This window comes from Oryx dammah, unplaced genomic scaffold (genome assembly GCF_014754425.2).
Source record: "Oryx dammah isolate SB20612 unplaced genomic scaffold, SCBI_Odam_1.1 HiC_scaffold_7, whole genome shotgun sequence".
Taxonomy (NCBI): domain Eukaryota; kingdom Metazoa; phylum Chordata; class Mammalia; order Artiodactyla; family Bovidae; genus Oryx; species Oryx dammah.
Genome location: NW_024070191.1, coordinates 22798566 through 22935475, shown reverse-complemented (window position 1 = coordinate 22935475; position 136910 = coordinate 22798566). Strand labels below are relative to the sequence as shown.

Here is a 136910-nt window from a genome sequence, read left to right as displayed (position 1 = left end):
TGTGTGTGTGTGTGTGTGTGTGTGTGTGTGTGTGTGTGTGTGTGTGTGTGTGTGTGTGTGTGTGTGTGTGTTGGAGTAGTGATAAAAGTAGTCAAGGGGAGAGATGAGTGTTCTTAATTAGGCACAGATGGGGAAGGACCAAGGTTTTGCTCCAGCGTTTTCAAGTGAATTGATTTTCTCATCTCACACTCTTTTTTTCAGAACTTTCCCATATTATTGAATCTCTGAAACATAATGGGGCAAAAATACTTATTCAATATATATTTACCAAGAAGGCAATGGCAACCCTCTCTAGTGCTCTTGCCTGGAAAATCCCATGGACGGAGGAGCCTGGTGGGCTGCTGTCTATGGGGTCGCACAGAGTCGGACACGACTAAAGCGACTTAGCAGCAGCAGCATATTATATTTATTTACTATATGATAATTCTAAGTAGCTGCTTCTTTAAAGTTAAACCTGTTGCCTCTTTGGCTTAAAATGGAATCCTACCATGGTTGTATTGCAGTGTTGTTTGGGGGGATCGATCTATGGCTAGAATGTTCTGCAACAGCACAATAGAGTCTGGCTCTCAGGTAGCAATCTAAAAGTGCATGCATAGAGGTTTGAGGGTTCTATGAGAAATGATACAATCTTTGACACTTTCATTAGAATTTTTCTCTGGAAGAGGCAAATATTCATTTAAATGGAAACAGAATGCACTAATCACAAAAGAAAAGACTGCTCCAGTTGAATGCTATTGAAGTCAAGAACTTCTTTCCAAGAAAAAGATACCACTGAAAGAGTGAGAGGCACTCTGAAGACAGAGAGAAGACGTACAATACACGTATCTGTCAAAGGACCGTCCAGTTCAGTAAAAAAGGACAACCCAATTTTACAAATGGGCAGAATATTAAAGTAGGCCTTTCACAAGAGGATACCCAACTGGCCACCAGCAAATGAAAAGGTTCTCAACACTGTCATCAGCAAAAGGAAAATCAAATCAATGAACTATATTACCCACTCTCTAGAATGGCTAACATTGAAAAGACAGAGTATCAAATCTCTCATCCCAGCTGTGAAGAGTTTAAATTGTTGCACTTGGAAAACTCAGTAGCAGTTTTTACTAAAGTCCCACATATGTCTACCCTGTAACCCATCAATTCCACTCCTATTTACCCTGGATAAATCAATGTATGTGTCCACCGAAGACATCTCCAAGACTTGTTCATAGTAGCCCCAAACTGGAAATATGCCACCAACAGAAACAGATACCTAAGTTTAGTATATTCATAAATAACATATCAGCGAAAAAGAAAAAACTGACTGGGACATGGGTTCAGTTTTAGAGACAATGTTGAGGAAAGTAGCCAGACTTAAAAAAAAAAAAGTACGTGCATTTATGTAAAGTTCAGAAACAGGCAAAAGTAATCCATGGTGATACACTCAAAACAGTAGTCACTTTAGCAGGATTTGGTATTAATTGGGAGATGGCATGAGGGAGCCTTGGAAGGTTCTGGAAATGTTTTAACCTGAATGGTCAGTCAGTCAGTTCAGTCTCTCAGTCATGTCCAACTCTTTGTGACCCCATGAATTGCAGCATGCCAGGCCTCCCTGTCCATCACCAATTCCTGGAGTTCACCCAAACTCATGTCCATCGAGTCCGTGATGCCATCCAGCCATCTCATCCTCTGTCGTCCCCTTCTCCTCCTGCCCCCAATCCCTCCCAGCATCAGAGTATTTTCCAGTGAGTCAACTCTTCACATGAGGTGGCCAAAGTACTGGAGTTTCAGCTTTAGCATCATTCCTTCCAAAGAACACTCAGGACTGATCTCCTTTAGAATGGACTGGTTGGATCTCCTTGCTGTCCAAGGGACTCTCAAGAGTCTTCTCCAACAACACAGTTCAAAAGCATCAGTTCTTTGCTGCTCAGCTTTCTTCACAGTCCAACTCTCACATCCATACATGACTACTGGAAAAACCATAGCCTTGACTAGACGGACCTTTGTTGGCAGAATAATGTCTCTGCTTTTGAATATGCTATCTAGGTTGGTCATAACTTTTCTTCCAAGAAGTAAGCGTCTTTTACTTTCACGGCTGCAAGCCAGTAGTTAACATAAACAGATACACGTGTAAAAATTAATTGAATGATACCCTTCAGATTTGTACAAGTATGTATCTTATGATCCAATAAAAATATTTTTTAAAGCGAGGGTAGAAAATGAAAGCAGAGTAGGGCCCATCAAGTTTGAGGAACTGTGCTATAGCAAATAGACTACACTTATGTACAAGAGAAGAAAAACATTAATATTGAGGAGGAAATTATTTTAAAAAAACTAGAAATGCATGAACTTAAATATACATTATCTTAAATAGAATATTTGTTGGCATTATAAATACCCCCTATCTGTTAGAATATATTTACATATTAAATAACATTTCCAATTCTTACAATTATAAATGCAGTTCATTTCATTTACATAACTTAAAGTTAGAAAGGAGCTCATTTCTACCACACCATTTCAAAAAGCAATCTGGATCTCTTCCCTGCGTCACTGTCACTTCATTAATTAACATCTAATTTATAAGCATCTCAACAGTTGAAGCATTCTTGCAAATAGGGCAAACTAAAATAAGTCTGGACATGTTTAAACATCTTGGAAATGCAAATGGCTCTTTCCCATTCTATCTGGTAGTTTCAAAATCTCTTCCCCGTGAGGCCTTCCTGACCTGCTTAATCACAAGTAATCACTCCATTCTTCGTGTTCCTGTAACATGGTGTTCTAACGTCTATCTCTGCACATGTTCCTTTATAAATAATATTTGCTAAACTGTGAGTTCCTTGAGGACAGAGAATAAGTCTTATCTACTTTTTTTTTTTTTTTCAGTTTGCAGCATTAGGGAAAAATTGTTTAGCTTCAAGGGGGTATAACTGATATGCAGCAAAACTGGACACATTTACACTATACTTTTCTTTTTTTATTTCTTTTTTTTCTATGTTCCCCACCTGTACCTTTCATAACCAACCAAGTCTCATTCATTTTGCAGCAGAAAGTTTGTACCTCTTAATCTCCCTTACCTCTTTATCTCAAGCCTTATTAATCTCTTAATTCCTTTTGCCTTTACATTGTGGGCTCTCAATATACGTCTGCTGAATGACAGAATGCCTTAATGATAGACAAGTCTCTCTAGAAACTTTCCGAGTGTCTTCGGATATTTACCAACTTTGAAAATAAAGACTGAGCAGCCCTACCACAGGTTCCCGGAACTCCACACCCTGCCCACAGGGATCCTTCTGCCTGGAATCCCCTTCTTCTACACATCCGTCCCCATCCACCTTTTCCTGAATAACTTTTCATTCTTTTCCAATTCAGCTCAGAAGCTGAGACCCTTGAGTCTCCCACCTCGGACTGGGTTATAGGGTCACTGGTACCCGCCTGCCTGAAAGCAGGTGTGGACCTCCCACCCAGATCTTCCTGAACTTGAACAGTTCTGTCCTATACAGGTTTCCCGCATGTGCTCGGCCAGAACTCAGAACTCCCGGTCAGGTTTGAGGGCTTGTAAATGTACAAAGGATATTCAGAATAAGGGTACAATCGAGTGGCAGACGTTGCTTCCAGGCCTCACTCATTATCAGCGAGGGGTGTCTTCAAGGGACACAGACCGGGTCCCAGGCGGGGGTGGATGAGAGACTGAAGGCTGGAAAGCTCAGAGCTGTGGATGCCAGCACTCGACAGAGTGCTTGGAGTGCCCAATGAGACCACCTGGCTGCCCCTTCCTCCTCAATCCCTGGCTTCTGAGGGGACCCCAGGGTCAGGCGGGCAGCTCCTGTGCCAATGGTGGCCCAGGCTCCTTCGCCCAGACTCATTTTGAATACGACCTCCTTACTGTGGAGAAGGCAATGGCACCCCACTCCAGTACTCTTGCCTGGAGAATTTCATGGATGGAGGAGCCTGGTGGGCTGCAGTCCATGGGGTCTCTAAGAGTCGGACACGACTGAGCGACTTCACTTTCACTTTTCACTTTCATGCATTGGAGATGGAAATGGCAGCCCACTCCAGTGTTCTTGCCTAGAGAATCCCAGGGACGGGGGAGCCTGGTGGGCTGCCGTCTATGGGGTCTCACAGAGTCAGACACGACTGAAGTGACTTAGCAGCAGCAACTGTGTCCCTGAGAGGAGGGCTCGCTCCCCTCAGCCTTGGACTTCTTCAGGGCTCTGTAACTTGATGCAGCTTAGGTGACATCACTGCAACCAGCCTTTGTGCCTATTCCCCTAACAAGGCTCAGGCCTTTTTCCAGCTCCTAGATCTGATGGTGCCAGCATCTCATCTCCATAGTAACGGAGGCGCCCCTCAGGCACATCAGCATGTCCTGGGGTACAGTGCAGAGTGGTTCCCACCAGCTCCGCCTTAGCTGCCTGTCACAAGTCTAGATGTGCTGCTAGTCCTTGAGGGTGGGGCACCATTGCTGAGACTCCCCGGTCTAGGAACCTCCCCAGGGAATGAACGAGGGGTTCTCCAGGTTCTACCTACTCCTCAATTAGGCAAGACTGCATTCTGCTCATCAGGCCTATGAAAGCTCCACCCTGGCCAGCCACATCCTTCCATCCTTGAGATCCTTGGAAGGAATGAGAGCCACGTCCTGCATCTCTATACTCCCAGCCCAGCACTGTACCAGACCCAGAGGAGGCACCAGAAAATGCTTGCTGGTCACACGAGTGGACTGATTGACTTGCATTCAGTTCCACACCCTTGGGAGGATGAGTACCTCCCAGGGAAGGTGAACAGAACCCAGAGAGGTTGGACAGATGGTCAGTGGTGGGGGGGGGGGCGGTTCTCCTCTGCCGCACCACCCCTCGGTCTCAAGGATGCAGGGATGGCAGCCTGGGCTTCCTCACAGCTCCAGCCGGCCTTCAGAAGAGGGATGAGGGGGCTCGTGTCTGAACTGGTTACTCCCTGGGCAGGAGCTTTGCAGCAGAGCCAAATGCTGTGACAAGATTAACTCATATGATGATTCACTTAACTGCATAAGATTAAACAAGTAACAATTTCTTGAGCAACTAGTATGTAGACACTGTAGAGAGAGAGAAATAAAGGGTGGTGTGGTAGAGACAGGAATGAATGCAAACTCTGCCACTAGCTGGTTATAGACCTTGAGGGGAAGTCTGTCTTTTGGTCCTAAGCTTCTTCAAAGGCATCTACTGTGATTTAAAAACTCAATCTCAGCCCTAAGCGACATGAACAATAATTGGCAATAAAAACAAAAACTCCCTTGTTCTTCTGTCTGAGGTGATCATCATAAGGATCCTGCCAGTGTCCAGGAGCTCGGAGAAGAGCCAACAGAGAGAGGCTTGCCTGGCAGCTGTTTTGGGCCCTGAGAATCTGGTCGCCCCCTGTACAGCGTCGCAATGGTCCAGCAATCCCGCTCCTGGGCATATACCCAGACAAAACTATAATCCAAAAAGACTCGTGCACGCCAATGCTCACAGCAGTTCTGGTTACAATAGCCAAGACATGGAAGCAAACCAAATGTCCGTGTACAGATGAACGGATAAAGAAGATGGTGTGAGTGTACCTCTATCTGTAATACTGGGCTGTGCTGTGCTTAGTCACTCAGTCGTGTCCAACTCTTTATGACCCCAAGGACTGTAGCCCACCAGGCTCCCCCATCCCTGGGATTCTCCAGGCAAGATCTCCTGCTATTCAACCATAAAAAGAATGAAATAATGCCACTTGCAGCTGCATGGGTGGACCTAGAGATGATCGTACTAAGTGAAGAAAGTCAGAAAGAGAAAGACAGATACCATAAGATATCACTTTTATGTGGAATCTAAAATATGACACAGATGAATCTCTGAAACAGAAACAGACATGGAGAACAGATGTGTGGTTGCCAAGGGGGAGGGCGTGACGGGGAGGGTTGGCCTGGGAGTCTGGGAGTGGCAGATGCAAACTATTATAAATAGAAAGGATAAAAGACTAGGTCCTATTGTACAGCTCAGGCAACTATATTCAATATCCTATGATAAGCCATAATGGAAAAGAACCCTCCTTCCAGTGCAGGGGATGTGGGTTCGATCCTCAGCTGGGGGACTAAGATCCTACATGCCTTGGAGCAACTAAGCTCTTATGCCACAAGGAAGCAATAAACAAATATTTTTTTAAAGGATATGATAAAGGACACAGTTGAACACCCAGGTGGAAGAGGTGTGTAGGAAGGTGTGTGGGGAGGGGCAGAGGGCCAGGTGTACCCTTCTTCCAGCATCACCATGTGGCCCCCAACCGAGAAACTCTTCAAACCCCCGCGCCCCTCGGATTTTGTGGAAGGTTTTCTCCCATAGGGATGATCAATCATTAACTCCCTTCACAGCCTCTCTTCCCTCGCTGGAGAAGGGGATGGTGCTGCAGATTCTAAGATTCTAATCCTGGCTTGTTGGTCTTTCTGGTGACTAGCCCCCATTCGGGAACCCACCAAGAGGCACCTCGTTAGGACAAAGGACACTATTATCACCCAGGAAATTCCAAGGGATAGAGGAACTCTGTCAGGACAGGGGCTCAAAGACCAAATACGAGAACAGAAAATGCTCCCAGTGCTCTGATCACTAGGAAATTGCAAGAGTTTTAGGACCTCTGTGCCAGGAAGTGGGGCAGAGACCTAAAAACATATGTTTTTGTATTACCTCACAGTAGCATTAGAGAAAAATCAGCAAGTTTTGTGTCTAACAAAGTAATAAAGGCCCACATGACAGCTGTCAGGGAGTTCAGTTCAGTCACTCAGTTGTGTCCAGCTCTTTGTGACCCCTTAGACTGCAGCACGCCAGGCGTCCCTGTCCATCACCAACTCCCGAAGTTCAGTCAAACTCATGTCCATTGCATTGGTGATGCCATCCAACCATCTCACCCTCTGTCGTCCCCTTCTCCTCCCGCTTTCAATCTTTCCCAGTATCAGGGTCTTTTCCAATGAGTCGGGTCTTCGCATCAAGTGGCCGAAGTATTGGCGTTTCAGCTTCAACATCGTCCCTCCAATGAATATTCAGGACTGATTTCCCTTAGGATTGACTGGTCTGATCTCTGTGCAGTCCAAGAGACTCTCAAGAGTCTTCTCCAACACCACAGGTCAAAAGCATCAGTTCTTCGGTACTCAGCTCTTTTTATAGTCCAACTCCCAAATCCACATGACTACTGGAAAAACCATAGCCTTGACTAGACGAACCTTTGTTGGCAAAGTAGTGTCTCTGCTTTTTAATATGCTGTCTAGGTTGGTCATAACTTTTCTTCCAAAGAACAAGCGTCTTTTAATTTCATGGCTGCAGTCACCATCTGCAGTGATTTTGGAGCCCCCCAAAATAAAGTCTGTCAATGTTTCCATGGTTTCCCTATCTATTTGCCATGAAGTGAAGTTGACCAGTTAAGTCAACTTTTTCACTCTCCTCTTTCACTTTCATCAAGAGGCTCTTTAGTTCTTCACTTTCTGCCATAAGGGTGGTGTCATCTGCATATCTGAGGTTATTGATATTTCTCCCGGCAATCTTGATTCCAGCTTGTGCTTCATCCAGCTTGGCATTTCACATGATGTACTCTGCATGTAAGTTAAATAAGCAGGGTGACAATACATAGCCTTGATCTACTCATTTCCCTGTATGGAACTGTTGTTGTCCAACAGTCCAAACAACAGTCCATTGTTCCATGTCCAGTTCTAACTGTTGCTTCAGACAACAATAGTATGGGAAAGACTACAGATCTCTTCAAGAAAATTAGAGATACTAAGGAAACATTTCATGCAAAGATGGGCACAGTAAAGGACAGAAATGGTATGGACCTAACAGAAGCAGAAGATATTAAGAAGAGGTGGCAAGAATACACAAAAGAACTATATTAAAAAGATCTTCATGATCCAGATAACCATGATGATGTGATCACTCACCTAGAGCCAGACATCCTGGAATGCGAAGTCAAGTGGGCCTTAGGAAGCTGGGGAAGTGATGGAATTCCAGTTGAGCTATTTCAAATCCTCAAAGATGATGCTATGAAAGTGCTGCACTCAATATGACAGAAAATTTGGAAAACTCAGCAGTGGCCACAGGACTGGAAAAGGTCAGTTTTCATTCCAATCCCAAAGAAAGGCAATGCCAAAGAATGCTCAAACTACTGCACAATTGCACTCATCTCATACGCTAGTAAAGTGATGCTTAAAATTCTTCAAGCCAGGCTTCAGCAATACTTGAACCGTGAACTTTCTGATGTTCAAGCTTGTTTTAGAAAAGGCAGAGGAATGAGAAATCAAATTGCCAACATCTGTTGGATCATCAAAAAAGCAAGAGAGTTCCAGAAAAACATCTATTTCTGCTTTATTGACTATGCCAAAGCCTTGACTGTGTGGACCACAACAAACTGTGGAAAATTCTTAAAGAGATGGGAATACCAGACCACCTAACCTGCCTCTTGACAGCTGTCAACTCATTCTAAATTAAATTTTCATGACTCCTAGGTTAATGGTTAACTTAACTGTCTCTGATAAGCACAATATTCTGCTCATTATAAGGAAAAAATCCATCAAACTGATTTATGAGTAGATTATTTAAAAAATTGATATCTGTGAGCTGGTGACTTACTGATGAATAGCAGGTTCATCAACAGCATGAGTTTGAGACATTACTTCTGACAGCATGTAAGTCATTTTCACTTTACCTTAATGTCATTTTTAGGTAATAGGGCATGGCAACACACTCCAGTATTCTTGTCTGGAGAATCCCCTTGACAGAGGAACTGGTGGGCTACAGTCCATGGGGTTGCAAAGAGTCGGACACAACTGAGCAACTAAGCACAGAAGTATTAGTTTAATAAATAATATAGTAAAATAATATTTAGGCTTGCAGTGGCCAATTTCCTATTCAGAGAAACTTATCAAAGGTCTGACGATACTCCATATAGTGATAATTCCCAGGAAAATTTGCCCATTAACAGGTTTATATTCGGCAAGGAGGATGCCAATTCACCGCCCAGACTGAAATCACAACTTGTTTTAAAACAAAAGCAGAGAGACTTCCCTGGTGGTCCAGTGGTTAGGATTCTATTCTTCCACAGCAAACGGCCTGGGATCTACTGATGGTTGGAGAACTGAGATCCCCAAGCTGGGTGCTATGGCCAAAAAAAAAGAAAAGAGGATCTGAGGTTTAAGCATACTTAAAAGGTCTACAAGACAGGCTATAGTCCATGAGGTTGCATAGAGTCGGGCATGACTTAGCAACTAAACAAAAACAACATGCAAAAAAGGCCTGAAGATCACAACAGAAATCCTCCTAAAATGAACCCAGGTGTCCATGTAAGTACAAACAGTGAAATTATGTGTAAGATATGTATGTACACACACAGACATGTGCCCACAACATGTACCTGTTTGAATGTATGTACAGCTGTACCCCCGGCTCAGTCTGCTGAGAAAGCCCAAGGTGAGAACCTAAGTAGCACTAAGTACCAAGATCATGGTTTAAGATCAAGTGTTTGCCCTTCTTTCCTTAAACATCAGGGTAAGGTCCTGATATTTATGTCGTTTCCCCACTTTGCACCACAGGTAGGCCACTACCAGATTAAAAACTGGAAGCTAAGAAATGCAACCACGAAGCAACCTAGATGTCCATCAGCAGATGAATGGATAAGTAAGCTATGGTACATATACGCAATGGCATATCACTCGGCCATCAGAAAGAAAGCATTTGTGTCAGTTCTAATGAGGTGGATGAAACTGGAGCCTATTATACAGAGTGAAGTAAGTCAGAAAGAAAAACACCAGTACAGTATACTAATGCATATATATGGAATTTAGAAAGATGGTAATGATGACCCTATATGCAAGACAGCAAAAGAGACACAGACGTATAGAACAGTCTTTTGGATTCCGTGGGAGAAGGCGAGGGTGGGATGATTTGAGAGAATATCATTGAAACATGTATATTATCATATGTGAAGCAGATCGCCAGTCCAGGTTCAATGCATGAGACAGGATGCTCAGGGCTGGTGCACTGGGATGACCCTGAGGGGTGGGATGGGAAAGAAGGTGGGAGGGAGGGTTCAGGATGGGGAACACATGTACACCCATGGCTGATTCATGTCAATGTATGGCAAAAACCACTACAATATTGTAAAGTAATTAGCCTCCAATTAAAATTGATTAATTAATTTAAAAAAATTCAACCACAATAAAGAGCTAGTAAATAGCTGAGCTGAGATTTGAATGCAGCTCTGTTTGATTCCAGTACTCAACTTCCTGACCACTGGGCCTTGATCTCCTTAATCAGTGCATCCTTGTCTCGCTTCTGGTCAGCACAGACGAGTTCCTGTTGCCAGACTGTGTTTATTATTCACATCACAATCAGTGATTCCTCCCAGTATATGTGGACTGTCTCTGATCCTAATGACTTCAAAGGATGGGAGGAAGCTGGTACAACAAAAGCTTGTATACAGAAGTTATGTCTATGACAACTGGTGTTTTATTAAACTTCTAGGAGCCTGGGCCTTTTGAATAAAATATGACTTGCAAGAAAGAAATCTTGCTCTTAAGGTAGAAACAGGCTTTTTTGGGGAAATCCAACAAAACAAGTATGATTCAAAATCATCCTTACTTTTCTCTTTAAAGAAAACTCTTAGTTCTCACATAAGTCTGAAACACAAATCCCCTTGTGGACTATACGTGGGCAAATACAAAGGAAAATGATAAAAGACATAGCAATGGCGGCCATCATTTTTCATTGTAACCTTACTGATGTTAGGATCCTGGTGTAATTGGTGAGTTAATATTTTGACGTAAAATATTCCTTTCATAGTCATTTTGCTCTTAACACAAATAATAAACAGAGATTTCCCCCCTTATAACTACTGTGGCTTCTAAATAGTATGAAAACAAGTAGACATTTGGAAAATAATGATTTATATGACTAATATTGCGGCTTCCCTGGTGGCTCGGCAGTAAAGAATCTGCTTGCCAAGGCAGGAGATGCGGGTTCGATCCCTGGGTCAGGAAGATCTCCTAGAGAAGGAAACAGCAACCCACTCCAGTAGTCTTGCCTGGGAAATCCCATGGACAGAGAAGCCTGGTGGGCTACAGTCCACAGGGTCACAAAGAGTCAGATACAACTAAGCAACTAAACAACAACAGCAATGACCGACCTAAAACCCTCAAACTGACAAAAATAAACTCTGGAACCTAGATTACCCCAAACAATTTCTTAGGTAATGACCAGGAGTCTTCACCTCACTAGATACACAATAACTAATTCAGAGGCACGGAAATGAAAACAAAAAATATTTTAAATAATTTAATAAATAAAACTGCTCTTCATTAAGAAGGCTGCATTAACCAAACATCGTTCATTTCTCAGAAGGATAAATGCTTACTAAAATCATGGAAGTCTTTCCTGGTTACACTAGCCTTAGAAGATGAGTTTCTTTCAGCAGTTCTGCAGAGGAGGTTTGCCCTGCTTGGTCTCAGTTTATTAGCGCCAGAAACAGGAGGGGAGTCTGTGACACCTGCGGTCTGAGGAAACGTGCCTTACTGGTGCTTCCAGAATCAGAGCGCTTCTCACGCCCTGCTGCCCCTTCCCTGGTCTTTGCCGCCTCCTCTCTCCCGGGCAGTATTTCAACCTGGTCGTCTGAATTTTGCCCTTGTCCAAGCGGCAATGGCACCCCACTCCAGTACTCTTGCCTGGAAAATCCTATGGATGGAGGAGGCTGGTGGGCTGCAGTCCATGGGGTCGCTAAGAGTCGGATATAACTGAGCGACTTCACTTTCACTTTTCACTTTCATGCATTGGAGAAGGAGATGGCAACCCACTCCAGTGTTCTTGCCTGGAGAATCCCAGGGACGAGGGAGCCTAGTGGGCTGCTCTCTCGGGGGTTGCACAGAGTCAGGCACGACTGAAGCAACTTAGCAGCAGTAGCAGCAAGCTGCACAGCCACCAGGGTGATTGTCCTCAAATAGAAGCCAGATCAAGTTGCTCTTTGGTTTCAACTTCCCCAATGCCTCCCAATTTGTCTTAGACAAAAGGCTAGAGTTTTGGGACCTCCCTGGTGGTCCACTGGCTAAGACTCTGTGCTCCTAATATAGGGGGCCCGAGTTCGATTCCCAGTCTGGAAATTAGACTCCTTGCACCACAACTAAGAGTTCATTTCACATGCTGCACGTGCCGCAACCAAGATGGACGATCCAAATATATATATATATATATATATTTTTTTTTTTTTAAGTCAGCATTTTTCGCATGGTTCCAAGGCACTCCAGGGTGTGCACTGCGCTCGCCTGCCCCCAGGTCTTTTCTCTTTCTGCTCTTTGCACTTGCTGCTGCCTTTGCTGGGAACATTCTTTCTCTGCCAGGTTTTCATGTAGCCAACTCTTGACACTAAGTCTTGGCTCTGGTGTCACCTCTATGATGTGTCCCCATGATCCCAGCACATAAATGTAACCTGAACTACCCTGCCCACCTCCTCCCATTACCATCCCATACCATTCCAAACTGCTTTTTTTCTCTTCTTCCACAGCACTTTCCATTCCAAAATACTACATAAACTGACATATTATCATGTATTTTCTCTGCAATCTACTCCTCACCCCAAGTAGAACATAGGCTCCCTGAGAGCAGGGGCTATTTCACTACTGTTCACTAGTAAATGCCCAGTTCCTAAAACTGCCTGACCCACTGTAGGTCCTCAAAATTACTTGATGAAGGGAAAAATAAGTTGTTATTAATAAGCCATTTTATTTTTAAAATTAAAATTATGAATTACACACAGCACCTCATTCACAGAAAGCCTTGGTTGTTTTTCTCTTCCTCGTCACAATGCAAATATCTTTATTATCCATATTTTAAATAATTTTCCTGGTATCCTCATTTCCTAAACATCCATCACTGGCTATTTCTAAACTCAAGGTCAGCAGCTACTGATGTTTCATATATTTGAGCTAATGCAAATACATGAATTTAGCAGACATCACATGGACAATTTGACCTTTTGATTTCACTGTACCTTAATTTCTTCCATTCTACTGCAAGTAGAAAATGTTCATAACAAGATGTTCCTTATGACTTACAAAATTGTTTCTGCCATCGGGTAAGATATTTGATTTTTAAGTGAATGTTCTTGTGATAGTACAAAATGATGCTATAAATAAGGGTTTTGTTTTTGATGCTTTTGTTGTTTTATTTCTTTTTACATTGCAATATTTTTCTTCTGATCATGGATTTTTATGAGATTTGTTCTAGGACAAAAGGCCATTAAAGCAGGTAATAATATTCTAGCATTTGTTTCACAAGAAGATTTATTATTTATTTGTAGATATTCTCCAGAAGCCAAGTTTTACGTCATATTCATGCATACTATTACTTAGCTAATGACTAAACAGTATAACTTAATTTCTTCAGTAAAACAGCATAATTAAGAAATGCAAGAAAGTTGTGTTCGGGAAGGCGTGCGGACATGTTCAGCTCCTGTGGGAGATTCCTGTCTTTTGCAATTTGTCTTAAGAAAGAGCAGATTTTCTACCTCTAAACATTCCTTGGTGCAGGTCACCCTGTAGATAGTTAGAACTTTTTATCTTAAATATATTTTGCCCAATAGATTTCCCTTCCTGGCTGTGACTGGCACTGACTCTTTTCCTAAATGCTATGTTTCCTGGGCTCATACTGATGCTAGGGTGGTTCTAGAACTGGACTGTCCATTTCCCACAGTTCTGAATTTTGAAGAGCTCTGAGCCAGGGCTAAGAAAAGAGGCTGTTGGAGGGTTGGTTTTCTGCATCCATAGTGCCAGGTTACCAATCAGGCTGCTAACTGCCTCGCTGAGACACTGCCCACTGTTTTCTTTGCTAATCTTTATCGTCTATATTGCACTGACCACAGATTGCCTATGATGCTGTCAACTACAAACTGCACTTGTCATGGGTGCATGCCACCCACCTCTAGAAGGATTAGATCGTGTGCTGCTATTAGATTAGATCGGAGGCTGCTGATCTTCGACACCCCCTGAAGGAGCTCAGGGTGGAGAGCAGAAATGAGGCTCTCTGTGCTCGAGAAAAACTGGCAGGACAGGTCTTCAGAGAGCAGCTGGTTTTATGAGCCCAATTCTTTTACCTTATCTCCTCATATCTAGAAAAGCACTAAAATCCTTCATGGTGATGACTGTTCCTTGTGACTAGCAAAGGCTTCACAAGACTAGTAGAAACCTTCTGGAGAAATATACATCTGATTGCACGCATTCTACCTTCACCAAAAATCATATATTCTGACCTTCCCCCCTCTGCCTCTTTGGAGCAGTCTCTCGGAGCTATCTGAGGTGCTGTTTCCTGGGCTATTATCGCTTATTTGGCCCCAAACAAAATTGAACTTGCAACTCTCACGTTGTGTACTTTTTTTTAAGGAGACAATGTTCATTTAAATCTGATATAATTAGCCTGACATGGCTCCATTTGAGGAGAGGAAGTTTTCTATTTTCTCTGATCACAGAAATGTCCTAGATGGGGAAAAGAGCTTTGCAGTAAGACTCAAAAGAACGTGAAAGGTGGTTTAACTTGATCAACATGACCCTTGATGTTAAGACGTCCGAATTTTGTTTCAGATAATGTTTCCATCAATTTGTGAAAGTTAACATCAACCCTTCCCATCTGTCCTCCAGGAGTGGATTAGGGTGGAGACTGACTTGAAGGGCCAGGCTCAATGGTTTCTCGGTCACCAAGATCATCCAGTTCTACATCCTTCACTTACTGCCCAGAGGCCAGACATGATAACATCTAGTCTCTGTCAGAGGGAGCTTCAGAAGTACTTCGAAATGCAACTAAATGTTCTTCTATGTAACTCTAAATAAGGTATTATGTTGTGAACTCACTGAATTATAATTCTCAATATACTCGAAGACAGTACTATTAAGCACCAGGTATGTAAAATATTTGTTAAGCTAAACTACTGAAATATCTACTGAAATACAACAACAAAAAAAAAGGCTGGCTTGAGACTCAAAATTTGAAAAAATGAAGATCACGGCATCTGGTCCCATCACTTTAAGGCAGATAGATGGGGAAACAATGGAAACATTGACAGACTTTATTTTCTTGGGCTCCAAAATAACTGCAGATGCTGACTGCAGCCTTGAAATTAAGATACTTGCTCCTGGGAAGAAAAGCTATGATAAACCTAGACAGCATATTAAAAAGCAGAGACATTACTTTGCCAACAAAGGGCCATCTAGTCTTCAACTTTTCCAGTAGTCATGTACAGATGTTAAGAGTCAGACCATAAAGAAAGCTGAGCACCAAAGAATTGATGCTTTTGAACTGTGGTGTTGGAGAAGACCCTTGAGAGTCCCTTGGACTGCAAGGAGATCCAACCAGCCCATCCTAAAGGAAATCCGTCCTGAATATTCATTGGAAGGACTGATGTTGAAGCTGAAGCTCCAATACTTCGGCCACCTGATGAGAAGAACTGACTCATTGGAAAAGACTCTAATGGTGGGAAAGATTGAAGGCAGGAGGAGAAGGGGATGACAGAAGATGAGATGGTTGGATGGCATCACCGACTCAATGGACATGAGTTTGTGCAAGCTCTGGGAGTTGGTGATGGACATGGAGGCCTGGCATGCTGCAGTCCATGGGGTCACAAACAGTCAGACACGACTGAGTGAGCGACGTAACTGAATAGAGGGAGGCCTGGCGTGCTGCAGTCAGTGAAGTTGCAAAAGAGTCAGACATGACTGGGCGACTGAACAACAATATTAACTTTAGATGGATGATCCTCACACTGCCTAGAATTGGGATTTAATCTCAAACACCTATCTCCCATAAGTCATCATATAAAACAAATACATAGTGCTTTGCATTTTATTATTTAAGTATCCATATGTTGTATGCCATTTTGAAAATTAAAATTGTCTGAAGTTCAATGACTTACCATGATTACTGTACTATATCACTAGACTTTTCTAACTTTTTAGAAAAGTCTGTATATTACATTAATATACAGCCCTATTTTAAGAACACAATCTAAGAATGGCTATTCTTAGTGAGACATTACAGAAAGTTCTGTTATAATTTGTGAAAAAAATTAACTTACAATGCTATACAGCAGCTGAGAGTCCATCTGTTATCCCATTAACTGAGACAGCTCAAGATGACTCTGGTTTCCTACACCCCCACAACCAGTACTCCCCAAATTATTCATATACTGGCACACATACAGAGAGGGACAGAGAAAGTGGAAGGGTCTGCTCACACCTGAGATAAATGACCCCAGGGACTCTGGCCATCTGAAGTCTCTGCTGGTAGCCCCAAGGACTCAAGAGGGTCAGTAATTTGGCTTATCTGTGACCTCTGCTATGTATGCCATACCAAATAGACCCCTTGCCATGTACCTAAAGTTTCGGATGAAATTACACAAATGTTTGAAGAGATATGAAACATTATTAGTCACTAATACAATTCAGTTCAGTTGCTCAGTCATGTCTGACTCTGCGACCCCATGGACTGCAGCATGCCAGGCCTCCCTGTCCATCACCAACTCCTGGAGTTCACTCAGACTCACGTCCATCGAGTTAGTGATGCCATCCAGACATCTCATCCTCTGTCGTCCCCTTCTCCTCGTGCCTTCAATCCTTCCCAGCATCAGGATCTTTTCAAATGAGTCAGTTCTTCTCATCAGGTGGCCAAAGTATTGGAGCTTCAGCTTCAGCATCAGTCCTTCCAATGAATATTCAGGACTGATTTTCTTTAGGATGGGCTGGTTGGATCTCCTTGCAGTCCAAGGGACTCTCAAGAGTCTTCTCCAAAACCACAGTTCAAAAGCATCAATTCTTCAGCACTCAGTTTTCTTTATGGTCCGACTCTCACATCTGTACATGACTACTGGAAAAACTGTAGCTTTGACTAGATGAATTGTTGGCAAAGTAATGTCTCTGCTTTTAATATGCTGTCTAGGTTTATCACAGCTTTTCTTCCCAGGAGCAAGTATCTTAATTTCAAGGCTTCAGTCAGCATCTGCAGTTATTTTGGAGCCCAAGAAAATAAAGACTGTCACTATTTCTGTTGTTTCCCCATCTATTTGCCTTGAAGTGATGGGACCGGATGCCATGATCTTAGTTTTTTTAATGTTGAGTTAATTAGTCACTAAGCAAATGCAAATCAAAATCACAATAAAGTACCTCTTCACACCCACTAGAGTGGCTAGTAATATATAAGGCTTCAGTCACTGTGGAAACAGTTTGATAGTTCCTCAAAAAGTTAAACATAGAATTTCCATCAGTTCAGTTCAGTTGCTCAGTCATGTCTGACTCTTTGTGACCCCATGAATCGCAGCATGCCAGGCCTCCCTGTCTATTACCAACTTCCGGAGTTCACCCAAACCCATGTCCATCAAGTCGATGATGCCATCCAGCCATCTCATCCTCTGTCATCCCCTTCTCCTCCTGCCCCCAATCCTTCCTAGCATCAGGGTCTTTTCCAATGAGTCAACTCTTCGCATGACGTGGCCAAAGTACTGGAGTTTCAGCTTTAGCATCAGTCCTTCCAATGAACACCCAGGACTGATCTCCTTTAGAATGGACTGGTTGGATCTCTTTGCAGTCCAAGGGACTCTCCAACACCACAGTTCAAAAGCATCAATTCTTCAGCGCTCAGCTTTCTTCACAGTCCAACTCTCACATCCATACATGACCACTGGAAAAACCATAGCCTTGACTAGATGGGCCTTTGTTGGCAAAGTAATGTCTCTGTTTTTTAATATGCTATCTAGGTTGGTCATAACTTTCCTTCCAAGAAGTAAGCGTCTTTTAATTTCATGGCTGCAATCACCATCTGCAACAGATTAGTGGGTACCAAAAGCTGGGAGGAATGGGGAGAAATGGCTTAATGGATAAAGATTTCACTTCAGAAAGATGGAAAAGCTTTGGAGCTAGAGAGAGGTGGTGTTTGCACAACACTGTGAAAGTACTAAATGCTAATGAATTGTTCACTTTTAAATGGTTTATGTGAATTTCACCTCAATCGATTATTTTGTTTAATTACACAAGTGAAGTAAAAGTGGATAATTTAAAAATTCTCCAATGTATTTTGTCGATCTGGATGGTATGACCAATGATTTAGGTGCAAATTTTAAAGTTCACCATATGGTACAGAATGGTTTTTCCCCATTAGGCAGAAAAATTGTGCCAAGAAAATAAATGGTTTGTTCCATTTCAATGGAGCACTCTTCACACCAGCTATTTTAGACAAGAAAAATAGGTCAATTTATTGGGTTATGCTGACAAAGGAGGAAAAGAAGGAAAGTTGTGAAATAAGAGAATCATGCATTCTCATGAAAGTTTGTTGCTAAGTTGCGTTTGACTCTTAGAGACCCCATGGACTGCAGCCCACCAGGCTCCTGTGTCCACTTATTTTCCTACTTTTCCCTAAATTAGAGTATGTTCATGATCTCTGCACTTGTTCATGGGGATAGAAATGCTGGAAATGAATGGGACATTAGAGATCTCTCCTGACCACAGTTTGACTATAGCCAGACTCCACTTTAAATTACTTGCTTCATAGAGAAATGAATACTACTTGTGCCATTTGAACTCCTTTGAACCAAACATACCCAACAGTGATGGTTAATTTTGAGTGCCAACTTGGCAAGAATAATGTGCCCATTACTGTAAAAGTTTTTTTTATTTGATGTGGTTAACATTTACAGTCAGTTGACTCTAAGTAAAGCAGATTATCCTCTATACAAGGTACCTCCTCCAATCTGTTGATGGCCTTAAAAGCTAAGACTGAGGTAACCTGGAGAAGGAATTCTGCCTCCAGACTGCAATGCAGAAATTCTGCCTGGGTTTCCAGCCTTTGGGCCCCAAACTGTGAATCCACTCTTATCTGAACTTCTAGTCTGCTGGCTTGCTGTACAAATTTGAGACTTATCAGCTTCTCAACTGTGTAAACCAATTCCTTATCTATCAACAGAGAGAGACACTGAGAGAGTGAGAGAGAAAGATCCTTTTGATTCTGTTTCTCTGGAGAACTCTGACTAATACCATCACTTCACCATCACCCTCTCATCCTGACCAGTCTTGGCTATTAATATGAGGCCACTGCCACCTTGCCAATATCCCTCCCCACAAGGCCACTACATCAGAAGTAATCACTGAGCCCTCACAGGCTTATTTGCCTTAGACTCACTCCAAAGAAACCAGGGCTTAATTATTTTTTGCTCCTAGATTCACCCTGCTTAATAATACTGAAACTACAGAACATGGTGTCATCAGGTCTCAATGACAGCACAAAATGATGGTACATTTTAAACCGAGTATATTCAATAGCTAAACATATTCAGTGTTACTTCCTCAAAGCAAATAAATTACAGTAACACTCAGAAGCAAGTAGCTGACAGCCATTCTCTTGTCCTATTTTCCAAGATGAGATAATAACAAACAGCATTAAAAAAAAAACCCTATACACAGCCTGCATCAAACGAATTTGAAAATGGCTATACTTCATCTCACTCTGGGAGACTGAAGACATATAACACAGACCTGCAGAGGAAAAAGCAAGGTCAGCAGTGCTGTGTGGTATGTGCTAACTCAACCAGCTTCCTCACTGGGAACACATCCTCACAAGAGACCAGGAGAAAAAGATGGTTCTCGGCGTTCTTATAAAATTCAATAAGGAAGCTCTAGACCTTCAGTGTTATTCATAGGCAAGAGAAAAATAAATTAGAAAAATAATGAAACCATTATCACCTATCAGATTTATAAAAATTAAAACACTTATAACATCCAGGGCTGCTCAAAATGTGGTTGAAACTTCCCATGCTGCTGACACTGGTTTCAACTACTCAACAACCTGGAAAAAAAAAATTTGATGCTATCGATGATCTCTCTTCATGTTTACAATGCATTCACTTACCCAACAGCCTTGCTGGGAAACAAAAGCATTGGAACATGGCAATTTATGCACCAGGATATGCATTAAAGCATACATGTAGCATAGTGTTAGTCACTCAGTCATATCCGACTTTGTGACCTCATGGACTGTAGCCCGCCAGGCTCCTCTGCCCATGAGATTCTCCAGGCAAGAATACTGGAGTGGGTTACAATTCCCTTCTGCAGAAGATCTTCTCAACCCAGGGAGCAAACCCAGATCTCCTTCATTGTAGGTGGATTCTTTACTGTATAAGCATCCAGGGAACTCCCATATTAAAGCATACATGCAGTTATTTAAAAAAAAAAACCAGCTGAAAATAACCAACATGTTTATAAAAAGCGTGGCTGAATAAGCCAGAATATATTCTATAAAATACTAGGCATCTACTAACAGTAATGAAGTATATTACAAGTATTAATTTGGAGGGCTATTCATGAAATATAGTCAGTGACAGCATGAGCAGCAGAGAGATGTATAGAGTGTGAATTCATATTTATAAAAAATTCCTACATTGCCATCAACATGTTTGTTTGCATATGTTTGCACAGAGAAAGGCCTGGAAGAACACACACAGAGTGCTAACTCTACTGCCAGTGAGATGGAATTGCAGATGGGGGTGAGGAAGGGGATGGCTGTTGGTAATGTTTCATTTTTGTGCTTCTGTATTGTTTGACTTTGTATTGCTTATATATATTTTAAATTAGAGGATACTTACTTTACAATATTGTGATGGCTTTTGCCATACATCGACGTGAGTCAGCATTAGGTATACATATGTCCCTTCCTTCTTGAACCCATCTCCCTACTCCCTCCCTTTCCCACAAGCTAGACTGTCACAGAGCTCCAGCTTTGGGTTCTCTGCTTCATACAGCAAGCTCCCATTGGCCATCTATTTTACATATGGTAATGTACATGTTTCAATGCTATTCTCTCAGATCATTCCACCTTCTCCCTCCATCACTGTGTCCAAAATCTGCTCTTATGTCCACGTCTCCTTTGCTGCCCTGCATGTAGGATCATCAGTACTATCTTGCTAGATTCCATATATATGCATTAATATATGATATTTGTCTTTCTCCTTCTGACTTACTTCACTATGTATAATAGGCTCTAGGTTCATCCATCAGTCTCTTTCTATAGCTGAAGAATATTCCATGATGTATATGTACCACAACTTCCTTATCCATTCATCTGTCAATGGCCATCTAGGTTGCTTCCTAGCTATCGTAGATAGTGCCGCAATGAACACTGGGGTGGCTGTGTCTAAATTTTCTGTACACTGTTTTGACATCTTAAAAAACCTTTCTGGCTGGGGAGAGACTGCCCTTTCCCTGATCTGGCCACTCCTCTGAGACAGGACAGGGCTCATTCCAGCGAGTCTCTGACATGCACACTAACTGATCCAGAGTAACACTTCCATTCTCTGGCCTGTGCACCCCAGGAGGTAACATTCTTCTGCCTCAATCACCCCAAGGCCAGGTACCTGGCATCTGGGACCACCCATGTAGTTTAGAGCCTGAAGAAATTATTTCAACTAGCCAATTGCAAGAGGTTCCCCGGTGGCTCTGCAGTAAAGAATTTGCCTGCAATTCAGGAGACCAAAGTTCGATACCTGGGTTGGGAAGATCCCCTGAAGGGCCTGGCAACCCACTCCAGTGTTCTTGCCTGGAGAATCCCATGGACAGAGGAGCCTGGCGGGCTATAGTCCACGGGGTCACACAGAGTCGGACACGATTGAAGTGACTAAGAGGCAGCAGCCAGTTGCAAACTGTTTCCCCTGTCCTGCCTTTCTTGGGCGTGCCCAGACAGGCTCTGGTCTTGGTTTTCCCTTTGCTCTTGCTATCTCTTGACAATCCTGAGGCTTCCCCCCTCCTGGCCCTGCTCCACCTGCTGAGCTTCCTATATCGAGGACTCGTGAGAACCACGCAGATCTGACTCCCTGAGCCTCTCGTGTGTCCCCTCTTGCTGCTGCACATGACTGACTGCCATCCAAAAGACACAGAACAGACATGTTATACAACCCTGTAAATATTCTGGCATTTAAAACCATCTGGTATTAATTTATCACTAAATTTGTTGCTGCTGTTTCGTCACTAACTTCTGTCCAACTCTTTGGGATCCAATAGACTGTAGCCCGCCAGGCTCCCCTGTCCATGGGATTTTTCAGGCAAGAATACTGGAGTGGGTTGCCATTTCCTTCTCCAGGGGATCTTCCCAACCCAGGGATCAAACTTGTGTCTCCTGCAACGGCAGGCAGATTCTTTACAACTGAGCCACCAGGGAAACTCCATCATTAAGTTTATTTATATTATAATAAATTTATGTATATTTAATTGGTATATTTATTTATATTTAATTGGTAAGTTAATATATTAATTTATATTTAATTGGTATAAATTTATTTATATTTAACTCTATCATTGAATTTATTTATATTTAATTGGTACTTATACTATTATATTAATTTCAGGTGTACAGCACAGTGATTCCGTATTTCTGTAGCCTATATTCCATTTAAAGTTATTGTAGGACTTCCCTGATCGTCCAGTGGTTAAGACTTCGCCTTTCAACACAGGGGTTGTGGATTTGACGCCTGGTTGGGGAGCTAAGATCTCACATGCCTCGCCGCCAAAAAACCAAAACATTAAACAGAAGCAATACTATAACAAATTTAACAAAGACTCTAAAAGGGATCCACATTAAAAAAAAATCTTGAAGAAATTAAAAATTAAAAAATCAAGTTATTGTAAAATATTGGCTATATTTCCTATGCTGTATCATATACCCTTGCAGCTTATTTTACTAATAGTAAAAAAATCTAACATTTAAATAAAATAAACTCTTCAACAAAAATCTAATATAAAAACTTAACAGACAATTAAATCAAAAGAACTTTAACTTTCATTACTTTTATTCCAAAGGGATAAACACAGACATTTCAGGTAGGTGCAAGGCCTTCCCAGGTGGCACTAGCAGAAAAAATAATCGTGCTTAGTCACTCAGTCATGTCTAGCTCTTTGCAACCCCGTGGACTGTAGCCTGCTAGCCTCCTCTGCTCAAGGAATTCTCCAGGCAGGAATACTGGACTGGGTTGCCATTCCTTTCTCCAGGGGGTCTTCCCAACCCAGGGATCGAACCCAGGTCTCCCACATTGCAGGCAGATTCTTCACCGTCTGAGCCAACGTGGGAGACATAAGAGACTCAGGTTCAATCCCTCGGTAGGGAAGGTGCCCTGAAAGAGGGCATGGGAACCCCCTCAAGTATCCGTGCCTAGAGAATGCCATGGACAGAAGAGCCTGGTGGGCTACAATCAATGGAGTTGCAGAGTGGGACATAACTGAAGCGTCTTAACACACAGGGGCAGAAGGATCTGAGGACAAAGTGCACTCCCATCTACACGTGCAGGGGGACAATTATAAATGTCAGTGGCTAAGAAGGCTTGAGAAGGCCTCTCTTCAAGATCTCCTCAATATCTAACCCTATTCCTTCCATCAAGCTCTTGATGTAAGACTATTTCATTAGAAATGGTATCAGCTGCTGGTGGTGATGTTTAATTTTAGCCTCTCATTCTTTCCTTTTAGTATATGATTCACACTATTTGTCTCATGCCTTTGGCTTCATTTTAGGAAGCAGATGTTTAACCTCCTGTTCCTTGAGCTAGTAATCTCTATAATTAAGAATTCCGAAAGAAAACTGGAAGGGGTACAACCTAGTTCTTGGATAAAATTATATCTGTGCATGGGAAATTTATTTCCTTCCGATTACTTTAATTATAACTTAAGCACTTATAGCATTTATTTAGCATTTAAATCTTAACAACAAAGCTTCACTTGGGAAAAAAAAAAAGCTGTGGAGATTCCTGGCTGACTTCTCTCAAATTCATCTTTTATTTTCATTTACATATTTGCAGCCAGTACATTCTTATGGACTAGTTTCAAGTTTTAAATGTTTAACAGACTAACCTAAGGGAAGGCTCCACTCTGCCACATGAATGATTAAACACTGAAACTTCAGAGATTTAAGGTAATAACAGCTTTACACAAAGTGAGGTAGACCAGTTGTCTGTCTTCCACTTTGAAATGACATCATCTGGTGCGTGGAGGGCTCCAAGGGCACTGTGACAGGGGAAGAGAGGGAAAAAAGAATGTAGGGGGTCTTTTAGGTACCAGGACTTAACGTGACTTGCTTTACTTTTCTCCAGATTCTAATGGGCAGGCTCTGAGCTCAACAGCAAGGCTCTGTGACATGTGGAAGGGTATTTGTTCATCCAAAAGAAGGGGGAAGGGATGGAAGACAGACAGGAGAGGGATATTTGTTAGGTACCATCAGTGTCTACATTAGATAAGTGTTTAAAATAACTCCCTAAGGTAGAAAAACAGAGTGGAAGGAAAATGTTTAACATTGTACCTTTACTTCTTGCTTGATGTTGCTTTAACACTGCATGTTGCAATTTTCTAAGCATAGATACAGAAGGTACTGATTCTTACTGGGAACATGTGGAACACTCATAATTGGGTGACAAGTGTGGTCAGGCAGTGGGGATGGTTTCAGTTTAGAATGAAGTGAAAGTTAGTGTGGCCCCTGGGAAGGGAGAGATGAGAGAAAACAGGGTTGGGGTCTGAAAAAGAGAATGATATTCAATTTTCAAGGTATTTCTGGAAGGTCAAGGAGTAGCTAGATTTTCAGTTTTGGGAACTCTTCTTCACATACTGAACCTTTGCTCATTCTTATTCCCTAGGATTGCATCAATATTCCTCTTTCCATCCCTCTACTCTATTTCTCATAATTGGTCACATGCAAAAAAAAATCAAAAGTTTAATTCATGAAAAAAAGGTTGATGATTAGAGACAAGCTAACATCACCACAATTTTTACAAGGAAAGAATAAGCTATCAAGAGTCTTCAGAAGAAGAAGCCTAAGGTCCACTTCTATCATGAAGAAGATTGAGATGAATGAAATATAGTCCCTTTCCTCAAGTAGTTCACAATCAGGTAAGAGGAGGGGAACTGTTACTGTCGTGTAATATGACACGGGACCTAAGACCTCTATGCACAAAGTTACAATGGCAGTTTACAATGCACAGCAAACATACTTGCCTGTGAGGAAGAGGGGCAGGGACCTGTCACAAAAGGGATGTGTGTCTCAAAACAATGAGACACATGAAAAGTCAGAGCCCTGAACTATCACGACTTGGTATGCAAGAGTGGGCCAAGCTGGATGTGGGAAAATGATGGAAATGATACTGGAAATAGAGGCTGGGATGACAGCATGCAAGTACCCAAAAGCCAAATTAGGATATTGAACATCTGGGGGCAAATGATAACAAGCTATCACAGATTTTATAGGAAATAGAATGATTATGTGAAAAGCTCCCCAAACTGGTGTTTGTATAACAATGTCTCTCACCAATGCCTGCCGTCAACATGATTTGACATATCACAACATATATCTTTCCTAGAGATTCACAAAAACTCTAATGAACATAATGTACACTTGATAATTATTATTATTTTTTTTTGGCATTCGAAGGAGGATGTGCAAGAATATTTGTACCCTATACTTTATTTTTTAACTTTTTAATTGAAGTATAGTTGACTAACAGTGCGTAAATTTTAGGTGTATCTAATAGTAATTCTCATCTTTATTACAGATTATATTCCATCATAAGTTATTACAAGATATTGGGTATAATTCCCTGTGCTACACACTAAATCTTTGTTGCTTATCTATTTTATGTCTGGTAGTTTGTATATGTTAATCTCATACTCCTCATTTGTACTCTCCACACTTGAGAATTCTTAAAATAAAGAAGCTTAACTTGGTTTAGCATAGTATTTCCAAAATACAATTAAGTATGTGTATTATTTTTCTATTGCTGTGTAACAAAATATCTCAGTTTTAGAAAATTAAAGTCTATTTATTAGCTCACAGTCTGTGCGTCAGAAGTCTGACATGGCACAGCTAGGTTCTCTGCTGAAGTTTAACAAGGTTAATATCAATGTGTTGCCCAAGTTAAATTCTCATCTGGAGGCTTTGTGGAGCCTGGGTGGGGGAGGAGAGGGGAATCCACCTCCAAACTTTAATATTGTTGGCAGAATTCAGTTCTTTGCCTCTTTGCTGTTGCAGAACTGATGCCATTTCCTTCCTGGCTGTGGACCCCACTGCCTCACTCACAGTTCAGCATGGGGGGAGGGGGGAGCTTGCTTTCTTCTAAGTCAGCCAGGGAAGCCTGGTGTACTGCAGTCCATGGGGTCGCAGAGTCCGACATGACTGAGTGACTGAACTGAACTGAAGCAAGCCAGCGGACATTTCTCTGTTTTCCTGTCTCTGACCAGGGGGCTCATAGGTTAGCTTAGGCCCACCAGGATAAAATTTCCATTTTAAAGTCAATCAATTCGGGCCTTTAATTACATCTACAAAATCTCTTCACAGCAGGAATGACTATCTGATTGAGGAACCAGGAATCTTGAAGATCCATTTAAAAATTCTGCCTACCACAATAAGTAACTTTTTTCTATGGAAAATATTTTAGGATACTGCAAAATAATATTTCACAGCTGCCCAGTTTGGTAAAAAAAAAAAAAAAAAAACTGGACGGATGTTGTAGAAAGAATACTCCAGAGAGAGTATCAGAAGTGTGGAAACTTGGAAACTGGTTAAGATGCTATCGTGGCTATCAAAACATGATAAAATGAGCATCTAAACTGAAAGAATTTGGAGGTATAAAGATAACTTGAGGAGGAACAGAGTAGGAAATAGTAAATGTCTACTATTAAGTTCAGGACAAGAAACAGAACTGACAAAGAAAAGACAATGAGTTTGGTTTTCAATATGTTGAGTTTGAGGTCTGTGCTGTACATGGGAAGAGAAGAGTTTGAAAGTTTAAGGGAAGACAGGAACTGATGAGATGTATGTGAGAGTCATCACAACGGGTAAGGTCTCCTAAGTTGGGTGAATAGAAGAGCATGGAAGAGGAAGGGGGATGGAGTGAATAAACATGTTCACTAAAACACAAGAGTTAACCTAAAAACAATAAAAGAACCAGTTATTTTACCTGCAAAACAGGTTTACTTGAGAGCAGCAAGGAACTGCAATGTGCTACTACGGAGAACCATGTACAAATCAGTAAAGCAAAAGGAAGAAAACTCTATTTTATAGAGGAGAAGGGCAAATTGGGAAGGGATGTCTAAACAAAAAGTTCATTGGATGAAAGTGGAAGTGTGAAGTTCAGTGGCTGAGCTGGTGCTAGACTGGGAGAAAAATCTTTCTTGCTCCTATGGGTGGTAGTAACGTAGCGTTCACTTCCTTCTAGAAAGGCAAGGTGCGCCACTTCCTGCTGGAATACATACTGGCCTTGTGCATACCTACATGCGTGACAGCTCCCTCTTCTGCCCTCCAGAGTCCGCTGTGGTGAAGTTTTTCTTTATTAATTTTCATACAAGCAACGCCAAGTTAAATCCACAAAACCATTTACTTATTAGGGCAGGAGAAGGCTCAGTCAAATTTACATTAATATTAGCAGAGTATTTAATAGACTAACCCAGGAGATCCCTGCAGATAGATGAGAGTTACATAATAAATATTTGTATTCAGCAGTGATGATTCATGAGTCTTTGTCAAAAGAATTAGTGGAAAAGAGTAGTGGTCTTGGAGTCAGGGGAGAATCTGGACTCTTCCACTAAAAGTGAGTTCATATAATAATGGATTAAACAACAACCACACACACTCACACAATTCTTGAATAAATGAAAAACCAGTTGTGTGTCCTTGAACCATTCAACCCACTTTCCAGGTCTCTGTTTCTCATCAATATGAATGCTTCATGAGATATTCTTAAAAATCCGTTTATCTCCAGACTTCTAAGGCTTATAAACTACAGAAGTAGTTGCAAAGCACCATGCACATCTCATCTTTGATCTGCCCTGTTTAACATTTTTGTGATTTGGATATGTATATAGTAAGCAATCATGTAGTTAAAACAAATCTGAGAGACACACGGCTAAGTGACAGATGGCAAAAATCAACATTAAATTGTTGGCAGGAATCTGGAAACAAAACCACAAATAATTAGCCAATACTTTGACTAAATAAAGATTATTGCTGGAACTTAGAATTTACTTCCTAAAAAATGTAGTCACAAGGCGGGTAGTATGATTTCCAGATGAAGCCACTCAGTTCTCTTTGGTCGGTTCCTGAGCTGCGGGGCTCCAATCAGGTGCTGAATGGCCCTCCTCCCACAGTGCAAACAGTATCCTCCACCCTCTGCTGCTCCCCAACCTACTGTTGCCATGCTCCAGAGTCACTTACCACCTTGTTTCACTACGTGACTTGCCTGCAAACCAGAATTTCCTCCTACAAAGGATCTCAACTAGAGTTATTCTAAAATTTTTAGAATTTTTAAATGACCGTGTTAATACAGTGGAGTTACACCTTCCATCTTAGGGCTGGGAGGTGGGCCTCTCTGGCCCCATCCACCTCATGCCCCTCAAGCACAGTTCAGTTCAGTCGCTCAGTCGTGTTTGACTCTTTGCGACCCCATGGACTGCAGCACTACAGACTTCCCTGTCCATCACCAACACCCAGAGCTTGCTCAAACTCATGTCCATCGAATTGGTGATGCCATCCAACCATCTCATCCTCTGTCATCCCCTTCTCCTCCTGCCTTTAATCTTTCCCAGCATCAGGGTCTTTTCCAATGACTCAGTTCTTTGCATCAGGTGGTCAAAGTATTGCAGCTTCAGCTTCAGCATCAGTTTTTCCAATGAACATTAAGGACTTATTTCCTTTAAGGTCGCCGTTTTTGAGCTGTTCCTTCTAGCCTGGAGGCACTGGTCATTTGTGTGCAGTTTTTTCATTTACCAGCTGGGGACTCTACCAAGGTATATGTGCCTATCCGTTTATAGAGTGTGTGGGAAAAGCAAGGAAAGACTCTTCTAAATGTCCTCCACCATCTCTTTAATTCTCACTGCTTATGTGCTCTGTAGAGAGCTATTCTGCATTCAGTGAAGCCAAAGCCTGAAAGCACTACTATGTCCTCTTTGTCCAGAGGTGGGTCCTGCCTAGCACAAAACTTCGCTATCAGAGAAGGAAGATGACTCAAGCCTAGGCCTGTCACTGGAATTCGATTTAGAAATGAATGATTGCATTTAAAGGATTACAAATCTATTCAGCTTACCTTGATTTAATTTCATCTATTGATTTAATACAAATCTTGATCAGAGGAATCAACCAGGAATAATATGTCATTTGCTAATGAAATAATTGCATCAAAATAACAAAAAGGTTATGACCCAGCTGAATGTATACAGCTCCCAACACAACATAGCAATATGGTTTCATTTATTCCTTTCTACAGACAAGGAAAGAAGGGAGAGAGGAAGGAGAAGATGAAAGGAGAAAGAAAACAAAGAAAAAGCTCAGCTCAATTGGAGGATTTCCTAGCCATCTTAACTATTGGTTTATGTAAAGCTAAAATTAATGAAAGTCACTTGGGTCATGTCCAACTCTGAGTGACCCCATGGACTGTATAGTCCATGGAATTCTCCAGGCTAGAATACTGGAGTGGGTAGCCTTTCCCTTCTCCAGGGGATCTTCCCAACCAGGGATCAAACCCAGGTCTTCCACATTGCAGGCAGATTCTTTACCAGCTGAGCCACAAAGGACACCCAGGAATACTGGAGTGGGTAGCCTATCCCTTCTCCAGCAGATATTCCCGATCCAGGAATCAGACTGGTGTCTCCTGCATTGCAGGCAGATTCTTTACCAGCTGAGCTATCAGGGAAGCCAGTAGCTAAAATTAGTGAAAGTGAAATTGCTCAGTTGTGTCTGACTCTTTGCAACCCCATGGACCGTAACCTACCAGGCTTTGCGGTCCATGGGATTTTCCAGGCAAGAATACTGGTGTGGGCTGCCATTTCCTTCTCCAGGGGATCTTCCCAACCCAGGGATAGAAACCAGGTCTCCTGCACTGCAGACAGATGCTTTACCATCTGAGCCACTAGGGAAGCCCTAATCCCTCCCTTAATCCAGCCCTTTAATGAAAGTGGTTTGCAATGTAAAATCCCAGAAATTTTACGTCCCTTTACTATCCTAATTCTATGGCCTGCACATAGATGCTTCCTGGTGGGCCTATTCATAAATGTGGAGTTTGAACGATGGTCCAAAAAGTCTGGTGACAATTTCCTTACTGAGAAAATGTCAGTAGACCATGTCCCTTGGTCCCAAACCTGTGGACCCTGGACTTAGACAGAAGCATTTTAAATTTGGAAAGGTGATATTTAGGAGCTGGGCTACATGGCTCTGAAGGTAGGACCATGTTTTTAACTTAGTGAAGCAGTCTCTGAGGACACACTGTTTTCCTGTGAGAAAACAGAGGATATTGTGTGTAGTGGGGGGTGGGGGGAGGGGTGGTCCGAGCATTCTTACATAAAGAGCTTCAGCTTGCTTCCTGAGATGATAAGACCTAAATGCAAGGATCTTATTCAGAAATTATAAACCACTTCAGGACTCCAAACTGTGGCTCATAAGTACTCAGTTTTTCTTCAGGCTTCAATAATTGCTGAGTTCTTTCTACCATGTATAAGGCATTACACTGCATCCTGGGGTGAGAAAAATGCATATGGCAGATGCCTGCATCTCCAAGGTGGGGGACAGATCTGAAGTGCAAGGAAAGGAATGATATCTGGGGTTACTGGGTAACAGGGAGATGCAGCTTTTAAATATTATCTCAGCATCTGATGGTTAATGGAGTGTTTTCCCAGATCTGGGGGCTGAAGAGAAGACTGGGTAGCGAGGTTAATTTAAAAATCCATTCCAGTGTCTGGGTTATAGGTAGGAGTCCAACCGAGTACTGTCAATATCTTGAATCAATAGTTACCTTTCATCTCTGTTGGCAAGTTAGCGCTTCAAATGTCATAAACTGAGAGCCAGGTGATGAGGACTTGAAAGGAGGACCTGATTCTACGGCAAAATCCCGCCAGTGGTCTGTTTTCAGTTCAAGGTCTTCACAGACAGATGAGATAAATGCATCTTAATATGTCCTTGCTGGGAATCATCTGACAAAAGCATCTCTGAAATTCCTGGAACCATACGACTAACAGACTTAAATATTTTACTGCTGTCAGGTTGGAAGGTTTTTGGACCATTGAATTTAAGCTAGAACATTAAGTTTAAGGTTTCCAATCTTTTAGCTACTGGGTAGGAACTGACAGATAAGAACTGGGAGATGGAAATGAAAATATACCCCAAGAGTCTTTTACATTGTCTTTATCATACTTTGATCCATTGGCATATTCCCTTATGTCTGGCTCCCAAGGCAACCAGTATAAGGGATCAGAACAACCCCCTGGTGAGTCCTTATCCACTGTACTGAAAGGGCAAGGAACAATGGGATGAGCAGGACTCTGTATCTGGGAATGCTCTCCAATTGTGCATTAGGTATTTTCCATGATTATTCTTAAAACATAAAAGAGAGAAAATCGTAAATCACAATAATTGAGATCTGGAAGTAGGGAAGCCTAAGAACTTGATTTTACTGGTCACATATGATGGGTCAAACACTAAGCTAGACACATCACATTTTAGATCTCATTTAATCTTCCAAACACCCATAAAGGTAGAGACAGTCTTACTAACTTGTTATGTGATACAAGCTAAATGCTTTTGATTTTTCAAATCTGTTAAGGGTTACTTTATGTAAGCTCTGATTACCTAAAAGCCCAATGTGTGCTGATCTTGAGAGAGCAGAAGTATTGTATAACTTGGAGATTTTCGTATTCAATGCCTCCGCTTAAGAAAAGCAGAGAAAAATAGAGAAGAGAAATAGAAGAAGAGAAAGAAGAGGCTGCATAAGACAACATCCAAGGATGAAGGGAAGGAAGCCAAGAGCAGGCCAGGAAGGAGGGATGTCAGGAGGGAAAAAAGTGTTTTATAGAATTAAACATTTTTTTCTTGCTAAATATTTGCACTATAAACCATTTCCACTCTTCCTTCCAAAAAATCTCCCATATTTTAGTAAAATCAACAGTGGAGGAACGTTAAGTCTTACTTCAAAAAGGGCACGGACTGAGAACAAAGTTGCCAGGGCCAGAGGTGTGGGAAACAGCAGCTTGTGAAATACACAGAGTTGGGGCAATTGAGGCTCCAAGAGTTTGAATGGCAGACTTAAAATACAATAGCTAGGAAGTGGAACTAGGATTTGGTACCGCGTCTGGCTTCCCTGGTGAATCAGTGGTAAAGAACCTGCCTGCCAATGCAGGAGACTCAGTGTCGATCCCTGGGTCCAGAAGATCCCCTGGAAATAGCAACCTATTCCAGCATTCTTGCCTGGGAAAACCCATGCACAGATGAGCCGGGCAGGTTACACTCCATGTGGTCACAAAGAGTCAGACATGACTTCAATTCATTCAGTTCAGTCACTCAGTATTGTCTGACTCTTTGCAACCCCATGGACTGCAGCACTACAGACTTCCCTGTCCATCACCAACACCCAGAGCTTGCTCAAACTCATGTCCATCGAGTTGCTGATGCCATCCAACCATCTCATCCTCTGTCATCCCCTTCTCCTCCTGCCTTCAATCTTTCCCAGCATCAGGGTCTTTTCAAATGAGTCAGCTCTTCCCATCAGGTGGCCAAAGTATTGGAGCTTCAGCTTCAACATCAGTCCTTCCAATGAATATTCAGGACTGATTTCCTTCAGGATTGACTGGTTGGATCTCCTTGCAGTCCAAGGGATGCTCAAGAGTCTTCTCCAACAATGCAGTTCAAAAGAATCAATTCTTCGGTGCTCAGCTTTCTTTATAGTCCAACTCTCACATGCATACATGACTACTGGGAAAACCATAGCTTTGACGAGACGGACCTTTATTGGTAAAGTAATGTCTCTGCTTTTTAATATGCTGTCTAGATTGGTCATAGTTTTTCTTCCAAAGAGCAAGTGTCTTTTAATTTCATGGCTGCAGTCACCATCTGCAGTGATTTTGGAACCCAAGAAAATAAAGTCTATCCCATGCTGTCTCCCCTCAAGGTTTAGGAAGTATCAAGGTCAATCTCATCTCCTACAAACAGAAAGCTTAGATTCAGAAAAGCAAACTGACTTTCCCAAGGTCAAATTGGTAGGTTCTCCCCACCACACCATGGTTTGTGGGATCTGATCTTAGTTCCCTAACCAGAGATTGAATCGGAATCCTAACCACCGGCATGCATGCATGCCAAGTTGCTTCAGTCGTGTCTGACTCTTTGCAACCCTATGGACCATAGCCTACCAGACTCCTCTACCCATGGGAATCTCCAGTCAAGAATACTGGAGTGGGCTGCCTTCCCTCCTCCAGGGGATCTTCCCAACCGAGGGATCATATCCAAGTCTGTGGTATCTCCTGGACTGGCAGGCAGGTTCTTTACCACTAGTGCCATCTGGGAAGCCCTCTAACCACTGGACCTCCAGATAATTCCTCAGTTTTGCTTTTTTTTTTTTTAAATAGCTAAAACTAGAACTCAAATTTTTTTCTAGAAAGTTTTAATCCAATTAACTTTCCACATTTTTGTCACGGTCTCCAAAAACTCAATATTATAAAGTCCAATAGGAACATCTCAGTTCCATCTCACCAGACTTTGTGGCAGGGTTTTAAACAACTGATCATTTTTCCCTTCTTGAGTCATCTTGATATCCTGGCTTTGATAATGCCACATTCTTCTGGTTTCCTCTGAGAAGGAGAATGGCAGCCAAGAGCCTGGAGCTAGCCTGATGCTAACGGTCAGACCTTGGTGGTGTCAGTATCTGGCCTGCATTCACTGCTGGACTCCCCTTAAACATAAACAATTTCACAGAAAATCCACCGTAAACAAGGCCACACTGTGACCACCAGGCATCAAAACAAGAGACAAGACTGCTTCCTAATACTGCGTTCACACAGCCCTGTGTGTGAACACAGTCCAAACCACAGAATACCGAGCATCCCCCACCCTGGTTCTGAAGAAGCCCCCTAATTAGCCTCCCAGACTCCACCAAGGCTTCCTCTCCTGAGGCAGAGGCTAGAATCTCATCTTGCTAATAATGCAGAAAGGAACTGACTAGAAGCTGTTTCAAGAGAAGCAGTAAAAAGGCTACAGAAACAAACACCAGCTTGAGTTGCAATCCAAACTTTGATGATCCATATGGTAGAACCAGGCCACCAAGAGAGCTACCGCCACTGCTATAATCACTCGACTGGTAAGGCGACACACTCCAAACCGTACAGCCTTGCCACAAACAGGAAGCCAGCATGATCAGAAGCTGCTTCTCCTGGCAACGAGACCAGCCAGCAGAAAACAGAGGAATCAGCCATCTCATGGCCTCAACCCTATTAAATCTCATGTGACTGCATTTGTTTGGTGGAACCAACATCACCTCCAGAAATCCCACTAAACAGGAACCCGGCAATGTGGGTTATATTTTTCTGGTGTCTCCAGGACCAAGAGGCGCTCTAGAAAGAGGCTGGAGTAGCTACTGATCATCAGACTCTAGGACCTATTATACCTGTCCATTTCAACTCAGTCAAGCATAAGCCTCACGATCCCACCCCTCCTTGGTCAGCACCCTCACAGAAGGTGTGCCATCTGCTGGGAATAAGATTCCAAGTCCTTATGGGCTGGCATCTGGCTGCAGACTCTCCTTCCACTCTCTTCCTTGCTCTTTCTGCTGGGGCCGCTCTGGCTTCTTACGCCCCACCCCCCACCATGCTGGAATATTCCTATTCCCAGGCTGCTTGCTTCTCACTCTGTCCAGAAAGGTTTTCCCTCAGATACTCACATTGTCTGTTGCCCTACTTCACACAGCACTCTGGTCAAAAGGCCAAGCTGCCCTCTCCTGACCACCCTGCTCCATCAGCTCTGCCGCTCACCCTCCTCAGCTCCTCTCCCACTTCACCCCTGCCCCCTCATCACACCTCTGTCATTTTCTATGTCTGTATCCTGCTTTATTTCACCTGATAGCTTTTACTGCTTAATTATTTTGTTTTTAATTTTTGGCTGTGCTGGGTCTTTTTGCGGTTAAGGGCGGGCTTTCTCTAGTTGCAGTGAATGGGGGCTACTCTTTGCTGCAGTGCGTGGGCTTCACCTTTTGGTGGCGCCCTTGCTCTGGAGTGCAGGCTCTGGAGTGTGTGCTCCGTAGTTGTGGCGCATGGGCTCAGTTACTCTGAGCCACGTGGGATTATCCCAGACTAGGGATCAAACCTGTGTCCTCTGCACTGGTGGGCAGATTCTTAACCACTCGACGACTGGGGAAGTTTCCCCTCCTGATAACTTTTACACTATTGGGGATTCTATTTATCTGTTTAAATGTTTATACAGTTGACCTTTAAACAACGTGGGTTTGAACTATGAGGGTCTGCTGAGACTCGGATTTTTTTTTCCCCTAAATCCATACTACACTATGATAGCATCCCTGGTTGAATCCCCTGATACAGAACCATAGATATGGAGGGCAGACAGTAAAGTCTGACAAGGGTTTTCCAATATTTGGAGGGTTAGCACCTCCAACTCTGACTTCAAAGGTCAACTATAATCTGTCTCACCTCATGAACATATAAGATTCACAATTTGGCTGTGTTATACTTGGGACCAGGAACAATAATGTCTGGCACACAGCAGAGGTCAGTAAATATATATTTGTAAAATAAATTAATTATTCAGTCCATCAAAACACTCTCCAAAGTGTGAACTAAGAAATGTAGGTATCAGTAATGAGCGAAATGTAGTTCAGGTCCACGTTCCTTATCCTCAACTCTAAAAGCCAAAAACTATTACCTCGAAGTTTGGCAATTAAAAAAAATAAAACTCAATCTACTTTTTTCATGGAACACCATTTTTACTTGAAAGAACAAATGACAGGAAAACTATGACAAACATATTTTTAAAGTGGAGTGAAGTGGGCGTGTAGGTTCAAAGAAAACAACTGACAATGTTTATTAATTATTAAGCTTAAAATTTAAGCTTTTAAATGAAAATTAGAATTCTGAAAAACTTGTATTCACTATAGTAAGCTTGTCAGCTTTCCAACAGTTGTCAACTTTTTTGATGAGCTCAGTGGTTATATTAATTTTAGAACTTTACAATTTTGTATAATGAAATGCGCTAATATTTGCAAAATCAGCATAAACAAGTATTTGCCAAATAGCCAATGCATCATGTTACAAAATGAATGGGTAAAAGATCTATTTAAGTTTCAAGACAGATCAAGAGATTTTAATAAACTAGAGTACAAAAATTTCATTGATAAGATTTCAGATTCCACAGTTTTACTAACCTCTATGAACTCACTAATTATCAGGTTGTGATGTAGTCTCAAACAAAAACATCCACACTTATCTGAGCAAGTTATTAAAATACCCTTTCCTTTTCTAACTACATATATGTGTGAGGCTAAATGTGTTTTTATATACTTCAATCAAAAGAGCATATCACAACTGACAGAATACAGAAGCAGATTAGGATCTAGTTCTCTTTTATTAAGCCAAACATTACAGAGATTTGCAAAACTGTAAGGTCTCCCCTTTCACTATTCTTTTGTTTTAGAAACAAAGTTATTTTTCATAATGAATATGGTATATGTGGGTTTCCCTGGTGGCTCAGCGGTGAAAGAATCCACCTGCAACGCAGGAGCTGTAGGAGACGTGGGTTCGATCCCTGAGTTGGGAAAATCCCCTGGAGGAGGGTATGGCAACCCACTCCAGTACTCTTGACTGGAGAAGCCATGGACAGAAGAGCCTGGTGAGCTACAGTCCATAGGTCGCAAAGAGTTGGACACAACTGAAGCAACTTAGCATGCATGCATGGATGGTATAGAGATTTAAATATAATGTGCGTTATGGTTACTTTTAGGCTTCCCTGGTGGCTCAGATGGTAAAGCGTCTGCCTACAATGTGGGAGACCCGGGTTCGATCCCTGGGTCGGGAAGATCCTCTGGAGAAGGAAATGGCAACCCACTCCAGTACTCTTGCCTGGAAAATCCCATGGATGGAGGAGCCTGGTAGGCTACAGTCTATGGGGTTGCAAACAGTCGGACACGACTGAGCGACTTCACTTTCACTTTCATGGTTACTTTTAATGAATTAATAAATATTTCTAAACTACCAGTCTCCATTTCTAATATAGCAAATATTGATAGATATATTCCATATGACAAAAGCTCCCTGAAGTCCTATAATTTTTTAAGAGTATGAAGGGATCTAGAAACCAAAAATTTGAAAACTGCTGTTTTAAAGCATAGTCTCAAATTAATATGCAAGTTAAATTCAGATGAAACCATACACTAATGATATATTTTTATGTGCTCATGCATCCTAGGCTGCTTCAGTCGTGTATGACTCTTTGCAGCCCCGTGGACTATAGCCTACCCAGCTCCTGTCCATGGGATTCTCCAGGCAAGCATACTGGAGTAGGTTGCTATGCCCTCCTCCAGGGGACCTTCCAGGCCCAGGGGCTGCACCCGTGTCTTCTGCAGCTCCTGCATTAAGGTGGATTCTTTACCACTGGGGCACCTGGGAAGCCTATTTTTACGCAACTCAACCAATTCTAAAGTTCCTTGGAAAAAGAAAATGTGCGTTAATAATCAAGGAAATTTCAACAAACTAATCAATGAAAAGGGACATTCCCACTTACATGAAAACATAACAGAAAACTACAGAATTATAATTGTACTGGGTATAGAAGTAAATAAGGAGATAATGGAAAAAAAAATGAAGAAACTGACTCAAAATATAATTATGGGCAGATTTAGATGAAAAACAATGTTGGATTCTGTTTTCGTTAAGATCCTTGCTGCTGCTGCTGCTAAGCCGCTTCAGTCGTGTCCAACTGTGCAACCCCATAGACGGCAGCCCACCAGGCTCCCCCGTCCCTGGGATTCTCCAGGCAAGAACACTGGAGTGGGTTGCCATTTCCTTCTGCGATGCATGAAAGTGAAAAGTGAAAGTGAAGTCGCTCAGTCGTGTCCGACCCTCAGCAACCCCATGGACTACAGCCCACCAGGCTCCTCCGTCCATGGGATTGTCCAGGCAAGAGTACTGGAGTGGGGTGCCATTGCCTTCTCCATGGTGCAGGTAATAAAATCCACCCAAACTAGCTTAAGATATAAGGAATTTATTAAGGGGTATGTGGAGTTCACAACATTGTTTTAGTAAATAAATGAAGAAAAAGATTCCAGGCTGAATTTCCAGGAATGGTTATCAAAACCAACCCCCAGAATTAAACAGTTAAGGCACCTGATGCACGCACAAGAGGCAGCTGCAGAATCAGGAGCTGCCACCACAGCGGCCGCTTCAGAACAACAACCCTCTGCCATCTCAGGAAGCTGCCAGCACAGGAATCCATCTGCCCAGTGAGAAGCAGCCACCATAGATGTTGATTCTAGAACCTGCTGGTGCTGACAAGATCCAAGTCTGCCGGATGAATACCCCACGTCCTTCTTTTCTCTCTAAACAACTCAGTTCAAATACAAGTCTATCGTAAGTATCTCCTACTGATGGAACCAGACTCTCATCCAAAAGTCCTAGTGAAACTGAAATCTGGAAGAGAGTGGAACGATCTTTGAGTGAGGTATTCTATTGTTACCCATGATCCTTATCTTGTACCATAACAATAACAAATTACAAAGGTGTTATAAGAAAATATAGGCTAGAGAGTTCCCTGGTGGTCCAGTGGCTAAGACTCTGTGCTCCCAGTGCCAGGGGCCCGGGTTCAGTTAGTTCCTGGTCAGGGAACTAGATCCCACATGCCGCAACTATGACCTGGGACAGTCAAATAAATAAGTAAATATTTTTAAAAAGAAAACATAGGCCAGTATTTTTATAATCGTTAGAAGAGGAAAGATTTCATAAGCAAAATACAAACTCCAGAGGCCCCTGCATGATAAATTGATAGGTTTGACTACCTAAAATTTTAAAGCTGTTACATGAAAAACAGAGACACAAATAAAATTAAAAAGACTTGCCCTAACTGGTAGAAAATATTTGTCATACATTAGACCTTTGGACGGAGAAGGCAATGGCTCCCCACTCCAGTACTCTTGCCTGGAAAATCCCATGGACAGAGGAGTCTGGTGGGCTGCAGTCCATGGGGTCACGAAGAGTTGGACACGACTGAGCGACTTCACTTTCACTTTTCACTTTCATGCATTGGAGAAGGAAATGGAAACCCACTCCAGTGTTCTTGCCTGGAGAATCCCAGGGACGGGGGAGCCTGGTGGGCTGCCGTCTATGGGGTCGCACAGAGTCGGACACGACTGAAGTGACTTAGCAGCAGCAGCAGCAGACCTTTGGAACAACAGTGAGGAAGCAGGGAAGAAAGTCTCTCTGGGGCTACCAGTGCCTTACCGTGTGCAGTGGGTCACAAGTTTCCTCAGATTGCCCCTGTTTCAGCTAGAAAATGAGGAGAATGACCTAGACACTTGAGACCTTGCAGACATGTCCAAAGACAAATTCATCACTAGATCCCAAACCTGCTCTGGCTCCCAGGTTCCCATCTCAGCCAGTGGCTCTGCTCTCCACCCAGTCACCCATACCAGAAACCTGAGTGTCATCAGAACGCTCTCTTCCCTTCACCTCTGGTCTCCGGCTCAGTCACAGGTTCTGCCCCTGCTCCCTCCTAAACGTCTTCCACCACTGCCATCTTACTCACAGCCCCAGCATCATCACCGTCTCTGCTGCCTACTGCACAAGTCCCAGCCTCCACCACACTCTCCTACTGTTCTTCCACACCAGAAGCCACGAGGGGGAATCACACTTATATCAAGATCTGGATTGTTTTTAAACGGAGGTATTCTCTACAAAATGACTTTTCACCTCCAGAATTGATATGCTCATTCTGTAGATGGGACAATAAAGAAGTGTAGTTCTTATGGAAGGTTATTGAGGAACAACCATGGAATTTTTAAATGCACTATAAATATCCATATATAATATAAATATAATGCTTTTGAACTTTTGATATTGGAGAAGACTCTTGAGAGTCCTTTGGACTGCAAGGAGATCAAGTCAGTCCATCCTAAAGGAAATCAGTCCTAAATATTCATTGGAAGGACTGATGTTGAAGCTGAAGCTCCAATACTTTGGCCACCTGATGTGAGGAACTGACTCATTTGAAAAGACCCTGATGCTGGGAAAGATTGAAGGCAGGAGAAGAAGGGGATGACTGAGGATGAGATGGCTGGATGGCATCACTGACTCGATGGACATGAGTTTGAGTAAGCTCCAGGAGTTGGTGATGGACAGGGAAGCCTAGTATACTGCAGTCCACAGGGTCGCAAAGAGTCAGACACGACTGAGTGACTTCACTTAGACACTTATGTAAATGTTTATATTAGTTTATTATCTTATTATATATATAATTTATTATATATATAATTAATTTAATAAATAATATAATATAATAATTATTATTAGTTCTTCACCACCTGATGCGAAGAACTGATTCATTGAAAAAGACCCTGATGCTGGAAAAGATTGAAGGCAGAAGGGGATGACAGAGGATGAGATAGTTGGATGGCATTGCCTACTCAATGGACATGAGTTTGAGGAAGCTCCAGAAACTGGTGATGGACAGGGAAGCCTAGCATGCTGCAATCCATGGGGTCATAAAGAGTCAGACATGACTGAGTGAATGAACTGAACTGAACTGATAAATGTCCTTTGATACAGATATTGTATTTACCTGGCACGTTCCAATCTGTAAGAACACTCATATATGTGCCTATAAGAACATAGGCAGTGATTTTCTTTATAGCAATTCATAATAATAAAGATTGAGTAAATTTAAATCTCTATCCTTGGAGACATGGTTAAATAAAATGTAGTAAATCCACATGATGGATGTTGCAACAGCAGTTAAGAATGAGGCAAATCCATCTGTATGGACATGTGTTTTCAAAATATAATGAGGAAGTTGTAGAATAATATATGCAGTAAGACAACATCTATGTAAAAACTGCTCTCCATCATATTTGTACAGGCAAAAACTTATTGGCAATTGTATAGAAGTCTAGAGACATTGGCTCAGATAGTAAAAATCTGCCTGAAATTTAGGAGACTCAGGTTCAATTCCTGAGTTGGGAAGATTCCCCTAGAGAAGGAATTAGCAACCCACTCCAGTATTCTCACCTGGAGAATTCCATGGACAGAGGGGCCTGGTGGGCTATACTACATGGGGTTGCAAGGAGTCAGACATGACTTTCTCTTCTCTAAAGACGTTACACACACTCTTAACAAAAGTGATTTCTGGGAAGGACAGTGCATCTTGGGTGGGAAAGAGGCCGTGGAAAGAGCCAATATAAAAAAAATCTGTACATCTTACTTATTGTTTCATTTTTTACCAAAACATAGTTGGATCTTACAATTAAAATGTAAAAGTGTATTTTGCTGCCCTTTTGATATCTGGCAATAAATATAGTTTATTACATTTCAGGGCATAACTTGGGGCTGTTTAGTACAATCACGATTATGGTAGGCATTTTCAGTGGTTAGCTATATTTTCTGAAATCAGATTGTGTTTATATTTTGGATAACGGCCATATTCTTAATAATTAATTCCATGCAGTTTTCACCACTTTACTTATTCACATGCGACACACTCCCTGATTTGATCACTGGGATAGTACTAATTCCTGAGCCTTCAGCAATAGAGTCAGCCTCACAGGTTGCTACGCCATTACTTTCTCCCCAGATTATGAGGGTCCAATTTTCCACCTCCATGTAAGCATGAATTTGTGACAAATTACAGAAGCCACAAGAGAAAAGTAATACATGGTAGAGGGCTCTCAAAACTCTGTCTTTCCTGAAACAATACAGCAGTATTGATCCAGAGCGGTTGAATCATTACCATCTCTTCTGTAAATACATCAACCAGACAGAAATAGCTTATGAGAATGGAACCTCTTCCTGCTTCAAAGTGCTCTGACTGCGGGGTAACTAAGAATCATGGAAGACTTGAAATTGCAACAAAAGGTATTTAGGTCAAGTTTAATGATGAATTTCCCATCTGGGAGTGTTATTAAATATTCAAAGAATTATAAAACCCTGATGAACACCTATTCTAAGGAAAAGAAATGCACTTCTCTCCACCGTCACTGATAGCACTTTAGCTATCCCACAGCCTTTTCTTTTCTTTTCTTTTTTTTTTGCACCTTAAAAGGTCTGAGTTTTGTTTTCTCATGAAATACTGGTAAATCAGGCTATCCTGGGAAGAACTTGGTGAGCTTGGGACCCTTTTAAATTCAGCATACTTTGCTAATTTCAGGTGTACAGCAAAGTGACCCTGCCATATGCCATGTAAATCAACTATACTCCAATTTAAAATTTTAAAAATTTTAAAAAGAAAAAAAGTTCAGCATGTTTTGTGAGCATGCTGCCACAAGTATATTTTAATTGCCTCCTATGTGCCACATTCTGTGTTTGCTGCTGGGAAATACAGAAATAAATTATATGTGATCCTACAAGCAAAGAGCTTATCAAATCTGTAGAAGAATGTCAGGCACTCATCTGCCACGGCTCCTTCACTCAGTCACTGCTTGACAAGCATGACTGAGTGCTCACAAACGCCAACACTGGGCCAATACCAGGGACACAATGGCAACCACACTTGATGATGAAAATACAATAAGAAAATGAAGTTCAGTAACAGTTTAGAGCAGAGCAAAATTAGTTCACCTGTGATAGGAGATAAAGCTTCACACAAAGGACATTTGAGCTGAGTCATAGGTAGGGTTTTAAAAGGCACAGATATGGGAGGAGGGAAGAAATAGTGGAAGTAAATGGAAGAGAAACATGATTGTAGAGGACAGAAGGGCCTGGTGCCCAAAGTGCGTGTGAAACAGTACATGACAAACACAGTTGGATATGAAGTGCTGGAAACAACCCCTGAATCTCAACAACTCACATCCCATCACAGTCAGATTTGGTATTCAGTCGGCAGCCTTCCATATGGAGATCCACAGCCCTATGCATCTACCAGTCCTGTCTTCCATGAAGCTGTGCGTGTGTGGATCTGAGAGAGACAGACAGACACACAGACAGACAAAGAGCGACAGAAGGAGACACAGAGGTAGAAAGAGAGGTCAGGCCACAGAGGAGGCTGCAGGCAGTGGGGACCATGCCTGGAAAGACACACATTACTTCTGCCCACATTCTTGTTCCCAGAACTAAGTTACGCAGACATGGTCCCACTAAACTGGAAAGGAGACGTGACTAGGTCACTTCTCCGTGTGCTGAGAATATAAGTACACCAGTTTGTCACCACTTAGCACTGTCTGTGCCACAGAAATAAAATCATCTATGAAGGTAATTCACTGAAGCATTTAAGTATTTAGGGCTTCTTAGGTGCCCAAAGAAAGGCAATGCCAAAGAATGTTCAAACTACTGTATAATTGTGCTCATTTCACATGCTAGTAAGGTTATGCTCGAAATCCTTCAAGCTAGGCTTCCACAGTATATGAACCCAGAACTTCCAGATATACAAGCTGGATTTAGAAAAGGCAGAGGAACCAAAGATCAAATTGCAAACATAGGATCATAGAAAAAGCAAGCAAATTTCAGAATAATATCTACTTTTGCTTCATTGACTACACTGGAGCCTTTAACTGTGTGGATCATAACAAACTGTGGAAAATTTTTAAAGCAGTGGAAACACCAGACCACCTCACCTGCCTCCTGAAAAACCTATATCCATGTCAAGAAGCAACAGTTAGAACCTAACATGGAACAATCATCCGGCAAAACTGGGAAAGGAGTACGACAAGGCTGTATACTGCCCCCTGCTTATTTAATTCCTATGCAGAGTACATTATGCAAAACGCTGGGCTGGATGAATTCCAAGCTGGAATTAAGATTGCCAGGAGAAATATCAATAACCTCAGATATGCAGATGATACCACACTTATGGCAGAAAGTGAAGAGGAACTAGTGAGCCTCTTGATGAAGGTGAAAGAGAAGAGTGAAAAAGCTGGCTTAAAACTCAACATTCAGAAAACTAAGATCATGGCACCTGGTCCCATCACTTCATGGCAAATAGGGAAAAAATGAAAAAAAAAATGGTATATTTTATTTTCTTTGGCTCCAAAATCACTGAAAACAGTAACTGTAGCCATGAAATTAAGATACTCGCTCCTTGAAAGAAAAGCTATGACAAACCTAGACAGCATATAAAAAATCAGAGACATTACTTTGCCAACAAAGGTTCATCTAATCAAAGCTATGGTTTCTCCAGTCGTCACATACGGATGTGAAAATTGCACCATAAAGAAGGCTGAGCACTAAAGAATTGATGCTTTCAAATTGTGGAGCTGGAGAAGACTCTTGAGAGTCCCTTGGACTGCAAGGATATCAAACCAGCCAATCCTAAAGGAAATCAACCCAGAATATTAATTGGAAGGACTGATGCTCCAATATGCCAAGACCCAACTCATTGGAACTCATTTCCTGATGCTGGGAAAGAGGGCAGGAGGAGGAGAGGGCGACAGAGGATGAGATAGCTGCATGGCATCACTGACTCAATGGACATGAGTTTGAGCAAACTCTGGAAAACAGTGAAGGACAGGGGAGCCTGGCGTGCTGCAGGCCATGGGGTCGCAAAGAGTCGGCCATGAATCAGTGACTGAACAAGAATGACAGGTGGAACAGTGGCAACGCATCCACCTGCCAATACAGAAGACTCAGCAGACTCGTGCTTGACCTCTGGGTCCGGAAGGTCCCATGGAGTAGGAGATGGCAACCCACTCCAGTATTTTTGCCTGGAAAATTCCTTGGACAGAAGAGCCTGGCAGGTTACAGTCCATGTAGTCACAAAAAGTTGGAAATGACTGAGTGACTGAGTATGCACACATTTAGTATTTAAGTATTAATCCATAGACCATAATCAGCATCGTGTATATTGCAAACAAGTGTTGAGAAATTGTTTTGCAAGGTGATGTGCTAGACTCTGAACATGCAAGAAGTGACAATATACTGAAGGAGCTTACAAACAAGAAAGGCATCACGACTTCCACATAACGAGAGAAGTAACAGAATAACCTACAGTAAGTGCCAAGAGCAACAGTAATTATGGCTTTACTGTATGACTCATACAACAGTACTACAAAAAGAGAAGCAGATATAATGTTCTCCAGGTTTTCATACAGCTCTAACGTAGGCTTATAGTGTTCTCCAAACACAGAGACAAATGCACAGTACTGCCTTTTAAAATGCAGAGCTCCAAAAAAGAAAACTGAAAATCTTGTGTAGAGAGCAATATTTGCTCTCTGAGGGGAGATGCAATTCATACAGCTGTCACAGTGATTTATTCAGGAAGGCTTCTGAAGGAAGTTAACTGATTTTCTGACAAGTAAAAATAAAGAAGTAAATAAAACTTTTGACATTTTTATTGGGATCATTTACATTCATCATGTAGAGGTGGTCGATCATAATAATTAAGAATGCTAGCGTTGAGGTTAGAACCAGTAACTTAAATCATTTTAAGTCCCAGCCCATCACTTATTAGCTTTGAGCAAGTTATTTAACCTCTTTTGAGCTCAGTTTCCCCATTTGTTAAAAACAAACAAAGATAATAGTAATGATACCGTTGCCTTGGGCTCTCCTGAAGATTACATAGTTATTGCATTGTTGTACTTTGTCCAATGCCTGGCACGTGCTAAATATTTTTTAAATGAATTTTTACAATGATGTTAACATCAGGGTTTTGGGAGCTTACTTAACAACATGGTATGTTGCACAAAGATACAATTTAAAATAAAAATGAATACAATACCCAATTTTGATTTTAAAATTATTAAATTGACTCACACAGGCAGACAGGAAGGAAATGCACTGCAATGTTAATGATAGTCTCCTGAAGTGGTACAGTTATGCATCTTTTTCACATAATTCTGAATTTTCAGATGTTTTTAAACATTTATTTCATACATACCCTAATATCTCAAAAATTCCTTCCATCTCTTTATATGTACACACAACTGCTCTATTAACATGATGTGATTCTTTTATGTTATTTTCTCATGAAATCAAGAAAAATTCCCAGAGCAAATTCTTTGCTTTACTCTTATGTTAGAATCATCGGCCAGTAACATTAAAGTTTAACCTGCTGAGAAGCAAATAGTCCCTGCTCTTAGATTTTTTTCTCTCTCAGTCAATAGTAAAGAGCAAAGATATCTTTTCAAATCCTTGTTTTTCCCCTTCTTTCTCTAACATGTACCTGGATCCTGAATCATTTGGACTAATTTCAAATGATGTCTAAGATAAAATTTCACTGAACGGTTGAACGTGACAATCAGAGACACAGAACTCTAGAACTCCAAGCCATTTCAGACTTTCTTTAAAGCTGGAACTAAAATATACTGAATGTTTAATATGCTGTAGTTTATGAATTTAGATGTAAATAGAAGTTTTGAAAAAAAGTTCATTTGTATTCCCATGTAAGATGCCTTTCTCTCTTGCATGAATATTTCTTCAGTCAAGTTAGCCCATGGGTAAAGAAAATTATTTTAACATGGACTCAGTTTGGATATAGGAAAATTGTGCTTGGCACTTCTCTTAAATTGTTCTCTTCACATTAGACTGATTTGATTTCCGATCAGATAGAACTGAGCTCACAAGGGATAGCTATGTATATTACATTACCATGCCTGTATGTGGCCAGAACAGTAAGTGCAAAAGAACTTTGGCCTTTGGGAATGGAAGAGCCACTGTCCAAAATGATGGACGAGTTTGCTCCTGCAATAACAGAGAATGTTTGGGCCACGGGCTTTCCCACCTGTCTAACCCCTGGCAATGACTTCAACCTCTGGGCCAGTTCACTTGCAGTCCTCTCCGTAGGAAGGCATTTTCTTCTCTTTTGTTATTCTTGTTAGATGATGATTGTTCATTTTCCTTTTAGATAAGAAAACAAAACAGGGACTTCCCTGGCAGTCCAGTGGCTAAGACTGTGCCTTCCAATGCAGGGGTGCAGGTTTGATTCCTAGTCAGGGAGTCAAGTTCCCACGTGCCTCGTGGCCAAAAAATCAAAACACAAAACAGAAGCAATAGTGTAACAAATTCAATAAAGACATTAAACATTTTTCACACACAAAAAAAAAATCTTAAAAAAAAGAAAAATTTAATTTTCAAACCCCAACATACCCTTTTTCTGGCCTTCTGTGGCTTTTCCTATTGCTCAGTTGGATATTTTAATGCTTTCAGTCACCTCCCTACTCATTATCTTATTTCCTTTTTGTTTTGCATGTTAAAGAGGAAAAGGAAGAACAAATTCCAGGTGAGCAGGTATGAGCCCAGTCTTACCCAAGCCACAGATGCTGTTTTCTCTGATGATTTGCACACAGATTCCTCATAGTCTTTAGGTTACACTCCTTGCTCAGCCAACTGCTTTGAATAACAGAGTGAAACCAATTTTTGCAGCCCTTTCCCATGGTGGCTCTGTGGTAAAGAATCTGCCTGCATTGCAGGAGACCATTTGCAATGCAGGAGACTCGGGTTCAATCCCAGAGTTGGGAAGATCCCTTGGGGAAGGAAATGGCAACCTACTCCAGTATTCTGGCCTGGGAAATCCTAGAGGGAAAGAGGCCTGATGGGCTACCGTCCATAGTTTTGCAAGACCTGGACACAACTTAGCAACTAAACCACTGAACCAACACCCTGCTCTGTTAGTGTATATCTTTGCTTGACTGCTATTTCCAAAAACAATCAGTTGCATTTCCATAATACAAAAGATGAAACCAACTGGAGAAGGAAGGAGAAACCAGCCTGGCGAAGGCTGTGTTGTAAAAATATCAGCCTCATTCTTTGTCCAAACGCCTGAAGAGACTTTGTGTTCTACCGTTTCTCAACACCCTTTCTCAACAACACATCAAAAAATCCCATGGTTCTTGGGAAGGGACTGTGGGCCCCTGGGAAGCATGATCTCCCGTCTTATCTGTGGATTCCTTTTGAAAAGGTTAGCAATAAGTCAGAGGGCTTCTTTGTCCGTCTATCCAGATACAAATAACTATACCTGTTAAAAGGAGCTAGGTTCCAGGCAGCTCAAACTCTAGAAATATCTTGCTCTTGTTGAGTGTAAATGTGCTGGCCTGTAACTTGCCTTTGTTGGCCCAAGTCTGCCTCTGGAGCCCCTTGAAATAAATCTCCTTCCTCTTTCATCTTGCCAGTTCTTCCTAAATTCTTCTTGTGAATTAAACAAGCTAGTACCACCTATGAGCTCCACATCCGATCCTTTTAAATCCAGATTGGAAAATAGGAAGCTCTTACTCAACCTTAAGATCATAAATGGGTAAGATAAACAAGGCACCAAGTGTGAAAGTGTTAGTCCCTCACTCCTGCCCGACTCTTTGCGACCCCATGAAGGTGTAACTTGGTTCCCTAAATTTTCATGTGAATCATCTAAGACCCAGAGATCTTGGTTGAGATCGGGGTCAAAGAACTCCGGTCATTGTAATTCTGGCAGTAGGACTGTGGGAGAATAGTATTGTCTTACTTGTTCTCAGAAGATAAAAACACTGTGATGTGACAATTACACATGGTTTTCCAACAAATTTTGTTATTGTGCAGTTTTCTGCAACTATTTTACATCAAGTTGACTTCTAGTAATGTGGGTGGGTGGGTGCTCAGTCACGTTAGTCGTGTCCGACCCTCTGTGACCCCACAGACCATAATCTGCCAGGCTCCTCTGTCCATGGGATTTCCCAGGCAAGAATACTGGAGTGGATTGCCATGCCCTCCTCCAGGGGTTCTTCCTGACCCAGGGATTGAACCTGGGTCTCCTGCATCTCCTGCACTGCAGGCAAATTCTTTATCACTGAGCCACCGGGGAAGCCATGTATTAGGACCTAATCTTAATTACTGCTAAGCTAAGTCACTTCAGTCGTGTCCGACTCTGTGTGACCCCATAGACAGCAGCCCACCAGGCTCCCCCGTCCATGGGATTTTCCAGGCAAGAGTACTGGAGTGGGTTGCCATTGCCTTCTCCGCAAATCTTAATTACTAATTTAGTCTAAATTTTTAAAAAAAGTTTTAACCCCACGAGAGTTCCAAAATTATCATCAAGGAAAAAAACAAAAACCACTTTAAAATTCACCTTCCATCTTCCCCAGAATATCTAATCTTTGGGAACTGCATTTACACACATAACTGCACACACAAGCACGTGTACACACACACACACTCACACACACACACACACACAATGAATCTACATCTCCATCTTTCCTAGAGTTGACATTCAGATAAACTCAAGATCACCATTAACAATAGGGAGATGTGATCAAGATGCTTGCCCAGGGGGCTGAGCTGACATTTGACTGTACCTAACAACTGCTACTGCCAAGTCGCTTCAGTCATGTCCGACTCTGTGCAACCCCATGGGTGGCAGCCCAAGCTTCCCCGTCCCTGGGATTCTCCAGGCAAGAACACTGGAGTGGGTTGCCATTTCCTTCTCCAATGCATGAAAGTGAAAAGTGAAAGTGAAGTCGCTCAGTTGTGTCTGACTCTTCGAGACCCCATGGACTGCCACCCACCAGGCTCCTCCGTCCATGGGACTTTCCAGGCAAGAGTACTGGAGTGGGTTGCCATTTCCTTCTCCAATGCATGAAAGGGAAAAGTGAAAGTGAAGTTGCTCGGTAGTGCCCGACTCTTAGCGACCCCACGGACTGCAGCCCACCAGGCTCCTCCGCCCATGGGACTTTCCAGGCAAGAGTGCTGGAGTGGGGTGCCATCGCCTTCTCCGGTACCTAACAAAGCAGAACATAAATACAACAAGTAATCTAAGCACAATACAAGATGGGGCACATATGGCTGTGTCTTTAACATAGCAGAACAGCTTTCCGGTATGGAAACAGTTGGTAATTGTGACTTCTATATTTAAAACAACTGGACTTAAACTGCGGCTCTCAAGTATTTAAAATAATATTAAAGGAAAGGAACAAGAGGGCCTTTCGTATGTTAATTCCACTTCTCACATACTTGATTAGTGTTAATAACAGCAGGGAGGCACAATCCATAAAATCCATGAGGACAGACTGTGGCTACAAATAGAAATATGCTTTGCTCTGAAACTGCATATCATCCCCTTCTCTTTAAAAAAATATACAGAAGAATATAACAGTGAAAATTTCATCACTCAGAGAAAACCACTATTATCATTTTGGTATACTTACACAGTATTTTTCCTGTACACATATGTGAACATACGATTTACCTAACCTAAAATCTATTCAAAATGCTTTTTAACTTTTTATTGTATTTCCAGGTCATTAAATTTATCTTCAAAATCATGTCTCTGTATTTTTCTACATGCTAAATGTTCTACTTTTTATATGACACATTTTCTCTTGTTTGAACTTCTTTTTTACTCTTTATTTTCCTACCATGAAAATAAGGTCACTTTCCCACTCCGTATCTATTTGATGCTGAAAACAAACAATAGATTAAAAAAAAAAATCAGACTTCAGATTCTGTGTCTTTTTTTTTTCAAAAGTGCTTCTTGAAAAAGAATTACATAGTAGCACTACAAAAAAAATGATAAAATAAACTAGGAGACATGTGTCACTTACTGTTCCAGTGAAAGACTGATTCCCCAAAATGACAGGATCACAAGCTAGAGATGATAAAGAGCAACACAGCAGAAATGAAGAGAAAGGGGATGCAAAAACAATCCTCACATAATTACAGAGATGGAGAGGAAGCAGGGAAATGACCCAGAGAGTGGAGGATGACACAGTTTCCAGCAGGGCAGAAAAAACAAGGCTATTTTGCATCCTCAGCAAATGTTTTGAACTATACGGAAGATGAAGGGGCTGATGCTGGTGAAACTGTTCGTACATAGAAGAACTTCTGCCATAAAGAATGTTCTTGATAATGCTACTGGGATTACAAAAAATTCACCTGTCACCATGCTGACAAAAGAAACAGGATGCATTTAGAGACAGATGATCTGTGGATTTGCCGTAATGGAACAATAGCCAACAGCTTAAGCAGCAGTGGGTTGTGATCAGTGTTTGTCGTTATTTTATTCAATACTTTGCAATATAGAAATGTCACGCGAGTGTACGTTCCTCGATTCTTTGTCTCGTCACAACAAAGATTTGGAGTGACGGACATTAAAGCCCCCTCGGCGAGTCACAGCTCTCAGGTCTTGGATAGACCATGTTCTAGCTCTCAGGTCTCAAATGGACCGTGTTATAGCTCTTGGACAAATCAGTGTTACAGCTCAGTGTTACAGCTCTATTTTATTTAGAAGATAGCAGGAAAATCCATCTTCGAGGCATGAGGGCACGTTGATCTAAAGACACGAGGAGAAGAGCGCCCCAGCATGCGGGAAAGAGAGAGAGCTGGCTTTGGCTCTTCTATTTATATGTTTCTCTCTCCCTGGGCCTGTCCTGTGTAAATTGGACCAGCCAGGAGTGTTGTTTGTTTTACCTGAGGTCCTCACTCCAGTCCTCGGACCTTCTTGTGTTTCATTTTCGAGGGCTTTTCCCTTCCTTGTCTGTAGCCACCACCATTTTGGACTACTTTTCCCTGTTCTACCTACCTAACAGAAACATATCAAGTCACTTACATGTAAGAAATGGATGCATATGTTCATTCAACAAAAACTCTGAACACCTCCCCACGTACAGCTCTGGGCTGCATATTGAGGCTGAGTCCCACTGCCAAGTTCCCACAGGGAGAGAGATTAGCCACCTGAACTCTCATGACAGTCTGTACCTATCCTCCCTGGGACCGGTTTCAGTTTGAATGACATATTTCATTTTTGGTATCTGTGATTATTTAATTAATGTCTGTCATCTCACTAGACCATAAGTACTACAAGGGTAGGAATTTTATCTGTTTTGCTCACCACTGTTTTCCTAGCATAGTGCCTGGCATATAATAGATGTTCAATGAATATTTATTGAAAAAAACGAACAAATACTTTCAAAGGTTAGTGATAAGTGCTATAGGAGGTACATAGATAAAGACCACTAAAGTCTCAGGACAGGGTGATTAGTTCCAGATAAAGCTAAAAGTTTTCAAAGAAGAGATGGTTTTGAAAGTCAGGACATGGAATTAAACAATATAATCACATAGGTGAGAAGGAACAGGCCATAAACAAGTAAAGTAGAAACAATTAGAAAGGAAGGAAGTAGGTAAATAAAAGTATTGCAAGGATTGGTGGTAGATGGTGGCTGCCAGTGGGATATGGAGGGCCAGGAGAAGCAAAGAGTTTGAAGATGAAACCAGGGGAGTGGGAGGATGGGATTGAAAGAGAAATGCGAAGAGAAGCTGGATGAAGTCATAGAGGGCACAGGACCTCAGATTCAAATGTACTGCGGTCACTCCACAGGGGATGTCAAGCAAGCTGCTGGCAATATGGGTTGGGAGGTTTATGCAAAGATCAGCTCTTGAGACACCTTCACAGAGATTCTGCTTGCAGTCATCAAAATGCATGAGGCTGTCCAGGGAAAGATGATAGAGAAAAGCAGAGAACCAGGACAGGTGCTTGAGAAAGGTTGGGATTTTAGGTAGTGTTATTTTTTACATAGTTCAGGAAGATGGAGAGGCCCATAAAAACCATATATATATGCAGCTTTGTCTCCTGCTGCCCTTTTAGAAGAGCCCAAGGAATACCCCAGTATCCAGTATGGAACCCTCATCCAAGGACACAACGCAGCTCTAACTCCACTGAATGGAAACAAAAATGAGCAGTGGCACTTCTGTGGGCTGGCATGCTGTGCAAGAACATGCACCATCAGACTCATGATTCTTCCCCTTTTAAATGCCAAACGGAGTTTATATATAAAGGAAATGTCAATTTGATTACCCTTGGGCATTAAGACAGAGATGCCCAAGCAAAGTTTCCCAATATAGCATGGCACTAGAAAACTATTCTGGAATCACAAGCTGTATCTGCTGAGCTCCTCTTGGCACTGCCTTAAATATCATCGAGGTGTTATATGAGAGGTGTAGTTGGGTCCCCACAGAAAACCGTGCCTGGAAATACAACTCATCTCTGTCCCATAGGGTCAGGAGTGTCATACTCAAACACAAGGAGGGGCAGAACAGTTACTCAGCATGTTACTTTTCCAATATTGGGTAGCCGCATTTTTAAGTCATAGGCTTCTGAAGATTAAGTTGTTGCACCAGGCGAAGGACCTGATAGAAAGTAGCTAGCCCTATTGTTACAGAAGCGGGGGGCTGGGGAGGGAGGAATCTGTGTCCAACTTTCCGCAGAAACTTTTCAACCTAAGTTCCATCCCTTCTTCTGACAGACGCTACTTGGATGGGTCTAGTCCGCAGGCCATGTGAGTGAAAAGATCTGGAGAGTGCGAGCAGCGGCACCTGGGACGGAACCCCTCTGATCTCTGGTTTTGCCAGATACCCAATGGGGACCTTTCGGTGGCAGAAGGTGGTTGCCAGGATCAAATGAGAAAAGACGCGCTGAAACGTCACGCTGCTGTCACCCAGGTACGGCGTTGCTGCGCTCCAGGTGTGCTCGCCTCGGCCTGGCCTCCCCACGGAGGACGGGCTGCGCCGGGAGACACCGACGAGAAGAGGCAGGAAGGTCACCCCGATCGCCGGGCCAGGCGGCGCGGCAGAGCCTCACTTCCCGGGCGCGTTCGGGCGGGGCGTTCCCAGGGGACCGGGCCGAGAGGCGGCACTCCCCCGGCTCCGCTCTGCGCCCGCCGCCGCTCTCCCGGCCCCGAGGCGCCGCTGACCCCGGTCCCCAGGCCGCCGGAGCTCGTGAGCCGCCGGGAGAGGTGAGGGCGGGTCGGGGAGGCGGGGACCGAGGTGGGGGCGGGGAGCCGCGGCGATTGTCCGGAGGCCCGCGAGCCCCGGGAAGCCCGCACCCGGGCCGCGGCGGGGGGAGGCGTTGGCGGAGCGACGGCCCCCGGGCTCTGCCCCAGGCCTCCGGGGGCCGCGCCGCAACTTCTCTTTGGAAGCCCCGGGGGCGCGCGGGCGCGCGATCCCACTCGGCCACGCGCGTCCCCGGAGCCCAGCTCCCGCGCGCCCTCTATTTTTTTCCCCCCCATCGCGTTCATTCTCACTCTCCAAAGTAGGTCACCCGGTGGAAGTTACGCCCGGCGCAGCCCCTGGCTTTGATGCAAAGGCAGCTTTTCCGCCTCAGCTCCGGGGAGGGACGTGGGGAGGGGGGATTGCGGGAATGCATTGCAACTATTCCGTTTCTTAGAGCTTCCCGCCCCCATACCTCGCGGCCAGGGCCAGCGACCGTGGCGTTGACCGTGGTCCGCAGAGGGGGGAGGCGAGGAGCCTCCCTTCCACCCTAGTTGGGCCGGTCCCGAGCCTTCCCTCTCCGCCTCGGGTCCGGAGGAGGGGGCGCGACAGGTCGCCTCCCGCTCTCTCGGGTGCCCGTGTCCCGGGTCTGACCGCCTGGGGTGAGTGCCTGCTCTTCCGCTGTCATTCCAGTAGCCAAGGGTGACCTGCTTACCTTGAAAACTTAGACGTGATCCGAACAGCGGAGCCTGGCGTGCAGGAAGGGACTGCGGGGATGGGCTTCGGATGTGACAGCGGATAAATCAGAACCCGGAGCTGCAGGAAACCTGTTTCGTGCCTAAAGGTGAAAATGAATTTGTGTTTTCCTGGAGTACACGTGTATCTTTCCCTTTGGAAGCTATCACTTGGGAATTGGTTTTTAAGTAGCTGGAGGCAATAAACAAACATAACTTGAAGCCAGAAAGTTTGTCAGGTAATATTTTTTAGTTGATCTGGAAAAACTTATTGAAATAGTCCAAGCTGATGTCAAAAATACAGTTTAAGAAAGAATATCAAAACGAGATTGGCAGAATTTGTGTAGTATTTGCTCTGTGTCCTTACATATTATCTGAGTTCTTAGTGATAAACGTTCTAAACGTGCAATGCATAGAAAGAGGGTACGGTTGTGAACAACTACTGCAAAGGTAAAGCTTTATACTGGTATGTCTGCATGCATTTAAATGTACACAGAATATTTCCTGTGGGCGAAAAGCTAGAACGCAGCTATGTCATTTGAGTTTAAGGTTACTGGCAATAATACAGGTTAACAGTTGGCTTTTAACTCCTTGTTTCAGGAGCTGAAGTACTATTATTCATGTGACTCATTAGCACAGCAAATCCTTGACATTTCTGACTGATGAACAGTTAATCTGTCTTGAAGTTTAGGAAGGAACAATTGTAGGTTTTTCTGTCCTGATGCCCGGCTGGAAACACAGTATGAAGAAGTCTCCAGGGATGGTGAGGGCTGCTCTAGAGTAGCTCAGAGGGAAAGATCATTTGAAGAGAAGGAAAGCGACTCCCTGGTGGCCCCAATTGCCCATAACTTCTTTTAAAGTGGACCTTGACAGGTTGGAAAGGATCTATCTCCTCACCAAGGAAACTGCTCCAGAGAACTGCTTTCTTAATGCATTCGGTCAGATTTGAGAGGCGGGCTCTCTATAGACTCTTCTCTTAGTTCAGAAGAAACCCTTTTTCTAGGAAGATTCAATTAATGAAATGATGTTCTTTGGAAATACTTTGTCCTTTTGTGTGTCTGTCTTCATATAGCAAAAGCATCAAGGTTTTAATAAGACTTTAGTTACCGGAGGGATGGGAAATGAAAAATGCTATGTCCTCATGGTTAACTCTGCCTTAAAGCAGAGGGGCAGTGGCGGGGGCTGGTGCTTTCCCAATACATCTTAACCCTCTGTGTACATATATCTTCTAAAGCCAAATCCTAATGGGGATTAAGAAGCCTGTAAAGAAGGTATTAATACTTTCAGTATTTCTGATAGGTGGATACGGGGATATTTATATGCATTCCACTTGTAAAGAATTCATATGCGCCTTTAGAGAACGTGTGTCCGAAATCTGAGACACATTATGATGGACAATTATCAGCACTACCTTGAGGAAGGCAGAGGGCCAGACAAGCTTGGCAATAAACAGCACCTCCGTGCTGAGGAAGAAATGCAACTAAATCCTGTGTTTCCTGCATGTAGATGTTCCGATTCGTATTTTAAATGGGAACCGAATCAGCTCTCACTGTGATTTATAGCCTTTCTATGAAGTATCGTTGCGATTAAGCTGTCAGCACTTGCCTGTGCAGTCTTATGCTTTTAAGCATAGATAAATTAGGATGTGTTCTAAGGAGAGTGGCAGCAAGGGATGAAGACTGTGTGGTGATTTACTTAAGGACAGACAGAAGGAACTAAATATGGAGGGTGATTCTGGTGCAGCTTGGTTGGTGGTCAGGGTGGAAGTGTGGGGCTGCTAACTGACCCACCGAACATCCCTTCGCCTGTGTGATTCTCTTCTCTTGATGTCATCAGACAGCCTGAACCTCTAGCTAAGAGGTGTCCAAGAGGAGTTGCACCATTCACTTTGGGTACTCACTTTCCAAACAGGGAAACACTTGGAGTTTGAGCTCTATCACCTGGACTGAATTGCCACATTTCCTCATCTGTGAAATGGGAATAATATTTCATAACTAAGGTAGTGCGTGCATGCATGCTAAGTCGCTTCAGTGGTGTTTGCCTCTTTGCGACCCTATGGACTGTAGCCCGTCAAGCTCCTCCGTCTGTGGGATTCTCCAGGCAAGAATACTGGAGTGGGTTGCCATGCCCTCTCCTGGGGATCTTCCCAACCTAGGGATCAAACCCGCATCTCTTATGTCTCCTGCAATAGCAGGTGGGTTCTTTACCACTAGCGCCACCTGGGAAGCCCAACTAAGGTGGTAGTCGGGAGCAAATGGAATAACTGGTGTAAAATGCACATTGTGAGCTGTCTTACAAGAGCGAGAAATATTATGGCTTAAATCTCATCTCCTAGGGCTGCAGAGGGGTTGCTGTGTAATTGATGGTAGAACTGAGTATTTGGGTGACTAATTCTCCCGTCCTGGTAAATTTATATTTTTGTACAATACATTACAGGGTACAATAGACTCTTAGCAATCAGTGTTTGGGGGGGAATTAGAGGCTTATACTGTCAAGCCTGTATCTCCTTCCCCATGGACAGACCACTGGCTTATCTAGCTGAACGAAGTTATGTGTGGTGGTTCTGAGAGGTAATGATGAGATAGCAGGGGGAGGAAGGAGACGAAATTCTAAAATCAAATTTAAATCTTTTATAAACTAGCTTCTGTTAATGCCATTAAAGTGTGGTTCTCATAAAATGATAAGAGTCCATAGTTTTCCCCTGGGCAGGTACATATTTAGAAATGGAGTAGTTGGGGCTGAAGCAGCAATATGACTCATGCAGGGTTTTATTCGTTAAGCATCCCTAAGTCACCTGAGACATCAAGCCAAAGCCTTCAGGATGCAAGAAAAGCAGACGTAACCCCTCCTGGAAGCATGGCTGCTGGTACTACACAGGTAAACCTATCATTACACCTGTGCTGAGTGCTATGCAGAAAACATGTCAAGGGAGGAGATGGAGAATTTGTCCTGTGGAGGCAGGGAGGTCAGGAATGTGTGCTTTAGGAAGTGATATTGGGGTTGGGAAGGATTAAAGCCTAGTGAACCTGCAGAGATTCTGTGTGCCTGCTGTGTGCAGGTTTCCTGATGAAGAGAGAGCGAGCGGCAGAGAAAACAGATAGCTTTGCCTAGGGGGGCAGTGGTGTGTGAGTGGGGCTTGAACGGCAGGCTGGGCTGGGAGACACGCTTGCTTTTCTTTTACATTAAGAATTACATCTCCATAGAATCTTAATTGTTTTGTGTAAACAGCTTAGGATTTGTTTTTCTTACAGATTACTCTGCTGAATTATTAAAAAAAACATACTGACAATCTTTTTTTTTTGTTTTTTAAAGCTGCTCAGAGCCTAAGCCAATATTTACCATAATTGACTAGTCTGTCAACTCTTTGCATTATTAACTGTCTGACTTTAAAGCCATCTGGATTCATTTCCTTTTTAAAAATCTAATAGATTTTTGTTTAGAATACATATTTTGTATATTTCCAGCTGCATGCATGCATGCTCAGTCATGTCCAACTCTGCAATTCCATGGGCTATAATCTCCAGGTACTAGATTTCTTTTTATCTATCTTATCTATTAAGAGAAAAAACACTATGTATAGACGGATTTGCCAGGTGGCGCTAGTGGTAAAGAAGCTGCCTGCCAGTGTAGGAGATTTGAGACATGGGTTCTATCCCTGGGTCTGGAAGATCCCCTGGAAGAGGGCACGGTAACCCACTCCAATATTCTTGCCTGGAGAATATATGGACAGAGGAGCCCAGAGGGCTTCAGTCCATGGCGTCACAAAGAGTTGGACACGACTGAAGCGACTTAGCACGGACACGTGTATAGGATAGCTGGAAATAAACAAAATATATGCATTTATCCAGTTTGAATCTCTCTATTCAAGAGGTGATGGATTCACTTGATTTTCTCCTGTGGAAAGTGCCCCTGCATCTGCATCTGAGACCCCCTGAGCCCAGCTCTGCAACACTAACAGGTCCGACAGGGTAGTGCCACCCAGGCCAGGTCACGTGAGGAAGCTGGCAGAACTGTTGTTACCCGTGCCTGGTTTTATTCTTTTTTCCCTCTTCTATTCTCTCTTCCCTTCTTTTTCCTTCCTTTCTCCCCTCTTGTTATTTTTCCTTTCATGTTTTTCTTTTTTTCTTTTTCTCCAAATGTCTCATGACTGTTTCTAAGCCTTTATGCTGTGGCCTCATCCTTGGGCCCTAAGAGTGGTGCCCTGATTTGGGGAGTTCTTGGTGGCAGGGCCTGTGACTTCTCCCTGGTCCTTAAGGAGTCACTGTGGAGGTCACAACCATTTTCCCATTCGTGGTTCTCTCCAGGCTTTACCTGCTGTCCTGGGCACTGAAGGCGGTCATCTTTCCTTTCTCTTGTTTTAATGTCATGGTGCAAATCAGAGAAATTATCCCAGCTACTTTAAGCAGAAAGGGGTTTCATATGGAAAGTAGGTGCTCACAGGAAGGCTGGAAGGAAAGGCTGCTGCTTAGAGAGGAGAGGCTGCAGGCTGGGCTGGAGGGGTGAGCCCCAGATAGCTCCACGGAACTGGCGTCCTAGAGTTGTTGCCGTCATCGCCCAAGTCCGGAGGCTGGGAATAGGAGCCACTGCCTGAGCTGCTGACATCAGAGCTCACTCTCTGAGCTGTGTTCAGTGATCAGAGAAGCTGCTGCAAAGCGCCACTCCACGCAGGAAGCTAGTAACAGAACCTGGTTACCAAGGACAGAAGCAAGCCAGTGAACATCTTCCTTAGACACCCTCTACCTCGCTTCTCATCCAGGTCCTCTCACTTGGCGGAACCTAAGCTGTTCCCAGAACCCTGGCTGCAAGGGACTCTGGGAAATGTAGCTGATGGTTTTCCAGCCTAGAGACAGAGGAAGGCCCACCTGGAGGAGACCAGAATGGATGCTGTGCGACACTCCATTTCCAGTGCTTATTGGAAACAGATTTCATCAGAGACTTAGCTAGAATATTTCTTTCAAAGCCGAGAGATGATATATTGTAAGAATCAAAAAAGGATCCAGTTGCTAACCAATTTGCATTTCAAGCAGATGGATGCTACAGTCATTACAGACGAAATTGCTAGAAAAAGCATCAAGCAAATAAATCACTAAAATTCCTAAGCACCTACCCCTTCCTGTGGTGGTTCTATTTGAATATGAAATAATCTTCTTTTGTTTCAGTTTTGTATTGAGGTAAAATACCAAGAAAATAATTTTTAAAAGCTCCTCCCCACCCAAGTTCCAGAAAGCCTATCTACTTAGTGAATAGCAATACAAAGGAGGAACTAGGGTCTGATCAGGGATATAATAGCTTCTGGAAGGCTGGTTCTTTCATTAAATGAATTATCTGTGTGGTTGTGTTTCTATTAAATCTTTCTTTGCTCTGGAACTTTAATTTTTTTTTTTAGAGGATTAAATAGAGATATGTCCTGTTAATTGGAGATTAAAATAAGAGTATGCTTGAATTCACTCTAATTACTTATTTCATAATCTGAGGCTTGTCAGATTTTTTTTTTGAGTTATTAAAGTAAATATGATTGAAAGTGAAAGTCGCTCAGTCATGTCCAACTCTTTGCAACCATATGAACTCTATACAGGCCATGGAATTCTCCAGGCAAGAATATTGGAGTGGGTAGCCTTTGCCTTCTTCAGGGAATCTTCCCAACCCAGGGATCAAACCCAGGTCTCCCACATTGCTGGAAGATTCTTTACCAGCTGAGCCACAAGGGAAGCCCAAGAATACTAGAGTGGGTAGCCTATCCCTTCTCCAACAGATCTTCCCAACCCAGGAATTGAACTGGGGCCTGCTGCATTGCAGGCAGATTCTTTATCAACTGAGCTATCAGGGAAGCCCTGATTTGAAGATCAAATATGATTCAGTCTTTACAATTCCTAAGTAACACATTATCATTTATTTGTACTCAGAAATTATGTTAGCGCATCTAGGAATTAAGTATTGATTATTGAATGAAATCATTTTATATTTGCTTCTGATATTTGAACCTAAAAATTAGAGAAGAGCAGCTGAGGGAGATGGAGTTACTTAGTGAATTTGTTAGTCTAATACATATATAATTTCTAATTGATTTTCGTGTCTCAAAAGGTGAGAGTTCATTCAGAGATCTGCTCTGGAAGGTAATGAAAGAATTTAAATGCAGAATTATAAATGCTGCCTGGGATAAACCACACTATCATATTATAGGTCCAGTGGTGACAGCAAGAGTTCAGCCACTCGGCCCCATGTCACCATAAACAAACACATCAAAATAAAAACAGTACTCTTTCTCTGTAAATGCAGCTTCAGGACAAATGCATTCTCTTCCACAGTGAGCCCCCAGCTAAGCCCATTTACAGTATATTCTCAGGAAGGAACTGGTTGAATCTAACCTTAATCGGATTCATTGTGAGGAATAGTAAGTGGTATTTACCTTTGTATGTTACAGTAACACACAAATGACCTAATTTCAGCTTTTCCCCACCCTCCTTTTTTTCTCTCTCATTCCTATTTGAGTAAATATTCAAGAGAAAAACCTGGCTTTTTCCTCCCTCTTGGCTAATAAGCATGATGAGTTCTTGTCTTCAGCTATATGGAGCTTAAAGATTAAGTTGTAGGATACAACTCTGTTTTGTTTTGTTTTGTTTTAAGATTGAAAATCAGAATGGTCTTTTGATTTGCCAAGTATATTATAGAGCAGAAGAACATCCAAATCTTAAATTACTGGTTAGATCACTGATGTGCCAAATTGAATCAGGAATGTGGGAAGAGAGACCATGGGGTTGTGATATATTTTTTTAAGGCAAAATTTATATGACACACCCACAGCTAACATCATACTAAACAATGAAAACGGAAAGCTGTCCCTCTGAGATCAGGAACAAGGATGCCCACTCTCACCACACTTATTCAACATGGTACTGGAGAGAATTAGGCAAGAAAAATAAATAAAAAGCATCCAAATTGAAAAAGAAGAACTTTCACTATTTGAAGATGACATGATTTTATATATAGAAAATCCTAATGACCCCACCACAAACTATTAGACATAATAAACTATTAGAAGTAAAGCCTCAGGGTGCAAAGTCAATATATAAAATTGTATTTTGCATTTCTATACACTAGTAACAAATTAATATTAATATTATGTGCTGCCAAAGTGCGCACTAACAACACACTAGCAGAAAAAGAAATTAAGAAAACAATCCCATTTATAAAAGTCACAACAAAAAGAATAATATAATCTAGGAATAAATTTAATCAAGGAAGTGAAAGACTTGCACCCTGAAAACTATAAGACATTACTGAAAGAAATCAAAAGAGGACAAAAGAAACTGAAAGATATTACATGCTCATGGATTGGAAGAATTAACATTGTTAAAGTCTACATATTATCTAAAACAATCTACAGGTTAAGTGCAATACCTATCAAAATTTCAACATTTTTCATAGAAATAGAACCAAAACCCCTAAAATGTATTTAGAGCCACAAAAGATCCCAAAGAAGCAATCCTGAGAAAAAATAATAAAGCTGGATTTGATTTTAAATTATACTATAAAATTATACTGCCTGATTTTAAATTATACCATAAAAACATAGTAGTAAAAACAGCATGGTACTGGCAGAAAAACAGACACACAGATCAATGGAACAGAATTGAGAGCCCAGAAATAAACCTATACACATGTGGACAATTAATTTATGGCAAAAGAGCAAAGAACATACAAGGAGAAAGGATAGTCTCTTCAATAAATGTTCTTGGAAAAACTGGACAGCCACATGCAGAAGAATGAAATTATATTAGTCTTAAACCATACACAAATAGAAACTCAAATTGGATTAAAGCTTGATGTAAGACCCAAAACCACATAACTACTAGAAGAAAATACGGCAATCTCTTTGCAGTTGGTCTTAGTAATGTCTTTCTGGACATGTCTCCTCAAGCATGGGGAACAAAATCAACCATGAAACAAATGGGACTACACCAAACTAAGAAGCCTCTTCACAGCAGAAGGAACCATCACCAAAATGAAAAAACAGCCTAACAAGTGGGAGAAGATATTTGCAAATCATGTATCCAATAAGGGGTTAATATCTAAAAAAAAAATACCAAGAACTTCTACAACTCAACAATAAAAAGCCAGACAACCCAATTAAAACACAGGCAGAGGAGCTGAATAGACATTTTCCCAGAGAAGACATGCAGATGGTCAACAGGCATATGAAAATATGTCCAATATCACAAATTATCCGGGAAATGCAAATCAAAGCCACAATGAGGTATCACCTGATGGCCATCAGAATGGCTATCATCAAAAACACAAGAAACAGCCAGTGTTGGAAAGGCTGTGGAGAAAAGGAAGCCCACATATACTGCTGGTGGGAATGCAAACCAGTGCAATCACGTATGGAAAACAATATGAAGATTCTTCAAAAAATTAAGAACAGAATTACCATATGATCCAGCAGTTCTGCTCCTGGATATTTATTTAAAGAAACAAAAACACTAATTCTAAAAGATATATACACCATCACGTTCACTGTACTACTTTACAACAGCCAACATACGGAAACAAAGCCCCACTGATGGACGGGTGGACAAAGAAGATGTAGTCTGTGTACACAATGGAATATCACTTAGCCATAAAAAGATACAACCTTCCATTTACTACAACATTGACCTTGAACATATGGTAGGTGGAATAACTCAGTGGAGAAAGACAAATACCATGTATTTTCACTCTTACGTGGAATATAGAACAAAACAAAATAAATGAACAAACCAAAATTTGAAAACTACAAACAAACATACAGAGAACAGAGAAGTGGTTATGGAGTGGAAGGAGGACAAAATGGGTCAAACGATCAACTGTACAGTGATAAGAAACTAAACTTTTAGTGGTGAGCACTCTGCAGTGTATACAGAAGTCAAAATATAATGCTGCACACGTGAAATGCATATAATGTTACAAACAAGTATTACCTTAACTTAAAAAAAAAAAGAGGGTTTTTGTGTTTAAAGAAGTAAAGAGTTTGTAAGAATGGGGGGCTGCTTTTGGTACTTCAGTCACTGTTTGGCAAGTAATCAGTAATTTTTTTAAAATGTGAAGGGTGGCATCAAGGAAAGGGGAACCTCATTCTGATCAAGGATTTCAGTCCTATGACCACACGAAATTGAATTCAATTCCAAGAATCGGCTTGGAAGCAGACTTTACCCCAGAACCTCTAGCTGACAGCTCACCCTGGCTGATTATCTTGGTCTCAGTCTTAACTATAGTCGGAGAGGAAAACTCAGCCATGTTGTGCCAACATCTAACCAACAGAGTTATGAGCAAATAGATAAGTGTTGTTTTAAATTAAAAAATAAAAATACTGAAGACTGTAGTATTCTCCAGGACATCGTGTTTATAATTAGAGTGATTCTAGAAGATGCAGGCACATTCTAAATGTTAGGATGTTTCCAAATGAAGATGGCAGTACAATGATTTACGCAATCATGAAACAGAACCAGGGTGATCATGTGACTTACTGTTCAACCTGGGACACTTTTAAGAGCAAAAAGCAGGGGTACTGCAGGCAGACCTTGTTATATTGTGCTTCGTTTTATTGCACTTTGCAGATTTTGTCTCACCTACAAATTGAAGGTTGGAGGCAGCCCTGCATCAAGCCAGTCTTCTAGTGCCAATTCTCCAACAGCATGTGTTCACTTTGTGCCTTTGTGTCACTTTTTGGTAATTCTCACAATATTTCACACTGTTTCATTGTTGTTATATTTGCTATGTTGATCTGTGATCAGTGAGCTTTGATGTTAACTACTGCACAAAGATTAAGACTCACTGAACGCTGAGATGACAGCTGGCATTTTTAGCAATAAAGTATTTTTTAATTACGGTACATACATTTTTTATACATAATGCTGTTGCACACTTATAGGCTACAGTATATTACAAACATAACTTTTATTGTAATGGGAACCAAAATTTCATGTTCTTCACTTTATTGCAATATTTGCTTTATTGCAGTGGTCTGGAACCAAACCCACAATATTTTCAAGATCTGCCTGTATTAATGACTGCCCTGGGGAAAAGAAGCATGGGTGGGGACTGCCCCAGCAAGCCTGGACTTAAGATCTCACCCAAGATTAAGGTGTTGTGTAGCATTATTGCATTAATTGCAATAGTGACTTTCATAAAACTTACCATTTTAACCATTTTTAAGTCTGTAATTCACTGGCATTAAGTACGTTCATACTGCTGTGCAATCATCATCATTCATCTCCAGAATGTTTATCATCTTACAAAGCTGAAACTACACCTATTAAACAGCAACTCCCCATTTACCTCTCCTCCCAGCTCCTGGCAACCACAATTTCTACTTCTTTTTTCTATGAGTTTGACTACGCTGCTGCTGCTGCTGCTGCTGCTGCTGCTGCTGCTGCTAAGTCGCTTCAGTAGTGTCCGACTCTGTGCGACTCCATAGACAGCAGCCCACCAGGCTCCCCCGTCCCTGGGATTCTCCAGGCAAGAACACTGGAGTGGGTTGCCATTTCCTTCTCCAATGCACGAAAGTGAAAAGCGAAAGTAAAGTCACTCAGTCGTGTCCGACTCTTAGCGACCCTATGGACTGCAGCCCACCAGGCTCCTCCATCCATGCAAGAATACTGGAGTGGGGTGCCATTGACTACTCTAGGTACCTTATATTAGTGGGATCACACAGTATTTGTCCTTTTGTGACTGCCTTAATCACTTAGCAAAATATACATTGATGCTGAAGCATATATCAGCGTTGTACTTCTTTTTAAGGCTGAATAGTATTTTTCTGTGGGTTTCCCTGTGGCTCGGTGGTAAAGAATCTGCCTGCCGATGCAGGAGACGCGTGTTCAATTCCTGGGTTGGAAGATCCCCTGGAGGAGGAAATGGCAACCCACTCCAGTATTCTTGCCTGGAGAATCCCACAGACAGGAGTCTGGCGGGCCATGGGGTGGCAAGGACACGGTCCAATAGAGTTGGACATGGCTGAGCGACTAAACAACACAAGTATTCTTCTGTATGTATATACACATTATGTTAATTCATTCATCTCTAAGTGGATACTTGAGTCGCTTCCACCTTTGGCAGTTGTGAATAATGCTGCTGTGGACATGGGTGTGGAAATCTCTCCACAAGTCCTTGCTTCCAATTCTTTGGGATATATATCCACCATATTGATTTTTAAATGAAGTTAAAAATGGAAGGGGAAAAGAACATTATTTCCTGTCAGGATCTTTTTCATTGCACTTCTCCAGCATCATACTTTGTTGGGCGGAAGTCCAGCGCTGACTCTGCAGAATTCATCAGAGAAAGGAATCTGGGCTCATTTAAACTAGCTGCCTGCTGATAAAAGCCCCCAGGGCCTCGAATTCCATCCTCACATAAGGAAGCTAGCTCTTCTGTCACAACTGTCATAACGCACTGACCACAGATGTTTTTAAGAGAAAAGGCGTGGCATCTAGAATGTCATCATTGGAGTCAGGGAATAACCTCCAGCAGCGCAAAGAACTAGGGTATCAACAGTGTGAGATCAAACAGAACTAGTCCATGTGACCAAAAACATGACACAGGGGACATGAACTTCCTGGAAACAGGCAACAAACCAACAACCACCTGTTGGCTTGGATGGGGAGACGAAAGGAGACAGGAAGCAGAATGTGGTCCTTCTACATAAAGAGAAAAATATTCTTCCTTTGGCCGTGAAAGTAGGTAATAATGTCAAGTTAGGGGGCTTGGGATGGACATGTACACACTGCTTTATTTAAAATGTATAACCAACAAGGTCCCACTGTATAGCACACAGAACTCGGCTCAATGTTATGTGGCAGCCTGGATGGGAGGGGCGTTTGGGGGTCAAGGGACACATGTAAATGTATGGCTGCATTCCTTCACTGTTCACCTGAAACCATCACAACATTATTAATCAGCTATGTGCTGTGCTTAGTCGCTTAGTCGTGTCCAACTCTTTGCAACCCCATGGACTGTAGCCCACCAGGCTCCTCTATCCATGGGGATTCTCCAGCCAAGAATACTAGCTGAGTGGGTAACCTATCCCTACTCCAGGGGGTCTTCCCAACCCAGGAATCGAACTGGGGTCTCCTGCATTGCAGGCGGATTCTTTACCAGCTGAGCTCCCAGGGAAGCGCTGATTCATTGCCTATACCCCAATACAAAATCAGAAAGTTAAAAAAAAATGATGCATCTGATCTCAACTTATTAGTCCCTTTACGGAAATTGTTGTTATTCAGTCGCTCAGTCATGCCCTGACTCTTTTGCAACCCCATGGACTGTAGCCCGCCAGGCTCCTTTGTCTTGGGGTTTTCCATATAAGAATCCTGGAGTAGGTTGCCATTTCCTCCTCCAGGGGATCTTCCCGACCCAGGGATCAAACCCACGTCTCCTGCATTGGCAGGGAGATTCTTTACCACCTGAGCCACCAGGGAAGACCTTTATGGAAACAGAAGCATTAAAATATGACCCTTCATTTGAAATTTTTTAATTTGGTTTCCATTGGGGGTTTATAGATCTGGACAGTAATACTGACATGTCTGGAACAAACAAGGAATTTCCACATTTGCTGGGTGGGAATTGCTCCCTCTCTTGAAGTCTCATTGGCAGATACCAGCCTTCTGTGGAGTCAACCAAGAAATCTCATTCATCTGTAATAGCAGACTTGAAGAAACTTAATAAACTTTCAGTGATCAGTAGTAACTGAGCTTCAGAAAATACATCTGCAGAAGTTACCTGCCAAGCAGAGATGATAGCTTGAGAGCCCAACAGGTGTTAAGGAGCATTGAGAAAAGAAGACCCAAAGTGGAATATCTCATGGGCACCAAAAATGAACAGCATCCACAAGTCTGCTGGCATTAGACTGCACTTGTATTGCTGAGTACCAAAAAATGATCAGGCAAATCCACACAAAAACCTGTACACGCATGTTTATAACACAAACATCCCAAATTCACAAATAATCAAGATGTCCTCCAATAGGTGAATGGATAAAGTGTCTGTTCATACAGTGGTATACTAGTCTCTGGTTGTTGTTGTTGTTATTTTTTAATCTAGCTGCAGCATGCACAACTTCCCTGACCAGGAATCAAACCCACGCTCCTTCCATTGGTGATGTGGAGTCTTAACCACTGGGCCACCAGGGAAGTCCTGGAATATTATTCTGTGATGAAAATATCTATGGAGCTACAGAAAGACATGGAGAAGGAACTTTAAGTGCATAATTGCTAAGTCAATAAACCAGGCTGAAAAGGCTAAATTCTATATAATCCCAATTTTTTGACATCTGGGAATAACTACAAAGACAGTAAAAAGATCAGCGGTTGCCAGGGGTTTTGGTGGGGGAAAAGAGGTGAATTAAGTGGACACAGAGGGTTTTGTGGCAGTGAAACTATTCTGCATGGTGTATGGGTAATTGTGGACACATGACATGTTGCATGTGGCAAAACCCATAGTACACAATTATACAAACTGTGAAGTCTACTACCTACTATGGACACTTATTAATAATAATGCATCACGATTTGCTCATCAGTTGTAACCAAAGTTCCACACCAATGCAAGATGTTAATTTTTAAATTACCTAAATATTTAAAAAAATATATTAATAGGTATTCATGTGCTAGAGAAGAAAATGGTAATGGCATGTCAGGGAACATGGCTCAATGCAGGGAAATTAATAAATGAGAGCATTTCTGTCATTCCAGTCCCAGCTGAAACATTTTACAAGCAGCACTTACCCTAGGCACTGACGTTTCACCCAAGCTCTTAGGAGATGAGGAAGATGTACTCAGTGAGACTTCTGAGCAAACTACTTCTTGCCATCCAGTTGAATATGGGTTAAAGACTAGGACCAGAGCCCAGAGAGTCCACTGACAGGCCTGAAACCAGAGAAAAGGTCGCTTTTGAAGCAGTCAAGGCCATTCATCATCAAGGCCCTCCAACCTTCTATCATTAATTTTTCCCTCCTGCAGACACTGTCGGGATTCTCCAGGCTGGCTTTCCTCTGCAGGAAGCTCTTGAGACTTTGCATCTAGTTGGCAGAAATGCAAACCTACCTTTTCTTGTTTTGCGAGCCAAGAATGTTATATTTCCCACACGACCATGAAAAATTGGGCCAGACGATCCGCCATTCCCTTAAAAAAGCTACACAGACACACGTGCACATCCATATGTATGCAGAAGATGTATAAACCTCCAAGTGGAATGTTCAGCCAGATATTTTTAAAGTCATTTATGTTAGATAATCTGTCTATTTTACTTGTTAAACCTTAGGCCTTTTGAGATGCAGTGGAAGTATGTGCATACAGGAGAGGTTTATTCTCATTAAGATGATTATATTTTGGATATGTTGATGATTTTATATATAACATACCACTTTAGGATGATAGCGAATGTTCAGAAAGCAGAAGTTACTAGGAATCCCACTACAAGTGCTGTTAAAAACAGAAAACTGTATTGTAGGCAAGGTACACCCTGTGGACTCAACTGGCACGTTACAAACTTTTAACCACATAGTTTGATGCTCTGAATGATACCCAGGGTTTTGCGTATTATGATTTGTCCATTTTAAAAAAAGGAAATTGAAGGATAATGGAATAATTTTTAAACTGAAGGAAAACTATGTATTTTGACACAGAAATTTTTATTACAGGTAATAGTAATCATTAAAGCATTGATTCTGGTTATTGAATACTTTGTGTATCAATTAATTTAGTTAAAGCTGTGACTACTTTAGTTAGAGCTTGGATTTGTTCATTTAAACTAGACCAGAGTGTGGCAGGGTAGACCCCTGCACTTGCAGAATTAGTATAGGAGGATTTTAGTTATTCAGAAACATATAGTTTTCTTTTACTTATGCATTGGCTCTCAAGTATTTATAACGGCGTGCACTCTCACTGTGACCCAGAGCTTAAATAAACCTCACTCCATAGCTGACATTTTCCTCGCCTGACCATGCCAACATCATGGTCTTCCCTCGCCATCCTTACATCCTGCAGCCATTTCCTTTCAAGCCTTCTTTAGCATCCTGAACCCTTCGCTTGAGCAGCACTGAATTGAGGCTTCATGCTGGACAGATGACCAGTGGCTTCAGAAAGAATATATTCTAGTCCACATACTAACAGTGAGTTCCCCAGGTCCCAGCAAAATGACCATCCTGTGGAACTCAACCATAGTTTCTCTCCAGGATGGTGTTTCTCTGAAACTGAGCGATGGAAACAGGTGGCAGGAAGACCTGAGAGACCTTGGTGATGGAGTGTGTCAGATAGCAGCCAGGCTGCGATGGGTTGAGAGGAGACTGGAGGACAAGCAGACAGATGGGATTCATGGACCCGTCTTGAAAAGGAAGGAGGAAGTCGAGGGTAAAGCTTGAGAGCAGAGGCAGGGCCTGGCGGGGCTTGCCTTGTGTGTGGCTTTGTGTTTCTGTTTAAGCAGAGGGGGCTCCATGTGTCTGCTGGGCAAGGAGAGGAGGCCACGGGCAAGAGCCAAAGGCAGGGACAGAAAGAGTGGTGAATGCGGATGATGTCCCCGTAAAGACAGGATCCATGGAGGAGAGAGGCCAGCCTTGGCGAGGAGTCTGAGGATTCTGAAACAAAAGGGATGCATGAGACTGGAGCACAAACAGGGCAATGAAAGAGGTTTGCATTTTCTTAGTGAAGTCGGAGCAGAGTTCGCCTGAAAAGGCACTGTTTTGTCAATATCCCTGAATGCCCAGGGAATTAAGATCCTGATGTAAACAATCAAAGTGAAAGCTTTGGTTTCACATCCATTTGCCCCCATCTGACCCTAGTTTTTCACACATGAGCTGTGCAACATCTCATTTTCTAACAGTTTAGGAGGCCATCAAACAAAGATCTGGTGAGCAAAGTACACTACTGCTTGGCTTTTCTAAGGAAAAGGCTACTTTTAAAAACTCAAGTCATTATTGTCCTTTTTGGGTTGTTATTTAAAAACTATTTATCAAAAACATTGTATTCCATCTTTATTTTTCAATATTTCACATGTCCACGTCATTGGAATTGTACATCTTAGGGGGCTTCCCAGGTGGCTCAGTGGTAAAGAATCCACCTGCAAAGCAGGGGCCGCAGGAGACGCGGGTTTGATCCCTGGGCCGGGAAGATGCCCTGGAGGAGGAAAGGACCACCCATTCCAGTATTCGTGCCTGCAGAATCCCACGGACAGAGGAGCCTGGCAGGCTACAGTCCATGGGGTCACAAAGAGTCAGACACCACTGAGTACGACTGAGTGAGTTCCAGTTCATGACAGACACATCATTGCCTTTCCTGGTAAAATAAGCGTGCATGTCACAAAATAGACAGTGTCTCAGCATGGGCTGGCATGACCAAGTACCACAGACAGGGTGAGAACTCCCTTCTTGCTGGCTTGCAGACAGCCACCTTCTCCCTGTGTCATTACATGACCTTCCTTCTGTGTGCACGTGGAGAGAGACCTCTCTGGTGTCTCTTACCCTGCTGGATCAGGACCATACTCTTATGACGTAATTTCATCTTAATTACCCTCTGATAGGCCCTCTCCAAATACAGCCACATGGAGAGTCAGAGCTTTAACATGTGAATCCTGCAGGAGATGTGGACATTCAGTCCATGAAGATGGCCCCCTGGACTCCATTAAGTGCTTATCACCATCACCAAGATAAATTGCCATCTTGCCATCAGTGCTTTATGTTAAATCTTGTGTCTTAATTTTTAATTTAGAATCAAACTGTATTTGTTTTTTTTTTTAAGTCAATTATGATGAAACTGTGAAGGATACAAACAGTATTTATAGTTTTCAATTAGAAATAATAAACAGAGTTTCTTATAGGCTTACTGCTGAAGAAACCGACATTGTCATAAAATGGAATATGAAAACTGAAAAAATTAAACTTTCCAAAACAGTCTGGTTTATTCTGGGTACAGACTTAATAACTCTTGCTGCTAGGAGAAGTACAATTTACTGCCATAGGAAAGCTGAAAATGTCAAACATATTGTTATAAAATACAATGCAAGCTGCCTGCAAATTAGACCTCTTATTTTTTTTTTTTTCCAACTGGCATATTTCCTCCTTCTGTGCAGCTTTTATTTCTGTGGCCCTTACTTTGAATTGAATGCCTCAGTGTGTGATGTAAACATTCAAACGTGATGTAAACATTCAAACCCCGTCACGCACTGGCTGGTTTTAGAGGTGAGGGCTGCTGCAGACAACAGAGGGCATTGCAAGGTCTGAGCTATTAAGAAGGAGCTCAGCAGAAATGAGACAGAACTAGCATTGACATGAACACACAGCCAGGAGCTGAGGTCAGCAAGCTCTGGGTAAAAAAAAAAAACAACGAAGCTTGACAATCAGAGGACCAGCGCCTAAGGACTGAGCAGGAGGCCAGTAAGCCTTTCTTAGCCTCCAGATCATAACCCAGAACCAACACAGTACAGATGTCATCAAACTGGTTCATCTAAAACTCACGTCTCTAATGACCCAAATGTTTTTTTCTTACTATTTTAGGTAGATTTCCAACAGGTTTAGTTGTTTGATCTCTCTTAAACTCCAAGCCAATGAAGAGCAGCAGATTAGAAAGGAGAAGAGAGAGAGTGAAAAGTGACTGCCCACAGCAGTGCAGGGCAGAGAAACAGTCACGACGCCACTCAGCGTAAATGCAGACGCTCTGTTAGCATCGCTGGATGCTGGAGAGCACTGCTGCTCTATTATGAAAGGGAAAGGGAAAGTCGATCAGGCGTGTCCTACAGTCCATGGAATTCCCCAGGCCAGAATACTGGAGTGGGTAGCCTTTCTCTTCTCCAGGGGAATCTTCCCAACCCAGCGATCGAACCCAGATCTCCCGCATTGCAGGCGGATTCTTTACAAGCTGAGCCACAAGGGAAGCCCAAGAATACTGGAGTGGGTAGCCTATCCCTTCTCCAGAGGATTTTCCCGACCCAGGAATCCAACCGAGGTCTCCTGCACTGCAGGCGGATTCTTTACAAATGCATTATGTAGGTTCTTTAGAAAGACATAACGGAATTCCCTAGTGGTCGAGTGGTTAGGACTCCACATTTTCACTGCTGAGGGCATGGGTTCAATCTCTGGTCAGGGAACTAAATTGTGGGGAAGCTGTGGGGAATGGCCAAAAAGAAAAAAAGACATAAAAAGTATGTGGCATATTTGAAATATTCCCCCAGAAGTGATTAAATAAACAATACCTTGGTAACAAAAAGGGTCAACCTCAGCTACTTCTAATGTTCAACTATGTGACCCAGTTTTTTTTTTTTTAATTAAAATTGGTCTAAATTTTGAGTTCAGTTCAGTTCAGTCTCTCAGTTGTGTCCTACTCTTTGAGACCTCATGGACTGTAGCACGCCAGGCTTCTCTGTCCATCACCAACTCCCAGAGCTTAAACTGATGTCCATCAAGTCGGTGATGCTATCCAACTATCTCATCCTCTGTCATCCCCTTCTCCTGCCTTCAATCTTTCCCAGCATTAGGGTCTTTTCCAATGAGTCAGTTCTTCTCATCAGGTGGCCAAAGTATAGGAGTTTCAGTTTCAGCATCAGTCCTTCCAATGAATATTCAGGACTGATTTCCTTTAGGATGGACTGGTTGGATCTCCTTGCAGTCCAAGGGACTCTCAAGAGTCTTCTCCAACACCACAGTTCAAAAGCATCAGTTCTTCAGCGTTCAGCTTTCTTTATAGTCCAACCCTCACATCCATATGTGACTACTGGAAAAACCGTACCTTTGACTAGATGGACCTTTGTTGGCAAAGTAATGTCTCTGGTTTTCAATATGCTGTCTAGGTTGGTCACAGCTTTTCTTTCAAGGAGCAAGCATTGTTTATTTTCATGGCTCAGCCACCATCTGCAGTGATTTTGGAGCCCAAGAAAATAAAGTCTCTCACTGTTCCCATTGTTTCCCCATCTATTTGCCATGAAGTGATGGGACCAGATACCATGGTCTTAGTTTCTTGAATGTTGAGCTTTAAGCCAGTTTTTTCACTCTCCTCTTTCACTTTCATCAAGAGACTCTCTAGTTCCTCTTTACTTTTGGCCATAACTGTGGTGTCATCTGCATGTTTGAGGTTATTGATATTTCTCCCGGCAATCTTGATTCTAGCTTGTGCTTCCTCCAGCCCAGCATTTTACATGATGTACTCTGCACATAAGTTAAAAAAGCAGGGTGACAATATATAGCCTTGATGTACACCTTTCCCAATTTGGAACCAGTCTGTTGTTCAATGTCCAGTTCTAACTGTTGCTTCTTGACCTGCATACAGATTTCTCAGGAGGCAGGTAAGGTGGTCTGGTATTCTCATCTCTTTGAGAATTTTCGACAGTTTGTTGTAATCCACACAGTCAAAGGCTTTGATGTAGTCAATAAAGCAGAAGTAGATGTTTTTCTAGAACTCTCTTGCTTTTTTGATGACCCTTGGCAATTTGATCTCTGGTTCCTCTGCCTTTCTAAATCCAGCTTGAACATCTGGAAGTTCTCAGTTCAAAAACTGTTGAAGCCTTGCTTGGAGAATTTTGAGCATTACTTGGCTAGTGTGTGAGGTGAGTGCAATTGTGCAGTAGTTTGAACATTCTTTGGCATTGCCTTTCTTTGGGATTGGAATGAAAACTGACCTTTTCCAGTCCTGTGGCCACTGCTGAGTTTTCCAAATTTGCTGACATATTGAGTGCAGCACTTTCACAGCATCATGTTTTAGGATTTGAAATAGCTCAGCTGGAATTCCATCACCTCCACTAGCATTGCTCGTAGTGATGCTTCCTAAGGCCCACTCAACTTCGGACTCCAGGATGTCTGGCTCTAGGTGAGTGATCACACCATTGTGGTTATCTGGGTCATTAAGAACTTTTTTCTGTACTTCTTCTGTATATTCTTACCACCTTTTCTTAATATCTTCTGCTTCTGTTTTGAGTTCGGTACCTGTCTATTTAGCACAGGACTTCGCAGACCAGTACAGGAGCTGGTTGGCACATGCTCATACCACCACCCTCCCAGGGGAGGAGCAAGACAGACGCAGGAGATCAGAGAGGAACAGGTCCCGTTGGAGGTGGGAGGAGCCTGTGTGCCCTGGAGTTGGCCCAAGGGGAGGTGCGTGGCAGGGGAGGGGCAGCTGACCACCTCATTTCTCCAGCTCAGAGGAGCAAAAAATAGAGGTTACAGTATTACTTACCTTTTTCAGTGTCCCTTTCAAGTTTTACATTAAGAGATAATAATTCAAAGGTATTTTAGGATCAGGTAGCATAATACCACTGGCTAATACTTCTGAGGTATGGGAAGTATAAGTGACAAGATTCTAGGTAGCATGAAAATTAATTTTTTCACAGTACACAGAAGAATTGGGTTGATAAGCAGAAATGTTCTGTGGATTTCATGTGCAAATTCTGTTTAACTCTAGGGCACAACGTAAATCACTTCTTATATTTGTTTTCTCTCTGAAATAATTATCTAAAGGTATGCTCAGGGACCCCAAATCTTGTCAGTTAAATTAAATACTAATGTGTTAGGCAAAAGCCAACAAGACTTTTGTTGGCAAAAGCCAAGAAGGGTGGCGCAAAACGCCATCCGAGACTTCAGGAAAACATGTTCCACGATGGCACAGAGAGCGGCAGAGCGAAAACTTAGGAATTTAGGGCTTCTTAGCTCCTGCTCCATCTTAGCACTTCCACACACAGACAGACCCTGCGCAGACCTCAGGAAGTCAGAGGGACAATGACAAACATTTGCTACCCCTGCGGTTCTTCCTGTGGAGTTGACATTAACATAACTTTCTCTGTTGTCATGTGACCAATTTAGGCTCTCTCCATTTAGATTATTTCGAACACTTTGCCCCTATGGAGCTAAACCATCCTAATTACAGCAGCTCTTTAACACTCATAATTTCTAGGGAAGGCAAATTCTCCTGAATTTTCCATGTTTCTTGTTAAGAATGAAAGCTGTCCCTCCCACAGTAGAATTACAATCACTAATCAACTTAGAAAGCCAGACCAAGGCTGAACACATTTTTAGAATACTGTCTTTCTAAAATAGAAAGTAGTGAATGTCCATATGAACGCAATAACTGCTGCTGCTCAGTCACTTCAGTCGTGTCCAACTCTGTGCGACCCCAGAGACGGCAGCCCACCAGGCTCCCCCGTCCCTGGGATTCTCCAGGCAAGAGCACTGGAGTGGGCTGCCATTTCCTTCGCCAATGCATGCAAGTGAAAAGTGAAAGTGAAGTCGCTCAGTCGTGTCTGACTCTTCGCGACCCCACGGACTGCAGCCTACCAGGCTCCTTCATCCATGGGATTTTCCAGGCAAGAGTACTGGAGTGGGGTGCCATCGCCTTCTCCATCCAGTACCTGGGAGGACACTATTAGTAGCTGATGGATTTCTTTTAAAGCACTGTTGCAAGTTTGACCACCGTCACTGCAATCGTCAGGCTGAATGACCTTGTGATACAGTTTCTAAAAAGAGACACCACCATAGATGAATTTCCATTTCAAAGGAGATGCTACCCAGATCATAAAAGACACTCATGCTAAGGGACTATACAGGTCTGCAGAATTATGTGCCTTTCCTGGGATGTGGCCTGTTTTATAAAGACGAGGTCAGAAGGGGAAAAAAGTGGGCAGAGATTCCTGATTTTTATTCCTGGAAAGCCATGGGCTTCTTCTTTGGAATTGCCGGAAAAGAAGAATTTTCCTTCTTAAACAAACACTGATCCTTTAGCAATTTCTGATGTATTTGTCATAAAGAGCTACTACAGCGCTCTTAATTACTGGAATCTCTTCATGTTCTCTACTCTGAGATCTGGGTGTTTATGGCATGCAGAGTGAGAGGAATCCTGTCAGGGACTCAGTCACCAGGAACCCTGGTAGACGTTCTGATGTGAGACCTAGAGTCCCTGTTGCCGGGATGTTCCGTCGCCCCCTCTGGGAGGGATCAACCCTCAGGGTGAGGAGCCGAGGCAGCCCAGAGGGTTCAGCTCTGAGTCGCTCACAGGAGGCACCAGCAAGACACCCCCACCTCTCCGCAGGTATTTTCCAATCCAACAATGTCAGCTTAATTACGAGAAGAGCCGAGTTGTGATGAACAGACGACATGCCGTAGATGCAACCGACCTGCCGTCCTTCAAAAGCTGTCGCAGAGGCATCTCCTCCTCAGACACCTACGAGAGCCGGAGTCCCTCCCTGTCACGGTGACACCCAGGCTTCCTGGGCTGGGACACAGCTGGCCTGCTTCTGTGTTCACACGCCTTGTGAATCCACTGTCCTCTTTTGTGTTACTTATATATATAAATACATACACATATACACACATGTATACATACGTGTGTATAGATATAAGATGTATATGTATGTGTGTCTGTGTGTATGTGTGGCGGTGGGGAGAGAGAGAGAATTATTTGAGATCCCGGCTTCCTCACTGATAGTGAGCCTCCCTGATGATCAATCACTACAACACTGCTCGGTTTTCTTCCAGGAATGAAAACTATGTTTTCTTACTCATATACACTTTATACACACACACATTGTATTTCACCTCTGTGAACAAAAATGTAGAAACAATTTTCTCTGGGTCTCTGTGACTTCATCTTAGATATAAAACAACAACAACAAGCAGATTTACTCTGTGCACTTTTGTAGACCTGTGCTGTCGTTAACGGAGAAGGCAATGGTACCCCACTCCAGTCCTCTTGCCTGCAAAATCCCATGGACGGGGGAGCCTGGTGGACTGCTGTCTATGGGGTGGCTCAGAGTCGGACACGACTGAAGCGACTTAGCAGCAGCAGCAGCAGCAGCAGCAGCTGTCCTTAAACAGACCAGTCTGTTCTTTCCCTTGAACTTTTGACTCTGTGATGTCTTTTGCATAGGCCTGTTTTTCCTCTGTTCTCACTGTTTCTAAAGTAGCGTTAGACCGACCTTTATGTTGCACTGTTCTCCATCACACAGAACAGTAAAGAGAGAATGGTTAGAGCCGTTGCACACTACTTTGCATTGTGCCATTATTCCAGTTCCTTCCCAATCCGTTGCATGGACTGTTTTCCAGTTCCATTCATGGATCACTATCGCAGTTCGTTCTGTGGACTGTTTTCCAGTTCCATTCATGGACCATTATCCCGGTTCATTCTGTGGACCATTTTCCGGTTCATTCTCATGGCTCCGTGGATGCAGGGCTCCCTCCCGTGAGCCCGTGCCCCATTGCTCAGAGTCGCGCTGGTGCATTCTGAGCTGTCTGATCCGTTTAAATGTCAGAGAAAGAGAAGAGCTGGCTGCTCTGACCTGGTCTCTGTTGAGGTTCTGCGATGTATTCCGAGTGTCAGATGTTTCATGCAGCTTTCAATATTAACACTGCTCTGCAGATTAGGGCCTTAAAGATATCCAGGCAAGTTTAAAAAGTATGAGCTACAGAAAATTAGAATTTCATCCGGACCTGGAAATAGGAATTGGCACCAAAGCTTTTTATTCAACTGTCAGTCACTTCACACTTTGCTAGGCTCTGTCTATGGAAAGGATACGCCTGAGGACAGTGATGAGAAGAAATTCGAATCTGGGATAGACTCTCAAGGCTTGAAAGTTCTCTTGTGCTCTTGGGATGGTAAAGCACTCTTCTATCTGAAGAATCAGAGTCTTAAATGAAGGAAGGCACTTTACAAATGATCTCTACTTTTTTATATCAAAGATGAAGTCACAGATACCCAGAGAGGCTAAGTGACTTGCCAAAGTCACACAGCAGTGATAGCGTGAGCCTATGTGGACACCAAAACAGTTATTTTTTCATCACATCAAAATTCCCCGAGTTCTCCTTTTGAAGTCTTTTATTTGTGAAGTGTAACGTACTGGTGTTTCAGTTTTCAAACTGTGTATTTTATCGACTGAATGGATGTAAAGGAAGAGCACCCCTGTGAGTCTCCTCTGCTCTCACACCGCTTCACTGTGGGTCCCCAGACGTGGAGCTTTCCCACACATCGGGCACCTCTGCTACACCAGATGGGTGTCCCACAATTTAACTCAATCCTGACACCACCCACCTGAGACAGACGTGGATACACAAGATAGGGGCTCAGTGCCACAAGACTGCCACCCTGCCTCCCACCACACACACTTCAGATGTCACTGGAGGTCCAGGTTGTCATCTGTGCTCTGACCGACTGGTTATAAATCGGTGGTTCCCATGACCCCCTACTCAGATTAATTTGTTGGAGTGGCTCACAGAACTCAGGAAAACATTTTACTCACTGGGTTACCAGTTTGTCTCTCAAAAGGTATAACTCAGGAAGAGCCAGATGGACAACATGCACAGGAAGAGATATGGACCTTTCAAGGCCCCAAGCTTCTGCCCCTTGGAGCTTAGACCATGACACCCTCCTGACACATGGACGGGTTTCTGTCCACCAACACGGAAGCTCTCCAAATCCTATCCTTTGGGGTTCTTACGGAGGAGTGATTGATTAAATCCTTGGCCCTTGGTGTCTGAACTCTCTGGAGGTCTGAGGCCTAGGCCTCTAGGTCCAACTCTCTAATCACATGGTCCCCCAGGCAACCAGCCTCATCCTTAGGGACTTTCCAAAGGTCACCTCATTAACGGAAACTCTGGTGTGGTTGAAAGGGGCTTGTTATTTATTAATAACAAAAGACACCCATTTCACCTTTATGCTCTGGAACTGTTTCAGGAACTGAGAAAAAAACACATAACAAAAGATGCCTCTAAGGCTTTCATATAGGAAATTATAAGGGTTTAGAAGCTCTGGGCCAGGAACAGTGGTGAATACATATTTCTTAGTATAAGTCACAATATCACATTGACTGGCTACATATGGATAACATGCCCTAAAAGCACAAGAAAAATATGGAGAAACCCCCACTGAGTAAAATCATTAAACAAGAGAATGGCAGAGGCGGGAGGAGGACATAAAATGGATACTGCTACAATTTCAGAAAGAGGTTTGCAAATTCCAGCTACTTATTTTCCCCCTGGAGATATCTGCATGTATCTTTATATATTACAAGCACATTTTCATGACTAGAATTATTCTGGTTTTTTATATTCAAATTAAATATTTCCTATTCATTTATCCAACGAAGATGATATGAGTGCCTGTTCTGTGCCAAACTGTGGTTCACCCTGCACTCACAGGGTGTATAGCTCAGTGAACCAAAAACAACTGATTTCATGGTATTTACAAACTAGTTAAAGCAGATAGGCAATAAGCAACTGTAGCAGGTTGTTGAAATGGAACATACTCTCTTGTTTTCATTTCTTGCACAGAAATGCAGGAATACAGTACTATTGGTCAATATGCTGTCAGGAAAACAGAAACCTCACCAGTTACGTAAACAGAGAGAATTTAATGTAAGGAGATATTAAATGTAAGGTTAAACAGATATTAAAGGATCAAAAGTCATAGGGTCAGGACGGGAAAAGCAACTGAATTGCCACCCTGCATTGGGGAAATCAAGAAAAGCGAGTAGGCTTTTCAGAACCTGGAGGCTTAGAGGAGGGGCAACAACCAGACCCCGGGGCCTAGAGAGGGTCTATGGAGGTAGGACCCAGACTCTGGAAAGCTGGCATTGGCCAGTTAGAGCTGTTTACTCAAGAGCCCAGACAGGGGGCCCTGAGGGTCTGGGAGCAGATCTCTGGGCCTAGGTGCTGCCTGGCATGGAGGGGTCTCTCAGGGGTAAGCAAAGGGCTGCGGTTTGGAGAGCGGAAAAGAGCTGGGGACTGACTGCTCCCAGAAACAAATGGTCTGCCAGGGCACAGGGCTGTTGCTGGGTGACACTCGCAGGAACAGGAAGCAACCTGAAAGGGGCTGGTCCCCCTCCTTCCTCTCACCTCCAGGACTCGCTTTGGTGCAGTGTGTCCTGGGTGCAAAGCCACTTGGCAAGGAAGAAGTATTGTCTGCAGGGCCCTCACGCCCACAACACAGCTTGTGGAGAAGGGGGTGCAGGGCCCACAAGGTCACAACAGGCATGGTCCCAAAGACATGAGGGGGCAGTTAGCCTCACGGGCTGAAGCTACTTGCTATAATACCCAAGGAGGTCATGCAGGAGGACGGGCAGAAGTCCATTAAAACTTCCCATTTTAACCATTTTTAAGTGTACAGACAGTGGCCTAAGTGCCTTCACATTCTTGTGCAACCAACTTCGAGAAGATTTTCCTCTTCCTAAGCTGAAACTCCCTCTCCATGAAACTGTAACTCCCCCTCTCGCTCTCCCAAATCCCCCAGGCCCCATCTCGACCCCCACTCCAGTCTCTGTCTCTATGAATCTGACTGCTCTAGGAAGCTCACAGAAGCGGATCAACCACGATTTGTCCTTCTGTGTCTGGCTTATATCACTTGACATAATGTCTTCAAGGTTCATCCACGTTGCAGCACATGTCAGAATTTCCGTTCCTTTTTAAGGCTGGATACTGTGAAATTTGTGCTTCTCAGGTGGTGCTAGCGGTAAAGAACCCACCCGCTATGCAGGAGATGCAAGACACGCGGGTTCGATCCCTGGGTCGGGAAGATCCCCTGGAGAAGGACATGGTAACCCACTCCAGTATTCATGCCTGGAGCATCCCATGGACAGAGGAGCCTGGAAGGTTACAGTCCAAAGGGTTGTAAACAGCTGGACATGATTGAAGCGATTTAGCACAATATGAAATTTGGTTTTATGACCCTTAGGACAACATCCATGCTGAAGGACCTGGACATTGGGGAGGCGACTGACTTAGCAATATTGTTTTTACTGTGCTGTGGATACCCACTTCCCTGCACTCTCTCTCTCTCTCACACACACACACCCACCTCACAGCATCCTGGGGAAGAGAGGGAAATGTCTGTCTCATCCCTAAGTGGCAGGGTCCCTAGAGAAACTGATCAGGGATGGTGAAATGCTCTGGGGTATCAGCTGGGCACATTTATCATCCTGGGCTTGGAAGGGAAAGGGATGAACACGAGTAGAACAAAATAATGCCATTGCAGCAACAGGGCTGAATCTAGAGATTGTCATACTGAGTGAAGTAAGCCAGACAGGCAAAGACAAATATCATACGATATCTCCTAGATGTGGAATCTTAAAAAAAATGGCATAATGAATTTATTTACAAAACGGAAACAGTAACAGAGGTAGGAAATAAACTTACGGTTATCCAGGGGAAAAGGCAGGGAAGGATAAATTGGAAGATTAGGATTGACATATACATACCACTATATATAAAATAGGTATCTTATAAGAACCTATTGTACAGCACAGGGAACTCTACTCAATACTTTATATTGACCTATATGGGAAAAGAATCTATAAAAGAGTGGATATACGTGTATGCATAACTGATTCACTTTGCTGTACATTTGAAACTAACACATCGTAAACCAACTCTATCCCAATACAAATTTTAAAAAGAAAAGATTAAAAAAAGACTAGTTACTTAATGAGAACTTTAATCTCAGGAGAGAGCAGCCCATGGACGTTGTGGCCTTCAGGAGAGAAACAAAGCCATTGTTAAAACCCAGGCCCTTGTGAGAGGCAGTTGACATGATGTAATAAATAACTCCACCTCTGCTGCTGCTAAGTCGCTTCAGTCGTGTCCGACTCTGTGTGACCCTGTCTCCTCCCAAATCCTGCTTCTGCCCTTCACTGACCAAACCCAGCTGGAAGCCTGAGGGCAAAGAAGAGCCCCCTGGAGGTGGTGCCAGGAGATGGTGCTGCTAACGGAAGTGTGGAAGGCAAAGAAAAAAAATGTGGAAGTGTTACTCTTTCAGTCGTGTAATGGACTGTAGCCTGCCAGGCTCCACTGTCCACAGAATTCTTCAGGCAAGAACACTGGAGTGGGTGGCCATTCCCTTCTCCAGGAGATCTTCCTGACCCAGGGATCGAACCAGGCTCTCCTGCATTGCAGGCAGATTCTCTACTATCTAAGCCACCAGGGAAGCCCCGGTCTTCCTTCTAATTCGCCTCAATTTGCTGCCCCCTCCATGATGAAAAGTGGCCCCAGACCATCAACCTACCATCAGGCAAATGGCTGGTTCCCTTGGTGCTTTGTACCCCATCCTGGGCTCAGGGTTTAGGACCTCTGCTGATTGACTGAGCACTTGGTTGTGGGGGTAGCAGGGTCAGCCTGGAAGAAGCACCATATTAGTGAGTGCACGCACATGCACACGCACGCACACACACACACACACACACAGCCTCCATCCTTGCCAACATGGCAGCCCAAGAGGTTTGTGCTCCCAAGGCATCAAGGCTCTGGAGTAGTGGAGGAGGAGGTAGCCTGGCCACCTTATATTCTTCAGTCAAAAATATTCGGCCACAGCGAGACTTCCCTGGTGGTCCAGTGGTTAAAAATTTGCCCTGCAATGCAGGGGACGTGGATTCGATCCCTGGTCAGGGAACTAAGATCCCACATGCCATGGGGCAACTAAGGCAGACAGCCACAACTGGAGAGAAGCCCGCCTACCACAACAGAGATCCTGCATGCCCCAACCAAGATCTGATGCAGCCAAAATAAATAATTTAAAAACAACAACAAGATATCCTCATATCTTCTGAGAAGCCTATCCACAGGATTCTTCCCTGAACTGTGCTTCTCTGTCAGCAATCCAGCAACCACTCCGTGCATGCAGCAGCCATCTCTCCAGACCTTAGCTGACCTCTGGCCAAGCAACGTGTGGCATCTCCATTCTGTCTGGGCCACTACTTAGTCCAGACTCTGATGTACCTGATGGGCAGGCTCCTAGGAGCCCCTTGCTTTGGTCAGGTTGGCAGAATGTCTGGTAAGGGCACCTGTCATAGATAAACCTGGGGCAATCTAAAATTATATTTCTCTTTTTGCCAGTCCCTCTCTGAATCCATGTGTGTGGACATCTACCCCAGAGTTCTCTGCTTTCTAGCTTTAGCTGTCTGTAACTCTCCTGGGGTGCAAGCCTTCGGGGCTTGCCTTTGTCTCCCTGGACCATGCAGGAAAGTGACTGGTACAGGGCTGGGGACAGTGAGAGGTGGAGGTATTTTGTAGGTGTGGAGGGGGCGAACTGAGTCCCTCTTACAAGAAACCCACTGTGGGGGTGGGGAACTGTAGGGTCTACAAAGAAGTAAGGAGGTGCTGCACCCATTAATTCTCAGTCCTGTTCTCAGGGTCCCAATCTCTCCTCCCAAGAAATGTCCTAACTTTCTCATAAAATACTCAGTGACTCTGCAAATTCACCAAATTTGGTAACTCACAGACTCTAACTTGGAGTTTAATTTTCAGCTACAGCCTCAAGACATAAGAGAATCAGGCTTGGGTTAAGAATAATGCGATCTCTGTTTGTTTTACTCCTGAAGCTCTGCAAACATCTTACTGCCCTTCCAGAATTCCTCATGGCCTGCTGTACTGTTCTTGGGAACAGCACTGTTGGGTCACCACAGCCTTGCCTCTCTCAGCACCTAATTCCTATGACCATGTGGGGGTTGACAATTTAGCCTTTTGCTACTATAAGCCATTAGCTGCCAGATTCCTTTTGGAAACATTAATGATGCTTTTCAGAATGGTCATATTTCTCTGAATAGACGGACTATAACAACTACTGATAGTTCTAAAAATTCATCAAAGTTTTTGATTGCAAGCAATGGAAGTTAAGTCTAGATATCTTTAGTAAGAAAGAAAAATTTCTGGAATACACTAGGGACTGCACAGAATCAAGAGAGTCTAGGTTGGAATATGGGCACAAACCAAGACTGTCTGAGAAAGACAGGGCCAAGCTCCCACTGGAGGCTCCAAGGAGGGTCTGTCTGTGTCTCCTCCAGCTGCTGGTGGCTCCAGGGGCTCCTCTGCTTAGAAGCATAGCTCCAGCCTCTGCCTCTGTCTTTAGTGGCCTTTTCTTCTTCTGCCTCCTATAAGAATGCTCGTTGTTGGATTTAAGGCCCACCTGGATCCAGGAGGATCTCATCTCAAGATCTTTATGACTTAATCACATCTGCAAAAGGCTTTTTCCAAAAGAGGTCACATTTACAAATTCAAGAGGTTAGCATATGGACATATTGTCACCCAGTTTATTTAACTTATATGCAGAGTACATCATGTAAAAGGCCCAACTGGATGAAGCACAAGCTGGAATCAAGATTGCCAGGAGAAATACCAATAACCTGCAGATGACACCACCCTTATGGCAGAAAGTGAAGAAGAACATAAGAATCTCTTGATGAAAGTGAAAGAGGAGAGTGAAAAAGTTGGCTTAAAACTCAACATTCAAAAAACTAAGATCATGGCATCCGGTCCCATCACTTCATGGTAAATACATGGGGGAACAATGGAAACAGTGACAGACTTATTTTCTTGGGCTCCAAAATCAGTGCAGATGGTAACTTCCAAGGAGCACGATACTTGCTCCTTGGAAGAAAAGCTATGACCAACCTAGACAGTATATTAAAAAGCAGAGACACTACTTTGCTGACAAAGGTCCATCTAGTCGAAGCTATGATTTTTCCAGTGATCACGTATGGATGTGAGGGTTGGACTATAAAGAAAGCTGAGCATCGAAGAACTGACACTTTTGAACTGTGGTATTGGAGAAGACTCTTGACAATCCCTTGGACTGCAAGGAGACCAGTCCAACCAGTCCATCCTAAAGGAAATCAATCCTGAATATTCATTGGAAGGACTGATGCTGAAGCTGAAACTCCAATACTCTGGCCACCTGATAAGGACTGACTCATTGGAAAAGACCCTGATGCTGGGAAAGATTGAAGGCAGGAGGAGAAGGGAAGACAGATGATGAGATACCTGGATGGCATCACCAACTCGATGGACATGAGTTTGAATAAGCTCTGGGAGTTGGTGAAAGAAAGGGAAGCCGGGCGTGCTGCAGTCCATGTGGTCACCAAGAGTCAGACATGACTGAGTGACTAAACTGAACTGATTTCTTTTGAGGGGCGATGGGGAGCACCAGTCCACCCTCTATGCTATCTGTTATGAACTAATCTGTGCTTTCCAGATTCGTATGTTGAAGTCCTAACCCTCAGTACTTCAGAATGTGACTGTGTTTCGGATGCAGTCTTTAAAGATGTAGTTAAGTTAAAATGAATTTATTAGGGTGAGCTCTAACCCAATGGGCTTCCCAGGTGACACTAGTAGTAAAGAACCCGCCTGCCAATGCAGGAGACTTAAGAGATGCGGGTTTGATCTCTGGGTTGGGAAGATCCCCTGGAGAAGGCCACCGCAACCCACTCCAGTATTCTTGCCTGGAGAATTCCACGGACAGAGGAGCCTGGCGGGCACAGTCCATAGGGTCGCCAAGACTTGGACATGACTGAAGCGACTGAGCGCACACGTAGTAATCCAGTAGGGCTGGTGTCCTTGTAAGAAGAACAAATTAACACATCGAAGTGTAGAGGAAGATGATATAAAGACACAGGGAGAAGACGACCGTCTCCAAGTCAGGCAGAAAGGCCTGGACAGAGTCTTCTTTTACAGCCCTCAGAATGAACCAACCCTGCTGATGCTTTGACTTTGAACTTCTAGCCTACAGAATGGTGAGAAAATAGATTCCTGTTGTTTACCACCTGTCTGTGGTACTTTGGTTATTTTGTTAATTGGAATATAATAGCTTTACAATGTTGTGTTAGTTTCTGCTGTACAAGAAAGTGAATCCGATACACACACACACACACACATATATATATATATATCCCCTCCTTCTTGGACCTCCCTCCAACCTGCCCCATCGCAGCCCTCCAGGTCATCACCGAGCACTGAGCTGAGCTCCCCGTGTTATCCGGCAGCTTCCCACTAGCCATCTGTTTCACACACGGTCGTGTATTTGCGTCAGTCCTAATCTCCCAATTCATCCCACCTCTCCTTCCCCTGCTGTGTCCACAGGTCTGTTCTGGATGACTGTGTCTCTGTTCCTGCCCTAGAAATAGACTCATCTGCACTGTTTTCCTAGACTCCACACACATGCATTAATATACAATATTTGTTTTTCTGCCTTACTTCACTCAGTATGACAGAGGCTCTGTGGTAGTCTGTTATGGCGGTCCTAACACACTAACACACCATCCCACCAGGAAGCGGGGCCAGGAAACGGCCCGCTTCAGCGTCTGTGCAGAAGCGCAGGGCCCTCGTTCACCAGAACCGCACGCTAGAGGTTGCCCCTAATCACAAACACAGCTGGGTGCGAGGCAGCCCAGAGCAAGGAGACAATGGCCACCAAAACGCTGGTGCTGGGAGCTTCTGTATCATACAGGGTAGACACACAGGGGGCAGAAGGCAGTGAATCTAGCCGGGGACAGGAAAGGCTTCATAGAGAAAACGACCCAAGCTGAACCTTTGAAGAGAAGTGTCTGGCAGGTGGGCTGGAGGAGACAGGTGATACCAGGCAGAGGGAACAGGTGAGCAAAAAGCACGAAGACCTCAAATGTCTAAAGCGCTGAGAATGGCAAGTCACAAATGTCAAGCAGTTAGCCTAGATAAGGAGCTTGTGCCTGAGTGGAAATCTGCTGAGTCACTAAGCTGACAGGTTTTCCTGTCGGGGGCAGGGGGGCTGGCCACGTTGAGTAGCACTGGTGGGGCACAAGGCCTGGAGGTGGGGTGTGGGGTGATGCTGGAGGGTGGGCTGGGGTCAGATGCTGGCGGGCTCCATGAAATGCTAAGGTATTTGGACTTCCGCTTTAAGTCTGAAGAGGGGGAACCGTTCATCAGTGTGGCGATGCTGTAGAGAATGAATATCAGAGCTATGCTATTAAGCTGGTCCTCCAAACCCAGTTCTTTCTACAGCGTTGGTGTGTGACGGTGTTTTCATCAATTTCTAGTAAAATGAGGCATTTTCAAAAGGTAAAATTTTCATAAAGCTAAATTTTATTTAATTTTAAAGGATTTTTTCAGTTCAGAATTATGACCTCCCAGCTTTTATGGCAGAGAAGGAAATGGCACCCCACTCCAGTACTCTTGCCTGGAAAATCCCATGGATGGAGGAGCCTGGTAGGCTGCAGTCCATGGGGTCGCTAAGAGTCGGACACGACTGAGTGACTTCACTTTCCCTTTTCACTTTCATGCATTGGAGAAGGCAATGGCAACCTACTCCAGTGTTTTTGCCTGGAGAATCCCAGGGATGGGGGAGCCTGGTGGGCTGCCGTCTATGGGTTCCCACAGAGTCGAACACGACTGAAGCAACTTAGCAGCAGCAGCTTTTATGGAGGGTAAATCATGCACTGCAGTAATGGTGTCAGTAAAGAATAGGTTCTAAAAAACATACAGGTGTGTGCTCGCCTTCAGGTAAAGCAACTGGCGAGGTTTCCCAGGTCTGCGGGAACTCCTGGATTAACACGGAAGGCTTAAGCTCAGGCTGAGGTGTCGGGGGGTCGGGGGGCACTGGGGAACACAGCGGGGGATGAGACGGAGGTGCAGTCTACAGGAGAAGACGCCTGACAGTCCAGGTTTTACCATGCTGTGCACACACTCTCTTCCTGCACCTCTAATACACGGATTTTTTTTTTTCAGTAATAACCCCATGAGTGCCCCTCTTTGGGGTCAATTGTATTATAAACATGTTTTCATGAAATGCAAGAATGTATAATTCATCCTCACATTGCTCCCCTTAATTTCATTTTTAGAATAATCATCAGATGATTTATAGTGTTATGGCTGACTACACGGGCTTCCTGTAAAAGCTCCTTGAACAATCATTTCACACCAAAATGACAGTGAAATTCCTTGTCACTCAACCTGCTGGGACCTCCCTTCCTAGGAGAAAAGAAGATAGGAAATGTGTTGTGTTTTTTCCGGTCTTGACTTTTATGACATCACACCTATCTTTTTCTAAGCTGCTGTTTGGGGGACCACGACCATGCCTCGATTTTAACACAGACAGAGGACTGGTTTTGTCAAATTGACACCAGTAGCAAATGCCTGGGGCAAGTCAGGTGTTATATTTTCATTTTTTCTTAAATCTCATCTTCGATTTTCTTGTTCTTTTCCAGCATTCTCTAATCTACACCATCAGAATGAGTTGTGATCCAGTTATAATAAATACTGCCTAGTTGGTGCCCATGGGGGAGTGGCCTTTGATAACAGATCTCATAATCAATACTGGGCTTTCTTATTTCCTACTTCCTTGTATTCTCCTCCCGGAGCCATCCCCACCCCTCACAGGGACACACATTCCTCACCCAGATATGACCACCTTATTTCCTTTATTTTTTGATTCTGGAGATACCATTCTGCTCCAACACGAAGTCAATGTAGACGCACAAGTTTTTGAACATTTTCAAGAAAACCAAATATTCTTTGGGACTATTTGATCTTTTCCTCATTTTATCCACGTTCTTTCCACATATATTTCCTCCAGGGTAACCTTTCAGTCCCTGTTGGGATTGCAGAGAGGGTCCTATTCTCTCAGGGTTACACATGTTATTGTTTCAAAGCCCTCCATTCGTTTTGCTCATAAGATTTCAACCAGAAATGCCAGTTACCTGTGTTCCTACCATTTCTGCTATAACCTCTGGTGTATTGTTAAGAGGTCCTGTATAGCATCTCTCTCTCTCTCTTTAGTTGCTAAGTTGTGTCTGACTCTTGCCTCCACATGGGACTATAGCCCGCCAGGCTCCTCTGTCCATGGGATTCTCCAGGCAAGAATACTGGAGTGGGTTGCCATTTCCTTCTCCAGAAGATCTTCCCAACCCAGGGATCGAACCCGGGTCTCCTGCACTACAGGCAGATTCTTTACCGACTGAGCTACAAGGGAAGCCCTGTGTAGCATAGGGAACACTGATTAGAGAGGCAGCTGGTTTGCCTGCTTCTTATTTGGAGGGAGTAATACTCGTCGTTAAAGGATCACCACAAAGTATAAAAGCTGAGGTCACTTGCTGCTTTGCTTTCCTATCAATCAATCATATGTCTGCCCCCCTGTTGTCATTCAGTTTCGCTCTGAGTCACTCTTGCATTTGCTTGTAGCTTCTTGAGAATAAATGCCACCCATCCCAGTTCTTCTCAGAACCACCAAAGCAACTGTTGCCTAGTAGTTGCTCAGTCGGTATTTCTTGGATTAAAATAATCACAGTAGAATTCTGATAGCACATGGCTAACCTCTCCTTTAATGCTAATGTGCATGTGTTGTTCAGTAGCGCAGTCGTATCTGACTCTGCGACCCCATGGACTGTAGCCCGCCAGGCTCCTCTGTCCATGGGATTCTCCAGGCAAGAAGACTGGAGTGAGTTGCCATTTCCTTCTGCAGGGGATCTTCCCGACCCCGGGATCAAACCTGCGTCTAATGCATTGGCAGGTGGGTTCTTTACCGCTGAGCCACCAGAGGAGCCCGCTAACACGTTGATTACTACTGGTGATCCATGTCTCCTAACCTCATTTCTTTCTTGTTCTGCATAATCTCTTGATTTCATTCACTTCCTTTTTTGTAGTGGGCTGGGTTTTAAATTATAAATATTAACTGTTTCTGGGCGAAAAAGAGTTTCTAATAAACACCTTATTACCTCTTCACTGGACCAGCCCAACAACTTTAACTTGTTAATTGTGCAGTGACTGTCCATGTAAATAGAGATGGTCATTAACTGGCTCCTCGAGTTTGCCTCTTGGGTCAGTCCACTGGACTAGGCTGGTGCTCACTTCAGTTCAGTTCAGTTCAGTCACTCAGTCGTGTCCGACTCTTTGCGACCCCATGAATCGCAGCATGCCAGGCCTCCCTGTTCATCACCATCTCCTGGAGTTCACTCAGACTCACATCCATCGAGGCAGTGATGCCATCCAGCCATTTCATCCTCGGTCGTCCCCTTCTCCTCCTGCCCCCAATCCCTCCCAGCATCAGAGTCTTTTCCAATGAGTCAACTCTTCTCATGAGGTGGCCAAAGTACTGGAGCTTCAGCTTTAGCATCATTCCTTCCAAAGAAATCCCAGGGCTGATCTCCTTCAGAATGGACTGGTTGGATCTCCTTGCAGTCCAAGGAACTCTCAAGAGTCTTCTCCAACACCACAGTTCAAAAGCATCAGGAGAAATCTGTTTTTTAAGCTCTCTGAATCAGACCAAACTGTATTTGGTCATGGCTGAACACTATATGCCTTCTCTCTTTGGGAGTAAATGGTTAAGAGTTAAAGAAACATCACTGCCAAGTTTTAGAACAATCATTTTTAAATGATCTCTAGAATAGCCTGCTCTCAGCTTCATGTCTGTCTTACTTGGTTGTCCTTCAGATAAACAGAAACAGTTATGTCCAAACCTAAACCCTCGCTCAGATGTATTCCCTTTGATGGTGAACTACAGCACCATCTAAAGTACCCTCTTTTTAATTCTTTTCTGCCGTTCTTCATGTATTTTTTATCATAGACATTGACTGAATGCTGTGTAAACTGCAATACCCAACAAGACATCAGCGATCATGAGCTCTACTGTCCATATCTGGAAAATGCTGCCATCAATTACAGACAACGGATATTTACAAACAGCCCAGGCAATAATGCGAAATATAATATGTTACCGATCACTATGGCATTTCCATTACCAATACCTAGTCCTTCTTAGAGCCTTTTTCCTGCAGATGCAAGTGTCTTAAGTAAATTTCTCTGGACGTGTTCACAGGTATTCCAAGGGAAGAGTTTTTCAGGGTTTATATATGGTCATTACCAAAGTTTCCTTTTGTCTTTCATTCTTACTCTCTTTCCCTCTGTTTTAAGATGCTGGTGGTATCTAAGGGTCAGCCTTATCAGTAGCACTGCTTCCTCTTAAGTGTGTTCTTTGTCTTAACTCTTCATAAATTTTCGTTGTTGTTGTTCACTCACTCAGTCATGTCTGACTCTTTGCAATGCCATGGACTGCAGCACACTAGGCTTCCCTGTCCTTCACTATCTATTGGAGTTTTCTCAAACTCATATCCATTGAGCCGATGATGCCATTCAACCATCTCATCCTCTGTCATCCCCTCCTCTCCTGCCTTCAATCTTTCCCAGCATCTTTTCTAATGAATCAGCTCTTCACATCAGGTGGCCAAAATATTAGAGTTTCAGCTTCAGCATTAGTCCTTCCAATCAATATTCAGGGTTAGTTTCCTTCCGGATTGACTGGTTGATCTCCTTGCTGTCCAAGGGACTCTCAAGAGTCTTCTCCAACACCACAGTTTGGAAGCATCAATTCTTTGATGCTCAACCTTCTTCATGGTCCAACTCTCACATCCATATATGACTACTGGAAAAACCATAGCTTTGACTAGACGGTTCATCAGTTAGCAAGTGCTACTAATGTGATGCTCTCTCCTTAATAGCTCCTGTATCTCACCCCCTCCTAAGCATCCTTAATATCATCATCTGTCTAAAGGATTTCACTAGGTTCTTTCTCTGTGAACCTGTCCAGGAAATACTAGTCTACACTCTTGCTGTTGATTTCTGGAAACAAAATCCAAATTTGTCTTTTCTCTCACTGACATAACTGTTGTTCACCATTATGTTCAGGATAAAGATCTAAACTCCTTAGAAAGTTAAACTAGGTCCTGTGTGGTCTGACTCTCGCAGGTTCCTATAGTATCACCCGCTCTCCCTTCCTGCCTCCCCACTGACTGTATAGTTAGGAGTGTGAAGTCAGGAACCTAACTTTCTGGTCTGAAATCCTGGCTTGCCACTTACTAGCTATGTAACCTTGGAAAGTCACTTGTGTTCTCTGTGCCTCTGCTTCCTTATCTGTAAAATGGGGACATGGTGGTTCCTGTTTGATTTAGTTACTGTGTAGCTTCAATGAGTTAATATATATGTTAAATGCTTATAACAGGGCCTCGATAACAGTAAATAATTAATGCACATTGTGTGTGTGCATGTCTTGCTATTACCGTTAAGTTACTTGAAGTTCATCGAAGTCTCATTTCTTTTCCGTAGATGATGTTTCTGATAGCTAGAACCGCCCACTCTCATTTTGCCTGACTCACCCCTACCATCTTCTGAGCTGTCAGCCTCTCAAGGGAGCCTCACTGCCCCTCCCCCTGAACAGGCTGGCTGAGCTGCCTCACCTACAGTTCCTACAGAACCTGTGCACACCTGGATCATAACAGTCCTCACACCAGGTGCGGGCTCTGGGCATCTGTGGTTTTACATACTTGATGATGGTCCAAAGATCTATGATGCAGTAATCTGTAATAGGTCTGTTTCATCTATTAATTTATCAATCAACTGATTGACCTGTCGATCCATAGGTATAACAGGCAAGGCATAATTAGTTTAGGGATTCAGAAGCTCAAAAGCTCTCAGGACGTATCCATGCCAAAAGTGAAAGTAGTACCATATTTTAACTTTCTATTTCTTTGTATGCTTCCTACATTAAACTTTGGATTCCTAAATTGGGAGACTTAAAAAATCTTTATCCCTAGCACCTTATATATAACAGAATTTCAATTAGTATTTGTTGAATGAATGAATGAATCTTTTCAATTTAATACAGAAGTTACTTTTTTTTCCCCCTGAGACATAGTTTGAGGTGCTGAGTCTCTTCCCAGGAAAATACACACACCTGGTTAACCTCAAAATTTCATAAGGTTTGTCACCTTTGTTCTCAAAGATGGTTTCTAATTTATTCATGGAGAAAAGAAGAAGAAATGCATTTTTAATACTAGATACTCTAAAGATGTGTGGCTGATAAAATGAAAGGACTGATCCAATTCAACTTATTAAAAGAAACATACTACCTACCTTATTTTGTCTTTGCCCATAAACTTCTTGGAAAAGATAAAATGATTCATTTTTAACAGAGGCAAGTTTGGATCATAATTCAGTAAACTTATGGAAAGTCAATTATCTTTATAGGTGTTTGAGGAATATGATTTGGGTGAATAGAGAAGTTCCTCACCCCTGCTTTCTTTTTCACCCCAGTAGCTCACACATGCCCGCTACACTATCTGAAATTCTTTTCATTCGCTATACTTTCTGACTAAGTCTCAGTCCTCAGTGCCTATCTGAGAGGGTGAATGCATTTGGACACTAATGCCTGAAGGCAAGGTGCTTAGACAGTCAGGCTGGCTGGGGACAGAGCAGCCCCTAGGTAAGGGCTGGAAGGGTGAACCCGAGGTGTCTTGCTTTAGGCTTTGCCACTAGCATGGAGTTTCAGACAACGTCATCTCCTGTTCCTTAAAAAACTAGGAATAAAACTGCCATGTGACCCAACAATCTCAGTACTAGGCATATACCCTGAGAAAATCGTAATTGAAAGAGACACATTTATACCAATGTTCATTATAGCACTATTCACAGTAGCTAGGACATGGAAGCAACCTAGATGTCCACTGACAGATGAATGGAATACAGAAAATGTGGTACATGTATACTATGGAGTGTTACTCAGCCATAAAAAGGAATGTGTTTGAGTCAGTTCTAATGAGGTGGACAAACCTAGAGCCTATTATACAAAGTGAAGTAAGTCAGAAAGCGAAAAACAAGTATCATATATTAACGCATATATGTGGAATCTAGAAAGGTGGTACTGATGAGCCTATTTGCAGAGCAGCAATAGAGATGCACACATAGAGAAAAGACTTGTGGATACAGTGGGGGAAGAAAAGGGTGGGACGAATTGAAAGGATAGCATAGAAGCATATACATTACCATATGTAAAACAGATAGCCAGTGGGAATCCGCTGTATGATGCAGGGAGCTCAAACCTGCTCCTCTGTGACAACGGAGAGGGGTGGGGTGGGGTGGGAGGTGAGAGGGAGGTTCAAGAAGGATGGGACATATGTATGTATACATATGGCTGATTCATGTTGACGCACAGCAGAAACTAACACAGTATTTAAAGCAGTTATCCTGTAATTAAAAAGAAAGAAAGAAAGAACATGTGACAGACACAACACACACACCCAAAACATCCTCTCCTTTATGGTTAAGGCGGGCTCGAGCCAAAGGAAAGATGGAATCTTTTGACTAGTAACTCTTTCAAGACTCTTTCTAAGAGTTCTTCCTAAAATGCCAACCTTCATGGCTCTCAGTGTACAGATTGTACGCCTGCATGTGACTGAGAGACGATGGGTTATATGCACACTCTGAAGACCAGTGAGAAGCTTTGCAAAGCACACGCAGATCGGTGCTTCTTAAACAGGGATCCAGACTGGGGTGGGTGGAGAGCCCCAGCAAGTTCAGGGAAGCCACGTACATCCCACCCCACCATCCGGAGAATCACTATGCGTAATAAAGGGGCACAGTTTGTGGTACTGAGGTGCACTCACAAAGGACTCAAAGGACGCAAAGGACTCAAAGGATGAGAAGACCAAGGAAAGGGACTGAGAACTGTGACCACTCACCTCATTTACAGATGAATCAGGCCCTCACATGTTACACGACGGGCTTTTCCTACTGCACTGGGCATCTCTCCAGACCTCATTTTATACCCCAAGACCTCCCCATTACAGAGGGTTTTTCTGTATATGTCCTCTTTTTAATGTAACTCAGAGTCTTTTGATGAATTTCATGACAAACCTGTTCTATTATGTAAAAAGAAAAAAAATAAATGTGAACAGTGAAGAATAACTAGGGGTACTTGTCAAAGTGACATGGAAATAGCTGATAATAAGAACAAATATTGAACAGTTAAACTGTACTGGGATGACTTAATAACATTTAGTCATATGTCTTAAAAAGTTACAGTAATTAAACCACTGGATTCAAAGTTGACTCTCAGTACTTGTAATTTTTTGAGGAACAAGATGAAATCATCCTATTTAATTTGGGGAGAAAGTACTGGGTGTTTTACAGAAAGCTGAGGGATTGATTCAGAAACTGCTCTTATAGTTCTGGCACATTCCATATATTAACAGTTCATTCTAATCCCTTCTTCTCTGGGTAATTCAGGCATATGTCAAGAGGTCAGCGTGGGCTGTAGCTGGTTCAATAGTTGTATTATGTAAAATGAACTTTAGTACTTGTTTTTTTCCTAACAGAGCCTGTATTCCCCACGAAGAATCACACAGAGTGGCTCACCGTGTGAAAGGACCTTGCTGTTTGATTCTCTTCCCACTACACTGCGTTTACATTACATACTGAGAAAATTATGAGCAACAACTGTCACTCTCTGAGGGTGGAAACTGCCATGAATCAAAAAGACAAGAAGTAATTTTCTGTAATCACAAGATGACTCAGGTTAGTAGCTTTCAGTTATTACAGCAATTCACATAATACGAGCATATTCAGTAAACCTAATTAGGCCCAATTCCTATCATTTAAAAGTTACGATATTGTGATATAAAGTAAGCTGGAGTTTATTTTTGCGCTAGGTGGAAAAAAGAATTTGAAACTAGTTTTAAAATAACAAGAATGTATTCAATGTTTTATTAGACAACAAAATATGTTTCTAGGACGTCAGCATATTGTGAAATGATAGTTTTTTTTATCATACAAAAGGTTGCAGTATAATTTGTATTTGAAAATAATATGTAGGTATAAGTATCATGCATTAAATTTTTTGTAAAAGATTAAATAAACTCAATTATATCATGATGAAGTCTTTTTATAATGTAAGTAAAGTCTTTGACCTGACTTGACCATTTTGTATTTAAACTTTAGAATCACAGTTTGAATATATCTTTGAAATTTAAAGCAGCCCTATGCTCTTTTTAAAATATGTGTCTTCTGTGGCATTTATAATAAGATAACAATTTACAGTATTTATATTTGTTTTCAGTTATAAAACTGGGGCTATTTTGTGTCTAGGGTATATCTCTGAACAGGCCTCTGCAAGGGAAGGAAATTAGGAAACACAAAACATGACTGAGAAAGCTTATTTTTAGCCTTGGGAGCCTCTGAGAGCCTCTTGGCTCTTATCAGGGGATTAGTGATTTATGACAAAATATTTGAGGACCAGTTTATCTGGAGTAAAGCATTGTTGTCTTGCGTAGGGAGCTAAGTAAACAGCTCATTGATTCATTGGTTGTACACTTAACTACTAAGTGAAAGCACTATGATACATATAAAAGAGAGGTCCAGTTTCAGTTCTGCCCTCCAGGAGCTTCTAATCGAGCTGGGAACATACAGAGTTGAGAGTTCAAGACAGAATCAGGAGAAATGCTCTAACAGTGACAGCAATAATAAATATGCAATATATAGAAATGCTAGGGGAAATGATTATTTTTATTGATAGCTATCCATAAAGTCTTTACAGGGAAGGGGGAGGCTGAGCTAGACTTTGAAGAGCAGGGAAGATTTCAGAAGGGAAGCACGACAGATGAGAAAGAAGAGCCTGCTGACTTCAGCAAAGACCTGAACGGGGAGCTATAAACAAGGCCCACTCAGGGAAACATGAGTAGAGTTCTTTGGGTGGAGCTGAGAATTTGAGTTGTTGCAGTAAGAGGATATGGCTGGAAAGCCAGACTGAGACGAGGTCCTGGAAGCTTCTGAATCCTGGATGGAAGAGTGTAAGCTTTGTCCCAGAGCTGTCTCTTGAACGGTTTTCAACAGGGAGATGATCAAATGGATATTAGAGGAAAATGATCCAGTACCAGCATGAAAATAGAGATTCTAAACCGCTTTTCTTGAGTTCTTGGAGGGAGATTACAAGCTACTTCCATCAAGCCAAGAACAGCGTCATGCAGCGTGGTCTCTGCAGTCACCTTTTACTACAGGATATGTCTCCAGCCAGGGAATGTTAACTGGAAAAAGAGTGCTGTGACCTCGTCGTGTTATGGCTGTATGCGAGGTGACAAGGGGGACAGAGAGACTGACTAGGAAGCTGTAATAACAGCTCAGATACTAGGCTGTGGCCATTAAAAAAAAAAAAAAGATGTAGCTGTAGCAAAGATGGCGGCAGTACAACGATCTGCTCATCTCCTGGGCTGGCACTGGTTCCAACAGGACACGGCATCCCAGTGTTCCCTTCCCAGGACTCCAACCAGAGTCCTTCCATCCGTGGGAGCCAAGTCCTGCCGGGGCTCTGGAGGCCGCAGCACCTCTCTTCCACCGTGGCACCCCCTAAGGCCCATGCTATGATCATGAAGATGCATGCAAGTCTGAAATAACTAAAGTCCTCTGCCTGCAAAACAAACTCTTCCTCAAGCAAGAAGGGATCTGTTGGGAGTATATCAAGTAGCTGATAGAATAGAAAAAAAAAAAAAAAACCTCAGGAAAGGTAAGACTTAGGAGAAACTGGAGGATATTTCCTCTAGTGATTTGGCTTCAACTATCTCTTGTCAGTTTCCCAGGGGAGAGAGAATGATTTTCTTAGATGAGGTCATGTGTCCATCCCTGTCCTACATGACTGGCTGGCTCAAACATCACGTGGAGTCCAAAGAGAGGTACAGTTCCTCAAAGGAAGAGCAGATGGCACAGGTTTTTAAAAGTATTTAATTTCTAAAATGTCTAGGCCTGTAAATAATGGTCATAAATGCATGGGCTCAGGCTTGGGGACAGATTACATATTTCCTAGAATCTTATTATCTCCAAATGTTTTTCCACTACTACCTTTGACAGATACTCTTACTTTTCAAACTAACATGTTATTGTTAAGTACACACACACACACACACACACACACACACGCACACACATGTTGACAGAAAGTGCTTTCAGCAACACCTTGTGCCTTCATGCTCTCAAGTTCCCCAAATATTAGCATCCTTTCTCCCTGCCTCTCTCCTTTCCTTCCTTGGCTCGTGGTATTAATTTTAAAAAGTGAGAGACAGAATTATATTCAGTTTTCTCCCAAGTTAGTTCTATCTACAGTAATGAGAAAAATGTTAATGTTTATGAAGGAAAAAACAGGACAAACTCACATAGCAACAAGTGATCTTCTAATAGAACATGGCTGATAGAGTTTACTTTTCCATTATCTAGGTAGATAATCCACATCTCATATGATGAGCTGGGTATTCCCCTATTTTTGGCTAAAAACATGCACACTGTCCACCCATCAAGAGCAGTCACTTGGAGACCTGGGTTGGTGCTTCCAGGATCGCAGACACACACTCTGGCTGGTAAAACTTCTGCCCAGAAGTTTTTCTCTGCCCAGATCTTTTCTGATCACATGTAATGGTCAAAGCATATCCCATGGCTTTGCCTGAATCAAGCTGGGTGGAGAAGTGTTACCCTAGTTACACGCCCAGAACAGGAAAACCAAATATCTGTGACCTATTACTGACCACCCTGTGGCTAGAAGCAAGAAGCACTGATGTTTCTCTGTTTGGTCCTCTATCCACAGGAAACACACCAAGCCACTGACCCCTCCTACTAACTTCCTAGCACTTTCTCTCCCCTCTTCTGCTCTCTAGGGAACAACTTTCCATTGCACTTGAAATCCAAACTAGTTCTTGGATGTGCAGGGCATCACTTTCTGTGACTTATTCTTCCTTTCAAGTTTGTCAGCATGCAGATTAGGAGCCTGGCTAAAGCAAACCCCACATCCCTAGCTTCAGCTGGAACCCTACACTAGTGCTGTAGTACCAGTCTCACTAGCTTAGTCATAGGACCAAATTCACAAGGAATCTGCATATATGTATAGGGCAGGAAGGGCTTCCCCGTTTGCATTAATGGTAAAGAACCCACCTGCCAATGCAGGAGACTTCAGAGCTGCAGGTTCCATCCCTGGGTCAGGAAGATCGCTGGAGAAGGGCATGGCAACCCCTCTGGTATTCTTGCCTGGAGAATCGTATGGGTAGAAGAGCCTGGCAGGCTTCAGGCCATAGGGTCACAAAGAGTCGGACATGACTGAAGCAACTTAGCATACACACACGCACAAAGAACAGGAAATATAAATCCACAGAGTGTCAAGAATGTCAAATTGGATGGCCCCAGCTCTGCAAATCAATTTCACAGTTGGCTACATATTCTGCAGAATATAATCTTAAGTGTAAAATACAACAAAATGAATTTATATTGTTCACATGCTTTCAAACAGCTCTTTGAAGTTACTTGTTTATGGTAGAAGCTGGGCAACGTTGGGGAAGAATTACAGAAAGGTCTCCATGTGGTGCTCTTCAAATTCTACAGATTCTGAGCTTGCAGATGGAGCCAGCTTGAAGGGAATCAAGCTCATGCTGATTGTCACCTTATCGGTGTGTGTGTGTGCTCAGTTGCTAAGTTGTGTCTGACTCTTTGTGACTTCCTGGACTGTAGCCCACCAGGCTCCTCTGTCCATGGAATTCTCCAGGCAAGAATACTGGAGTGGCTTGCCATTTCCTTCTCCAGGGGAATCTTCCTGACCCAGGGATCGAACCTGGGTCTCCTACGTTTGCAGGCTGATTCTTTACCACTGAGCCACCCGGGAAGCCCTTAACACTGGCAAGTGCAATAAAGCAAAATGTATTTGTTCTACAGTTCTCAAGACTGTACTGCCTAATTGATTCCTTAAAGGGGGACAATTTTAAACAAACCTAAGTCTACTGAGATTTTGATTACAGAGAAAAGCATTCAGTGTTTGGGTTTTTCCTCATGTGTAGGCAGTTATAGGCAGCCATATGTTTACTTTGTATTCTAGTTGAGGGTGTAATATAAGCTGCTTCAGTTTGGGTGGAAGTTTTGTCAGACATCACAAATGAGATTTGTACTCTGTTAGAGTTGCCAGATTTTTTGCAGGGACTGTGGGCAGGCCCATAATAGTTAAGGATAAAGTGAAAAGTAAAAATCACAAAGTCGTGTTTGACTCTTTGTGACCCCATGGACTATGCAGTCCATGGTATTCTCCAGGCCAGAATACTGGAGTGGGTAGCCATTCCCTTCTCCAGGGAATCTTCCCAAACCAGGGATTGAACGCAGGTCTCCCACAATGCAAGCAGATTCTTTACCAGCTGAGTCACCAGGAAAGCCCAAGAATACTGGAGTGGGGATCTCCCCAACCCGGGAATTGAACCAAGGTCCCCTGCACTGCAGGCAGATTCTTTGCCAATTGAGCTATCAGGGAAGCCCAGTTAAGGATAACCTACTGCTAATTTAAGAGTAAATCCTGAAAAGCTCTTCCTCGCAGTGAAAGAAATGATGGAATGAGAATATCATCATTCTCATCATTTGAGAATATCACCATTCATAAAATAGAGTGAAAGTCTGCCATTTGCAACAGCGTGGATATTATGCTTATAATACTCAATGAGAGTATTATGCTTAGTGAAATAAGTCAGACAAGGAAAGATAAATACCATAAGATTTCACTTACACATGGGATCTAAAAAATTAAACAAACAAATGTACATAACAAAACACTCAAGAAACAGACTCACAGATAGAAAGACCAAACTAGTGGTTAACCCACTCCAGTATTCTTGCCTGGAGAATCCGATGGACAAGGGGGCCTGGTGGCTGCAGTGCTTGGGGTCACAAAAGAGTCAGACACAACTGAAGCGACTAAACAACACAGTGGTTAACAAAAGGGAAAGGGGAGGGGCAAGGTAGGGCTATGGAATTAAGAGATACAAGCTATGTATAAAACAGATAAGCAACAAGGTTACACTATAGCGCTGGGAAATACAGTCATTATTTCATAATAACTTTAAAAGTATAATCAATAAAACACTGAGTCACTATGTTATAAACCTGAAACTAATATAGTACATCAACTACACTTCAGTTAGAAAGAGTCATCAATGGATTGGACGCTGAAGGTGGTGAGCGAGGACTTCACTGGTGGTCCAGTGGTGAAGACTCCAAGCTCCTGCTGCAGGGGGAGTAGGTTCGATCCCTGGTCCGGGAACTAAGATCCTACATGTCACGTACGGTGGCCAAAAAAATTTTTAAAAAATTGGTGAGTGAGATTATGGAAACAATGTTTACATGGTCTTTAAGTATCTTTCATCAAGATATTTGTTAAAAACAAGGTGGAAGGTGGGCACTTTACAGTGAGGTAACTCCTCAGATGCCACCTGAGCCAAGTGCCTTCTACTCCCCAGAGTGTCAGAGACCAGGGAGTGGGGGGTGGAGGGAATACAGAGGCTGGCCAAGGACAGCACCTTCTCTTGCCACATTTCCATCTGCAAGCTTGTGGGTGTGCAGGGTCCCCTCTTCCCACACTCCCCAGGTTATTCTCTTACCCTCCATACTCAGAGTCCACTCTGGTTCTTTCTTTCTTTGTTCATTTATTGAAGGTCTGCTGTGTGCCAATTACTGGGGACTTGGCATTAAATAAGATAAGCCCTTGTTACCTAGGCTCTTCCAGTCAGGGCTACAGAAGAAAAAACACCTAATAGACTTACAGCCCTCAGTAACCACAGAGGACGCATGGGACGCAAGAGGACAGGGGGTGGGACTCAGCCAGCTGGCGAGCAGTGGTCGGGCCAAGTGGGTTCTTCAGTGATTAAAAATACTTTAATACTGATTGGTACAAAGCCACGGTCTGAGCCGTGGCCGCTGCCCTAAGATATCCTCACTCACATGCCACAGGAAAATAATTAAAAGACCAAACCCTAAACAAACAGAAGCCTCGAAGACCTGCTCTTCCACTTTCCCCACTCCTTTTTATTTAAATTTTTTTCTGTTAAATTTTTGGCTGCGCTGGCTCTTCACTGCTGCCTGTGGGCGTTCTCTAGTTTCGGTGAGTGGGGGCTACTTTCTAGCTGCGGTGCAAGGGCTTTTCCCTGTTGCAGAGTCTGGGCTCCAGGGCGCCCAGGTTTCAGGAGTTGTGACACATGGGCTAAATTTCTCCACTGCATGTGGGATCTTCCCAGACCAGGGACCAAGCCTGTGTCCCTTGCACTGGCAGGTGGGTTCGTATCTATTGCACCATCAGGAAAGTCCTCCCCACTGCTCTCTGATTGCCCTTATCCTGCATGGGAGGTCAGAGAAGTCCTTCTGGAAGAGGTGATGCTTGGGCCAAGAATGAATAGAAGTTAGCCAGGTAAGGCACAGAATCTGTGCCAGCCCCTGGATGAGAGAGGATGCATCAAGTCTGAGAAACCTCGGGTCACTAAGTATGACAGGTGCCCTGATGCTGGGGAAGGAAGGTGAGAAATCGCTGCAAGAGGTAAGTGAAGGCCAGATCAGAAAGAGCCATGGATACCCTCCTGAGACACCTGGCCTTGAGCAGACAAGCCATAAAATGCCTTTGAAGAAATCTAAGATAGGGAGCAATGGCAACCCACTCCAGTACTCTTGCCTGGAAAATTCCATGGGAGGAGCCTGGTAGGCTACAGTCCATGTGGTCGCTTAGAGTCCCACACAACTGAGCGGCTTCACTTTCACTTTTCACTTTCAAGCACTGGAGAAGGAAATGGCAACCCATTCCAGTGTTCTTGCTTGGAGAATCCCAGAGATGGGGGAGCCTGGTGGGTTGCCATCTATGGGGTCACACAGAGTTGGACACGACTGAAGCGACTTAGTAGCAGCAGCAGCAAGATAGGGAGCAGCACAGTTTTATGGTTTTAGAAAAACAGTTGTGGCATAACTGAAGGAAAGAGGCTGAAGGGACAAAAAAAAAAAAAAAAAACCATTTACAGGTGGTTGAAGTAACTGAAACAAGAACTGAGGTCTTTTCTAAAACAGAATCAGTAGGATGTGAAGAAAATGGTTGGAATCCAAAGACATTCAAAAGGTAGAATCAATCGGGCTTTGTGATTGGACTGGAGTTGCAAAATGCATGCTATAAAATTTTAATCTCTTTAGCATCCAAGAGAAGAGCTTTATCCAAAGTGAACCACGGCTAAGACCTTTGTATATGTTTCCAAAATTAAGGACTCATCTTGCACAGAAACACATTACAGTTAGCTCATTCCCAAATGACTGTTTTCTGAAGATGTACAGCTAAGAGCGATGCATCTGCTAGTCTTCCGACAGTGCTGGTGAGGTTCCGGTGAAGGCTGTGTACTTTGCAGTTTGTAACAGAGGGAGGGGACATATGTATACCTCTGATTGATTCATGTTGATGTTTGGCAGAAACCAACACGATTCTGTCAAGCAGTTATCCTTCAATTAAAAAGTAATTTTTTTAAAAAAAAAGAGAGAGAAAAAGAAAGAAAGGATGAAAACAGCACAACCTTGGCAGTCGTAAGTTCCCATTTTAGGAAACCTGCGTCTCCATCAGCCGTTCCCGGTGCCGGCTCTGAACCGCATGCCCTGGCGTGACCCCGCTCTCCCCAGGATGGACCACGCAGCCGCCCAGCTGGAGAAGCAGCACGTGCACGATGTGTACGAGAGCACCGCGCCCTGCTTCAGCGACCTGCAGAGCAAAGCCTGGCCCCGCGTCCGCCAGTTCCTCCAGGAGCAGAAGCCAGGCAGTCTCATCGCCGACATAGGTAACCCGGGCAGGGCAGTCTGATGTGCATATACTCCGTGCCTTTCCTTTTCAGATTCAGTTTTCATCTCTGTTCTAACCGGAACTCTGAAACCGTATCCTTGGCATGTCAGCACCTAGAATATTCACTTTATAGCAGAAATTCATGAGGTCACACGAGAAAGTAGAAAAGTTCCCCAAATCTACATTTAGACAGAGGCGGTCTTCTCAGAGCCTTTGTGCACATACTTCACAAACCAACCCGACCTTGGCTGAATCTGCCTGGACTGAAATGACCGCTTGTGAGTCAGACCATTTTAAATGTAGATTCCTTCACATTTGGGAGTACAGTGTTTTGGTGGCTCACCTTGAGGGGCTTCCACACCTTCTACAGAAGAGCCAGAATTGTGTATATAGAAGAGGTTCTATCTGGCATCCCTGGTGGCTCAGACAGTTAAGAATCTGCCTGCAAAGCAGGAGACCTGGGTTCGATCCCTGGGTCAGGAAGACCCCCCTGGAGAAGGGACTGGCTATCCACTCCAGTATCCTTGCCTGGGAAATCCCATGGACAGAGGAGCCTGGAGGGCTACAGTCCGTAGCATCGCAAAGAGTTGGACACGACTGAGTGACTAACATACACTCACAAGAAGCCCTATCACCTCTTACGAATCTCAGGAATTCCTTCCCTTAACTATTCTGTAGGTGTTTTATTATTAGAACATATATTGGATCATATCTTCATAATCTCTGATTTGCTGGGAAGTTTTCAGCTCAGTATGTTTTGGAATCTAGAAGTGGTAGCCACAGCCCAGGAGAGCTCAGATTAAGTTTTAAGATAAGGTATGATTCCACTGGAAGCATTCCCACCTAAATCTGCTCTCTAGCAACTGCATGCACACAGGACCTGTATGAATCGTTTAAGTCTGGAGTCACAAGTTCTGTTTAATTTGACATTCAGTCAAAATGCTGGTAAGAGAAATAGATGTGCCCAGGGCTTTTAGCTTGTTAAAGACGGTGCAAGGAGGGTAGAATTCAAAGAAGGGGTACATGTCATGTAGAAGTGGAGAATCTTTAAAAATATCTCTATCGTGTTAACTTAAAAAAAAAAAAAAAACTGCTTTCAGAAGATGCAGTGGGTTTGGAACTCTTACCACTCATAATATAAGCAAAGTACCAGGATCTTAAATTAATTGGGATGAAAAGGTTTGGAGACAACAGAATGTATATGCTACTTTCTCATGAAAAAAGGTGCGTGTTAGTTGCTCTTTCCTGTCTGACTTTTTGCGATCCCATGGAATTCTCTAGGCAAGAGTACTGAAGTGGGTAGCCATTCCTTCTCTGGGGGATCTTCCCAACACAGGGATTGAACCTGGATCTCCTACATTGCTGGCAGATTCTTTACTGTCTGAGCTACCAGGGAAGCCTGATTATATCTTACATCAAAAATTCCAAATGGAACAAAGATTTAAATATAAGGAAATAAAGTGATTAAAGGGCTAGAGGACAACTATGTTATTTTTTAAAATATTTTCAAAAGCCAAAGGCATCTCCATGCATGACACAAAACAAGTCAGAAACCATAAAAGAAAATACAATTGATTGTTGTCACTTACAGAAGTCAGATTCTATAAAGTTCCTGTGAACCCAGAATTAGTGAACACTGAATTGGCGCCCCAAGGGGAAATACAGGATTAGGTTCCTATGAGCCTGTGGTCACAAAACTTGTCAACTGGTCAACACCTAATCTTGTTTCATGTGTGTTTCTGTTTAAAGACTCTCGTGCACTGTCAGTACAGGCTCTGGCATTACAAATAGATGCGCATGCAAATACTGAGTGTGTGAGTAAGGAAGATTGACTGCATTTAGTATTTTTGACTGCATAAAATTTAAAAGGTTCTACAAGGCAAAAATCTAGACATAAATATAAGGGAAGTAAAAAACCAAAATCAAACTAGGTAAAACTAAGTGCAACATATCTGATAGAAAAAGAAGTAATTTTCTTAATCAACAGAACTTTCTTCAGATTCAGTATGAAAAACCAATATGATGAAACCATATGAGTAAACAGTTTGAATATTAGGGGAATACATATTGCTTAAATTTTTTTGATAGGTAATCCATTTAAATGGCTTAGTAACAAAGGTACATTAAAAATGTATAGTGAGAATTATCTTCCCATCCCAGCTCCCAGCACCAAGTAACCCACATCAGAGGCACTATGCTCTTAGCTTCTTGTTTAATCTTGAGATACTTCACATAAATATAAGCATATTTGTGCATGTAAGTGTGTGCCTAGGTAGACTTACCTTTTTCAGTTACACAAATTAGTATGTTATACAGACTGCTATACAGCTAGCTTTTGTCTCTTTTTGTATATTGAGATCAAAAGAATCCCCCTGGAATGCAGGAGACATAGGAGATGTGGGTTTGATCCCTGAGTCAGGAAGGTCCCCAGGAAAAGGGAATAGCAATCCACTCCAGTATTCTTGCCTGGAGAATCCCACGGACAGAGGAGCCTAGCAGAGTACAGTCCAAAGGGTTGCAAAGGGTCAGATGCAACTCAGCACAGCACAGCATAGTGTTTGTTCTATAGCTATTGAGTATGAAAAGCTGCATAGCTTTCTATGCTAATAACACCACACCAGCAGATATGTATGTTGTTTGCTACATTTTGCTACTATGAATTACAGCACAAATAACATTCTTTAAGTATCCCTGTGCAAATCAATTTAGTAAATTTTGTGTGCTCAGTAGCTCAGTCCTGTCCCACTCTTTGTGACCCCCATGGAGAGTAGCCCACCAGACTCCTCTGTCCATGGAATTTTCCAAACAAGAATACTGGAGCAGGTTGCCATTTCCTTCTCCAGAGGGTCTTCCCAACCCAGGGATCGAAACTACGTTTCTTTTGTCTCCTGCACTGGCTGGCAGATTCTATACCACTGCGCTTGGAAATCCAAATGTTATTTAATTCATCTGCATCTTTTGACTTTAATGTTATTTATAGTTTTTTACTACTCAGTAAATACTTGAGAGTCCCGTGGACTGCAAGGAGATCCAACCAGTCCATTCTGAAGGAGATCAACCCGGGGATTTCTTTGGAAGGAATGATGCTAAAGCTGGCCACCTCATGTGAAGAGTTGACTCATTGGAGAAGACTTTGATGCTGGGAGGGATTGGGGGCAGGAGGAGAAGGGGACGACAGAGGATGAGATGGCTGGATGGCATCACTGACTCGATGGACACGACTCTGAGTGAACTCCGGCAGTTGGTGATGGACAAGGAGGCCTGGCGTGCTGCGATTCATGGGGTCGCAAAGAGTCGGACACGACTGAGCGACTGAACTAAACTGAACTGAACTGAAATAGTAGGATTAATTTAATTACACAATGAAAGATAAGTTTAAAAATAAAATTGAAATTAAGAAAAATCAATAAAAAGGAAAGAATCCAAAGGGATTAGTAGAGAAAAGGAAGGAGAACAATACTGTTAGTCACTCAGTTGTGTCCGGCTCTTTGTGACCCAGTGGACTGCTGCCCTCCAGGCGCCTCTGTCCATGGGATTCTCCAATCAAGAATACTGGAGTGGGCTGCCATGTCCTCCTCCAGGGCATCTTCCCAACCCCGGGACTGAACCTGGGTCTCTCACATTGCAGGCGGATTCTTTACCGCTGAGCCACCAGGGAAGCCCGTAGAACAGCAGAACCATCCTCCGAAGGAAATACTGTTTCTTTCTCGGTTTTCCACTTAGTTACAAAAATCAAGTCTATGTTGGCTAATTTGACTGGTATTTAGATTAGCAATTTGTAATTAATGATTTGGGCTTCCCTCACAGCTCAGTTGGTAAAGAATCCCCTGCAAGGCAGGAGACCCCGGGTTGATTCCTGGATCGGGAAGATCCCCTAGAGAAGGGATAGGCTACCCACTCCAGTATTGATGATTAATAAAACTCTGCATAGGTAACCAACATGCAAGGTAACTGGGCTCCAGGTGCCCACACGGGGATTCTCTACCTGCTATGCTATTTTAGTGGTGCAACTGTTTATTGGCTAAATTTTATTAAGCACATCACCCTGTTCCCCAGCGAAGCTGATCTGCTGAGGTGTGCGATGACGATTCCTGAACTGTGTCTTCAGGGAGGGATCAGGAGTGCAGGGAGAGCAACTGTGTCTAAATATAAAGAGCACTGAAGATTCAAAGACAGCAGAAATGAAAGTACCCTCAGGAAATACTGTAGCTTGTATAATGAAGGCAACCTTTTCCTGAAACGGGCTACTAACTTAAGGCCATTAGAAGAGGGAACATGCCAGGGATAAGCTGGGGGACTGGGACTGACATATACACACTACTATATACAAACTAGAGGACTAATAAGAACCTGCTGAGTAGAGCACAGAGAGCTGTACTCAACAATCGGTCATAATTGATGAGGGAAAAGAACCTAAAAAGAAGAGGGGATGTATGTATATGTATAACTGATTCACTTTGCTGTACACCTGAAACTAACACAACATTGTAAATCATCTGTATTCTGATAAAAAATACAATAAATAAAATAGAACCCTATTTGGCTAACCAATCCCCTTCAGTATAACCTTATCCTTATATATACAACTCAACAAAGTCTTAAACTGATAAATTATGACTACAAATAGAGTATAATATTTAAAAAGAACATGGTACATGGTGGGTGTTCTTTGGGTTTAAATCTTTACTTTGATTAGTTTAGAAGCAAAATAAAGACTAGAGCTATATTCCTTTCTGTGCAAGGTGACCTTTTTACCTGACATCAGAGACAACTATCCTAACAGTATTGAAATTTTTATTTTTGTACACATAACTAAAACTAATTTTTCAATAATCAAAGTTCTTTTTTGCCTTTTAACTCTCAATTATTTTCCCCATATTCTGTGGTCAGACTTATTTTGCTAAGTCATTCTCTAATTACCATTTCTTCTCTGAGTCAATAAAAATTTAGAGCTCCTACTAAGGGGCAGGCACCATGCCTACAGAACAAAACATATTCCCTCATCTCTGACTTCAAAAGGTTTAGGAGAAATAAATAGGCTGTATTCTTCCTTTTCCCAGAGGAAAAGAGAATTCTCTTTCAGATAAGGTCTTAGCCAAAAAGAAAAAAAAAAACACAAAACTTCAATTTAAAAAAATGTAGCTCTTTCTGCAAACTTCGGAGGGAACATTCAGATTAATTATTTCTAGCAAGTACTTACTCACCATGGGCCAAAACATCTTGCTGAACTGAGGTAATTATCTGTTTTCTTCCTTAGCTCTACTGTGGTGCAGAATACGGAATAGAGGGGGACGGAAGCACGCAGACACCTGCTATTGTCGCTCTGCAGTACTACAGGAGGTTATCATTTAATGAGATTTTGTAAAGGAGCATGACTGCTGTGTACAGGAGCTGCCGAATCAAAAGTGTTCTGATTTACTTCTTGCTTGTTTAAGATAATGGGGTGACTAGGCTTGGCAGTATTCTTCATTTCCTCATTAGGATAAAATCTCCCCTCTCTAGCACCTCCAGTTCTGCACTTAGGAAACAGATAATTGCACTGTATTCAGGAGTCTCATTACTATCTTTAAAAATGAATGCCATGTTGGACGAATTGGGAGGGCAGCACAGACCTACATACACTATGATGTGTAAAATAGAGAGCTAGTGGGAAGCTGCTGGATAGCACAGGGAGCTCAGCTCGGTGCTCTATGATGACCAAGAGGCTGGGGGTTGGAGGGAGGTCCAAGAAGGAGGGGATATGTGTATACTTATAGCTGACTCACTTAGTTGTACAGCAGAAACTAACACAACATTGTAAAGCAATTCAATTTAAAAAAGAAAAGGTATTCAGAACCAAAAAAAAAGAAAAAGAACGCTGTTAGAAATGAACATAAGGGAATTCCCTGGTGGTCCAGGGGTTAGGACTCAGTGCTCAGGGTTCAATTCTGGTCAGGGAACTAAGATCCCTGCAAGCAGAAGAGCACAGCATCCCCCCCACACGCCAAGAAATGACTATGGGATAGATCAAGGGCATCGGGGGCACTGGAAACACTTCAGGAGATGATAAGATCTAAGAAGACCTCAGTTTCCTCATTGCTACCAGATGCTCTCTGAACACATCTCTCTAGCTCTAATATTTCATGAACCTGTTTTTATTAGTATCTTGGAAGTAATTTCCCCTTTTATTTTTCTAAATGTATCCCCTGAGCCAGTTCAAAACAGCAGAAAAATTTACAAGGTTATTTTTCTTAAAATACGAGCACCATCTTTGAAATGTTCGGGATTTCAATTTTAAAATACTTTATGGATTATATTTTCCCCATGGTTGCTCTCACATATTGGATCCTTTTTCTCAAAAGCATTCTTAGGGAGTATGGCTATGAGATCTAAAATATTTCTAAGACGTCAATCATTTAGACTGAAATAATAAAGTTGGAAATCTTATTTTTTATTCACAAGCTCTCCACTATCTCAGCTGGCATTGGGGAATCTTAATTATGTTTTTAGTGTCTCATATAATTTTGAATAGCTCCTATTAAGGAGTTATCATCAAAGAGTGTTGTGATGTATTTCAAAAGCAGCAACTGAATCATCTTTGAATAGTGGTAGCTATCTTTCAGGCAAAAAAAAATATACAGCCAATGCCAGTAGGCAGGGATATAAGCTCTAAGGAGATCTTTAAATATTTCTGAAAAAAGAAATAGACGATATGTCTGTGCTAGACAGAATACTAAGCACTAGACCATGGAACGTTTTGTTTCAAGATAACCGTTTATGTCACTAGCTTCTTCAGCATAATATCAGGGAAATCCGACTGATCTAAATCTAGGCGCTGTGTGAACCTTGAATTATCTGGGTCTCTGCCACTGGAAACCAAATGTCAAAACTGGTCTATTTAAGAAAAAATAGTTCTTTGTTAGAGGACTTCCCGGGTGGTCCAGTGGTTGAGAATCTGCCTGCCAGCACAGGGGACGCAGATTTGATCCTTGGTCCAGGAGCACCCAACAGGCCGCAGGGCAAGTCATCAGCACTGAGCCGGTGCTCTAGAGCCCGGGAGCTGCAACGAGAGAGGCCAGCACGGTGAGAGGCCAGCGCACGGCAACGGAGACTGGCCCCCACTCTCCGCAAGCGGAGAAAGCCCGCGCTCAGTGACAAAGAGCCAGCACAGCCAATAAGTGGACAAATAAAGAAGTTTTTTAAAAATAAACTTACAAGAGCTAGCACTGACAGCAGATTGGATAAAAAGACACTGAAACCCTTTTTTCATTCAAATTTTAAATTTCTGAAAGGCCTGTTCCACTGTATAACTTATAAGTTGTTATAGAAGTTAAAAAGTTGTTACATAGCGGCAAGTTGTAAGAAGTTTTGATAACACAAGACTAAAAGCCCAGAACACATAAGTCTAGAGAAATATGTATGTGAAAGTAACTTATAAAGAGACTGGACCCTATCACTAGAATACTAGGGAACTGTTATTATTAATAATAGGATTAACAATAATAACACTACCATTATTAATAATATTAATAATATATTATGTTTTATTATAATTATATCTAATATAAAATTATAATATAAAATGATATATTCATTATAAAATTATTAAATTTCATTATAATAAAATATTATTATTATATTATTATTATTAAATAATAATACTAGGAACTATTACTACCTGCTGGGGGCCAGCTGACATTTCTTGCTTGTGCTAGGGAAGTTGTATTAGGGAACTATTACTATTAATAACAGTTAGGATTAACAATAATAGCACTACTATTATTAATAATACTATTAATAATATATTAATATATTTTGTTATAATTATTAATTATAAAATTATATTATAAATATAAAATTATATATTTATTATAAAATTATTAAATTTTATAATAATAATACAATATTGTTATATTAGTATTATTAAATAATAATACTAGGAACTATTACTATCTGCTGGGGGCCAGCTGACATTTCTTGCTTGTGCTATCATGTTAAGAAACCCCTATGGACATGATCTTATTCAGTCAGTTCAGTTCAGTCGCTCAGTCGTGTCCAACTCTTTGCAACCCCATGAATCGCAGCACGCCAGGCCTCCCTGTCCATCACCAACTCCCCGAGTTCACTCAGACTCATGTCCATCGAGTCGGTGATGCCATCCAGCCACCTCATCCTGTCATCCCCTTCTCCTCCTGCCCCCAACCCCTCCCAGCATCAGAGTCTTTTCCAATGAGTCAGCTCTTCACATGAGGTGGCCAAAATACTGGAGTTTCAGCTTTAGCATCATTCCTTCCAAAGAAATCCCAGGGCTGATCTCCTTCAAAATGGACTGGTTGGATCTCCTTGCAGTCCAAGGGACTCTCAAGAGTCTTCTCCAACACCACAGTTCAAAAGCATCAATTCTTCGGCGCTCAGCTTTCTTCACAGTCCAACTCTCACATGACCTTATTAAATAGTCAATAAATAATATTTCCTTTTCCCATTTCCATCTCCTTTTCTCTATGTATGAACACACCCATGCTCTCTGAAGGCTCTTCATTTGTGTGCCTGCAATCCATGCTGGGCTCTGTCTTGGTTTGTGAGACCTCATTTTATTGCACTTCCCAGATACTGTGTTGTGTTTTGCACCAACTGAAGGTTTGTGGCAACCTGGCCTTGAGCAAGTCTACTGGCGCCATTTTTCCGAGAGCATTTGCTCACTTTGTGTCTCTCTGTCACATTTTGGTGATTCTCCCTGTATTTCAAACCCTCCACCAGAAGAAACACTTACGACTTGCTGAAGGCTCAGATGATGAACATTTTTCAGCAATACCCTATTTAAAAAATGAGGTATGTACATGGTTTTTGTAGACTTAATGCTGCTGCATGCTGAAAAGACTACAGTGTAAACACCATTTTTAAATGCACTAAGAGGCCAAAAAAACGTCACATGACTCACTTTATTGCAACACTTGCTTTAATGCCATGGTCGGGAATGGAACCCGCAGTATCTCCAAGGTTGGCCTGTATCAAGTTATTGCTATTCCCTAAGACAAAGTATAGAGAAGGCAATGGTACCCCACTCCAGCACTCTTGCCTGGAAAATCCCATGGATGGAGGAGCCTGGTGGGCCACGGTCCATGGGGTCGCACAGAGTTGGACAGAACTGAAGCGACTTAGCAGCAGCAGCAGCAAGACAAAGTAACCGATAGTATTGCATTTTCCACTAAGGATAGCATGTAACACAGATTTTTCTCTTACAGGTTGTGGGACTGGAAAGTATCTGAAAGTGAACAGCCAGGTACATACCCTGGGCTGTGACTACTGTGCACCATTGGTCGAGATTGCCCGGAGCAGAGGCTGTGAAGTCATGGTGTGTGACAACCTTAACCTCCCCTTCAGGGATCAGGGCTTCGATGCCATCATCTCCATAGGTGGTAAGGCAACGCCATCACAGGGTCGCTCTTCACCATGAGAATAACGCTACCTGGTTGAGGACACTCTCACAAGTCAACATCCATTCTTTGTAGAAAGATCCATGTAATTCATTTAATCTAATTTTTAAAAATATATTTCAACGGAATTATTTAATTTCCAGTATACTTACAGTGCTATATGAGATTCTTTTTATCTAGTTTAACCTTCAAACTGTTGGCTTTCCTCTTTTGGATGACTCATTCCAGTTTCTTCCACTTATGAATGACAAACTATTAGGGTTGTACTCACTGAAAACAGTACTTTGCTCTATTGAAATGAAGCCAGCTTGTTACAACGTGAAGTAGATCTCTAGAAGTCATACTACCTTTTTCAGCCCACAAATGTGGCCTTTACTAGCAGAATGTTCTAAGAGTAATGCACTGACTGTCACGGGAATGATGTCACCAACCTGCACTCATAGTGCAGAAGTCTCTGGGGAAGACAGCCCTGCCTGGCCCCAGACTGCACTGGCTTTACATTGCCCCCCTGTTCTCTGTCAGAGATCATTCAAATATCTAGGGAATACACCTGTCACATTCTCCCAACAAGTGTGCCCATAAAATACACATGCCAAAAATAAAAAAAAAAAAACAGCAAAAATCCATGCCTGAGAAATGTACAGATAAGGCTCATTTTCCTAGAGGAGGAAATGGCAACCCACTCCAGTATTCTTGCCTGGAGAATCCCATGGACAGAGGAGCCTGACAGGCTACCGTCCATGGGGTCGCAAAGAGTCAAGACACAACTGAGTGACTGATCACAAGGCTCATTTTACCCAATACATGTATTCCTGAAACCTAGTATGTTAGTCATATTTAAATATACTAGGGAACCATGCTATGTAAGGGAATATTATGGCAAATTCTTTTCCAAAGTGGGAAATCTTGTGCAAGGCAAATTATTTCCTCCAACACGCTTTTAAAATAATTAACATATGTGAATATAACAAGTTTTATCAAAGCAAGGTTATACAAAACTGACTGCTAGATATCAATAAACATACAAAATATGACTATCTGCTCTCTCCTGAAATAAACAAGAAATCGATTTATTAACACTAGTTGGGGACTGTATATTTGCAAAGTGAGGGGATGCAGACCTGAATGTCATGACCTTGGAACCAGTTAGGACTGGCAAGGGGTGGTTGCCACGGAAACCTGCTCTTTGACAGCCCTACTTCTCTGCTTTTGAAACTGGTAACTCCATTTGGTTGTAAGAATTAAGAGAAGGGATTCTTGTTGAACCAAGAAACATTACACTGTCCTCTGAATCTTCAGTAGGAAGAAAGTTTTTGGTTTGGTCATGCCACCTGAAGAACTAGAAACTGCAGAGAGGTCAGGGAAATACTTGCTCTTCTTTTGTTTACTTTAGTTGTAGAATTTCTGCGCCCAGCTACCTACAAACAGGCTGTGCTGCTGACCCACCACTGGGGCGTGGGACTGCTGACCAACTTTGCTCTTTCAGAAAATGCTCCATGCTGTACATTGTTGAGTCCTTCTTTTCGGTCAGCTGAAGTCTCCTGCCTGAAGAGGAGATGAGAACAGCTGGCTGCCATCTTCCAGTGAAAAATGCTTCCTTCAGTGGAAACCCAGCATGTGTTTTTATGAACTGTGGTCATTTCCCAGTTAGTTTTTACATTTAGAACTAGGGGATCTCACCCTCTGTCTGTGATGGCCCACACTCTGTGGAGTGTGCTTCTCTCTGTATCTGAACAAATCCACTTCTTACCTAAACAAACAAAAAAAAAAGAACTAGGGGAAATTTCACTAAACTGTCTCTCCTATGTCCATATAGATTTACTTCCCTATTTAGAATGCTGTATGTTGGCATTTCTTGCTTAACATGAAGAAATATATTTTTACTATTTTTAAATACATAAATATATATTTTCCATGTCTCTTAATAATAATATGAGAGGGTAAGCATCAAACCCAATTATACATTCCTTATGTTTTACTGACAGATAACAAAAAGAAACAGTCTTTCTACTTACTTTTAGAATAGGATGATAAAATTTTTATAAAAATTTGTCCATATATTGAAATGGTGTAAACCAACTTTTCATGCCAGTGGTTCTCAACTTGAGATTATATTGTACTCCACTCTTAGGGGATATTTGTCAATGTTTGGAGGCATTTTTGGTTGTCACAACTGAGTGTTGTTATGTTCAATTGTTGTCTACTTGGTCCCCACTGCCTTGCAATAAAGAATTATCCAGCTTGTTTAAAAATGCCAATAGTGCTGAGGTTGTAAAATTCTGCTTCATACTAAACCCATGGATTCTGAATAATTATAGTCAAATGAGACATACCTGAAAAATTAAATAACAATACATCATAAAATACCAAGGTATAACAGGACTTTTAAGGTGACTATGTGTAACTTCATATGATTCTGGAATCCAGTCGCTGAATTCAACCTACCCATGTGTTCAATCAACACCTTATCCTACAGGAAACATACACCAAGTGCTACTTTTGCCTTTAAATTATTATTTTTAAACAACAAGGTACTTCTCTATTCTTTAAAATTCAACAGTTTCCTGACATTGATAATTCATATAAATACATCTTTAAGTCCCACTTATTTACAATGTTTCTTAACAGAATATGTGTGTATAGGCATGTATAATACATTTTATATGTATTATAAGTTTTTCTTTTTCTGAAACATCTGGCTTAAAAGTTACTTAGTATTATATGTTAAATATATAAAAGATTCAGGTATTTCCTGGGTGAAATTATGGTATTAAAATGGATTATCACATAAGCAATATTAAGGAATGAAAAGTATAAAGATATTCTTCCTTAAAAACAAAACTTCTGAAGCCAAGAATCCTAAAATGTTGAAGGCCTATTAAGTCTGCTAAAAAGACATTACTGTATTAAAATCATCCTATTTTAATGGTGTTTTTCCCCTCTCACAGTCAAAACACAAGAATACAGTCAATTCTAATTATTCATAGAAGTTATGTTCTATAATGTCCAGTGAACACTGAATTAACAAATACCGAACCATTGCTCCCAGGGGAAATACAGGATTAGGTTCTTGTGAGCCTCTGGTCACAATATTTTTGTCAATTAATCAACAGAGAAATCATGAACAAAAACACAAAAATGCAAAACACACAGCACTAAATAGACTGTGAAAAGGACACTTGCTGGCCCTGCCAGAGCGGAGACAGAAGGCAGAGCAGCTCCGCCTCAGGCCCCAGCTGGGAACATGTGCCTGGGGACGCTCAACTTCTGGGTTGTTCTATGCACGTCAAGGAATGACCACAAAAATGCTGAGCATGCAGAGTTCTGAAGTTATAAAATATTTTAGCAAGTGAGCGAATCTGTGGATACAGAATCCACAGGTGACAAGGATCAACTGTGTTTAGAAAACACACCCACAGAAGCTTCAGGGTGAATTAGGTGCAAGCCATGGGAGATATTAACGACCAGGAGTAGTCACAGATCTGAATGTTAGCGCTTGCCTAAGACTGACTCAGTCCTGACTTCTCTGCCCCCTTTCGGCTCATTGACAAAGACACTACTCAAGAAGTGTAAGCTCAGGGCATTACTTTCTGGTGGCCCAGTGGTTAAGATTCTGCACTCCCAATGCAGGAGGTCTAGGTTGGAGCCCTGGGTGGGGAACTAAGATCCCATAGGCCCTGCTTGCTGCATGGCGTGGCCAAAAAATAACAAAAATTTAAAAAGACATCAATAAATTAAAAAAAAAAAAGAGTGTACGCTTTCAAACTGACCTTTGCAAAGGGCTCATTCTTCAGTGTCACTAGCCTCACACCTAGTGAAGTAAAGTGATCAGCCAACGATCACAAAGCCAGTCACTGCTAGATCCAGGACAAAATACACTGGTGTCTTGTTCTCTAAATGCATCTGAGGGTTTCCCTGGTGGCTCAGTGGTAAAGAATCCACCTGTCAGTGCAGAAGACACAGGTTCGATCCCTGATCTGGGAGGATCCGACATGCCAGGGAGCAACTAAGCCCGTGCACCCCAACTACTGAGTCTGTGCTCTAGAGCCCGGGAGCTGCGACTACTGAGCCCGTGTGTCGCAACTACTGAAGCCACAAGGCCTGGAGCCTCTGCTCTGCCACAAGACCACCGCAATAAGCAGCTTGCACACTGCAACCAGAGGGTAGCCACAACTAGAGAAAAACCCATGCAGCAACGAAGACCCAGCACAGCTGTAAATAAATAACTTACGTGCATCTGACCCTCGAGCCTCTAGGTTCCTGCATGGTATAGTAAGAGAAACCAGGGTTTGTGCTCTGCTGATGGGAAAGCAAAGCTGACTGGGAACAACACCAAGTGTGCCTCTTGGATCATCTCGCTTTGGCAGCTTTATCTATACGATAATCTCACTTTAGACATTTACTAGCTCTCTGTGCCGTGTCAGCTAAAGAGATTTATTTGTACCTCTGCATTATGCTAAGGTTACAGGCACTGTTTCTTCACCCGCTCTGTACTCACATCTGAGCAGCAATGTCCAGGCTCTCTTTAGAGCCAATTTCCCACTCCAGTGTTCTTCCCTAGAGAATCCCAGGGACAGAGGAGCCTGGTGGGCTGCCGTCTATGGGGTTGCACAGAGTCGGACACGACTGAAGCGACTTAGCATGCATGCATTATGCTAAGGTTACAGGCACTGCTTCACCCGCTCTGTACTCACATCTGAGCAGCAATGTCCAGACTCTTCTTTAGAGCCAATTTCCTACCTGAAATAAGTGATAAGCTTGTGTGAGGAAAAATAATGTGATGTTTTTTTTCTTGACACAGTGTGATTAAACTCTACGAGCTCACAGACTGCTGCTGCTAAGTCACTTCAGTCATGTCCGACTCTGTGTGACCCCATAAGACAACAGACTAGTACTTTCTAAATCCTGTTTGATAAAAATGCATCTAATAACCACCCTAAGACTAGATACAGGCAATCCCACTTGACTCTCATTTTAACTTGCAAAGAACTGCAAGTAAAACAGTGACCTGTAAGTTGCTTTTTCTTAAGTAAATATAATTTCATATTATATTAACATTATGAAAAATTATAAGGAATCATTTGGTCTGGAGGTTGGATGGCTTACCTTTGCATTTTCTAAACAGAAATTGTTTTTAACATTTTCTCTACTTACACTTGCTTGATTAACTTATTAACCAACTGTATTAATCAACCAGTGGTATCAATCTTAATAACAATGACTGGCTCAGATGGTAAAGCGTCTGCCTACAATGCGGGAGACCCAGGTTCAATTTGTGATGCTTCAGAAGTACAAATCATTCATTAAAACAACAAGTTATTTCATAGAATTCTACTAGGGAACATTTACCTAACTTAGGGTTAGCTCTCCCTTTCAAATTTTAGTAATTCACACTGGTCATTTTTCTGGCTAACAAAATTCACAGGATTTTAGAACTGGAAGGGGCCTTACAGATTGTTTATTTTAGGTGTCTTCTTATACATGAACAGACAAAGTCCAGAGAAGTTAAATAATTGTCCAAGATTACCTGTCTAATAAGTAGAGGCGTATCTCATTTTATTGCACTTTGCGGACACTGAATTTTTACAAATGGAAGGTTGGGGCAATCTTGCACTGAGCCTGTTATCTATTGGCGCCGTTCTGCCAACAACGTTTGCTCACTTTGTGCCCGTGTCACATTTTAGTAATTCTGGTAACATTTTCAACTTTATCATCATTATTATATTTGCGTGGTGACCTGTGATCTTGGGTGTACTGCTGCAAAAAGATTATGATTTACTGGAGGTGATGGTTAGCAGTTTTGGGCAATATTTTTAAATTAAGGTACATATGTTGTTTTTTAATGCATAAAGCTAGTGCACACTTAACTGATTACAGTATTGTGTAAATATCACTTTTATATGCACTGGGAAACCAAGAATTCATGTGACTTTATTCATTCCAGTAGTCTGGAAGCAAACCCACAGTATCTCCAGGGTCTGCCGATATAGGAAACAAAGTTAAAAATTATGCTTCTCCTGAAACCAGGTCTGCGCTATTTCTACCATCTGCCCAAGCTGCAGGAAATAAGGAGTACTTACCACACGTCAAGGGCTTCTCAGGTGACACAGTGGGAAAAGAATCCACCTGCCAATGCAGGAGATGTAAGATATGCAGGTTCAATCCCTGGGTTGGGAAGATCCCCTGGAGGAGGAAATGGTAACCCACTCCAGTATACATCAAAACTGCATCACTGTTATATGGAAAATACTAGTCTATAAATGTGTGGACTAGTATTTATATAGAAGATACTAGTCCATAAATGTGTATACACACTGAGATCCAGTTTCTTCTTTTTCAGTCATACATCATTTTTCTACAAAACAAAGAAGAATCAGAGCCATAAAGGAAATGGCCAGGGTTCTAGTCCCTGGGGGCCAGCTGATGATTTATGTCTGGGCCATGGAACAGAAGAACCGGCACTTTGAGAAGCAAGACGTGCTTGTTCCCTGGAACAAAGCCTTGTGCTCCCAACCCCTCTCGGAATCCGGCCCGCCGGGGAGAAAGCAGCCGTGTGGGCGCCCAGAAAGAGGCCATCCCTACCACCCGCCCTGCTCCGCCTGCCACTGTTCCGTGTGTTTTGAGGGGCGCTGCCACTCGAAGCGGTCCCACAGTGTGGACTGCAACTCTGTTCTGGCTGGCACCTGCTGTGCAAATATTTCCAAGGAAGGCGAGGAAGAAAACGGATTCTATAACACACTGGGGAAATCATTTCGCTCCTGGTTTTCCTCTAGATCTTTGGATGAATCCACTCTGAGGAAGCAAACTGAAAAAGTGAGACCCCTGAAAAGCACAGAAAGTTGGGCCAATAGCACGATATCCATCCAGCCTTCAAGACACTCAAGTTTCGACTTAGGTCATCCAGAGACTTTGTCAGCAGGAGAGCAAAATTTAGATGAGGAAGTGTTTGTGGAGCCATCTCAAGGACCTCTGGAGTGGCTGAGGGCGCCCACCACATGCAAACAGCTAAACGGAGACCATCCCGGAGTCATAAGGAGAAACGGAGATGGGAATTTTCTGGGTGGCACCAATGCTAAGGAGAGCTGTGTGGATGAAGATAACTTAGAAGAGGGCACCGCTTCTGGTAGTAAATTATGGAGGAGGATTTCTGCAGCAGATTCCACAGACTCCAACCCAGGGGACGCCATTTCTGTCGAAGAACAACAGCCTGACGTTTTGGATTCCAGAGCCTTTATGCGTTACTACCACGTGTTTCGAGAAGGTGAGCTCTGTGGCCTGCTGAAGGAGAGTGTGTCGGAGCTCCATATTCTGAGCTCTGGGAATGACCATGGCAACTGGTGTGTCATTGCAGAGAAGAGGGAGAGCTGTGACTGATGGGATTGTCTCAGACACACCCTCCAAAAGAGGAACCCCGTTCTTCTCACTGGGTTTGTGATGTGATTCCTGGAACTGGCATCCAATGTTGTTATTTGGTCTGCGTTTAATCCATTTAGATTCTGGTCTGTAGAGACTATGCATTCAGCATCTTTTCAGTCAAGCACAGTGCTTGGCTATCTAAAGCATCTGACAAAGTCTTTGTGGTTAAAGGTTGATAGAAGAGATCTGAAGAAGCAATAGAACATGAACTCCAATATGGGCGAACTGCCCTAACAATACATGTGTACCTGTTTTTCAGTATTATATTGTGACTTCAAAAGATTCTGCTTTTAAGTATACCTTGTAAAAACATCATTTGTATGCAGTAAGGGGGTAATTCCTAGCTCTAGTTATAATTTACCACTGCACAAATGTGATCAATGATTTCATGGCCAAGGCCTTGCTTCTGCTTAAAGTCTTCAGAAAGGTGAGAGACAGTAGAGAGAGACAAGCAGGGTTCTGAGAACTTTTCTAAACAATAAGTGAACTTGCTTCAAGGTAAGTAAATAACAAGGTTTTTGATGTTGCCCAGAAGGCTTTTAAAGGCACTGTCAGCATGCAGAGTAGATATGTGGGCATTAGAAAACGTTGCAAGTCATCCAGGAGGAATTTTTCCAACCTTATTAGAAGCAGGAGTATCCAGTCACGGAAAGTACAAGACTGACTAACAAATTTTCATCTGGGAATGATGCTTTTCTTATGCACTGAAGGGATATTTAGAAAATAAAAATCTGGTTGAAGCAGCATTTCATGTTGGTTCTCAATACACGTAGATCATTAAGGTGCAAGATATTTGGACCTGGTGGAGGGCTAACTATTGGATTTTAAAAAATAATATCTGGACATTTATCCCCTTGAAAGGGACTATGTTTTAATGGTTGTAGTAAGAATTTAGACAATCAAAGCTTACTAACTAAAGGTTCAATTTCTGCCACTTTATAGACAAATGGATAGGTGGGCACTGCCTGATCACCACATCTGTCTACTTTTAACCATGGATCTGTTTATATCCATGTCGTGGATACTGAGACATAGCTATGATTAGGAAAAGCAGGCATGAGTTGACCCAGGAATACAGTCTTAGACAGTTCCTTAAGAGGAGAGAATCAACACTTGACAAAAGCCTTTTTACTGTATGGGCTACTGTAAACCTGGAAGATACCCAATTCTTGTTTTGCTTTCCACTGAAATCACTAAAATAGTATAACTTTTTCTCTTCAGTGATTGTGCTCTAACTAAAAATACTGGTGATACTTTCAAAGAAGTTTAAAGGGTTATTTTGAATGTGCATCTGAAAGTACTGAAGTTTATTACTCTCTTGGCTTCAAAATAAGATTGTGTCATCACCTTTTCAGTTGATGAGGTTGTTGGGTGAAAATGAGATCTATGATTTGTATTGTTCTGCACACAGTCTGCATTAGAGGGATGATAAAAACAGACATAAAAGTGGAATATAAATTAAAATTTAATTTAATGTCTTCCATTTCTTAAATGAGGATATTAAGCCATGAGTATAAGTGGAGTTTTTGTTGGAAAGAAATGTTCTCAGAGTCAGAGACATTCTTACAATTAAGGCTTGATGACCCTTCTATTATGAGTGGATTTTTCCTCTCCTTGAAGTCTGTTGTCACATACATCTTCATTACCAGCCTTGCTGCTTGAAATCTGTTTATAAATCCATGGCTTTCTGGGAGGGAAGCCACCATGTAAGTTCCACCATGTACGTGGAACTCAGTTCATTAGACAGCTCCAGAAAAGCTTTGAGCAAACCTTTATGTGCAACCTCCTACACACACACACACACACACACACACACACACCACTTTGTATAAGCTAACTCTCTAGAATGGTTTTTGAGAGAGGAATATTTTCATATAATTTTGATTTGACAAGGCTATAAATAAAAAACACTAATACTACCAATCTTTAAGTCTTCAACTGCTGAGCACAAGGGTTCTATTCATCCAGATTATTTTGTATGCAAACAACTGACTTTCCGGTTGATAATCTCTCTTTGGTATATTCATGTGAGAAACACTCTTAAATCTTATTTCTGTCTTTGGAGAGGTATGTATACACACACATACACACACACACACATGCATACGTGTGTGCTAAGTCACTTCAGTCTTCTTTGTCATTCAGTGGACTATAGCCAGCCAGGCTCCTCTGTCCATGGGATTCTCCAGGTAAGAACAATGTGGGTTGCCATGCCCTCCTCCAGGGAACCTTCTCGACCCAGGGCTCTAACCCACATCTCCTGAGGCTCCTATGTTGCAGGAAGATTCTTTACTTTATATATATGTGGGCTTCGCTGGTGCCTCAGACAGTAAAGAATCCACCTGCAATGCAGGAGACCTGGGTTTGATACCTGTGGTTGGGAAGGTTCCCTGGAGAAGGGAATAACAACCCACTCTAGTATTCTTTATAGTCCAACTATAAAGAGTGGGACTATAAAGAAAGCTGAGTGCCAAAGAATTGATGCTTTTGAACTGTGATGTTGGAGAAGACTCTTGAGAGTCCCTTGGACTGCAAGGAGATCCAACCAGTCCATCCTAAAGGAGACCAGTCCTGGGTGTTCATTGGAAGAACTGATGTGGAAGCTGAAAATCCAATACTTTGGCCACCTGATGCGAAAAGTTGACTCATTTGAAAAGACTGATGCTGGGAAAGATTGAGGGCAGGAGGAGAAGGGGACAACAGAGGATAAGATGGTTGGATGGCATCACCGACTCAATGGACATGGGTTTGGGTGGACTCCGGGAGTTGGTGATGGACAGGGAGGCCTGGTGTACTGCAGTTCATGGGGTCGCAAAGAGTCGGACACAACTGAGCGACTGAACTGAGCTGAACTAGTATTCTTGGGGCTTCCCAGGTGGTGCTAGTGGTAAAGAACTGCACTGCCAATGCAGGATACGTAAGAGATGTGGGTTTGATCCCTGGGTTGGGAAGATCCCCTGGAGATGGGCACAGCAACCCACCTCTGTATTCTTGCCTGGAGAATTCCATGGACAGAGAAGCCTGGCTGGCTGTAGTCCATGGGGTCACAAAGAGTCGGATATAACTGAGTGACTAACCATTTCACCTTCACTTTCATACATATGGATATAATATATCCTTATACTTCATATATACATGATACATACATGTAAATATCTTGATCATTTAAAATTTTGTTCATGTTAGGACTATACCCAAAAGGAGATACAAATCTGAGTTTAAACACACACACAGCATTTGTGAATGTTTAGTTGGCCTTAACTTGCTCTATTATAGATTTTACTTTTCAATTCAAAGTACACACTTTGGAAACTTAGATTCCATTATTAACACTGGGGTGTCTTTCCTGCTTTTCCTTTACTTGCTGGCATCACTGCAGATGCCACTATCTGATGTGGAAGGAAGCATGTCAGAAGGTCCTTAGAAACCTCCGTGGGCTTATCAATTCCTTGCTGGCCTACTTAAGGAATTCCATATAACCAAATGATCTGGGGGAAAGTGCATTATCACAGACAAAGGATGCGAGTAAGAAGCAAGCAAGTGGCCCATTTAAATTTTTACTTTTAAAACTGTCACTAACATGACCAAATGACACCAGCATGTCACTAACAAGCCATCTAACACGTCCTGGAGAATCAATTTGGTTCAGTCCTCCCTTTCACCACACATTCCCATACACAGGATGGTGTGTGATTCCCAATTTTAGTTTGCCTTTCTGTGTCCTTCCAAATTCTAAACATCCGGACTTCCTCTGGGTTTTAACTAACCATCTGTTGAATGGGCAAAAACTGGCAGTAATCCAGAGAAAAAATAATCCCAATATAAATCAGCCAGGAATGTTAATGTACTTGTATATTCATGGCCACACACACACAAAAAAAGCCCTGTTAGATATTTTTTTAATAAATAGTTTTGGAGGAGGACAGAGGATCTACCCTCTAATACTTGTTGATCTGGTGGGGGAGGGTACTCTTTTTTGGTAGCAGTTTTATTGAGATGTAATTCATATACCACATCATTCACCCACTTAAAGTGAAGTCGCTCAGTCATGTCCAACTCATAGCGACCCCATGGACCACAGCCTACCAGGCTCCTCCATCCATGGGATTTTCCAGGCAAGAGTACTGGAGTGGGGTGCTATTGCCTTCTCCGAATTCATATACCACACCATTCACCCACTTAAAGTATATAATTCAGAGGGTTTTAGTATATTCATAGAGTTGTACAACTATCATTGTAATATAATTTAGAACATTTTCATCATCTGCAGATGAAAGAAACCCTGTATTCTTTAGCTATGACCCACCCAGTTCCCCCAACTTAAAGTAATCACTAATATGCTTTCTGTCTCTATAGATTTGCTAATTCTGGACATTGCATTTAAAAAGTATCATAGACCATGTGGCTTTTTTTCTTTATCTTCACTTACTTTTTTAAATATAAATTTATTTAATTTAATTGGAGGCTAATTACTTTACAATATTGTATTGGTTTTGCCATACATCAACATGAATCCACCACAGGTATACACATGTTCCCCATCCTGAACCTCCCTCCCTCCTCCCTCTCCATACCATCCCTCTGGGTCGTCTCATAGTTGCTTTACAATATTATGTTAGTTTCTGCTGCACAGCAAAGTGAATCAGCTATACATATACATACATCCCCTCCTTTGGATTTCCTTACCATCTAGGTCATCACAGAGCATTGAGGAGAGTTCCCTGTGCTATACAGTAGGTTCTCACTCATTATCTATTTTACATATGGTCATATATATGTCAATACCAATCTCTCAATTCATCCCCCCAGTACCATCCTGTGTCTCTATTTCTGCTTTGCAAATAAATGCATCTGTATCATTTTTCTAGATTCCACATATAAGTGATGAGAGGGTACTCCTTAAAAATGAGCTGTGAGCTGAATTCTACCAAAAATTTAGAGAAGAGCTAACACCTATCCTACTCAAACTCTTCCATAAAATTGCAGAGGAAGGTAAACTTCCAAACTCATTCTATGAGGCCACCATCACCCTAATACCAAAACAAGACAAAGATGCCACACACACACAAAAGAAAACTACAGGCCAATATCACTTATGAACATAGATGCAAAAGTCCTTAACAAAATTCTAGCAAACAGAATTCAACAACACATTAAAAAGATCATACATCATTATCCAGAGGGCTTTATCCCAGGAATGCAAGGATTCTTCAGTATTTGCAAACCAATCAATGTGATACACCACATTAACAAATTGAAAGATAAAAACCACATGATTATCTCAACAGATGCAGAGAAAGCCTTTGACAAAATTCAACATCCATTTATGATAAAAAAAAAACCTCCAGAAAGCAGGCATAGAAGGAACATACCTCAACATAACATAAAAGCCATATATGACAAACCCACAGGAAACATTATTCTCAATGGTGAAAAACTGAAAGCATTTCCCCTAAAAGCAGGAACTAGACAAGGATGCCCACTCTCACCACTACTATTCAACATAGTTTTGGAAGTTTAAGCCACAGCAATCAGAGAAGAAAAAGAAATAAAAGGAATCCAGATTGGAAAAGAAGAAGTAAAACTCTCACTGTTTGCAGATGACATGATCCTCTACATAGAAAACCCTAAAGACCCCATCAGAAAATTACTAGAGGTAATCAATGAATGTAGTAAAGTTGCAGGATATAAAATTAACACACAGAAATCCCTTGCATTCCTATACACTAATAATGAGAAAACAGAGAAATTAAGGAAACAATTCCATTCACCATTGCAATGAAAAGAATAAAATACTTAGGAATAAATCTACCTAAAGAAACAAAGACCTATAGAAAAGTTTATAGAACTTTTACACATTTCTATATGTATTTAATTTGTTCCTATAGTTTATAGAAAACTATAAAACACTGATGAAAGAAATCAAAGATGACACAAGTAGATGGAGAAATATACCATGTTCATGGATCAGAAGAATCAATATAGTGAAAATGAGTATACTATCCAAAGCAATCTATAGATTCAATGCAATACCTATCAAGCTACCAATAGTATTTTTCACAGAACTAGACCAAATAATTTCACAGTTTGTATGGAAATACAAAAAACCTCAAATAGCCAAAGTAATCTTAAGAAAGAAGAATGGAACTAGAGGAATCAACCTGTCTGACTTCAGGCTATGCTACAAAGCCCCAGTCATCAAGAGAGTATGGTACTGGCACAAAGACAGAAACATAGATCAATGGAACAAAACAGAAAGCCCAGAGATAAATCCACGCACCTATGGACACCTTATCTTTGACAAACGAGGCAAGAATATACAATGAAGAAAAGACAATCTCTTTAACAAGTGGTGTTGGGAAAACTGGTCAACCACTTGTAAAAGAATAAAACTAGAACACTTTCTAACACCATACACAAAAATTAACTCAAAATGGATTAAAGATCTAAATGTAAGACCAGAAACTATAAAACTCCTAGAGGAAAACATAGGCAAAACACTCCAACATAAATCACAGCAGGATCCTCTATGACTCACCTCCCAGAATATTGGAAATAAAAGCAAAAATAAACAAATGGGACCTAATTAAACTTAAAAGCTTTTGCACAATGAAGGAAACTAATAGCAAGGTGAAAAGACAACCTTCAGAATGGGAGAAGATAATAGCAAATGAAGCAACTGGCAAAGAATTAATCTCAAAAATATACAAGCAACTCCTGAAGCTCAATTACAGAAAAATAAGGGACCCAATCAAAAAATGGGCCAAAGAACTAAACACACATTTCTCCAAAGAAGACATACAGATGGCTAATAAACACATGAAAAGATGCTCAACATCACTCATTATCAGAGAAATGCAAATCAAAACCACAATGAGGTACCATCTCACACCAGTCAGAATGGCTGCTATCAAAAAGACTACAAACAAAAAATGCTGAAGAGGGTGTGGAAAAAAGGGAACCCTCTTACAGTGTTGGTGGGAATGCAAACTAGTACAGCCACTATGGAGAACAGTGTGGAGATTCCTTAAAAAACTGGAAATAGAACTGCCATATGACCCAGCAATCCCACTGCTGGCATACACACCAAAGAAACCAGAATTGAAAGAGACACATGTACCCCAATGTTCATCACAGCTCTGTTTACAATAGCTAGGACATGGAAGCAACCTAGATATCCATTGGCAGACGAATGGATAAGAAAGCTGTGGCACATATACACAATGGAATATTACTCAGCTATTAAAAAGAATGCATTTGAATCAGTTCTAATGAGGTGGGTGAAACTGGAGCCTATTATACAGAGTGAAGTAAGTCAGAAAGAAAAACACCAACACAGTATATTAATGCATATATATGGAATGTAGAAAGATGGCAAAGATGACCCTACATGCAAGACAGCAAGAGACACAGATGTATAGAACAGACTTTTGGACTCTGTGGGAGAAGGCAAGGGTGGGATGATTTGAGAGAATAACATTGAAACATGTATATTACCATATATGAAACAGATAGCCAGTCCAGGTTCGATGCATGAGACAGGGTGCTCAGGGCTGGTGCACTGGGATGACCTTGAGGGATGGTAAGGGGAGGGAGGTGGGAGGGGGGTTCAGGATGGGAAACACATGTACACCCATGGCTGATTCATGTGAGTGTATGGCAAAAACCGCCACAATATTGTAGAGTAATTAGCCTTCAACTAAAATAAATTTAAAAATAAAAATAAATTTTAAAATGTCCAGTCTTCAACACTTTTCAGAATAAAAAGATACAAATGGATTTTCTTTGGGGTAGAGGGGGTGGCTAGCTACTGAGAAAACAAACACACAGATAAGCATAAGGAGAAAATAAAGAGTACACCTAATCTATACTTCAACATTTAATAAACCACCTTAAATTTAAAAAAATGAGCTGTGAGCACTCATTTTGGGGGACAGAGGGGTAAGTGGGGTATAACCACTGGCCAGGCAGCTACAGTCTGGGAAGAACAAATGAGGGCAAGCCTGAGCACTTCTCACCTGTTGTGAAGGAAATAGGAAATAATAAAGAGAAGCTAGCTTCTTAAATATCTAACATGTATTATTTTATCTGTAATCCTGACCATCGTTAAGTATACTTATTGTTTGCATTCTACAGATTAGGAAAACTGAGTCAGAAGAGATCAGTTAAACTGTCCAATGCCACATGCATAGTAAGAATCACACAGCTAGTAAGGGGCAGGGCTGAGATTCAAACCCAGGCCATCTGCCTCCCAGTCTCTGCACTTGCCTATAGCACCACACAGCGCCAGTCACAGCACCAGGCAGACTATGAGAGCCTTTCGAGGGAAGTGTGATTATTCCCTTTACAAATAAGCTTTGGTAACGTTAAACCAAGATTCCATAGTTAGACAGTAATTGGACAGGAATCCCTTACATATTTCCCCCTATCTTTTACATTAACTTTATTCATTTGTAAATCTCTTTCCATTTGACTTTAAGTTTAAAAAAAAAAAATTGTCACAAAATGCTCTGTGACCACTTTTATCCAACTCTTTGATCCTCTAAAAATTGTTGTTACTATTTCCTCATTTCATAGGTGAGAAAACAGAGGGCTATGCAGATATTTCATTTCTTCTGTTTACTGAACCCTGCTATGTGCCAGACACATAGGATACAAGGAAATGAATATCAGGGGCTTCCCAAGTGGTGCTAGTGGTCAAGAACCTGCCTGCCAATGTAGGAGACATAAGAGATATGGGTTCGATTCCTGGGGTTGGGAAGATTCCCCAGAGGTAGGCATGGCAACCCATTCCAGTGTTCTTGCTTGAGAATCCCATGGACAGAAGGGGCCTGGTAGGCTACAGTCCACAGGGTCACAAAGAATTGGACATGACTGAGATGACTTAGCAAGCATGCACACAAGTATACACAGAATATTAGAATTAACTAAACTGAAAGTGCCAGACTGGAGCAGTTTTCATATTCATCATGCACCTGCTACCACATTATATTGTTTTGTTTGAGAAAAGCAATCTACAAAAACCCCTCTTAAGAGAATCACAATGCATATGAGCGTATTTAAGGCTTCCCCTAAAGTAAGCTGGGATTTATCTGAGCTTGCCCTCAACATGCTAACATACTCCAGCACAAGCATTCTGTGGAACACGTTTCATGAAATAACTCATCTGAAACAACTCACAGACGCAGAGAACAGACTTGTGGTTGCGAGGGGGGAGGGGGTAAGAAGCACTGGGAGTCGCAGGTTGGTAGATGCAAACCACCACATATAGAATGGATAAACAACAGGACCCACTGTAAAGCAGAGAACTATCCTCAATATTCTGGGACAAACCATAATGAAAAAGAATATTCAAAAAGTATGTATCTATGGGTATAACTGAGCCTGAATCACTCTGCTGTACAGCAGAGATTGGCACAGCATTGTAAATCAATTGTATTATAATTTAAAAGAAGCAATTCATTCACTAGAGTAAAATTAAAACTTCTCAGGATGACTGTACATGCCCCCCTGCATAAATTCTCTTAAGTATTTTTCAGTCTCATCTCCTGCTATTGCAAAAAAAATTTTTTTTTCTGTTCTGCAGTCTGCTGTTTTAAACAATACTTTCATTAGGGTTTACATAATGACAAGTAATTATCACTTCCCCTGGATAAAAACTTGGATTTTAAACACCAATGGTAATCCTTCTCCAAAGAAAAATGCATGGAACAGGCTTCATTCTGTCGATTCAAAGGGCATCTGAGATACGTGTTATCACACATCCATCCGGCAGATGGACACACCATGGGAGTGAAATTACAGAAGCATCAGCAGACCCCAAACCAGGATGCTCAACTCCTCATCCCAGTCTTAACTCAAATGTATGATTATTGATTTGATATTATAGACTCCATATTTGCAGTCACAATTGTCTACAAAATTGGAGTGGGGATATTTTAAAAGGACTCTCATCAACCAAGGATTGAAATGATACTGCAAATAGAAAGCACTTGGCATGGCATGGGGAACATCAACACGGAAGCCCGAGAGCCAATCAAAGAGAAAACACTCACTGTGAACTGCCCTATTTTTTATTCACCACGGGTCCCACAGTCGGAATGTGAATCATTTCAGCTATAACCCACATTCTGTCCCCCTCTAGATGCGGGTCTTTCCCAGTCGATTATGCACTTGTCATCATTCTATCTGGGTGGGTGTATGTTAGTCACTCACAGTCATGTCCGACTCTGTGGCCCCACGTGGCTTGCCAGGCTCCTCCATCCATGGAATTCTCCAGACAAAAATACTGGAGTGGGCTGCCATTTCCCTCTCCAACTGGGGTGGGAGCAGAGCTGTAATGCAATCTGTATGGCCAATCCGATGGACTGTTTGTGAGAGCTGATTGTCGAACTGGTTCTCTCATGGGGCAAATCAGTACATATTTTGTCTCTTCTTCAACTAGAGCTGGGAAAAATATAACTCACTCCAACCCAATTGGTTATTAATTAACATATGTGCAACTGCATTTCCTCCACACAAAACATTTATTTTTCTCTAGCCATTACCCCGGCACAGAAAAGACACAGGGTCTCTGTTGTGAATCTGCAGCCGGTGTCACTGAATACTGAATTGCATGAAGAAATCACCACCTATTTTTATGTCCACCACAGGGTTTGGCTAAATGACAGGCATTTCTCTAATGAGCTAACCATACCACTTTCCTTAAGAGTTTCTATTAATGCATGTAGATGGACACCATTAGTAAAGGTTTGCTCTTCTGCTCATTTACACAGAAACTAGCAATACTTACGGCACACTAACGTGTACCCCAGTGAAATTTCTGAGATGCTTTAGCTTTGTACGTAAAAGCTGTCCCATTTTCTTTAGATGTTCTCTTAAACATGTATTATGTAAATATATATGTGTGTGTGCATATATATATATATATATATTCCTAGATGTCTAGCATTTGCTATTACTAGTGACCTTTTTATGTATATGTGAAATATTAAATTAGCAATTACAGTAGAAATGTATTTCATTGAATAGATTTTTTTTGTTGTTGGGGAACTATGAAGAGAATTGTCTTTTATTATTGCGCCTCCTCTGATGTTGATGTGTATTTGTATTAAAAGTGCAAAAATCCTACTCTTGTACATGACACAGTCAGTTACTTTGGCTTTTCCCAGAAGAAACTAGCAACAATTTTAAAAGCAGGTGTGTGCATGCTCAGCCATATCTGACTCTGCGACCCCATGGCCTGTAGCCTGCCAGGCTCCTCTGTCCATGGCATTTCTCAGGCAAGAGTACTGGGGTGGGTTGCCATTTCTTTCTCCAGGGCATCTTCCCAACCCAGGGATCGAACCTGTGTCTCCTATAGCGCCTGCATTGGCAGACAGATTCTTTACTACTGAGCCCCCTGGGAAACCTTTAAAAGCACAAGTTGATGTAAAACATCGTGACTGTTATACAAACCTGAACATATTTTATTTGCATTAACCAACAAATGTTTAGGATCTTTTGCAATAAGTATTATTAAAAATAATATGATTCATATGCTTATGAAATGTTTGATAGTTTCAGTTATATCTAAATGTACTTTAAAAAAATGTTACTAAGATGAACAAAATCACCTTTCATTTCCACTCTGAGTTTGACACGACAGATATCACCCACTTCCTGTTCAGACAGCCACCTCTCCTTGGACATACAGAAGTGGGCAAATTTGTATTTGGATTCTGTTATCTTTGTCTAGAAGAAACCAAGCTAGGAATTTAATAACAGAGTATCAGTAATGGGTTAATAAAAGGTTGTTATTGACTAAAACAAAAGACATCTTTTAAGATGGAATAAAACCATTAGACTATCTGAAAGTGGGCATGTGTGAAAAAACAGTATTAATATTGAAAGAGCATCATTTTTTACATTTTAGGAATGCAAGCACTTTTATTCTTTTTCCTGACCTGCTCCGTCTGCAGCCAGTCAGCTCGTTGGCAGAGCTGGGGTGAGGGTGGGTGGTGGGCATGGGGTGAATGAAGTAAGAGGGGCCTGAGGCCAGCCCTGCTGTAGCTCCAGTGCAGCTCAGTGGGGCCACATTCTAGCAGCAGATGGCACCCTGGCTTGGGCAGCACTGAGCACCTCCCATCCCTTCCCTGTGATGGAGGAAGCTATGGCAAATCTCTGAGCATCCGTGCGCTGGTGATAGCTGATGATGTGGGCTTGGTCCCTGGAGGTCATCAGTCAAGGGTTAAAAAGAAAGCCAATCATCTAGGCATCAGTTTCAAGCCCCAGCCCAGCTGCTTGGGAGACAAAAATGAAAAGTACAACAAATGAAATACACTCTGTGCCCACCTTTTGGCAAGAATCAATGGAGTATACTCTTTGGTGGAAATCTCTCAATTTAAAAATCATCACTAGTTCTTGTCTCTAGAAACCATCACTTCTTTCATCTTTGTGCTCATCCTGGAATTTTCGAAATATCTAAGAGTAAATTCAGCTTTAAAAGCCCTATGCATCATGGGTTTGTTAGCAGTTTCTAGCATTTTCTTGATGGTCGGAATCAGAAGGAAATAACCAGTTGCAGTACCTTTTTACTGCGCTCACCACCTCTGGCCCATTCCCCGGGGAAGGACACAGAAGACAGTTCCCAGGATGGCGGTGCACCTGTGAACAGCCAGGGGGCGCCATCAGATGCTGGAGCTGCCAGAGCCCCCAGCTGCCTCTGAGCCTGAGAAGGAGGGACTCGCCCAAGCCTAGAACCACGCCTGCGCTTCCCGCCACACCACCCCCACTCCTCCGGGGAGTTCCAGGCCTCTGCGTCCATCCAGGACTCTGCCACACTGCAGCACCCAGCCCAAGTCCCATCTCCAGGGAAATCACCCCAACCTGCTGCTCCCCGTTGATTTCTTCCTCGCCATCCTGCAGCCCGGTGCATTTAGGATAACTGACAGCAGTACTTGCTGCATTCACTTTCAGCAAAGAATCTTCCTGCACCCTTCCTGAACCAGCTGCAATTTGGTCTCCTCCCGTCTCTCCAGTAAAAAAAAAAAAAAAAAAGCGAGTTGGCCATCACCTTCCCAACTCCACTCACTTTTCTGCCTAGGGTCTTTCTCCTCCGTGCTAACCCCCACTTGTGAGCTCCAGAAACCGACTCTCATTTGCCATTTTAAAGAGCAGCCGTAAAGGGACATAAAGGAACTCCCCCACCCACTGGCGACTCCCAGGCTGGCTTCCCAACTTGGGGAAGGTAGAGTCCGGCTCTGGCCCCTGGAATTCTGCTCACTGTGGGCTCAGCTGGCCGGGGAGGCTGTGTCTCAACTTCACTAACTCCCTGAATTTTGAGTCTCCTCCCAAGATAACTTCTCATAGGTCCCATGGTTCTAAGTCCTCTAAGATTCCCCAAGTGGGAAGAGTTAAGTGTTCACTTATTTGTGAGATTTTTCTTTGAGGCCTGATGACAACTGATGTTGTGGGCTTGGTCCTTGGAGTTCACTGATCAACGGTTAAAATGACAGTCACCAATATTTAAACCATCAATTACTAGCTTTTTCTGTCTCTTGAAAGAGGCCACCATATTTGGCTAAGTGCATACAATGAAGGGGGCTTCCCAGGTGGTGCTAGTGGTAAAGAACCCGCCTGCTAATCAAAAGACAGTAAAGTTGTGAGTTCAATCCCTGGGTCAGGAAGATACCCTGGAGGGGGGCATGGAAACCCACTCCAGTATTCATGCCTGAAGAACCCCAAGGACCGGGGAGCCTGGTGGGCTGCAGTCCATGGGGTCGCTAAGAGTCGGACACGACTGAAGCAACTTAGCATCCCTGCAAACAGTGAAGAGTGTGAGAGCTGAAGATACTGATACAAAAGTAAATCCCTTCCTTCTCACAAGTCACTCCTGAAAAATCAGGGCAGCCAGGCCTCAGTGTACAGAACTCTCTTTGACCATGAACTTAACCCGATCCATGCCTTTGAGCAGCCAGGGCTCAGTCACTGGTTGACGGAGATGCCACATGCTATGCAGGCTGGAGCAGTCCCACTAGCAAGAAGCCAGTTTGGGCCCCCAACACTGCCCCACGGAGGCAAGGAACCTGCCTGGGGGTAGCCCCAAGTGGACCATGAGCCTGAGCGCTGGCCCCACGTCTGGGAAACTTGGCAAAGATTCCTGGGCCCACGCTTCATGCTTGGCATAAAGTGGGTGGAGCTGCCACTTCCCAATGACTCGGTGGAGCCATTTCCATGGGTCCTGTTCCTGGGCTGTAACGAGAGACCACCGTCCCTGCCCAGACAATGTGGTGGTCTGCTTGTGTGCACCCACATCAAAGGCATCTAAAGTTTTCTCATCAAAGAAATGCAGTTGAATCCCCAAAGTTCCAGGACACAAGATGACTGCATGGATGTTGATCATTAGACTGTCGTCATCCAATCACGCACCCCTCTATTTTATCAATTGGGGGACCTCAGTGTGTAGGCTGAAGTGACCCGCACACCTCCTACAGGCAGAGCTCATTGATCCAGGGGGAGGCTCAGCACAGCAGTTGGAAGAACCGCACCTGTTCCATCTAGTGAGGCCTCTGCCCTCAGAAGGGAGTGTCCATGGAGAACCTGCCTTGCTCTCACTACAGAGATACGTTGGTACAGGCAGACCGTGTGTGCCTGCAAGTCACAGATGCTGCCTTTTTTTACAAAGGGAAGGTCTGTGGTAACCCTGTATTGAGCAAGTCTCTCCAAGCCATTCTGTCAGCTGCATCTGCTCACTTTGTGTCACATTTTGGAACTTCTTGCAATATTTCAAACTTCTTCATTATTCCTGTGTCTTCTATGATATCTGAGATCCGTTATCTTTGATGTTACTATTGCAAAAAGATTATGAATCACTGAAGGCTCAGAGGATGGTTAGCAATTTTTCAGAAATAAGGTATTTTAAATCAGGTATATAAGTTCTGTACAATTTTTTAGATGTAATACTGTTGCACACGTAACAGACTCTTCTCATGGGCCTCGAATGTCTCTCTGGAAATTCAGACTTCAACCTATAATGTCAGAAAGCATGGGAGGGGTTTGGACTAGCTACTTGGGAAGATTCCTCTGGAAGGCCGAAGGTGTAGTGGGAGGGGCTGAACTTTCCAGGTGGCACCAGTGGTAAAGAATCCATCTGTCAATGCAGGACATGCAAGGTTCAATCCCCTGGAGGAGGAAATGGCACCCCATTCCAGTGTTCTTGCCTGGAGAATCCCATGGACAGAGAAGCCTGGCGGGCTACTGTCCATCGGGTCCCAAGGGTCAGACGTGAGCAAACACGTGTTCCGATTCTGACAATGGAGCAGATGGAAATGAAAAATAAGATACAGTGCAGAGTTCAGAGAGAACGAGCTAGAATCTGATCAGAGAGTCAGGGAGACGAAAAGGAGGAAACAGCTCCTACATCCAACCTGGCTGCCAGGGAGGCTGTTAACAGAGCCCAGCGGGGGAGCTGAGACTAGAGGACCCTGCAGCGACGGTAGAACTAGGGCGCCCTCTTCTGGACGTAAAAGCCGGCTGTGAACCACGCCATCAGCACACGCCAGCACCACCTAAAGGTCTTTCCAGAACTAGCTGATGCTGTGTCAACACGAACTTTCAAACACCTGCTGCTGCTAAGTTGCTTCAGTGGTGTCCGACTCTGTGCGACCCCATAGACGGCAGCCCACCAGGCTCCCCCGTCCCTGGGATTCTCCAGGCAAGAACACTGGAGCGGGTTGCCATTTCCTTCTCCAACGCATGAAAGTGAAAAGTGAAAGTGAGGTCGCTCAGTCGTGTCCCGACTCTTCGCGACCCCATGGACTGCAGCCCACCAGGCTCCGTAACTAACAAATTGGTAACTCAGTAGTAATTCAGACAGATCTGTGCAAACAGAGGCTGTCCAAGCCAGCTGCTGCGTCTTCTAAAACACACTGCCTCATACTCAGATATGTTTAGTGATAACAAAGGATCACACTGGACAGAAGGCAGAAGAGAATATAGTCTGTGGGAGAAAAAGCAAGGGAGGTCTTTGGGGGAATGTTAAACGTGATAAAGGGCTGAAATGGTGATCTTTAGCTGCTACGGCGACACTGGAATACTTCAGGCTACTGAGTGTTGAAATGTGGAGGGTCTGAACAACTTAAGAATACTGTGCATGCAACCTGGCAAAGAGAACAGCAGAAGGAAACCCGGCTGCATGGGTGTGAAGTGACTCAGTGCGAGGCCTCTGGGGCTTCCTCACGAGGTACCCCCAGCACCCTGCTAGGCTTTCACCCTGTACCAACTCCCTGATTTCCACATCCATCCTGCGATGCACACATGTCCTGCACAAAGAGAAAGGGCTGCTCAAGCCTGAGAGGCGTGAGAAGAGAACTGTCAGCAGCCTCCAGCGCCCACTGCATGACCCCCGCGCCCTCTAGTCTCCCCTCCCACTCGGTGCCCGGGTGCCCGCAGCTCTGGCCTTGCTGCCTCCCGGCTATTCCTCACATAGCTCAGGACGCAGGGGCTCCACACTTGCTGTTCCCTCTACTGGGAATGCTTTTCCCTGAAGTACAAGCAACGTCCCCCTCACTTTCTCCCAACCTCGGCTCAGATATCACATCCTCAAAGTCGTCTCCCTGATCACTCAATT

The 136910-nt window shown here is 42.6% G+C and overlaps 1 protein-coding gene across 2 annotated transcripts; it reads left to right on the top strand.

Moving 5' to 3' along the window:
- The first annotated feature begins 54117 nt into the window (after positions 1 to 54117).
- On the top strand, positions 54118 to 121765 carry TRMT9B (tRNA methyltransferase 9B (putative)). Of its 2 annotated transcripts, XM_040243182.1 has the most exons (5): positions 54118 to 54455; positions 95209 to 95407; positions 103316 to 103470; positions 112694 to 112867; positions 119226 to 121765. In XM_040243182.1, exons 3-5 carry the CDS (start codon positions 103317 to 103319, stop codon positions 120257 to 120259), a joined length of 1362 nt encoding a protein of 453 aa, XP_040099116.1. In that variant the 5' UTR covers positions 54118 to 54455; positions 95209 to 95407; position 103316; the 3' UTR covers positions 120260 to 121765. The 2 variants fall into 2 exon arrangements, with proteins under 2 accessions (XP_040099116.1, XP_040099115.1); XM_040243181.1 differs by lacking the exons at positions 54118 to 54455; positions 95209 to 95407 and having other exon boundaries at positions 103140 to 103470.
- The last annotated feature ends 15145 nt before the right edge of the window (positions 121766 to 136910 follow it).

What these genes read in the sequence shown, in the direction of transcription:
- TRMT9B (XM_040243181.1), top strand. Translation starts at nt 103,287, where the DNA reads ATGCCCTGGCGTGACCCCGCTCTCCCCAGGATGGACCACGCAGCCGCC. An exon ending in CAGTCTCATCGCCGACATAG is followed by an intron (nt 103,471 to 112,693) that starts GTAACCCGGGCA and finishes TTTCTCTTACAG; the next exon opens with GTTGTGGGACTGGAAAGTAT. An exon ending in TGCCATCATCTCCATAGGTG is followed by an intron (nt 112,868 to 119,225) that starts GTAAGGCAACGC and finishes CTTCTTTTTCAG; the next exon opens with TCATACATCATTTTTCTACA.